We start from the raw sequence: 144,179 nt of genomic DNA on the forward strand, positions 1-144,179 counted from the left end.
TACTATGCAGTTGCTAGGAAAGATGAAGTCATCAAATTTGCTTATAAGTGGGTGGTCATGGAGAGTATCATGCTAAGTGAAATGAGTCAGAAAGAAAAGGACAGACATTGAATAACTTCATTCATTTGTGGAATATAACTAAACACAATATGAGACTGACACCCAAGGAGAGTAGACACATGGGACATGAATATTTCTCTGTTGTTGGAAACCTGCCTCATGAACTGGGGGAGAAGGCAGCTGGAAGAGAGAAGGGATTACTAAGTAAATGATGGTTGGAAGACTCATTCCGGATGGGTGATGTGTGCTAAAAGTAGATAAAGGATCAAATGAGATAGCTTCTCAGTATCTATATTGCAAACTGTAATGCCCCAAAATAGAGGGAGAGTGTATGGGGGAAATTGCCATAGAAACAGGGAGAGGATTGGGAAGGGGCGGGATACTGGAGACATTGGTGGCAGAAAATATGCACTGGTGGAGGAGTGGGTGTTCCATCATAGTATGACTGTAGCTCAAACATGAAAGCTGCGTAACTATATCTCAAGGGACTCAATAAAAAATTAACTGTGCACAGAATTTTATATGGATGACAAAAATTATTATTTTACAAGAAAGACTGGATTACATGTTCAGAAGGCAATTTTAATTTTCTTCCTTGATTTTCAATACACCCCCTTATGTCAGGTAATATATAAATCAAGAGTTTGTACCCAATAGATTGCATTAGTTATAACAAAGTACAGTTAGTTCTTTGTATTTGAAGAAATGATTAAATATAACATTTTAGCATTACTTTTTATTACTTCCTTTATTTACTGTTTGACTTCTTTTTATTATGTCATAACCAAACAACCAAGATATAAAGTAAATTTTTAATTAAAGTCAGAAATCAGTATCCCAGCACTGATGTAACAACATATAAATCACAACATGAATATCATGAAAAAATTTGTCAGTGTTATTTAATTTAATAATTTATTAAAATAAACCTGGATATAAATAAAACCTCTCTATCTATCTATATATGTATATATAATGTATATTTATATAGGGCTGGAGCGATAGCACAGTGGTAGGGCGTTTGCCTTACAAGCGGCCAACATGGCCGACCTGAGTTCGATTCCTCCGCCCCTCTCGGAGAGCCCGGCAAGCTACCGAGAGTATTGGATATGCCAGACACAGTAACAACAAAGTCTCCAATGGAGACGTTACTGGGCCCGCTCGAGCAAATCGACGATCAACGGGAGGGCCTTTTTATATAGGGCGTTTACCTTGCATGCGGCCAACACGGCCAACCCGAGTTTGATTCCTCCGCCCCTCTCGGAGAGCCCGGCAAACTACCAAGAGTATCTTGCCTGCACAGCAAAAGCCTGGCAAGCTACCCGTGATGTATTCGATATGCCAAAAACAGTAACAAGTCTCACAATGTTACTGGGCCCACTCGAGCAAATTGATGAACAATGGGAGAACAGTGACAGTGACAGTGACTTGCTTATAATAGAAATTGGAAAACACTGGAAATAATATAGTTTACTATAAATATCAGTAAGTTTTGAAAGACAAACCCTAATGCAAGAACCTTAGAAACTCATTACAGAAAAATATGAATGAAAAAGGGAAGAGAGAAAAAAATAAACATAAATTTACATCATGAATGTAAATGTTTGAAAGTGTAACAATAGTAATCAGGGCCCAAGTATATGTAAAATTATAATACACTATGGCAATCGCATTATTATATTATACATTATACATTATTATATTCTACATTATTATCATATTATATTCTACATTATTATCATATTATACATTATTATAATACATTAGGTTAGATTCATTGCAAAAGTGGAAGCTGGTTTTAACACTAGCAAAGAAATCAAAATAATTCATTCTATAGGAGAAACCAAATTTCTTTAAGAAACTCTATTGCCACCTTATTAAGTTCTTACTAAATCATGAAGAAATTAAGAATATTTTTATTTTCTCAGGCTGGAGCAATAGCACAGCGTAGGGCGTTTGCCTTGCACGCGGCCAACTTGGTTAACCTGAGTTCGATTTTTCCGCCCCTCTCAGCACAGAAAGCTACCAAGAGTATCTCGCCCACACGGCAAAGCCTGGCAAGCTACCCGTGACATATTCAATATGCCAAACACAGTAACAAGTCTCACGATGGAAATGTTACTGGGCCCGCTGGAAAAAATTGATGAAAAACAGGAGGACAGTGCTGTGCTTCATTTTCTCTTTTGCCCCCCCCCCCAAAATTAGGCAACCTGTCATAATTTTACAACCTGTCATAGTTTTTACCTTATAAATGACTATAAAATCCAGCTCCCGGACGAGACCAGTGCAGTCTCCTGCTCCTGCGCCTGGCTGTTCCTTGCCGGGGTCCCTTGGAGGGGAGCGGGTTGAGCTTTCCTCCCCGCCCCGACCAGGGCTCCGGCAGCCGAAGACCTCCAGGACCAGTCACCACCATGCTGAGACCACTCTCCGCACACAGGAAGGTACTGGCAGAGGGACAAAGCCACGTGGGTTCCGGGGCCGAGATCTCCAAGCCTACTCGGATTGGAGTCGAGCATCCTCCACCCAGATCCTCCAAATTCCAGTAGGCAGGGGTCACACCCACCACCTTGCCCCCTGGCGCCGTGTATTCCCATCAACGGCCAAGACTCAGACTATAAAATCCAGCTCCTGGAACCGCGCAGCCGCAATCGCGGCCGCGCGACATCTTATCAGGGCATCTTTTTATGACATCTTATTATCTCATTCCTACTTTGGACAAACTTGCAGGCTATTGAATGTAGCCTGCCCACAGGGCAGAGTCTGGCAAACTCCCTGTGGTGTACCAAATATGCCAAATACCAGTAACATTGATGGGTCTCATTCTCCTAAAGAGCCTTGAATATAATCTCAGGGCTAGGATGAAAGAGATGTTACTGGGGCCTGCTCGAGGCAATCGACAAATAACAGGATGATGAATGAATGAATGAATGAATGAAATGACATCAGTTTACTATAAAGAGTTCTATACTTTTTAAAATATAACTTTTTTGTTATTTAAAAAGTGTAATATACCTATACTAAAAAGTTGATAAAGACATAATTTTCAAGTTGTTAATGTCTCAGACCCTGTGATTGTCTTATTGTCAATGATGAAGTGTAGTTGTTTATAACTATTAGGAATGAACCAATCTGCATGAAATATGCTAATTTAAAGCTATTATTCATTGTAAATTCACTTTTTTTGATATCATTCAATGTATGTTACACCAATTTATGATCTATTCCTATAAAATGAATAAAAAAACAAAAATATATAATTATATATTGGCAAAAGATGCATTGCCATAGATATCTAGATTTGCACCATTATATTCAAAGGTCAATATATAAATGTTTCAAAACACTCAAATTCAATCATATCTGGCAATATGCCTTCAAGTAAAAATTATATATTTGTTTGAAACAGTTTTTAAATGAAAAAGTTATTATACAATAAAAATGAATATTTGATTATTTTATAAGATACAGGCAAATATTATTTGTATAACAAAGTAAGCAAGTATTAAATATAATTACTGAAACAAATAGCAAATAGAAAATCAATTTTCTAGCACCTTGTTTTCTTTAGTAAAACTTGGAATGTATTATCTTCAGTGCATTTGTTGGTTTTTGTTGTTATAGCAGTGTAGGTAGCACTGTCCTCCCATTGTTCATCTATTTTCTCAAGCTTGCCCAGTAACGTCTCTACTGTGAGACTTCTTGTTACTGTGTTTGGCATATCGAATACGTCATGGGTGAGATACTCTCCGTGGCTCCCCGGGAGGGGTGGAAGAATCGAATCTGGGTCAGTCGGCCTGGCCGAATGCAAGGCAAACGCCCTACCGCTGTGCTATCACTCCAGTACATTTTTGTTATAGAAAATATATATCATTGAGCTGGAGCGATAACACAGTGGGTATGGCATTTGCTTTGCACTGGCTGACCCTTGTTCCATTCCTAGCATCCCATGTGATCCCCTGCACACCACCAGGAGTCATTCCTGAGTGCGTGAGCAAGGAATAACCCCTATGCATTGCTGGTTGTGTCCACAAAAGAAAAAAAATAAAGAAAATATATATCTTCAAAAATAATATATCATTATAATTTTTCTTTATCATTTTTAAGTTTTGTGCTTAAAATATATCACAGAGACTTTTATAATGTCTCTAATATAACTCAAATTTTATAGTATTTCATACTCTCCAAAAGCTCATGCAGTTTTTTTTTTCTTTTTTTGCTTTTTTGGGTCACACCCAGCAATGCTCAGGGGTTATTCCTGGCTCTGCACTCAGGAATTACTCCTGGCTCTGCTTAGGGGACCATATAGGATGCCGGGGATCGAACCCAGGTCGGCACCATGCAAGGCAAATGCCCTACCTGCTGTGCTATCCCTCCAGCCCCGCTCATGCAGTTTTATGAGTTCCTCCCAACTTATCAAGTGAAGCACCTGTTTGGTTTACTGCAAAGCACTGCTACAGCATACAGAGCAGCTGTTTCTGCCATTGACTTAAGAAAACATGTCACTGTCACTGTCCTCCCATTGTTCATTGATTTGCTCGAGTGGACCCAATAATGTCTCCATTGTGAGACTTGTTGTTACTGTTTTTGACATATCGAATACATCAGGGGTACCTTGCCAGGCTCTGCCGTGCGAGTAGGATACTCTCGGTTGCTTGCCTGGCTCTCTGAGAGGGTGGTCGGCCATATGCAAGGCAAACGCCCTACCCATTGTACTATCTCTCAGTATATGAAGTGCAAATAATTATACAGATAAAATTATTAATTTACTTAAGAGTTGCGTTCTTTAGAAATATTCTCCTTTTAAAATTGTATTTAATTTGATACAAATATTTCTGGTTGTCATGCTGTTGACTACTTGTGAAGAGAGAAAATGGAATTTTTCAATTTCCATTTAGGGAAAAACAAAATAAAAATTCTGAAATCAGGACAGTATGACCTGTTTCTTTAGTAAAATTATGTAGGATGTGAAATAAGCTAGATTTTCAGATTCCAAATATGTCTTAGGTGATAATAAGACTAATTGGAAGTTATAGATTTAGAATTTAGAAATTCTGTTCAGGCTTTAGAATTTAGAAAACAAAAAGAACTCTCATAGATTTCTCTAATTCTGTGTGTCAATTAAATTGACATTTTTATAAACATTAACCTTTTATGCACACTCTAGAATGATCAACATGACAGAAAAATACCTCAATTTATTTATATACAATTATATATTATTCACACATACCATTTTTATTTTGCTTATGTTTATATGTTCAACTTAGATACTAATGATACCTACTTATAGATTTTTCTTAATATTTAATTTTTATTGACTCACCATAAATTACAGATTTACAATGTTACTCATGATTTGGTTTCAGGTGTAGTGTTTCAACACCAAATCTTTCACCAATGCCCATTTCCCACTCTCCTCCAGCAATAGCCCCATTTTCCTCCCATCCTTCAGCTTGCCCCTTGTCAGGCACTATTTTATATTTCCCTTTTTTTCCTCTTTCACCCTTATGTTGTTGTTTTATTTTCCTTTTAGGCACTATGATATACCTTACTGTTACTGATAGGGTATCAGGCATGTCAATTTACCTCCTTTCAGCTCCTGGTCCTGATGTAAAGTGTACACCTCCCACTGTAATTCTTATAGTGGTCCCTTCCTTGAGCTATTTTACTTCACCTCCCACACTCATTCTCACCCTGGCTCTGGATCAAGCTTCCTATAAAGGAGTAGTTATTCCTGCTTTTCTTTTTCATTGCTTTGGAGAGTTAGTTATTCCCCTAGTGTTTCTTTATATTCCTCATATGAGTGATATCATTCTGTGTCTATACCCTTCCTCCGATTCATTTCACTCAGCATTATACATTTCAGATTCCTCTATGTATATAAAGTTGTATAATTTCATCTTTCCTTCCTGCTGAGTAGTACTCCATTGTGTATATGTGCCATAGTTTCTTTATCCAGTCATCTATTTTGAGTAGTTGGATTACTTCAATATTTTGAATATTATAAATAGAATTTCAGTGAACATAGACTCATAGCTATTTTTTCTCAATTTTGGGTGCTTGGATTATATTCACAAGAGAAGAATTGCTGGATCATATGGAAATACAATTTTACTTTTTTCAGGAACATCCATAGTATCTTCTAGAAGGCTAGACCATCAACATTCTCACTAGAATGACATGAATGACTCTTTTCCCTATATCTTTGCCAACTCTGATTGTTGTTCTTTCAAATGAGTTCCATCTCACAGGTTACATATAGTTGTTGTTTAATTTTCATTTCCCTGGTAGTGACATACAGTATTTCTTTTCATATGACTATTGGCAGTCTGAATTTCTTCTTGAGAAATTTTCTGGTCATCTCTTCTACCCATTTTTTGTTTATTTTGATGGATTTTTTTTCTTGTACAGTTCTACCCATGACCTTTGTATCTTGCATATTAAACCTTTATCAGATGAGTGGTTGGCAAATTTCTCCCAGTCTGTGGGCAGTCTTTGTATTCTGGTCATTGTTTCATTTTGAGGTACAAAAGACTTCTAATTGAATGTAGTTCCATTTGTTTATCTTGACTTCCAATTCCTTGTGCAGTGGTATTTCATCCTTAAAAATACCTCTATCTTCAATGTCATGCAGAATTTTGCTTATGTTTTTCTCTATCTACTTTTTGGACTCAGAACTCTTTATAAATCCATTGAATGGTTTTCAAATAAAATGGATTAAATGCCTCAATACCACACCTTTTTATTGTCCATGTAAATGGCAATTAGCACTGACAATAATTTTCATTGCCATTAATTAAGAATATATTTAAAGCTTTTATTCTTTACATGGAAATTTACATGGAAAAACATTATAATAACAATTTTATGCTATCAAGAATAAATGTGTGCTATGGACTCCTAGGTGAACATTAATTACTGATGTGCATTGAGTCCTATCTTAGAATATTGTTAGAATGCAATGGTACACTTTGCAGCTGTAAAAAAAAATGTGAATTTATGTACTTTATTGCAACATGGATGGAAATGGAATATACATATTATATGAAGTAAGTTGGAGCTAATAGGATAAACACCAGGCTTTCTCACTTATATGTGGAATATAAAGAAATAAGATAATGGAAGTTATCAAGCAATGACAAACCCTTGTCTTAGGGTAAAGAAATGAGAATTCCAAGAAATGAGGGCAGTCAGGTTTGGGTCTACCAAGGAGAATGTGCACTGTTAATAACATGAAGAAATTGGTCAAGGTTCTTGGACATGTTGGTTATGCAGAGATGAGGTAGCTATCACACCCAAACCGTAATGTCACCACTAAATATCCATGTGAATAAAACTATATTAAGCAAAATCTTAAAAATATTTTTAATGATTTTCTCAAGGACACAGCTTAGGGACGTAGAGTGATGCTTGCGTCACTGTTGAACAGATACTGATACTAATACGTTTGGAATTGGAACACTGAATTCAGAAATTCTATAGTTAAAAGCTTTATAAATCAAGGCTTCTAAATAAAATAATAAACTTAAGTAAAAGTGTTGCTATTAAAAACTAAGTAAAAACTATCCAGCATCAAAAAATCAGTGAATCAAAAAAATTACAAATTATTGAATGTAAAATAAGCAGTATTGACAAAAATATTGATATCGAGGATAAAAATTTAGAAAATGCTTATGTGGAAGAGAAACAATATGAGTACATTTTTTTTATTTTTTGGAATGATTTTTTAAATGAAAAAATAATTTAAATGAAAAAATACTTTGAGAACTATCTGATTATATTAGAAAATGTAGCAAAGGATGACACTCAGGGTGAAGAAACAGGAAAAGGGACATAAATAACATTCAATAAAATGAAAGCTGAGAACTAGTATAGCAAAGAATGAATATACAAGTCCACAAAGAAAATAACAATCTAAGTGCAATAATACATCACTTGATCACTTGATCACTTGACTTCCCTTTAATAGTCAATTTGCTCGGGCAGGAGCCGGTAACGTCCTCATTTGTCCCTCTTCCATGCTAGTGTAGCCCAATGGCGTCTGTTAGCTCTAGGAACATGAAGAGCCTCAAACCGATCGTTCATGATCTTGATGAAGAAGTCTGACCATCTGGTAGGTGGGGGGCCACACAGTCTTTTGACATCCCGTGGAATCCAGTCGGGAACAGCTCTAGTCCAGCGGTCATCTTTAAATCTAATTATGTGACCAGCCCATCTGATTTTTTACACCTTGGCAAACACGGCGTCCCTAATTCTTGATCGTTGACTGATGTCAGAACTCCGGATTCTTTCTCTCATTTGAGTGAAACGTGATATTCCAAGCATAGCTCTTTCAATCCCTCTTTGGGAGACCCGAATAGCATTCTCATCCTGTTTATGTAGGGCACAGGTCTCTAAGGCATATGTTAATGCAGGAATAACAGTGGAATCAGAGATGTCCCCAGAGCTGGAGCTTCTTCTTCCTCTTAGCTATTTCTTTGATGTTCTTGAAGGCATTCTAAGCTGCTCTCTTCCTCCTGCGCAGCTTGGGTGCCAGGTCATTTGTCATGTTGACTTCTTGACCTAGGTACACATAGCTCTTGCATTCAGAGATGGTCGTTCCATTGAGAGCGAATGGGGCATCAGGAACGAGGCTGTTTCTCATAAACATTGTCTTTGTAAGATTAAGCTGTAGTCCAACCTGTCCACACTCACGGTCGAAGTCAGCCAGCATTTGTGCCGCTTGGCTGATGTTTGGTGTTATTAAAACAATGTCATCAGCAAAGCGGAGATGGTGTAGTTGCCGACCATCTATCTTCACTCCGATTCCTTCCAATTCCAGTTGTCACATGATGTTCTCGAGGATGGCACTGAATAGTTTCGGTGAAATGGTATTACCCTGCCGAACCCCTCTCTTGACATCAACAATCACTTCTTTGTAGAATGATGAGAACCTGGTAGTGAATCCGCAATACAGCTCACGGAAGATCTTGATCTATTGGGCTTGAATGCCTTGATTGGCTAGGGCTTCAATGACTGCTTCCATCTCAACAGAATCAAAGGCCTTCTTTAAATTAATGAACCTTAGACAGAGCGGCATCTTGAACTCCCAAGAAACCTCAATGAGCTTGGGTATCATGTGGATATGGTCGATGGTGCTGAATCCTTTGCAGAAACCGGCTTGCTCGCATGGTTATCCTTCAGCTAGTGTTCTGCCAATCCTATTTAGGATGACTTGAGTGAACAACTTGTAGATGACAGACAATAGGCAGATCGGGCGATAGTTGCCAATGTCATGGATGTCTCCCTTCTTGAACAGTAGTAGGGTCCTGCTTGTTTTCCATATGGGACGGAACCTTGCATTCAGACAGGTAGCGAGTGAAGAGCCGAGCCAGTGTATTGATGAGTACTGACGGCAGGTTCTTCAGGTGTTCAGGTCTGACCTTGTCTGGGCCGGGTGCTGTTTGCTTCTTTACTGACGAAATGGCATGTCGGATTTCGGAAGGGAGAATATTGGGAACGACATATCCATCCTGTGGAATTTGGTATGTCGGCAAGTGGACATGGCTATCGAAGAGATTTGAGTAGAAGTCATGGATAATCTTCTCCATTGCCATTCTGGAGGATGTGTTGGATCCATCAGGACGCCAGACGTTGGTCTTGTAGTTGGTGAAGGTTAGGCGGGCGTTACGAATACTTTTTCCAACTTCTGCCGCCTCTACCAGTACTTCTCTTCTCTATTTGAGGTCTTCCTTGATCGCATCTCTGCACTGCTTTGTGAGCTTGAATGTTAGCTTGCGGTTGCCTGAGGCATGCGCCAAACCACGCTTGTGAATTAGCTCAAGAGTTTTCAAAGACAGGCATTTTTTTGTGGCTATCTCTCTCTTGGCGTTTCTTGCACAATCAAGGAGGTGCTGAACCAGTCAATCATATTCCTCATCAATGTTGTCAATAATGGCATCTTCCCATGTTGCCGCAATAGTGCCAAAGAGCTCCCAGTTGGTGGTCATTCTGGGAGTTCTCTTTTTAAACTTTGCAGCCCTTTCTCCCCGCTCTGTGAAGTCAAATTTTGCACGAAGGAGACGGTGGTCCAATCCCATTTGGAATTTTGGGACAACAGAGACATCAGTCAGGCAAAACTGTCTATTGAATATGATGTGGTCTATTTCATTGTGAAATTGTCCGCTGGAGACTCCCATGTCCAACGTTTAGATTCGGCCTTCTGGAACTGTGAGTTACCATGGATGGTCTTGGTCGACGTGATGAACTCAGACAGTCTCTTACCCTGTTCGTTCCATTCTAGGCCATGGGTCCCGATGTGAAGTTCTTCAGCTGGTCTTCTTAGTCCTATCTTGGCATTAAAATCACCCACAATGATCTTGTAGAAGGTGTGGTCTTTATAGAACTTCTCCAGCTCCATGTAGAACTTCTCAATTTCTCTTTCATCATAAAGAGATATTGGTGCGTATAGACAATGAAGATAGAAACTTCCGGCAGTGAGCCACATCTATTCAAATGTAAACGTCTGATTCGGGTTGGTAGACATTCAAATGAATCAATGCTCATGGCCAAGTTTGTGTTGACAAGGACACCAACGCCTCTGACACCTCTTTTATCACATGTTCCGAGGAACAATTCTTCTCCAGTGTCTAAAATGGCATGATGAGATTCATGCCTCTTGTCTTGGTCAGATCAATGATGCCCGTACTTGATCTTTTGCGCTTGTACCATCAGATCCTCGATGGATGCATCTGATGCTAGCATACATGCATTGAAAGTACAGACAATCATTTTTGTCTTCCTTTGTTCTGACAGCCTAGTTCGGCCTTGAGATTTTATCGGCCTCTCCTTTCTCATCCTTCTCAATGCTGCCATGTTGGTGAAGCCTTCAGGGTCAGGGGAATGAGACCCGTTGTAATTACTGTCTCCAGCCGAGACTCACGCACGACTGAAGACCCACAGAACAAGATAAGCGGAACTCTCTGAGACCTTGGACTCCAGGCTCAACGAACCCAGGGACAGAGATTCTCTGCTTGCTCCCACCAAACCTTAGGTAACAAAGGGATTATAATCAGGAGCCCCACCCTACCCTGCCCTGTCTGCTTCCACCAACCAACAGAGACCCAGGGATTGGATTGCCCACAGAAGACCCACCCTACCCCTACCAGGACCAGATAAATACCCCACTGGCAGACCTCTACTACCGACAAAACCTCCACTACCCAGCTGCCGCCACACTCCAAGACGCTTTCCGGACACATCATAAGACACGAAATACCCATCTTCCAGAATTGCCGTACCATATTTGATAGGATTCAAATATGGTAACACCTGCAAGGGCGATTAGAGGTCGCCCCAAAAGCCTCTATCCCTCTCCGAAAGCCTGGCAAGCTACCGAGAGTATTCCGCCCACATGGCAGAGCCTGGCAAGCTATCCGTTGTGTATTCAATATGCCAAAACCAGTAATTACAATGGGCAATAATACATATAGAACTATAAAATGTATAACTATATAAAGAATATTAAAATTGATAAGTATGAAATTTATGATATATGGAGCTATAATCAGATTTCTCAACAAAAATATTGCATGACATAAGAAAGAGAAATAATTACTAACAATATTTAAACAGACAAAACCCATTACCAGGGTAATCTATTTTGAACAAACATCTTTATGATTTAAAGGAGAAATGATTAGAGATTTCTTAGACAAATAAAGCTGACAGAGTTGTCCATTTCTAGAGCTCTTTTACAAGAAACATGGAAAGAAGTTTCCCTATCTAAAATTTTAAAAGTAAGAGTGTGATAATACTGAAAGTTTCATAAATGAATAATAAATTACTAAACTTTTAAGAACAAACTATTGTACTCAAATTTTGATATCAAGTTTTGTGAGAAAAATTAAATATAATAAAAAATGTGTATATTTTTACTAAAGTGGGTTTATTCCTGAGCTCAGGTTTCTTGAGAATATATGAGAGATTTCATACAAAACTCATATGACCAAGAAGAATCAGAGAAGATGTGTCCTGAAAGTAGATAAAGGACCAATCGTCATAGCCTCTCAGTATCTATATTGCAAACCACAATGCACAAAAGTAGAGAGTATGGGGAAATTGTCTGCCACAGAGGCATGAGGTGAGGAGACGAGGGGGGTATTAGGGACATTGGTGGTGGGGAATGTGCACCAGTAGAAGGATGGGTGTTCAATCATTGTATGACCAAAACTCAAACATGAAAGTTTTGTAACAATATCTCATGGTGATTCAAAAAAATATCATCAGAAGAAAAAAGGATGACATGATAATAATTGGGGTAAAATGAATCTTGTATGGTGAAAGATTAAAATTGGTCTTTTAATAAGAAACTTAATGTACATTATAGCTTTAAAGCTAAAAAAATGCCTTAAATGATGACTTTAAATATAGTAGTTTCTATATTAATGTTATTTAGTTTTTATTGCACTAATAAGAATAGTATATTTTAAAAATAAGTATTAGCATTTTAAAGTATACTTACCTAAGTATACTTTTTAATTAAGTATGCTTTCTTAAAATAAATAATAAGTAATACTTATAAGTATTAATTTTTAAATAAGGTAAAGGTAAAGGCCCTCCAATTGTTCATCGATTTGCTCGAGCGGGCCCAGAAACGTCTCCATTGGAGATTTTGTTGTTACTGTGTTTGGCATATCGAATACATCACGGGTGGTTTGCCAGGCTCTGCCGTGTGGGCAAGATACTCTCGGTAGCTTGCCGGGCTCTCCGAGAGGGGCGGAGGAATCGAACTCGGGTCGGCCATGTTGGCTGCATGCAAGACAAACGCCCTACCACTGTGCTATCGCTCCAGCCTATTTTTTAAAATAAGTACTGGTATATTTAAAATTTTTAAATAAGTACTGGTATATTTAAAAATTAAAATTATGTGATTAATTCCTAGCTGGGGCATTCTTGAAGGCTAGAAAATGTTTAAAGAAAGCATCAGTGAGTTTGTATAATAGTATGTATAGATATACTATGTAATATTATATAATAGTACATTTAGATATAAAGATAGCATCAGTGAATTTGTATTATAACTTCTGAAAGTATTGACAGGTTTACCTTAAGTTTATATTTTTAATGAATTTGATATTTCTGTTCATAAAAATTAAGTAAAAATAGTTTAGAAATATTATTCTCAATATGAATTTGATTTTTCACCTTTTCAATTAGTCAGGCTTGATCCTAAATAGCACAGTGGTAGGGCGTTCGCCTTACAAGTGGCCAACATGGCCGACCCGAGTTCGATTCCTCCGCCCCTCTTGGAGAGCCCGGCAAGCTACCGAGAGTATTTGATATGCCAAACATAGTAACAACAAAGTCTCCAATGGAGATGTTACTGGGCCCGCTCGAGCAAATCGACGATCAACGGGACGGCCTTTACCTTTACCTTTACCTTAAATAATGAAATGTAAACTCAAGAAAGTCTTTTACATTAAAATATATGTTTTACATTATTTAGCTGTTTTTAACAGAAATTAAAGAGATGCTGACAAAGATAAAATCTATTGGGGTTGAATTAACTTGGAGAAGGCAATTATATGACACAAAGTAATTCATTTCATTTTTTCCCTAATCTTTGAAGACATGAGATTCCTGTATCTGCTCCATAGGAAATCTGGCCATGTATCAAGGTATATCCAAAACAACCCTGGGTTCCTATTTTCTTGTGCAATTATTCATGTGTTTTCTTTTATTCTCAGAAGTTTTCCTGTTCAAATGATAGATTATGTGGTCACCCTAGCTACATTCATCAGGGACTAGTGAAATAGGAGTGAGGTATCAGCCAAAACAGCAGAGTGACTAGGAAGAAGAAGGGTCGATGACATTTCTGGGAAAGAACAGATGGTATGCTTTCACATCTTTCATTAGATTGTTATTTCCCAAAATGTTAAATACCAATCCAGAAACAAAGTGATAAAAATCCTTTGTGAAATAAAATTGACTAATATGTCAGAAGATATTAATCCTTAAGAAAAAAATTACAACATAATACCATGGTGTTCTCAGTAAACATCTTTAGGGGAAAAAAATTAAAGCAGTTATTCCTCATGGGACCTGAGAGAAATTATAGTGGGTAGGTTGCTTGCTTTGGACATGGCTGGCCTGGGTTTGAAACCTGTTATCCCATAAGATCCTCGGAGCCCTACTAGGAGTGATCCCTGAGTATGGAACCAAAGAAAAGTCCTGAGCAGGCCTGGCTGTGGCCCCCAAACATAGAAATGACCAATACTCTTATTCATATGGCTTATCTTACAATAGTAAAATATATTTAAATAAACACTATGCTTAGTCAACTTTTTCAACAAACATTTTTGTAGAAGATATTTTTGAACTAGTTATTAACACAGGCAACTTGATGTCATGGTAAAATCACATCATGATAAAGGTAAATACTGTAAAACAATAAAACTGCTCAAATTGATGCAATGCATAATTTAAAATATTTATGGATATTAATTCATATTTTTGTGACTTTTACTAACATACAAAAATATTTTAGAATATGCTTATAATACAAATTATTACTCAAGTCAAGTACTCTTGGAATGAGAAGGTGTTGTCACTTTTACATAAGGTAAAGGTAAAGGCCCTCCCGTTTATCGTCGATTTGCTCGAGCGGGCCCAGTAACGTCTCCATTGGAGACTTTGTTGTTACTGTGTCTGGCATATCAAATACTCTTGTATTATTATAGCACTAGAATATTATTATATAAAAATAATGATAAATGAATATTACCCTGAATAGTTGCTAGTAGCCCGGCAGACCTCCACTACCTCCATTACCCAGCCAATGCTATGCTCCAGAACACATTCCATACACTTGGGTCGAAACTCACACATGAGTGAAGCCCCACAGAACCAGGGAAATGGAACTATGACCTTGGACTCTAGGCTCAACAAGCCAGGAACAGAGATCCTCTGCCTGCTCCCAGCAGCCTCGCAGAACTCCTCTACCTCCATTACCCAGCTGGTGCCATGCTCCAGGATGCTTTCTGGACCGTGTGACCACTTTGTGGCCAGGCGACACATCATAAACACTTAATACAAGATTACCGCACAATATGTGATGGGGTTCAAATATGGTTTGAAACCATGGGAACACCTACAAGGGCAATTAGAGGCTACCCTAAAAGCCTCTATACCTCTTGGAGAACCTGGCAAGATACCGAGAGTGTTACACCCACATGGCAGAGTCTGGCAAGCTATCTGTGGTGTATTCGATATGCCCAAACCAGTAAATACAATGGGTCTCATTCCCCTGACCCAGAAAGCCACTAATAGGGCAGGATAAAAAAGATGAGGAAGGAGAGGCTGATAAAAACTCAGGGCCGAACTAGGCTGCTAAAACAAAGGACAAAAATGACTCATTATTTTCAATGCACATACACTGGCATCGGATGCATCCAAGGAGGACCTGATGGTGCAAGCACAAAAGATCAAGTATGATATCATTGGTCTGACCGGGACAAGAAAGCATCAATCACATCACACCATTTTCAACACTGGAGAAGAACTGTTCCTCGACATGCGAAAAAAAGAGGCATTGAGGTGTCAATGTCCTTGTCAACACGGACTTGGCCATAAGCATTGATTCATTTGAATGACTAACAACCCAAATCAAACTATTACACTTGAATAGATGTGGCTCACTGTCGCACCAACATCCAGTTATGATGAAGGAGAAATTGAGAAGTGCTACATGGAGCTGGAGAAGTTCTATAAAGAAGACCACATCTTCTACAAGATCATTGTCGGTGATTTTAATGCCAAGATAAGACTGAGAAGATCAGCTGAAGAACTCCACATCAGTACCCATGACCTAGAATGGAACAAACAGAGTGAGAGACTGTCTGAGCTCAACTTGTTGACCAAGACCATCTAGGATAACTCACAATTCCAGAAGGACGAATCTAAATGTTGGACATGGGAGTCTCCTGGTGGACGGTTCCACAACGGAATTGATGGCATCAATTTCAATCAATGGTCTTACCTGACCATTATCGTTGTTGTCCTAAAATTCCAAACAGGATTGGACTACATGTTGTCTGTCATCTACAAGCTGTTCACTTAAGTCATCCTGAATAGGATTGGCAGAACACTAGATGAAGGACAACCACGCAAGCAAGCTGGGTTCCGCAAAAGATTCATCACAATAGACCACATTCACATGATAACAAAGCTTATTGAGGTTTCTTGGGAGTTCAAGATGCCACTCTGTCAATTCATTGATTTAAAGAAGGCCTTTGATTCTGTTGAGACTGAAGTGGTCATCAAGGCCCTAGCCAAACAGGGCCTTCAAAGTTAATACATCAGGAGCCTTTGTGAGCTGTATTGTGGATTCACTATCAGGATCTCACCATTCTACAGGGAGGTGATCTTTGGCATCAAGAGAGGGGTTCATCACCGTGATACCATTTCACTGAAACTCTTCAGTTCCAACCTTGAGAACATCATGTGATGACTGTAATGGGAAGGAATGAAAATGAAGGTAAATCGTCGGCAACTACACCACCCCCACTTTGCTGATAACATTGTTCTAATAACAGCAAACCTCAGCCAAGCGGCACAAGTGCTGGCCGACTTTGACCATGAATGTGGAAATGTCGGACTACAGCTAAATCTCACAAAGACAACTTTATAAGAAACGGTCTCGTTCCTGATGTTCTTTTGACTCTCAACAAGACAGACATCTCCGAATGCAACAGTTATATGTACCTAGGTCGAGAAGTGAACATGATGAATCACCTGGCACCTGAGTTGTGCAAGAGGAAGAGAGCAGCTTGGAATGCCTTCAAGAGCTTCGAAGAAATAGCTAAGAGAACGAAGAATCTCGGCTCTGGAAACGCCTCTACGATTACAATGTTTTTCCTCCATTAACATATGCCTCAGAGACCTGGGACGTACAAAAACAGGATGAGAATGTTATTCGAGTCTCCAAAAGAGGACTCGAAAGACCTATGCTTGGAGTATCGCGCTTCACTCAAATGGGAGAAAGAATCCAGAGTTCCGACCTCCATCAACGATCAAGAATCAGGGACGCTGTCATTTGACAAGGCATCAAAAATCAGATGGGCTGGACATGTAATGAAACTTGGAGATGACTGCTGGACTAGAGCCATTACTGACTGGATTCCACAGGATGTCAAAAGATTGCATGGCCGCCCACCTATGAGTTGGTCAGACTTCTTTGTCAAGACCCTGAATGATCACTTTGAGGCTGTTCATGTTCCTCGAATGAGAAGATACCATTGGGCTATACTGGCATGTGACAGGGATAAATGGAGATGTTACTGGTGCCCGCCCGAGCAGATTGATGAGTAACAGGATGTCAAGTGATAAAGTGAAGTTTTTAATTTTATAACTGCATACTTCAGTTAAAGAAATATAGTAGAAAATGATATAAACAAGTAAATAACCACATAAAGATTTAGTTTCACATACCGAACACGAAATTATGGGAGCATAATAAAGAAATGATAAATAACAAATAGGCATTACTACATTTAAAAAGATTATAGCATAATGAAACTCAAAATAATTAATGCTCCATTAGTTAATGATGTGATGAGTTTGAAAGAAACCTAATCAGTGAAAGTAATGTTTGTCTATTATACTTAACTATTGTGGTTGACAAATGGGAATAGAGAATATCAACATCCAGCCTTGAGTTTTAACTTTCATTGTGTTCTTCCAATGTATGATCTGAGGAATGAGAGAAAGTTTAAGGTGCTTATTGTCCAGTGATAGAAATATCCATAAAGTAACATTTGGGTTGCAACCTTTGATAACATAATATGCTTCTATAAATAATCTCCTTTCCTTCTACATTTCAATAACTTTTCTGACCATGTCTCAGTGCAAAGTTATGTATTTACTTTCTGTATTTACTAGCGTGAATGACTGCAAAATCCCTGGTGGTTATCTTACATCCACCTACGTTTTTGTAAACAGTACCTTTATTGAACATTTCTTGAAATATCTTATCTGAGGCACCATCTGCTCTTATTTGGATCTCGTTCAATACTCGGGGAAAATAATTATATTAGCAAATACCCAATAAGGTATTCCAGTTGGCCTCTTTATGTTTTTCTTCAGAAAATCTGTTTAATTCATAACATGTTTTTCTCCATTTTTCAAATTAACTTTATGACAGGTAATATAACTAGATGTGACCAAATCTTATCATGTTGTATATTAATTATTTAACTTGTGACCTGGTTAAAAAAAGAAATGATCATATAAACAAATTGTTTATTTGATTCTTTATGAATAAAGCAAAACAAAATTGAACCAAATTCTGTTCTCAATTTGTTCATGAAAAAGTGTCATATTTTCTAATCAAAAAATTTGAGCAGATTAATTTGAGAAATCATTTACGTTTATGAAAATATTTAAACTGTTGCACTTTTTTCTTGGTATTTATGGTCTACTTTTAACCGTGTATATATATATATGTATATATATATATCCTTTGTATAATTACATAAAGCATGTTTTCTGTATAATTTGTTTATGTAAAATATATACATATATAGTTTGCTTATCTTATTTCCACGATATTATTTTAGAAAGTTCAGTCTGGGAAAATATTCCAATGAATTGAGACATGCTTCCCATGTAGGTGAACAAATTTAATCCACAATACCACATGTTCTCCTGAGCACTGTAAAGAGCAACCTTAAACACAGAGGTAGAAAAAGCCTTGAGTAAACCTTGTGTGGTTCCCCAAAAACAAAATATAAAGCAGGAAAACCTTCATTTTTTAAAACTAATGAATTATGGTTACTTATGTTCTTTTAGTGTATGTACAGAATTTGCTATTTCAATTTAAGAAGCCATATATTAGTTCAATTCATAAATTCTGTCTTTGTACTTAAACTATAATCAATACTTTAATTACATTATTTTATTAAAATTAAGATAATTAAATTAAATTGAATTAAATTTAAATGATAATTTTACTTTAAGAGTGATAATAAAATAACTTGATTATGGTTTTATATTTTTTGTATTTCAAGTATTATGATGTGCCATTTGAGCAAACCCAATTTCAAAGTTATTTCTCTGGATAATAATACTGAAGAATGTCATGGAATTTTTTAAAGCCTACTTAGAGCAAGTAAGTCAAGACAGTGTCCCAGATTCCAAATTAATAATTCATATTAAAAACTCTGAGTAGCAATTTAGTAGAGTAAATTAAACAAATACCAGTGTTAACCCATATTAATTTTATATTAATATATAAGAGTGTCTAAATTTATTTTACTAATAATTAATTTCTTAAGCCCAGAAATACAATATAGAGATTAAGATATTTTCCTTGAATGCAGGCGACATGGTTTGACCTTCTGCACTACATGTGGTTCCTGAGTACTGCCAGGAGTAATCCCTGAGCAACAAAATCAGAAGTAATCCCTGAGCCTTGCACATTATTGTACTTAAACAAAAAAAAAATATTTTTAGGACAGAGTGATATTGGAAAAGGCTAGAGTATATATACTTTCTATGCATTAGTCCTTAGTTTGATTTCTGATACCACAACGTTCTCAGAAAACTGCCAGGACTTATCCTGAGCAGTACGCTTGGAGAAGCTTCCCTACTACTGACCCCAAAGCAAACAAAAAAAAACTGCGTGTGTTTGTAAAGGAACACTCTCAACAGTGCTCAACTGACTTCTGGCTGTTCTTAGGGATCACAACTGGCAGAACTTGTAGCACCATATGTGTTTCAGGAGATTCAAAGAAGGGTTGGCTGCATGCAAGGTAGAGCCATAAATCTTGTACTCTCTGTCCCAGTGAATGTATTTTTAGTAAAATGCTCTATAGAGATGTAAATGCTAATAAGAATTTCTACAAAACTAATTTCAAATATTTTATACATTTTGTGAGATTGGTAAAGGTAAAGATAAAGACCCTCCCGTTGATCGTCGATTTGCTCGAGCGGGCCCAGTAACGTCTCCATTGGAGACTTTGTTGTTACTGTGTCTGGCATATCGAATACTCTCGGTAGCTTGCCCGGCTCTCCGAGAGGGGCGGAGGAATCGAACTCGGGTCGGCCATGTTGGCCGCGTGTAAGGCGAACGCCCTACTGCTGTGCTATAGCTCCAGCTTATGTGTCAAAAATATTATCATCCCTGTATTACATTAAAAAAATTGAACATAATAGCCATGATGTATTACAAAGGTCAATGCACTTGCTTAATATGCACTTTAACCATCACCCTGGTTTGAATCTGAGCACCTCCTATGTTCCTGGGAGCATCACCAGATCTTGTCACTGAGCACAGATTCATGAGCAGCTCCTGAGCATAGAGCCAGGTGTGGGTGTGGGTCCTTCAAAAACATTCTTAAAAATATTAGAAAGAGATTAAATAAATTAACTTCAGTGCTAGATAACAATTGGAAGTTAATCTTTTTAGAACTGTTTTTATTGAGGTGCTGGAATGTACAATTCGGTGACTCAGAGTTCTCATGAATAAAATATATCATGTGATACCACACCTACAACACTGGTGGAGGGAAGCAGGAAGTGGCCAGTATTCCAAGGGCTGCTCTCACCACCCAACCAATCCACTTTAGCTTAGTTTCATAAACAAAAATCTTAAGTTCTAAAGATGTTTGTGAGTAATTATTCCTTGATTTATTTTTCAAGCCCACATATGGGTTTCTATATCCTTATTATTAGTAAGTATTGATATAAGAGGTTTTATTCATATGACTCTGGTATATGCAGTCTCTAACTGCATGAAGAGATGGATATGCTGGGAAGACCTGAGGACTTGATAAGTGATTTGATGTAAGATGCCTTTCCTGAGACTTTAAATCAGTAATTTTTCTACATCCTTATTTGAGAAATGGGGCACGCACACATAGTTTTCACTATGAAAACTGATCTCAATCAGAGAGTACATTTTCTCTCTTCATATCTGAGAATATTCCTTAGAATTGAACTACAGTAAAAGAGTGAGGAATGTTTATAGTTTTAGAAGCCAAGCCATTGTGGTTCATTCATTTCTCTTTAGATGTATCCATGAAAACTACAGTGTTGGCAGATAAAGAGTTATGCACTTGGTATGCAACTTCAGCTATTAATTGATCTAATATTTTATTTTGCTCTTGCATTAGCCAATAGAGAGTTATATACTTGAAAGTGTTTATTCTATTCATTATATTGCAGTAACCATCATTATCATTTGCATATCTTTGAAAACAAGACTATAAGTTTTATAAAATTCTGTTAGAGAAGAAATCTATGGATGAATGGAAAAATCATGTATGAATGTCAACTTTCTGCAATCCTGTTTTTAAATAGCAACAACATTATGTTCAAATTTTGAGTAGAAAAATTAAATTGAATATTTCAAACACTTCTGAAATCAGTTAACATACATTATTGATGTATGCTCAAAGAGCAACATGTATGTAGAAAAATACAAATACTAAGCATACACCTTAAGTTATATTTTATTTTTTAGTCCATTTGTAATCAGCAAACAAATCAAGGAATAAACACTTTCTGTGCTCTAGAAGTCTTCCATAAACACAATCCCAGTTGTTATAAAGTCAAGGTCTTGGACTATACTGAATTATTTTTCTGAGTTTTGGGGGTCACAACTGGCTGTGGTCAGAACTTCCTCCTTTCTCTCTGCTCACAGCACATTATTGTTGGGCTTGGAGGATCATATAAGATACTGGCAACTGAACCCTGGTAGGCTGCATGCAAGATAAGAACCTTACCCACTGAAGTCCTCCTACTTCAATACTCATTTTATTCATCTCAAAATTGGTATTCCAAGTTTTAAACATATTATTTATTTTTTATTTACTGAGATACTGGGATTTACATTATTCTTACTCAATTTTTCATGAATATGTTATTCTAACACAACACCCATCAATCTTGCAAATTTATTTTGGTGTTGAATAACAAGTACATAGATACTTATCAATCAACATTGTAGTTTTCATGGGTTGTTTACTCAAAAATATTTTTGTCTTTTATAATTTAAATATAACTTACCTTATTCTCACTTTTGTGTAACTTGCCTCTGTTGAACTCATTGCAATTTTTTTATGTATTATATGGGCAATGAGCATTTAAGCATTCTAGGTTTTCCCCATTGCAAATAAAGCTGATACAAGCATAACTATACTTATATCATTATGAATGTGTCAGTGCATATGTTGGTATGTCAGTAGTGAAATTAGATGATTATCAGACATTCTTTAAAAATGCATATGTCTCCAGCAATTCAGCAGTTATGCCCATAAGCCGTCTTTGGTAGTGCCAGATAATCTCATCATCAGCCAACATTCAGACAGCATGTCCTTCTTTCCTGAAAGGAAGCATAATATGACACTTGTCATAAGCATGCTACCAAACCCCGGCCCAGGCTGTTTCACTCTGGGTGCCCTGGAGAGGGGTGGGTGAGACCTCTCCCTGCCCCAAGGGACCCAGCCCCAGCAGCTGACAACCTCGAGAACCCAGATGCCACTATGGTCATAGCCATTCTCCACATGCTCAGGCAGAGTGTCACCCACGAGTAAACCTATTCCTGGAACGCACGGCCAAAAATGCGGCCACAATATTTTAAACCACACACTATACCAGAACTCCACAATTATGGCTCTAAATTTGATAGTGTTCAAAGTACTCCAACCAATCTTAGAGGAAAAATACACATTTTTAAAAAATAGATACATATATAAAAGGCCCGGAGAGATAGCACAGCAGGTTGGGTGTTTGCCTTGCACACAGCTGGCCCAGCTGACCCGTATCTGATTCCTCCACCCCTCTCGGGGAGCCCAGCAAGCTACCAAGAGTATCTCACCAACACAGCAAAGCCTGGCAAGCTACCCGTCACATATTCAATATGCCAAACACAGTAACAACAAGTCTCACAATGGAGACATTACTGGGTCCACTTGAGCAAATTGATGAACAATGGAAAGACAGTGCTACAGTGCTACATACATAAAAAGCACAGAAAGCTCAACCTTTAACAACATGTTAGTGATCTCTTATAGAGGGATTAATGGTCCCTGGGTGAAATACAACAATCTTCACATTCTTTTCTCTAAGGATACTTTTTTCGTAGCATTTTCAGTTGTTTTTCCTAACAAACAATACAAAATATATTATTTTGGTTCAGCTTTGGGACAGGGATTGCGGTGTGGGAAAGAAACACCCGAAATGTGGTGTGGGAAGGTGGAATGTTGGTTGGATTGGTGTTTGAATATTAAGTGTAGTCAAATATTGTTAACTACTTCGTAAAATAAAAAAAATTAAAAATGCATATTAAGTGTTGGAGATTGCAAATAACCAATGTTCTTTGGATCCCTGGCATCCCATGTTACTTGGAACCTACCAAATACTTTCTCTGATATTTTTGCTTGACAATATTGATTCATCCAATTCATGAAGATGGATATCTTTCCATTTCCTCATATAATATTTATTTATTTTATTAGTGATTTATATATTTCTTTGTATAAATCATTTTCTCTTTTAGTAATTTGATTCGAAGGTACTTGAATTTCTGCATTAAATTGTGAATGTACTGTAGCTAGTTGTATTTGTTTTTAATTTTTTCTCTTTGTATTTTATTATTCACATTTATTTAAGCAATGTACTTGTTAACATTGATTTTGTAGTCTGTCTCTTTACTGCTACTAGGAACTTATGCATGAAGTTTATAGGATTTTATGATGATAGTAGTATCATGTCCTCTTCAAATAGTGAGAGATTGAATTCTTTTGCAATCTGGAAATCTTTAGTATCTTTCTTATGTAATTGCTGTATTAGGCATTTTCAACACAATGACTTTTTAAATAGAAACTCTTTTGAACAGTCTAATGTTCCTGGAAAAAAATAAAAACAAACAGAAATCATCATGCTCCTAGAAATATATCATCCACCATTAGTTTATTTACATTAAATTATTTTCATTATAGTTTGGCCTTAACTTGCCTGAGGATACTTATTTTTAGTTTCCATTATGTCAGAAAATATATTTTCATATGACTGGGTTTTTTTTGAAAATGTTGACAAAAATTACTTTAGTTTTTTATTAAAATGTGGCCCTTATAGCAAAAAAATATTATTAATCCCATGATTCTCTAAAATCTACATGTTTACATTTTTTAATTTTTAGGAAAAACATTTTTTTTTTTTGCTGGGTTGAATGTCACCACTAGGGTTCCAAACTGGTGCTCAATAAGTCTAGGTGTTCCTCTAGAGACTCTTTACCAATCAGGCCATTATGATGAAATACTGCTCAAGATTATATATTGCAGGGGATATCCAAGTAAGGCTTCCATAGCTGCACCTGAAAACACTCAGTATACTAGATGGTTCTGGAACATGAACTAGGATTGGTAGCATTCTAGGCATATGCCCAAATTATTTTACAATCTTCCAGTCTATCTACATAGAGTTTGTGTCCTCTTTATTATGAAAATCACAGTATCTCATGTGTTAGATACCTTAAACTTAGATTCTATGTATCTAATATTACCTATTTTTTAAAAATTTTGTTATCTTTGTATTTTTAGTCCATGTATTTATCTTCTTACAGTTTATCCAAATTTCTTCTTCATGTCTAGAATTTTAATCATTTCTAATATATTTCCTTTTCAAAACTCTCTTTGTTTATTTATTATAAACATACATTACTTTGTTTTCTTGAGATAACCTAGATACTGTTTTAAAGTATTTAATTTTGAATTAATGATCTAAAAATTTATGATTATATTTTTCCTTTATTATGTTTAAATTATTTTTTATTAGTAATATGTATCTACATTGAATATACATTAGTTTATTGTAGTCATTTTCCTTCTAAATTAAATTCAAGATGTTTTTGTTTTTAGTCTTTTTACATATAAGATAACCTATAATGTTTATTATTCTTATTGGGTTTCTTGAAGTTTATTTCCCTTGTATGTAAGTTCAACCAAAGTGTTATTCCTGTTTCAACATAAAATTTAGGTAAAAGAAGATTCCACTCATTTTAAGAAGTTTCCACTCATTTTACTATTTATCTATGAATCATGCACCATAGCACTGTAGCACTGTCCTCCCACTGTTCATCGACTTGTTTGAGTGGACACGAGTAACTTCTTCTCCATTGTGAGACTTGTTGTTACTGGTTTTGGCATATTGAATATGTCACCGGTAGTTTGTCAGGCTTTGCTGTGCTACTCTCGGTAGCTTGCCGGGGACTCTGAGAAGGATGGAGGAATCAAACCCAGGTCGGCCACATGCAAGACAAAGGCACTACCTGCTGTGCTATTGCTCCAGCCCCTGTGCTATATTAAGTAATCCAAATTCTGTTTTAATTGTTGAACCGAGTTATTACAACAATCAACTGACAAATCTTCATATCAGCTAGCCATTAGACTCAAGATTTTGCTATCCCAATGCAATTTTTAAATTTTTCTTAGTATTGAGTTAGTATTATATTTTATTTATTTATACTGTATGAATTTTAAGGACACACCATTATGCATCTACAAAGTATATATTACACACTACAACTGTCACCAAAGTGGCACTCACTCCTTTACCACAGTCCACTGATAACCCCGCTTTTGATAATCCATTTCCTTTCCCACTCTGGTAACCACAGCTCTGCTGTCTGAGTTCATTAGTTTTTATTCATTGATTTATTAAAATACTTTGCTTATCTTTATGCCATGTATGAATAAGACTTAAATGCCAGATTTTGGATATTGAATAGTGTAGATATATGTTTGTGTGTGTGTGTGTTTCTTTTTCTTTTATTAATGATTGTTTTCAGGTTTTCAGTCTAGATATCTGGTAGTGAAATTGCTGATCACACAGTAGAAGTATTTTTAATATTTTGAAAGTTCTCCATATTACTCCCCATAGAGTCTAGACTACTTTACATTGCAACCAAGCATTTGTTGCCTATGGCTGTATATATATATTACATATATATTACATAATATATGTATATTGTCACATGTGCATTACCTATCTACATATGTAATATAAATGTATATGTACACATATATATGTATGTACATATAATTCTTAGGGTTAATGTGGTATCTTATTTTCATTTTGAATTCCATTTCTTAGATTAGAATCAATAATAACCATTTTTTTCACATGCCTGTCACAAACATGTATATTCTTTGATGAAGTGTCTGTTCAACTGTTCATTCTCATTCTTTTAAAATCTTGTATTTTTTTCTAAAGAGTTGTTTAAGCTTCATGTACAGTCTTAGCCTTTACAAAAGAAAATAAGAAATAGAAAAGGGCTGGAGCGATAGCACAGCGGGTAGGGCATTTGCCTTGCACGCAGCCAACATGGCCGACCCGAGTTCGATTCCTCCGCCCCTCTCGGAGAGCCCGGCAAGCTACCGAGAGTATTCGATATGCCAGACACAGTAATAACAAAGTCTCCAATGGAGACATTACTGGGCCCGCTCGAGCAAATCGATGATCAACAGGAGGGCCTTTACTTTACTTTTATCCAATTTGAATATAATAAGTAAAAATACCAGTTTTTGCAGATATGAGTGAAATTAACAAAAAAGTCTCACAAAACTACTAGGAATAATAAGCCAAACTTTAAAAGGGTAGATTATAAACTCAATACACAAAACATACTGTGAAGACCATTTTTTCCACAGCAATATTTTATGTGCCAAATGTAATCTCAGTTGCTCTGCCATGGCATAGCTAGTGCCGCAGAAAGCACACTCTGAGAGACCACATTTTGAGTATAAGTATCACAGATAAAGCATGCAAATAAATCCTGACAAGTACCCAAGTAAAAATTCAGTGAGAACCATGAGCAAATACACATCCCCCACACACTGATCATGTATATGATACCACAACCAAGAAATACAACAAATAGCAAGCACATATTAGCACTAAAACTTTAACTGTATTATCCCCAGCATGTATCACAGATAAGTAGATGTATGTGACCCCAGTCATTGCTGAAAAATAGGCAAAACAGGAAACAGTAAGAAAAATTTTTAAAAAATCAATTGCATTGCAATATGGAAACAATGAAGTAGAAAATAAATAATAAAACCCAATTTACAATTATTAGTATGATAATCTACTAAGCATAACAAAGGTAAAAAAGGCTTCTGAGAAAGTATGCCATTCAAATAATAGAAAACACAATGAAATGGAAAAATACTCCAATTTAATGAATTGAAGTATTAAAATTGTAAAAGAAAATCCTACACAAAAGAACATACAGATTTAATGGTATCTCTATCAAAACCATAATGATATGCCTTAAGAAAATTTAAAAAAATTCAAAATCCATATAAAACTATGAACAACTACTAACAACAGAAACAATCCCCCCCAAAAAAATATGTGAAAAAAACAGAAATTTTGCCACCAACTTCAAACTATACTGCAAGCAACAAAAACCATAAATGTAAGGTTTTGGGCAAAAATAAACACACAGATGAATGGAATAAAGTGAATCAGAATTAAAGATACACACAGACATATGTGTGTATTTTTGTGTATCATAAATTAATATATATATACACATATGTATCATAGAGTTGCTTCTATGTTTATAGATATCTAGATCTGTAAGTAAAGTAAAGGCCCTCCCGTTGATCGTCGATTTGCTCGAGCGGGCCCAGTAACGTCTCCATTGGAGACTTTGTTGTTACTGTGTCTGGCATATCGAATACTCTCGGTAGCTTGCCGGGCTCTCCGAGAGGGGCGGAGGAATCGAACTCGGGTCGGCCATGTTGGCCGCTTGTAAGGCGAACGCCCTACCCGCTGTGCTATCGCTCCAGCCCTATATATGGGAATCATTTTATGATAAAATAACTAAGAGAAGATGAATAAAGAGAAGTAATTTAATTAAATTTTTGGGAAATTAGATTGCACATATTAAATAGAACTGAATGTCTACTTCACACCATTAACAAAAGCTATGTAAAACTTATTAAAAGAACTGGATGCTAAAAACATAAAATATGTTAATGAAAAATTTGGCAAAAAAATAAATTTTAGTATATGTGCTGCCAAAGTGAGCACTGGAAAAATAATCCAGATTACAACAAACTAAAAATGCTTCTGAAAGAAAAGAAACAAAGAAAAAAAAATTCTAACAATTGAAAAAAATAATCACTGTAAATATTTCTCCCTTCTTGTTTGTTCAAATTTTGATATTTTTCTCCTTTTTTACCCCTCAATTTCATTTAGACATTGTATTTTACAAAGTTGTTCATGATGATTTCCTACAGGCATTCAATATTACAACTCCAATCCCACCAGCACTATTACCCCCTTCCCTCCACCACTGTCTCCATTTTCCCGGCTACCCATAAAGCCTGCCCCCATAGCTACCTGGCCCACAATAAGTAATTTGTATTGCTTATTAGCAGTAAATGGATTATAAATTATGAAAAATTTACTTCCTTGGATGGAAAAATGTGAAAATTGTTGTATCTCACAATGGGGACATTAAGTCCTTGTCTGAGATTTTTACTAAGCTATTGGTGCAAGTTAAGCCTTCTGTGTTAATGTTTTTGTTCTTTGACATGTGTTGACCTCTGCATTGCGACTTGTTCGATCTGGTCTGTTTCTATTGGGACAACAGTGTTGAAGAGTTAGACCTCAAAGATCGCCAAAGAGGTCTCAGCTGGGAATGAGTATCTGAAAAAATTTTGTGGTTTGTTGATCTCTTTTAAGATTTATTTATGAATCTTTGAAGAAGGCTGGTACATGACCTTATAAGGCATCGAGGGTTGTTCTTACATTTTTTCTCTTTAATGTGTACTTATTTTTTTCTTTTAAATTAAATTAAATTGAATTTGTTTTTCTTGAGCCCTAATCATGCAGAGACCTTAAACACGAATCATGCAATCTTGAATAATCATTTTTATCTGCCCTCTTAGATAGACTAACAGGCAAGAATTATCATAGTGGATGATAATATTTCCCAATTTTTCTGCTTTGAGTGTTTTCATTGTACTCTAACAATAATTAAAATTTAATATAAAAATGTTAAAATTCTATTGCAGTTTTCTGCATTACTTTTACAATTTGGGATAGGTAAAGGTAAAGGCCCTCCCATTGATCGTCGATTTGCTCGAGCGGGCCCAGTAACGTCTCCATTGGAGACTTTGTTGTTACTGTGTTTGGCATATCGAATACTCTTGGTAGCTTGCCGGGCTCTCTGAGAGGGGCGGAGGAATCGAACTCGGGTAGGCCATGTTGGCCGCGTGTAAGGCGAACGCCCTACCCGCTGTGCTATCACTCCAGCACAATTTGGATAAATCCTATAATTTAGAATTTCATGTGAATTTTTTCACATTCATATTTTCTAAATTTTTTTTCTGAAAACATTATATCAAACATTTCATGAGTCTGACCACTAACTAGTAATGAACACAGTTATACATGAGAAACTTCTCTTAGTCCTTAAAATATTATAGCATAAACATTTTAATGTAACAGAACCTATGATATCTTTATCGTAGGCAAGTATCTTAATAATGTCTTTCATATTTTTGAGACATCGAAAGTTGTTATTTTAAAATCGAATTACAGACTTCATAATGGAGTTTTTAAAATTAAGATAGCCTTAATATTTTCCATGGATGCTTTCTTTCCTTTTCTAAAAGAATCCCTGAAGGTAACTCACATTTATTACCTTTTACACAGATTTGCACATCACATAGCATGTACTCCCATTGTCAGTCTTCAACCTAATTCTGTTTTTTATATTCACAAAATCACCTTGTGCTGCTCTCAGTTAATGCTGAGATGATTGAAATGTTGGCAGTTCATTTATAATGATTTCAGCTCTTTGAAAGAAAGGATTTGTAAAAGATGTTAGGAGCTCTAGAAAGCTAACACTAGAATCTTACTCCATTTATAAATAAGCTAATATGTGTATACATTTCTTCAAGGTCAAATACAAGAGAGTATGTCTCATTCCTCAAAAAGAAATTGAAAGACATCTCAAAGACATCTAAAACAACAGTAAAAATATCTAAAGATAAAAAAGATAACCAGTTAGTTTTTATTTATTATTTTTTTAACAAGGAAATCAGGTGCTAGTTCTTACATTTCTTTTTCTTCCTAGTCTCTACTTAAAGGTTTACATTCAAACCAGTCATTGGGGATATGTGTAAGTCACAAAGTGACAGACTGCAAAACAAAATGTGTCAAATTCAACTTAATAGCTTAGAACTATAAATAGATTTTATTATTGTTGTCCTCATGCATTTTACAAAATTAATAAAGATACAGATATGCCAAGTATTGTTGTTATATAATTTAAATCAAATAAAGTTATTGAATCTGATTGAAGTATTACACAGAAAATGCTGAGGAGTCAAAGATGACCTTGTAAAAAAGTACTTTCAGAAACTATTCATGTAGCTAATGCTTCATTTATAGGTGACCCTGGGTTTGAGCACAATTAAAATTTATGCTCACAACAGCATAATATCATAAGGCATTGCTATGGTATGTCTAAATCTTGAATGACAAAGAACGAAATTAACAACCTAACTACTGAAAAAACACTGATGATAACATAAACTAATATATGGATTACATGGAGTCAAGAAATTTCAGACTTTCTGTATATTTTGAAAATAGCTGGTATATGATGCTATGATTCATGGTTTTTAAAACATTATTCCCTGAGAGTTAATGAATTATATAGCCTACTTAATTTATGAAAAATCATACTCTGAAGATGCAGTGTTATTCAACATCCTAATAACCCCCTGCCACCCTATCCTCACAGAATACTTCTGTTATATAACTAGTTTTGATAAAAGAGACCGATGCCTTGAAAATTTCAGGGTAAGTTTTGGTACTTCAAAAACCCCATGGCTTCCCAAATTTAATTGTTAAATTATCACACAAATGAAATTAAATAGAATTATAAGAAACTTTAAGGTAAATGGTTGAAGCTATTCTTAGTCGGAGGAAACAGATGACACTACATTGATTAGGTTCTGCTAAGATGTTTTGAGTACAGAGACCTAATGTTTCAGTACAACTGTACTATAGACACAACTAGTTTTGCAATATAATGTAATATACATTATACATCACAACTATGTAGCACTGTAGCACCGTCCTCCCCTTCTTCATTGACTTGCTCAAGTGGGCACCAGTAACATCTCACAACAAATTGTGAGACTTGTTGTTACTGTTTTTGTCATATCGAAAATGTCATGGGGAGCTTGCCAGGCTCTACCTTGAGGGAGAGATACTCTCTCTAGCTTGCCAGGAGAGGGGTGGAGGAATCGAACCCGGGTCAACCATGTGCAAGGCAAACACCCTACCTGCTGTGCTATCACTCCAACCCATCACAACTATATGATATAATATAGTTAATTGGGGATTATTACATTAAATAATTGCCATTAATTACATCAATATAATTCATGTATTCATGAGAGTTGTCAGTTAACATAAGAATTACTTTACTATCATTGGTGCTGGAGTGATAGTACAGTGGGTAGGGCATTTGCCTTGCACGGGGCTGACCTGGTTTCGATTCCCAGCATCCCATATGGTACCCTGAATACCTCCAGGGGTAATTCCTGAGTGTATGATGCAGGAGTAAGCCCTGTGCATTACCGAGTGCCACTGCCCCCCCAAAAAAGCCAAAAAAAATTTACCTTGCTATTATATTATTTTGTAACAAAATACATAGCCATATTGCAATTTTATCACTATCACTATCACTGTCTTCCTGTTGTTCATCGACTTGCGGGCACCAGTAATGTCTCGGTTCATCCCAGCCTTGAGATTTTAGCAACCTCTCCTCCTGTCCTTCCCAACTCTCCCGTATTGGAGGCTCTTTCAGGGTCAGGGGAATGAGATCCATCATTGTTACTGTTTTTGGCATATTGAATACACCATGGGTAGTTTCTCAGGCTCTGCTGTGAGGGCAGATATTCTCAGTAGCTTGCCAGGCTCTCAGAGAGGGAAAAACTGCATCGCAATTTTACAATAAAATTATTAATTAGTAGGTAGTAATCAATTAGTAGGTATATTTATGGTGTGTGCGTGTGTGTGTGTGTGTGTGTATGTGTGTGTGTGTGTTCTACTGTGCATTGAAATCTGGGCTTTACATACAAATAGAGAAATGTGCTAGAATACTGAGTTATATAGTCAGCATTCTTAAGCATTCTTTTGTTCATGATGAATTTTATAGTCCAGGGATATTATAATCATGAAGTGCACTGAATGCAGGCAGATGTTGACTTGTGAAAGATAGAATAAGAGCCAGAGTCTTTGAAAAGATTTTAAAAACTCTCAATTAAATCTTTTGTAGCCTAACTTCATATAATATAAAAGAAATAATTTTAAACTTACCTAGTGTTCAGGATCAAATTTACATGTACTGGACCACCAAGTGGTTCTTCATGTTTTCTTAATAAACTCTATTAAAACACTTAAATCCTAAATGAATGCATCAAATATTAGTAAACTTTGAGGATGATTGTGATCAAACTTCATCTGATTGTGATCCATTTAAAAATGAAGATGTGCCAAGTATAATTCATTATTTGAGAATGAATAAAGTTTACGACTCTATCAAATAGACTGTAAAATAGACTGTGGGATGAGACAGTACAGAAACTAAGCAGGCCTTCCTCAAAGGAGCAGACTGTTCCCTCTGAAAAGTATGAAGCGGAGATAAAGTGCTTCCAGAAACCAAATGCATGCTAGTTTCTTCCTAACTTTCCAGTCAGACAAGGAAATTAGAATAAAACCAAGATTGCAGAGTTAGTATAATAAGCCTTGACTTTGCATGTAGCTGATGTAGATTCGATCCCACTAGTACGACTTAAGACACCCTAATCATCAACAGGAGTGATCTCTGACCATGGAGTAAGGAGTAAGTCCCAAGCTTTGCCGTTGTGGCCCTAAATCAAAACAAGAAAGGGGGTAAGAACTGTGTCTATATTGATTTGTATGTCTATATATAGTTATCCATATATGTCAAAGTATACAACACTTATAGTATACAGTTGAATGGCTTTTATTTTATTGTTCTATTGAGGTTTAAACAGCAGTCATTTGAGAGGACACATTTCCCCTAATATGTACCCACTACTCCTCTCATTCTCTAATCCTTAGTAACATCTGATCTATTCTCCCACCAATAAAAAAATTTGATAAAATTGGAATTTTATCGAATTTTATACTAATGATATCATACAATGTGTGTCTTATTTTATGGTGCATGATGTTTTAGAGACTAATCAAGGTTCTATTTATCAGTAAAAAATTAAAAGTAGCTGCCATTTATTCCACACTTGTTTTTTCATTTAAATTTACTGAGCTATAAATGGGCTGGAACAATAGCACAGTGGGTAGGACGTTTGCCTTGCATGCAGCTGATATGACCATCCCGAGTTTGATTCTTTGGCTCCTCTCAGAGAGTTCGGCAAGCTACTGAGAGTATCTCGCCCACCAGGCAAAGCCTGGCAAGCTACCCGTGATTTATTTGATATGCCAAATACAGTAACAAGTCTCACAGTGTTACTGGGCTTGCTCGAGCAAATCGATGAACAACGGGGAGGACAGTGACAGTGACAGAGCTATAAATAATATCTAAAATTTTGACAATATAAACAAAAATAATATAAACATTTAATTAAAATATTTTGTACTAAAATGAAATAAAATACTCTGTACTGACATAAACTTTCATATTTTTGAAAATATGTATGTGCAGCTTTTTAAGATATTTTTCAAAGAAGACACACCACTTTTCATTCCAACAATACATACAAATTAAACTTGCTCTTTCTTGTCAAATCCTTGCATACCTGTTATTCCATATTTCCAAGACATTTGTTTTCAGACTTGTTTTTCATAATTTGAAATGTGTTTCCTTATATAATGTATAATATTATACATGTGGGAGGCCCAGATTTGATCACTGCATGGTTTGCTGAGCACAGAGCTGGGAATAGATTGAGCACAGAGCCAGCAATAGCCTTCAGCACTGCTGGAAATGGACCAAAAAGCAAACAAAACTAATGAAATAAAATACATTTAGAATCTAAGATTACTTAAATATGTTTGTTCACATGCACTAGAGTACTTTTGTCCATGTTTTCTTATCTCTACTAGAAGCTGCCAGATCCCACAATTCGATTGTATTTACTCAGGTGTGACTTTCATTTAATGAATTAAATAGTTTATTTATCTGGTCTGGGGGCATGCTGGTGGTGTCCCTGTGTTCAAGAATCACTGCTGATAGTGGCATTCAGAGAATCATCTTAGGTCCTCAAACCCGAGTAAAGATGGGCAAGCAAGCTCCTAAATCTCTGACCTCTCTCTGCAGCTCACCAATATTATCTATTTGTTTTTTCATAAGAGATCACTTGTGAACTTCTAGCTTATTCCCTAATCAGAAGCTTTTTATTTTTATTTATTCATTTGTCTGTTTGTTTTAGTGGTGCAATATTTATGTTGCAGGAATTTAACCCATGTTGGCTGCACACAAAACAAATGACCTATCTATGGTATTATTACTCTGGTATTATTACCTATTCAGAAGTATTTTTTTTTAGCAAAATTTATGGTGCTGGAAATTTTGTTTACCTGTAAACAAAGGAATGATTTATTTGGACTTCACCACACCCAGTGAGACTTAGGGCTTTCTCCCATTCTTTTATCTGGTATCATTAATGGTAGTGCTTGGGGGACCATATACAGTGCTAGTCATCAGAAGAGGATTAGTCACACTTAAGGTGAGTGACTTACTGTCTAGAATCTCTCTCTGACCCAGGGGCAATGCTGTTTAAAATCATAAGAGAGGCTATCTACACCTTACGTTAATAAATGAATGAATTCCTCCTAAGCTAGCATTCTTTCAATAAGAGAAATTTCAGAGCATGATGAGTTTATATGAAGCAAAGCTTTATTTGTGAGATAAATGCTTATGTTTAATATGTAAAATGTTTAAAAATCATTTCTGTAGTAAAAGAGAATGACCAAACACTTTTACACACACACACACACACACACACACACACACACACACACACACACACATAGATTACCAGAAAACAAGAAAGATTTATGGGTAATGGTAAATGAGGGAGAATAGTAAATTTAATCTTTTGCGATCTTCACCTATATGTGATATATCAAATAACAATGCATTTCAGTTAGTACACAAGACTATCAGTATTCTGTTTCTTATTATTTTATCTTACAGAGAGAGGTGGCTTACCATGTAGCATTTAAATAAACTAAGATGTTTTATGTTGACAGAGTAAGTCCAATTTTTTATGTTAAAATTATAATTTTTCATAAAGGTTGTATGACAAGAGACCTATAGTATATTGCTTTATTCTTAATATCCCTCACAAATAGATAAATGTAAATGTTCTGGTAATATTATATAACTCTACATAAACTCGTATTTTCTGTTTACAGAAATTTACCAGAATACACACATATACGTCAAACATATATAGAACAAGACAATGGCAAAGAGAAAGAAAGTTAGAAATATCTGAGGGGGGAGGAACATTGGCTAAATGATGATAAATGGAAGTATAAAATGATTGATTTTATGAATTAATTTTTTTTAATTTTCAATAATTAAAAGAAAGGAAAAGAAAGGTTATTATATTTTATTTACCCTATTAAATCGGGAAAATAATTTCCATGTCCATATTATGTATATAATTTTTCATGCCTAAATGTTTAACTAAAAGGTTATAAATTTGATGCTCCTAAAAGTTTTTTTGTAGAAAAAGGTCAATGGTTTATATTTTATGTACCATGGGCAGTGTGATTGAGATAACAATTGCTTTTATGAAGGGTAATATTTTTTTCTAAATTTGCAATTGCCTATCATAATAAAATCAGATTAAAGTAATGGTTTCTACTCTCATCTTTATATTGCTTCAAAAGGGAGTTTGGGTCACGTCCAGTAGTGTTTAGGGACTACCTCAAGCTCTGTGCTTGGGTTTTATGGGTGTTAAATTGATCGAAGACCCTGGCATCCAAAGCACAGATATAAGCCCTCTGACCGATCTATTGGGTCCATCACATTTTACTTAAAAGTAGTTGTTGTAAATAGAACAGGAGTACTTATCAATATGTTATAAATATGTAATAAAACATTCAAATCCAATAAATGTTTTCTATTTACTTTTACCATTGTTACTATTGTGATTATTCTAATTACCACGAAATTTTCTCCTTTTTTTTTTTATTAGATACTGTTTATTCCATTCTCCCCACTCACCTGCCCCAGTCTCTCTGATCCTCCCATTCTAGTCTCACACTGCCCCTCATTCCTATCTCCTTCTATCTCTCCTGCTCATCTCTCCGCCCTCCATATCACAGCCTGGGCTCTCTCTCTCCACGTACCTGTTCCTGTATTCTTTTTCTACATTCTTCTCCCTCTGTTCCCCTTGCTATTCTCTCCCCTCTGCACTCCATCATGCTGCCTGGCTCTTTTCTCTCATTTCTCCCCCACTCTCCAAGCTCTCTACCTCTCCAAATCCCCAGCACTCTAGACCCACTGGCCCCAGTCTGGTAGGAAAATCAACATAAGAAAGCCCTTGCTGAGGGTCCACCAGGTTCAAAGGAAACACCAACTGGGGTATTCCCAAGCCCTTCCTGACTGCCCAAGGGCAAAATACCTCTTAAGGTGTTTTTCTCCTTTCCTCAGTCCAATAGCTATCAACATCTTAGTACTAGTTATTTTTGTATGGACACAGTAAGAGATACACAGAGGCTTGTAGGGCAGCTCTCTTGGAAACATCTTGCAGCAGACTCAGACCACAGTGTTCAGGCAGATGAATCATTCCTAACCCTAGCAGGGTCCGAGTCTAGTTATTACTTTTTGGATCATGACAGCATTTGTCCATGACCAAGCTCTTAACTTATAACTAAGCATTAGGCACTTTGGCCAGGCCCATCTCGATGCCAGGGTAGAACATAGCTTACTGCTTGCCCTGGTTCCATCCAGTCCCTTGTCGGTACCCTGTCTTTTGGGGTGCTAGGAAGTAAGGGCAACTGAGGCTTAGGTCGAGAGAACAGATGCCTAGGAGGAAAATAACACTGAGAGTCATGTTACAAAAGCATAGCATATAACTCTTTTCTTGTGTCTATACAAAAAGGACATTGCTCTGAATAAACTATGCAAAAGACTTAGGGAGAGGAGAAAAACAATATTTACAAGTCAACAGAGCACAAAGAAAGAAGTTACAAGTAAACACAGAAAAATGGGAGCACTGTGATGGGAGCAACTCAATAAACCTAAACTATCTGAGGCTATGCAGAAAGGATAAAATAGTGTTATCCTACATCTCCCCCTTTTCTTTTTACAAAAACACAAAAATATGAAACAGAGGAACAATTCCAAACACAGAACAGTCTCTTTAGTTGTACTAAGATTTTAGCCCAACCCTTGACCCAGAGCAGTGCTTGTAGTAAAGCGTCCAATTGTCCTGCACTATCCAGGGGTGATGAGAGTCACCAATGATGAGAGTCATTTAGTACCTTTCTGAAGAAATGAAGTGTCTGGATCAAAACTAAAGACTTGTTCCTGCAACAGAATTGATGTCGGTGGGCCCCACGGGTGACTTATGTGAAGCGGGGAGGAGAAAGACAGTCACTTTCTCCCCACCCGCCTCTGCCACTCGGGACCCAGGGTTGCTGGGTTCTTGTCTCGCCTCGCAGAAAGGAATTTCAGGAGTAGACAAGCAGTGAAGTAAGTAGATTTTATTTGGAGGATTTTTAGGTATGGAGGGAGAGAGAGAGTGAGAGACTATAGTTAGACACGAAAGCATGAAAGTACACATCTCAAGAGGGGAGATGCGGGCGACACATGTGCTCAGCCACGTGGACGTAAGCACACATGGGCTCAGGCAGCATATGCGCGCCCTTCCTTTGTTCCAGGTGGCCTTTATAGGGTTTCTCCAACCTGCCCCCACGTGGGGCTTCTTTCCAGGTAAAAGTTCGTTGCTAAGGAGGTTACCAGGGAGGTCCAAAAAGAGGAATTTCATGGGGAGGCCTATATCCTGAGGGTCTGCGGATGGTCTTATCAGGCCTTTGTTTTCTGTATCCACAAGTTGGGTCATTCCTAGAATTCTTCTTCCATTGCAAAGGGCCTTTCCCTATCTACCTGCCTATATCAGAATCAGTAGTGATTGCTGCAAATAGTCCAAGGGCAGCAGCTATCAGGAGTCCGATAAATTTCTGGAAGTAATGGATCAGTCTGGAAATACTGGAACAGGAGTATCGCGACTTCTGGCAGGAGTTCTTCAGTAGGGGAATGCAGCCTTTCTCTGGACAGGTTCATCGGCAGTCATAGATGTGCCACCTAGCTTATGTTTGAGAAAAAAAAAACCCTACTTTTTTAAAGTTATCAGAGGCTTTGATCATCGGGGTTTGGTCTTCATGCCTGTGGGTAGAGAAAGAGACAGAGGGAAGCTCCAATACAAATGGATATCCTAGAGAGAAATGAACAGGTGTTCCTATTAAAAGTCATCCCTTCCTTCTTCAGGAACTGAGGTATCTGTGAATTCCAAGAAAAGGGTAAAGAATTATTAACTCAAAATATGGATTCCTGGTGTTGTCCAATGCACAACCTGTAAAAGAGAGGTATAAGGAATGCTTTAATGTGAATTCATTTTATGTTAAAGGAGCCAGAGGCCTTGCTGCAGGTCCTCTGATGCTGGCTCCTCTTCATTTCCTTGTGACTTCCAGCTGAAGTCAGTTTGACAATGGCTTGGGTCTGGAATTTGAAGGGTTATGAGACTCCGATGGTCTGAGATCCAAATCAGGTGGATGAATTCGACTTCTGATGAGTCGTAACAGGACCCAAAGTTTCACAGTGAGGTTATCATCTGTTGAAACAAAAGCATAGCATTTTCCTCGAATGAGGAGTCTCCCTGCTACAATCAATTGAGAAAATACCTCTTTTTTTGGTTTTGATTTAACATGCCATATATCCACTGAATATGGAGAGGTGGTGGGCTTAAAGCCTCAGTGTTCTCTTAAAAGTCAAACTGCCTCTCCCTAAGTAGTGCCTACTGTGCCTTGTGCTATTGGTCCCTTTATACCAGAATTTAATTTGTAGCAACACTGGGCAGGGGTTATAGTAACCATATCAGGGCAGGAAGTATCCAAGGCTGCACTTCCTGCCATCACTGGCTGCAGCGATTATATTGATTGGAGCTCTGAAACTCCATACTGGGGAGAGGGGCTGCAGCTGGGAACATCCCCTGATATTCTGGGACCTCGGGCTGGCACTCTTGCAGGTTTCCCAAATTGGAGTCAACAGCTCCATCAAAATTGAAGCAACAATCTCTGGCCCAGTAGTTTCCCCTCTTATACCTGGGACAGGGCCCAGGAGGTGCTCTCACAGTAGCACAAAAGGGAGTTGCCCTGCAGTCTTTTCCACAATTAAAAATTCTTTTCTGAGCTTGTGTCTGTACAGTATAGGCCTCAAAAGCCTTCATCTGCACCTTATGTTTAAAGAACCAACATTCCTGCATGCTTTCAAATACACCATTATTTACTTCCTTCTCTTCAATAGGGCACAGAATGGCCTGGAAATCACCATTAGCATTTTCAAGGGCCAATTGTTTACTCAACTGTTCCTGAGTTTCCTTACCCTTAAACTGCATTTCAATGGTTTCCATCAACCTTCATATGAAATCTGCATAAGGTTCTGAGGCCCTCTTAACAATCTTTGTAAATGTTTCCTTAAATTCTGCATCTGTTACAGACATAAGAAAAAACAGCAGGAGGCAAGTTGACTTGCCTTTTTGGGTTGTACCATTTCCTTTCACCTATTAACATCACATAAATCAATTTAATCCCTGAAAATTTTTGTCCAGCATGGCCTAGGACCTAAAGCTTTGCCTTGACCTCATCACTGAACCACATCTTGACTGCATGTACTGAGAATGGCTTACGCTCATCTTAGCAACCACGTGAAATTCTTTTTTTTTTTTTTTTGGCTTTTTTGGGTCACACCTGGCAATTCGCAGGGGTTACTCCTGGCTCTGCACTCAGGAATTACTCCTGGCAGTAGCTCAGGGGACCATATGGGATGCTGGGTCAGCCTCTTGCAAGGCAAATGCCCTACCTGCTGTGCTATCACTCCAGCCCCAACACGTGAAATTCTTGAGGTACTCAGTAAGCGTTTTTACTCCAATCTGTAAAATACTCCCTATAGTACGAAGATGTAGGCCCTTATGAGGCACGCACATTTTTGAAATGACCCAGATAATCCATTCTTAATCTGAGATAAGATGGAGGCTGCTTCTTCTCTGCCTGGGCTGAGTGGTTGGGAGCACATCCTGAGTGGTCTGGAGGCTGCTTTTGCTGAGCTGCTCTTGGATTCAGAATCCGAGGGAGCGCCAGGAGACTCATAATCCGCATCACTTTCATCTGATGCATTGGAAGTAGAACTATATTCACCAGCCTCAGAAATATTTTTTACTAAGAAAATCTTTTGAGACTTAGGTATGAGAGGAGCTGAGGCCATATTATCCCTAATATCCTCCTCCTCTTCCTCCTCAACTGTGCTTTCCAAAACAGGAGAATAGAATTAACAATCTTACATGTAACCCAGAATTCCATGGTGATTTTAGTTCCTTCCTTAGATGCCCTACAGATATTTTTCTTAACTTCTTTCCAAATCTTGATCTCTAGAGTCCCTTCATCCAGGAACCATGGGTTTACCTCATAAACTACTGTAAAGCAGGACCAGAGCAGATCTCTGGAAATGCAGAGTTCTGGGTCCCCTTGTCTGCGGATACTGAATCAAATCCTTTAACGGCTTGGTCTGTTCAGTCTGGCTCCAGAAACTATGAAAGATCTTGGGAAGGCCCAAAATCTAACCCATCTTAGTGGGTGATTGCCGTTAGGATTCTAACTCCCAGAACACTAAAAAATCCTTTTCTTCCACTGACTTTCTAGAGTGGGAGTTTACATACCGAACGCTATTCTTACCTTTAGTTGGTAGTTCATGCTCACTCCAGGGACGCCAACTGTATAAAATCTCCAAGGGGCGGCCAGCGGGAGGCATCCCCCTAGCCGCCTGCATTCAGGGGAGCCTTGGGCCGCTCCCCCAGCCCTGGCAGCCTGGGTCATGGGCAGACGGTGAATGAAACAAGGGCCAAACCAGTTGGTTGATCAGATGCCATTTATTCCATTCTCCTCAGTCTGAGCCCCCATTCTAGTCTCACACTGCCCCTCATTCCTGTCTCCTACTGTCTCTCCTGCTCATCTCTCCGCCCTCCATATCACAGCCCGGGCTTGCTCTCTCCCCGTGCCTGCTCCAGTATTCTTCTTCTACATTCTTCTCTTCTGTCCCCCTTGCAATTCTCTCCCCTCTGTTGTTTTTATATTCATATCTGACACTGATATTTTCTACAGAGCCCTCTGTCCTCTCTTTTGAACTACATAAGGAACTATTTTATATCTATGTCACAGAATTTAGGTTATTTAAGTATCAGTGTATAGTTTTGTGTATAGTATTTCAATCATTTGCTAAGGTTACATGTTTTTTCAATGTCTATTTAATATTTTTTAAAATAAATTGTGAATATTTTAACCATTATGTTTTATATTTTTGTGCTTAGAAAAAATGTGTCTTTATTTGTACCTTGTATACAGAAAAATGTACAACATACATATAACCATGCGCACAATAGCTTATCTACATACATACATATCTTTTAAAAAAGAAATAACACAAAATAAATGTGTGTGTGTGTGTACCTTGGGAAATATCCTGTTGTAAACACATATGTGTATATTATTTTATTTTGTTGTTAGAGCATCACAATCACACTGTTCAATAGATACAGTAATGGATCTCATTTTATAGCTGAAACACAGAACCACAAGGGGAATAAGTAATTTACCCACTATTACATAGTGACATAAGATCCCAGGACAACTGACTTTATTCATAGCTTGTGTGCTTAAGTATTAAAAGACAGACTCTATTTGCAGGTTTATAATATCTACTACAAACAGTAGGGTGTTCATACTTTTTCCCTTTTTCTCCACACTACCAAATATCATATGTCATACTTCATTGCTCAACAAATATTTTAATTACGTATCTTTTAGGTTAAAATATATTACTGTTATCCAAAGGCAAATTAGTTTTTATTTGGACACTTTCAGATCTGTATTAGGATCTCTAACCATAGGTGAATATTTGTTTCCTCCACAATTTTATCACATTTAATTATGTTATTTTTTTATCGTGCTATATTATACTATATCATTGGAGTGTTAGCTATTTGGGGTTGCTATTTCATGATCATTAGGCACATAGATTATTTTGATTTATCGTATTATGTCATGTATTACAGTTGATAATAACTGACTCACTCCAACTTTACCCATCAGATGAACACTCCATGTGACTAAAACTGGATGTTTTTTTGAAGTTGACATGTCTAAAGAGAGTTAGTTTGTGCAAACTTCCCTCTCTGTGCAAACAATTCCAGTTCAATTTTCTTAGTCTCTACTGCTCTCAGATCCTGCCACACCAGGGAGTGATTTTTCTGTGCTATGCCATACTTAGGTGCCTGTTGTATATATTAGAATCTCTGAATGTCATTCATAGGGTTTGTTCACTCTAACTTATCTGCTCATCCCTGCAACAATTCTATCTTATGTGTGTTTATACTATTTGTAGGTAACTATTAATTTAAGCTAATATTTTGGTCAAATTTGTTTTAGTAAATTAAGATATGAGATTGTAAAGAATGCTGGTTATTCCATATTGAAAGCTAAAGTTTCATATAAATTTGAAAAATGATATGTCATTATATCCCTGTACAGTGACATATGATGTCATTTAATTTTTAAAAATTTGAATATTGGAAATAATTTATTAATTGTACATTATTTCTATGAAGTACCTGATTAATCCAGAGTAATTTGTTTGGTACTCTAGGCAACACTCTTCATAGAAAATTGTGAAATATCACTTTAATTATGGCAATAGTTACAATGATTTTAACTATAATTTAGTTACAGCAATATATTGGAAACTTAATTAAAGTCTTATATAAGATAGTTGTGAAAAATGTTATATCTTAAACTAGCTTAATTTTTTTAAAATTTATTTGGCTTTTATCTCACCAATGATTCTACACAGAAAGAATGCTCATCAATGTATATTAACTTAAGATAAGAGAATTCATATTAATATAACTTTGGTGTCATTATTTTATTATTTAAATTTTATTTTGACAAACGACCTGGCACCTGAGCTGAGCAGGAGGAAGAAAGTGGCATGGAATACCTTCAAGAGCATCGAAGAAGTTGTTAAGAGAATGAAGAACCTTTGGCTCCAGGTACATCTTTTTGACTCCCACTGTTCTTCCTGCACTAACCTATGCCTCAGAGATCTGGGCCCTACGAAAAACAGGATGAGAACACTATTCAGGTCATCCAAAGAGGAATTGGAAAAGCTATGCTTGGAGTATCATGCTTTACTCAAATGAGAGAAGGAATCCTGAGTTCTGACCTCCTATGACAATTGAAGATCAGAGACACTGCCTCATTTGCCAAGGTGTCGAAATTGGCCATATTCTTAATGTGATTTGTAGACGACCCTAGAGCCAATACCGACTGGATTCCATGGGAAGTCAAAAGAACACCTGGCCGCCCAGCTATAAGATGGTCGGACTTCTTCGTTAAGACCCTGAAAGAATGATTTGATGCTCTTTGTGTTTCTGGAGTAAGAAAGATTCCATTGGGCTACACTAGCACACAACAGAGACAAATGGAGACCTTACTGGTGCCCACTTGAGCAAACCGATTAACTATGGGATGACAAGTGATTGCAAATTTTATTTTACATATAAAGGATCTCAGAGCTATCAATTATATTTAAATATTATCCATAAATATAAATGAGTGCACTAAGCATTAAAATTATTAAGAATTAGGAGTATTTATTGCCAGTTGGAAAGGATGGAGTACATTAAAACTTTCAAAAAAAAAGCAGGAGATGGAACAATAGCTTAGCAGGTAGGGCATTTGCCTTGCACATGGCCAACATGGGTTTGATTCCCAGCATCCCATATGGTCCCCTGAGCACCAACAGGAGTAATTCCTGGATGCAGTGCTAGGAGCAACCTCTGTGCATCAACAGGTGTGACCCAAAAAGTTAAAAAAAAAAAAGCAGGAGAGAACTAGCTCGTGATTTTGTGATTTCTCTACTTTTACTTCTATCAATAATAAAGTTTCTAAAAGTAGACTTTTATGTTGATTTTTTTAAATGAATTTTAGTGAACCATCTCTAATTTAGTCCATTCACTAATATAAATATTAATTATATTTTTTGGAAGTAGTGATCATTGCTAATTCAAACATGATTTAAGGGTCCTCTTCCTGGGAACAAGGCATGAAAAAATTCTTTGATGGTTATATCTTTTTAGACTATATTTTATCAAGGAGATTTGTCATAGGTTCTAAGTGGGAATCCTAATTTCAAATGTATTAGCCAAAATGCAGGTGTCTTCACCAATTTTCTGAACAGCTTAAGGCTATTCAAGTCAAGGTTTTCCTGCCAAGGATAATTTTGGAATTATTTTTGATGTGGAAATATTTTACTTTTGCTGTTTATATAAATCTGACTGCTCCCTAGGGGACTTACTGAACAAGTTTTATTTTATTTTATTTTTTATCCTTTTGCTCTTTGATCTAATACTTTTAGAGTTTCACTTAAACTTCAGACTCTGGTTAAATACATGTCCTTAAAGTTATAAAGAATTGTCAAATGACATAATTGAGCGTAGATATAATATCCATTATCTATTGGAGTGTCAGGCACTTTGCTTCATCTTCTCATGAGTGATTATCAGGAGTATATTTGAATGTGATTGTATTTGCATATGCATGTATAAATACAATCATATGTATGTTAGCACAGACATAGAATTAAGATATATAACTATTGTTATATGTTCAAGAATACCTACAATTTTGGATTTTATATTATTATGAATTTGCAAAGCTAAAAATAATTATTGTCTAAGTCTTGGCAAATTTCTTAGACACTTGTATCAATAGAATTGTATTTTAAAATAAATATTTCTTTTTTTTATTTTATTTTATTTTATTTTTTTTTATTAGTGAAAAACCATGAGGTACAGTTATAGGCTTACAAATTTTGTGCTTGGGTTTCAGTTATACAATGATCAAGTGCCCATCCCTCCACCAGTGCCCGTCATCCATCCCCATGGGTCCCAGCATCCCCTCCCCACCCTCATCCCCCCCCCGTCCCATCCTGCCTCTGTGGCAGGGTATTCCCCCTTGTTCTCTCTCTCTTCTTTTGGGTACTGTGTTTTGCAAGAGAGGCTTTGAGTGGCAATCATGTTTGGTCTACTTTTAGCATGCTTCTCCCACCCTGGGAGGACCCTCACAACACCCTTCATTTGGTACTCTCTTCTCTATCTGAGCTTCCTTTTCACCTAGAGCCTGTGGCTGGCCTTCCATTCATGGAGCAAAATTCCTGGTACTAATCTCAGCCATTCCTGGGTGTTACTCTCCCTTTTTGTTGCTTTATGTTCCCCAGATGAATGCAATCTTTCTGTGTCTATCCCGCTCTTTCTGACTCATTTCGCTTAACATGATACTTTCCATGTAGTACCACTTGTATGTAAATTTCATAACTTCATCTTTTCTAACAGCTACATAGTACTCCATTGTGTAAATGTACCAAAGTTTCTTTAACCAGTCATCTGTTCTTGGGCACTCAGGTTTTTTCCAGATTCTGGCTATTGTAAAGAGTGCTGCAATGAACAAACAATTGCAGATGTCACTGCGACTATACCTTTTTGCCTCTCTGGGATATATTCCCAGGAGTGCTATAGCTGGGTCAAATGGCAGATCAAATTCTAATTTTTTGAGAGTCGTCCATACTGTTTTCCAAAAGGGTTGTACCAGCCGGCATTCCCACCAGCAGTGAAGGAGGGTCCCTTTCTCGCCACATCCGCGCCAGCACCGGTTGCTTTTGTTCTTTTGAATGTGGGCCAGTCTCTGTGGTGTGAAATGATATCTCATTGTGGTTTTGATCTGCATCTCTCTGATGATTAGTGATGTAGAGCATTTTCTCATGTGACTTTTTGCCATTCGAATTTCTTCTTTGCGAAAGTTTCTGTTCATTTCCTCACCCCATTTTTTGATGGGGTTGGTTGATTTCTTCTTGTGGAGTTTAACCAGTACCTTGTATATCCTTGATATCAACCCCGTGTCGAATGTGTACTTGGTGAATATCCTTGCCATTCTGTAGGCTGTCTTTGTATTTTGGTCAATGTTTCTTTTGAGGTGCAGAAGCTTCTTAGTTTAAGATAGTCCCATTTGTCTATCTCTGTTTTCACTTGCTCGGCCAGTGGCGTGACATCTTTGAAGATACCATTAGCTTCAATATCATGGAGAGTTTTGCCACTTTGTCTTCAATAAACATTATGGATTCTGGTCTGATGTTGAGGTCATAAATCCATTTTTATCTTACTTTTGTGCATGGTGTTAGGCAGAGATCTGAGCCCACTTTTTTGCATGTAGCCGTCCAATTTTGCCAGCACAGTTTGTTGAAGAGGCTTTCCCTGCTCCATTTCACTTTTCTTGCACCCTTATCAAAAATTAGATGATTATATGTTTGGGAGGAAATGTCAGTATATTCAACTGTGTTCCATTGGTCTGCAGATCTGCTTTTGTTCCAGTACCATGCTGTTTTAATTATTACTGCCTTGTAGTAGAGTTTGAAGTTAGGGAGGTTGATTCCTCCCATTTTCTTTTTCCCAAGAATTACTTTAGCTATTCGTGGGGGCTTATTGTTCCATATAAATTTCAGGAGTGTTTGCTCCATGTCTTTGAAGAATGTCATGGGTATCCTTATAGGGATTGCATTGAATTTGTACAGTGCTTTGGGAAGTATTGCCATTTTGATGATGTTGATTCTCCCCATCCATGAACAGGGGATATTTTTCCATTTCCTCGTGTCCTCTTTTATTTCCTGAAGTAGCGTTTTGTAGTTTTCTTTGTACAGGTCCTTTACTTCCTTAGTTAAGCTGATTCCTAGATACTTGATTTTCTGGGGCACAATTGTGAATGGGATTGTTTTCTTGATGTCACTTGCTTCTCTTTCACTATTTGCGTATACGAATGCCATGGATTTTTGGGTATTGATTTTATATCCTGCCACTTTACTATACAAGCCTATTGTTTCTAGGAGTTTCTTGGTAGAGGTTTTAGGGTTCTCTAAGTATAGTATCATGTCATCTGCGAATAGTGAGAGCTTAATTTCTTCTTTCCCTATCTGGATGCCCTTAATATCTTTTTCTTGCCTAATCGCTATTGCAAGTACTTCCAGTACTATATTGAACAGTAGTGGAGAGAGTGGGCATCCTTGTCTCGTCCCTGACCTTAGGGGGAAGGTTCTCAGTTTTTCCCCATTGAGGATGATGTTTGCTGTAGGTTTGTGGTAGATGGCTTTAACTATATTGAGGAAAGTCCCCTCTATCCCCATTTTGGCAAGGGTTTTCATCATGAATGGGTGCTGGATCTTGTCAAAAGCTTTCTCTGCGTCTATTGATATGATCATATGATTTTTATCTTTTCTTTTGTTGATATGATGGATCATGTTGATTGATTTCCGAATGTTGAACCATCCTTGCATCCCTGGGATGAATCCCACTTGGTCATGATGTATGATCTTTTTGATGAGTTGTTGTATTCTATTGGCTAGTATTTTGTTGAGAATCTTCGCATCCGTGTTCATCAGGGATATTGGCCTGTAGTTTTTTTTTCTTGTGGTGTCTTTGTTTCCTTTTGGTATTAGAGAGATATGGGCTTCATAGAAGCTGTTTGGGAGAGTTCCTGTTTTTTCAATTTCCTGGAAAAGCTTGAGAAGAATTGGCAATAGGTCCTCTTTAAATGTTTGGAAAAATTCCCTAGTAAATCCGTCTGGGCCTAGGCTTTTGTTTTTGGGAAGACTTTTGATTACAGTTTCAATTTCCTTGATGTGAATAGGTCTATTCAGGTACTCTATATCTTCTTGATTCAGCTTTGGGAGATGGTAGGAATCCAGGAATTTATCCATTTCTTCCAGGTTCTCGTGTTTCGTGGCATAGAGACTTTCAAAGTAGTCTCTGATGATCTCTTGAACTTCTTTAGTTTCTGTTGTGATATCCCCATTCTTATTTCTGATTCGATTTATTTGGGTTCTCTCTCTCTGTTTCTTTGTGAGTGTTGCTAGTGGTTTATCTATCTTATTTATTTTCTCGAAGAACCAGCTCTTGGTTTCATTGATCTTTCGGATTGTTTCTTTGTTTTCCATGTCATTGATTTCTGCTCTAAGTTTTATGATCTCTTTCCTTCTGCCTGATTTAGGCTCTTTGTGTTGATCCTTTTCTAAGGTCTTGAGCTGTGAGGTCAAATTGTTTATGTGCATCGTTTCTATCGACTTAAGATAGGCTTGCAGAGCTATAAATTTTCCCCTTAATACAGCTTTCGCTGCATCCCATAAGTTCTGGTAGTTAGTGTCTTCATTCTCATTTGTTTCCAGGTATCTTTTGATTTCATCCTTGATTTCGTTCCTGACCCACTCATTGTTCAGCATCGAGTTGTTTAATTTCCAGGTGTTTGATTAGGTTCTCCTTGTCTGTGTGTGATTCACTTCTATCCTCAGTGCATCATGGTATGAAAAGATGGCTGATACTATTTCTATCTTCTTGATTCTGTTGAGGTATGTTTTGTGTCCTCGCACATGGTCTATTTTGGAAAACGTTCCGTGCGCGCTGGAGAAGAATGTGTATTCTTTCTTTTTGGGGTGTAAAGCCCTGTATAGGTCCATAAGCCCTTTCTCTTCTATTACTTCTTTCAAAGCCAGTAATTCCTTGCTGGGTTTTGTTCTTTTTGATCTATCCAGAGGTGATAAAGCGATGTTGAAGTCTCCAAGTACTATTGTGTTGGTAGTGATGTCCTCCTTAAAATCTGTTAGCAGTTGTTTTAAATATTTAGCTGTTCCCTCATTAGGTGCGTATACATTTAAGAGTGTGATTTCTTCCTGTTGTACGTATCCCTTGATGAAGAGAAAATAGCCTTCACTGGCCCTTCTAATCTTTTTCAAGGTGAAATTAATGTTGTCGGATACTAGTATGGCCACCCCAGCTTTTTTGAAGGGGCTGTTTGCTTGCAGGATTGTTTTCCATCCTTTGACTTTGAGTCTGTGTTTGTTCTGTCTGTTGAGATGAGTTTCTTGTAGGCAGCAGAATGTTGGGTTCTGTCTCTGTATCCATTTTGCCACTCTGTGTCTCTTAACTGGTGAATTTAGACCGTTGACATTGAGAGAGAGAATGGTTATGGGGTTTTGTGTCATGTTTCTGTGCAGGTGTGTTGTGGTTGTAGGGTTTGTCTTTTCTTATAGTAGCCCCTTTAGGCCTTGCTTTAGGTTTGGTTTTGAGTCTATGAAGTTCCTGAGCTGCTGTTTATCTATAAAATAGTGTACCATTCCTTTGATTTTGAAGGAGAGTTTAGCCGGGTAGAGTATTCTTGGGGAAGCATTCATTTCCGTGAGTTTTTTGACTATATCTCGCCACTGCCTTCGGGCTTGTAGGGTTTCCTCTGATAGGTCTGCTGTGAATCTAAGGGATGCTCCTTTGTATGTGATTTCCTTCTTTGCTCTTGCTGCTTGCAGTATTGTGTCTCTATTGGCAGTATCGATCATTCTAAGTATGATATGTCTTGGAGTGTTTTTGTTGGGGTCTCTTTTAGCTGGCACCCTTCGGGCTCCTTGAACCGGAACGGCTGCATTGTGCAGCTCTGGGAAGTTTTCAGCAATGATTTGTTTGATGGTGTTTTTTTCATTGGGATTGTTTCCCTGAGGTTCAGGTAGTCCCATGATTCTAATATTGTTCCTCTTGGAGTCATCTGCTAGGACTCTGATTCTCTGTAGAGCCATTTTGAGGTCCCTTGCCACTGTTTGTTGTTGCGTGTTGGCTTGTTGCAGCTGATCTTCTAGGTCACTGATTCTCTCTTCAGCTGTGGTCATTCTATTTTTAAGAGAAGACACTGAATTTCTCATTTCATCTATGGAATCTTTTAATCTTGACATTTCTGCCCTCATTTCTTCTCGTAATTTGTCGATTTTTTCTGTGGTGTTACTGGCTGTCTGTCTGACTGTTTCATTGAGTTGATTGAACATCTTGATGACTTCGTACCTGAATTCTATGTCAGAGAGGTCCCTTAGGTGAGCTGTATTGACAGAATGGTCTAGATTGTTTTCATTGTTCTCCTCTTGCGTTGGAGATTTTCTTTGTTTCTTCATATTGCTGAGTAGGTTGGGTTACTAGATTCCCTGGGGACTAGGTTCCTTAGTATGGGAAAACAACCTGAGGCCAGAAATTAAGCCACGCCCACTTTTGAGGCCACGCCCACTTTTGAGGAGGCCACGCCTCTACAGAACTCTGGGTTTGGGATGAGATGGGCGCCGCCGTCAGGTCAAGAGTGAAGAGGGCAGGGCAGACGCTCAAAACTGCTTCTCTTCAGGCATCTCGGGGGACACCTGGGGTCCTGCAGGGAAAGATGGAGGTCCCAGGGTCGCGAGCCGGCAGCTGTTCTGACCTGGAATTAAGATGAGATGGGCGCTGCCATCAGGTCAGGAGAGAAGAGGGCAGGGCAGACGCTCAAAACTGCTTCTCTTCAGGCATCTCGGGGGACACCTGGGGTCCTGCAGGGAAAGATGGAGGTCCCAGGGTCGCGAGCCGGCAGCTGTTCTGACCTGGAATTAAGATGAGATGGGCGCCGCCGTCAGGTCAGGAGTGAAGAGGGCAGGGCAGACGCTCAAAACTGCTTCTCTTCAGGCATCTCGGGGGACACCTGGGGTCCTGGAATAAAGATGAGATGGGCGCCGCCGTCAGGTCATAAAATAAATATTTCTGACATATTTTATCCTATAACTTGTTAAAATATGTTTCCAGAGATTATTTTTAGTTATTTTTTTCATTTATTTGCTTTGTGATACTAAAGCAATAGTTGGGTTTATATCCATGTACTTATTTCTTTTATCACAGTATAAAGTTGGCAAACTTTTTAGAGGAAGTATATATAGCTTCAGATAATGAGCAACTAAATAGAAAGTATAAAAATAAAATCACTAAACTATTCTAAAATTTAAAAGTATAATTAAAGTTGATTTAAAATAAGATTGGGGGTTAATACACTGTTTTCCTGGGGTTCAATATAAAACTATCTGAGCATGTTAGCATTTTTGAAATATAAAGTTTATATTTTAACAGGAACTACAAATATTCCTTAAATGTAAATTTTATTTAAATTAATCATTAATTCATACATATAAAAATTTAGCTTGATATTTGTTTAATTTAGAAAGTACAAACTAGGGGCAGCATGCCCATAAAACAGACTCAGGGAGCTGCAAGAACACCCGACCTCGGCCAAGGTGCCCCTCAACACCCGGGCCAGAGGGGTCCCCAGCAAGCATTAGGACTGCTTCAGAAGTTGGACTTTAATTCTGCTCAGGCACTGACGCAATCAACTCTGTCACATGTACAATGTGAGAGGGTCAGGTTCAGTAGAGACCTCCTATAAGTCACAGAGGAGCACCAAAGAGGAAAGTAATATTCTAGAAGGGGTAAAAGGTGACCACCATCAACTGAGCTCATCCAGAATTCTTTCTCACAGTTAGAGGGGTACAGTAATAGTGAACTGGAGGGTCCCAACTCCATACTACCACAACAATGTGAAGAAACAGCACAAATCCCCACCACGAGGAATGGGTGAAGAAAACAGTTGAAAATCCTCAAGAGGGATGAGCCACAAAAATGATTTCTTCAATACAAGATTCAGAGATGAAATACTGATGATAATCAATGAACTCAAAGAAATGATTGGGATAGACGTCCAGTAAGTTAAAGGAGGACAAGAAAGAAACTGTGGAACAGACAGTCAAGGAATAAAGGAACAAAAGAGAGCAGAAATAAGAGAGCTACAAACAGAAATGTCACTAATTATGGATTAGGAAGATGAAATAAAAAAACTCAGTTGGTGCCCTCAACAGCAGAATGACTACTGTTGAAGATGAAAGTGAGTTTGAAGATGAGTGAACTTGTCGATGAGCTTGAAGATGAGCTACAGAAAGCATACAAGCAACAACATACAATGGGAAAAGACCTCAAAATAGCTCTAGGGCAAATCGGAGACCTAGGGGATGAACTCAAGAAGAACCCGATTAGATTCTACAACTGTATCTCATGGTGTTTCACTAATAAAAATTTTTAAAAAAAGTAAATGATGGAGAATGGGCACTGGTGGAGGGATGGGTACTGGATCATTGTATAGCTGAAACCCTTAATCTTAATCACTTAATCCCCGTTATTCATCGATTTACTCGAGCAGTTGCCAGTAACGTCTCCATTCATCCCAGTTGTGTGCTGGCGTAGCCCAGTGGCATCTGTTCGTTCTAGGAACATGCAGAGCCTCAAAACGATCATTCAGGGTCTTGACGAAGAAGTATGACCATCTTGTAGGTGGGCGTTAACGTGATCTTTTGATGTCCCGTGGAATCCAATCAGTAATGGCTCTAGTCCAGCGGTTGTCTGTAAACCTCATTACGTGTCCAGCCCATCTGATTTTTGATGTCTTGGCAAATGAGACAGTGTCCCTGATTCTTGAGCATTGAAGAAGATCAGAACTCCGGATTCTATCTCTCATTTGAGTGAATCGTGATATTCCAAGCATAGCTCTTTCAATTCCTCTTTGAGAGACCCGAATAGTGTTCTCATCCTGTTTTCATAGGGTCCAGGTCTCTGAGGCATATGTTAATGAAGGAAGAACAGTGGAATCAAAGAGATGTGCTCGTAGCTGGAGGTTCTTTGATCTTTTAGTTATTTCTTCAATGTTCTTGAAGGCATTCCAAGCCTCTCTCTTCTTCCTGCGCAACTCAGGTGCCAGGTCATTCATCATGTTGATTTCTTGACCTAGGTATATATCACTGTTGCATTCAGAGATGGTGGTTCCGTTGAGAGCGCACAGAGCGTCAGGAACAAGGCTGTTTTTCATAAACATTGTCTTCGTAAGAATCAGCTGTAGTCCGACCTTTCCACATTCACTGTCAAAGTCGTTCAGCATTTGTGTCGCTTGGCTGATGTTTGGTGTTATTAGAACGATGTCATCAGCAAAGCAGAGGTGGTGTAGTTGCCAACAATCTATCTTCATTCCCATGCTTTCCCATTCCAGTTGTCGCATGATGTTCTTAAGTGTGGCACTGAAGAGTTTTGGTGAAATGGTATCAACCTGCCGAACCCCTCTCTTGATATGGATGATTACTTCTTTGTAGAATGGTGAGATCTTGGTAGTGAATCTGCAATAGAGCTCACAAAGGATCCTGATGTATTGAGTTTGTAAGCCCTGATTGGCTAGGGCTTCCACGACCGCTTCTGTCTCAACGGAATCAAAGGCCTTCTTTAAATCAATGAACGTTAGACAGAGCGGCATCTTGAACTCCCGAGAAACCTCAATGAGCTTGGTAATAATGTGGATATGGTCGATGGCACTGAATCCTTTTCGGAATCCGGCTTGTTCACATGGTTGTCCTTCATCTAGTGTTCTGCTAATCCTATTCAGGATGACTCGAGTGAACAGTTTGTAGACGACAGACAATAGGCAGATTGTGCGATAGTTGCCAATGTCGTGGATGTCTCCCTTCTTGTATAGTAGTACAGTCCTGCTGATTTTCCATTGGGATGGAAACTTGCATTCAGACAGGTAGCGTGTGAAGAGCCGAGCCAATGTATTGATGAGTACTGATGGTAAGTTCTTCAGGTGTTCAGGTCTGATCTTGTCTGTGCCAGGTGCTCTTTGTTTCTGTACTAACGAGATGGCATGTTGGATTTCGGAAGGAAGAACATTGGGAATGACATATCCATAATGAGGTATGTGGTATGTGGACAATTGGACGTGGCTATTAAAGAGATCTGAATAGAAGTCATGAATAATCTTCTCCATTGCCCTTCTGGAAGATGTGATAGTTCCATCATGATGTCGCAGGGCAGTCATCTTGGTTTTGTAGTTGGTGAAGGACAGGAGGGCATTACGAATGCTTTTCCCAGCTTCTGCCGCATCTACCAGTACTGCTGCTCTCCTGTTTTTGAGGTCATCCTTGATGGCTTCTCTGCACTGTTTTGCCAGTTCGGATGTTCGCTTGTGGTTGCCTGAGGCATGTGCCAAGCCACATTGGCGAATAAGTTCAAGAGTGTTCTAAGAAAGGTGGTTTTTTGTGGTTATCTCTCTCTTGGCATTCCTCGCACAATCATGGTGGTGCTGAATCATTCGATCGTATTCCTCATCAATGTTGTCAATGACGCATCTTCCCACGTTGCCACAACAGAGCCAAAGAGCTCCCAGTTGGTGGTCGTTCTGGTAGTCCTCTTCTTAAACCTTGCATTCTTTTCTCCTTGTTCTGTGAGGTAGAATTTTGCATGAAGAAGATGGTGGTCTGATCCCATTTGGAATTTTGGGACAACAGCAACATCGGTTAGGCAAAACCGCCGATTGAATATGATGTGTTCTATTTCATTGTGGAACTGTCCATCGGGAGACTCCCATGTCCAACGTTTAGATTCAGCCTTTTGGAACTGTGAGTTACCATGGAAGGTTTTGGTTGACATGATGAACTCAGACAGTCTATCACCCTGTTCGTTCCACTCTAGGCCATGGGTCCTGATGTGGAGTTCATCGACTGATCTTCTTGGTCCTATCTTGGCATTAAAATCACGACAATGATCTTGTAGAAGGTGTGATCTTCTTTATAGAACTTCTCCAGCTCCATGTAGAACTTCTCAGTTTCTCTTTCACCATAACTGGATGTTGGTGCATAGACAACAAAGATAGAAACTGCCGGTAGTGTGCCACATCTATTCAAGTGTAATCGTCCGATTCGGGTTGTTAGGCATTCGAATGAATCAATGCTCGTGGCTAAGTTTGTGTTGACAAGGATACCGACACCACCGACGCCTCTTTTATCACATGTTCCAAGGAACAGTTCTTCTCCAGTGTCAAAAACAGCAAGATGTGATTGATGTCTTCTCGTTTAGGTCAGACCAATGATGTCGTACTTGATCTTTCGTGCTTGTATCATAAGGTCTTCAATGGATGCAGCAATTGCCAGCGTATGAGCATTAAAAGTACAGAGAATCATTTTTGTTTTTCTTCGTTTGGAAGCCTATTTTTGCCTTGGTATTTTATCAGCCTTTCCTTCCATATCCTTCTCGACTCTGCCATATTCAGGGTTAGGGGAATGAGATCCATTTATTACTGGATTTGGCATATCAATTTCGTCTATTTGGCATAGACCACGGATAGCTTGCCAGGCTCTGCCATGTGGGTGGGATATTTAACGGTACCCTGAAAACTTAGAGAAAAATAAATAAATAGTCGCTATTATTTATTATATTAATAAATTTCAGCTATTAAATAAATAGCTGAAACCCAAGCACAAAAATTTATACGCCTACAACTGTACCTCATGGTGTTTCACTAATAAAAATTAAAAAAAAAAGAATCATGGGAGTACCAGAAGGACAGGGAGGCAACCCCAATGAAAAATTAACAGTTAAAGATATCATTACTGAGAAGTTCCCACAGCTGGAAATGCAGGGTCCCATATCCAAGGAGCCCAGAAAGTACCAGATAAAAGAGGCGCTAATAAAAAGACTCCAACACATATCATAATCAGAATGATGGATACCACAGATAGAGACAAAATACTGCAAACAGCAAGGTCAAAAAAGGAAATCATATACAAAGGAGCACCCCTTAGATTTACAGAATACTTATCAGAGGAAACCTTCCAAGTCTGAAAACAGTGGTGAGATATAGTGGAAAAAGTCAATGAAATGAACCCCTCACTAAGAATACTTTATCCACTGAAACTTTCACTCAAACTTGAAGGAATGATACACTATTTCATATATAACAACAGCTCAGGAACTTTATAGACTCAAGACCAGCCCTAAGAGAAGGACTAAAGAGCTACTGTAAGACAAAAAATCCCCTACAAGCACAACAAACCTCTACAGAAAAATGGCACAAAACCTCATGACAATAATTTCTCTCTATGTCAATGGTGTAAAGGTACCGATTGAGAGACACAGAGTGGCAAAATGGATTTAAAAACTGAACCCAAAATTCTGCTGCCTACAAGAAACACATCTGAACAGTCAGAGCAAACAAAGACTCAAAGTTAAAGGATGGAACACAATCCTGCATGCCAACAACTCCCTCATAAAAAATGAAATGGACATACTAGTATCGACAACATAGATTTCAGGCTGAAGAAAGATTACAAGGGACAAAGAAGGCCATATTTATTAATCAAGTGATATGTATATTAGGAAGAAATAACACCCATAAACATATATGGCCCAATGTGGCACCAGCTATATACTAAAAAACAACTGTTAATAGACTTCAAGGAGGACATTGGTAGCAACACAACAGTATCTGGAGACTTCAACACTGCCTTATCGATTCCAGATAGATCAGCAAGATTAAAACTCAGCAAGGAAGTTCTGGATTTGAAGGAAGAAATAAAGAAGAGAGGACTAATAGATATATGCAAGGCCTTCCATCCTTCAAAACTGAATACACATTATTTTCCAGTGCACAGGGATCATTTTCCAAGATCAACCATGTGCTAAGTCACAAAACATAACTCAATAGAATCAGGAAGATAGGAATTGTATCAACTATCTTTTCAGTCCACCATACACTGAAGATAGAAGTTAATTACACACGGATGAAGAGGATCAAATCAAATACCTGGAAATTAAACAACTCAATTTTGAATAACAAGTGGGTCAGGGAGGAAATCAAGGAAAAGTCAAAAGATACCTGGAAACAAATGAGAATGAAGACATGAGCTATCAGAGTCTGTGGGACATGTTACCAGGAACAGTTACAGCTCTACAAGAATTTCTCAGGAAGAAAGAAAGAGACCACTTGTGCTTGACTTCACAGCTCAAGATCTTTGAAAAGGTCCAAAAAAAAAGGAACCCAAACCAGGCAGAAGGAAATAAACAATAAAACTTAGAGCAGAAATTAATGACATGGAAAACCAAAAAAAAAAAATCTGAAATATCCAATGAGAAACCAAGAGCTGTTTCTTTGAGAAAATAAACAAGATTGATAAACCACTAGCACGACTCTCAAAGAAAAAATGAGAACCATAATAAACCGAATTAGAAATGAAAAGGGTGACATCTCAATAAAAACCAAAGAAATTCAAAAGATAATCAGAGATTACTCTGAAAGTCTGTATGCTACGAAAAAAGAGAGCCTAGAAGAAATAGAAAAATTCCTGAATTCCTATAACCTTTCAAGACTGAAGCAAAAAAATTTGGAAGATTTTGTTTTGAATACCTGAACAGAGCTACTACTATCAAGGAAATTGAAACTGTATTCAAAAGTCTCCCCTAACAAAAAAGCCCAGGACCAAATAGATTTACTATAGAATTCTTCCAAATTAAAGAGGAACTACTGCCAGTTTTTTTCAAGCTTTTCCAGGAAATTGAAGAAACAAAAACATTCCCATATAGTTTCTATGAGGCACATAGCACCCTAATATCAAAAGCAAACAGAGACACCACAAAAAAAATACAGGATGATATCATCCCTGACAATAATTGATATGAAGATCCTTAACAAAACAATAGGAAATAGAATCTAACAACTCATACAAAAGATCATACAACACAACCAAGGGGGAGATTCATCCCGGAGATGCAATGATAGATTAACATTTGGAAGTCAGTTAACATTATCCATCATATCAACAAAAGAAAAGATAAAAAAACATGTGATCATATCAATAGATGCAAAGAAAACATTTGACAAGACCTAGCACAAGTTTATGATGAAAATTCTCAGCAAAATGTTCATTGAAGAAACTTTCCTCAATATAGAGAAAGCCCTATACCACAAGCCTATAGCAAGCATTATCCTCAATGGGGAAAACTAAGAGCCATCCGTCTAAGATCAGGGACAAGACAAGGATGCCCACTATCACCACTTCTATTTAATATAGTACTGCAAGTACTTGCAATAGCAGTTAGGCAAGAGAAAGATATTAAGGGTATCAAGTTAGAAAAGGAAAAAAAAACAAGCTCCCAGTCTTTGAAGATGCTATACTATAATTAGACAACCTTCAAGCCTCTACCAGAAGCTCCTAGAAACAATAGACTTGTATAGTAAAGCTGCAGGCTATAAAACCAATATCCAAAAGTCCCTGGGTTTCCTATACACAAATAATGAGAGAAAAGAAAACGATATGGAAAAAAAAATCATGTTCACAATCATGCATCAGAAAATCAAATACCTCAGAATCAACTTCAGTAAGGAGGTAAAGGACCTGTATAAAGAAAACTAAAAAACACTATTTCAAGAAATAAAAGAGGAGACAAGGAAATATATACACATCCTCTGCTCATGGATTGGGTGAATTAACATTATCAAAATGGCATTAATCCCCAAAGCATTATATGGATTCAATGAGAATCCTATAAAGATACCCACGAAATTCTTCAAAGAAATGGATCAAACTCTCCTGAAATTCATATAGAACAACAAACCCCCACAAAGAGCTAAAGCAATTCTTGGGAAAAAGAAGATGGGAGGCAGCTCCTTCTCAACCTCAAACTCTACTACAAAGCAGTAATAATTAAAACAGCATTGTACTGGAACAAATGCAGAGCTGCAGACCAATAGAACAGGGTAGAATATCCTTGCACACACCCTTAAATATATTATCACATAATATTTGATAATGGAGCTATAAATGTGAAGTAGAACAAGGAAATCCTCTTTAACAAATTGTGCTGGCAGAACTGGCCAGCTACATGCAAAAACATGGGCTCAGACCTCTACCTAACACCATGCATAAAAGTCAGATCAAAATGTATTAAAGTCCTCAACATCGGACCAGAATCCATAATGTACACTGAAGCAAGATAAGCAAAACCCTCCATGACATTGATGTTAAAAGTATCTTCAGAGATGAAATGCCACTTCCCAAGCTAGTGAAAACAGAGATAAACAAATGAGACTATCTTAAACTTAGAAGCTTCCGTACATCAAAAGAAACAGTGACCAGAATACAAAGATAATCTACATAATGGGAAAAAATATTCACCCCCTACCCATCTGATAGCATATTATATCAAAGATATACAAGGTTCTGGTTGAACTCTACAAGAGACAAACATCCAATTATATCAGAAAATGGAACAATTAAATGAACAGAAACATTCTCAAAGAAGAAACCCAAATGGAAAAAAGGCACATGAAAAAGTGCTCTTTATCACTAATCATCAGGGAGATACAGAGCAAAACAACAATAAGATATCATTTCACCCACAGTGCCTGGCACACATCCAAAAGAACAAAGGCAACAGGTGTTGGCATGAATGTGGGGAGAAGGAGACTCTCCTTCACAGCTGGTGGGAATGCCTACTGTTTCAGTCCTTTTGGAAAACAATATGGACATTTCTCAAAAAAATTAGAAATTGAGCTCCCATTTGATCCATTAATACCACTTCTGGGAATCTATCCTAGAGATGCAAAAAAGTACAGTAGAAATGATTTCTGCTCTTGTATGTTTATTGCAGCACTATTTACAATAGTTAGAATCTGGAAACAACCTGAGTGCCTGAGAACTGATGACCAGTTAAAGAAACTGGTAAATCTACGCAATGGAATACTCTGCAGCTGTTATAAAAGATGAAGTCATGAAATTTGCATATAAGTGGATCGACATGTAGAGTATCATGCTAAAAGAAATCAGTCAGAGAGAGAGGGACAGACATAGAATGACTGCACTCTTTTGTGGAATATAAAGTTACCTAATGGGAGACTTATCACGGTCATGGTCCTCCCGTTGTTCATTGATTTGCTCGAGCAGGCCCAGTAACGTCTCCATCATGAGACTTGTTACTGTGTTTGGCATATCAAATACGTCACCGGTAGCTTGCCAGGCACTGCCCTGCGGGCGAGATACCCTTGGTAGCTTGCCGGGCTCTCCGAGAGGGGAGGAGGAATTGAACTCGGGTCGGCCATGTTGGCCACTTGTAAGGCAAACGCCCAACAGCTGTGCTATCGCTCCAGCTGGGAGACTTATATCTAGGGATAATAGAATAAGGGCCAGGAGGATTGCTCCATGTCTTGGAAGCTGGTCTCACATGCTGGGACAAAAGGAAACAGATAGATCAGGGACCACCAAGTAAAGGATGCTTGGAGGGCTCGCTCAGGATAGGCGATGTGTTCTGAAAATAGACTATGGACTGAATATGATGGCCACTTAGTACCCATACATAAAGTCATAACACCCAAAAGGATAGAGAGAATAAAAGGGGATATGACTGCCACAGAGGCAGGGGTATTTGGGGGGTGGGGTGGCAGGAGGCATTCTAGCAATATTGGTGGCAGAGAATGGGCACTGGTGGAGGCATAGGTACTCAATGATTATATGACTGAAATGATTACTAAAGTGTGTAAGTCTGTAATTGTATCCCACAGTGATTAATTTAAAAAAAGCACAAACTAGATACATTCTATATTTATTTACTATCAATTTGTTGTTTATGGTAGGAATGATAATACTGTGGGTAGGAAGCATGCACTGTAAACAACAAATCCAGGTTTTGTCCCCTAGATGGCAAATGATCCCCTGAGCCTAGCCTAAAAAATAATAATAATAATAAAGGCCCTCCCGTTGATCATCGATTTGCTTGAGCGGGCCCAGTAACGTCTCCATTGGAGACTTTGTTGTTACTGTGTCTGGCATATCAAATACGTCACGGGGAGCTTGCCAGGCTCTGCCGTGCGGGCGAGATACTCTCGGTAGCTTGTGGGGCTCTCCGAGAGGGGTGGAGGAATCGAACTCGGGTCGGCCATGTTGGCTGCATGCAAGGCAAATGTCCTACCGCTGTGCTATCGCTAGCCTAGGGAGAAATAATCCCTAAATGCAAAGCTAGAAACCCTAAATATAGCAGAATTTGGTCCAAAATAAAGAAACAGATTTAAAAGAAAATGTTCTTTATAAATCTGGTCTCAGTCTAAATCGTGCAAGTTACAACTTGATCCCTTGACATCCCTTTAGTCGTCAATTTGCTTGCGCGAGCTCCAGAAACATCTTCATTCGTCCCTATCACGTGCTAGTGTAGTCCAATGGTGTCTGCTCATTCTAGGAACACAAAGAGCCTCAAACTGATCATTTAGGGTCTTGACAAAGAAGTCTGACCATCTCGTAGGTGGGCAGCCACACGATCTTTTGACATTCCGTGGAATCCAGCTGGTAATGGCTCGAGTGCAGCAGTTGTCTCCAAATGTCATTATGTTTTGAGCCCATTTGATTTTAAATGACTGGGCAAAAGAGAAAGCATCCCTGATTCTTGATTGCCGATAGAGATCAGAACTCGAGATTCTTACACTCACTTGAGTGAAGCGTGATACTCCAAGCATAACTCTTTCAATCCCTCTTTGGGAGACCCAAATAGCATTCTTGTCCTGTTTTCATAGGTCACAGGTCTCTGAGGCATATGTTAATGGAGGAAGAACAGTGGAATCGAAGAGATGTACCTGAAGCCAGAGGTTCTTTGTCCTCCTAGCTATTTTTTCGACACTCTTGAAGGAATTTCAAGTCACTCTCTTCCTCCTGCGCATCTCAGGTGCCAAGTCATTTGTCATGTTGACTATTCAACCTAGGTACACATAACTGCTGCACTAGCAAATGTTCCTTTCATTGAGAACAAGTGGAACTAGACTGTTTCTCATAGACATTGTCTTCATAAGATTCAGCTGTAGTCCGACTTTTCCACACTCATGGTCGAAGTCAGCCAGCATTTGTGCCGCTTGGCTAATGTTTGGTGTTATTAAAACAATGCCATCAGCGAAGCAGAGGTGGTGTAGTTGCCGACCGTCTATCTTCATTCCCATTCCTTCATATTCCAGTCATCGTATGATGTTCTCAAGGGTGGCACTGAAGAGTTTCGGTGAAATGGTATCACCCTGCTGAACCCTCCTCTTGACATGGATGATCACTTCCTTGTAGAATGGTGAGATCCTGGTAGTGAATACATAGTACAGTTCATGGAGGATCCTGATGTATTGAGTTTTATCGTCCTGTTTGGCTAGGGCTTCAATGACTGCTTCAGTCTCAAAGGAATCAAAGGCCTTTTTTAAAATCAATGAACGTTAGACAGCATAGCAACTTGAACTCCTGAGAAACTTCAATGAGCTTGGTTATCGTGTGGATATGGTCAATTGTGCTGAGTCCTTTTCAGAAACTGGATTGTTCGCATGGTTGTATTTCAGCTAGTGTTCTGCCACTAGGCAGGATGATTCGAGTGAATAGCTTGTAGATGACAGGCAACAGGCAGATCACGCAATAGTTGCCAATGTTGTGGATGTCACCCTTCTTGTATAGTAGTATAGTCGTGCTGGTTTTCCATTGGCACAGAATCTTGCATTTGTCAGGTAGCATGTGAAGAGGCAAGTCAGTGAATTGATGAGTACTGAGGGCAGATTCTTCAGGTGTTCAGGTTTGAACTTGTCTGGGGCGGGTGCTGTTCACTTCTTTACCAACAAAATGCCATGTCGAATTTCGGAAGGGAGAACATTGGGAATGACATATCCATCCTGTGGAATTTGGTATGTGGGCAGGTGGACATGGTTATTGAAGAGATCTGAGTAGAAGTCATGGATAATATTCTCCATTGTCCTTCTGGAAGATGTGATAGATCCATAAGGACACTGGAGGGCAGTCATCTTGGTCTTGTAGTTGGTGAAGGAAAGGCGGACGTTGCAAGTGCTTTTACCCAGCTTCTGCCGCATCTGCCAGCACCGCTACTCTTTTCTCTTTGAGGTTTTCCTTGATTGCTTCACTGCACTGCTTTGCAAGCTTGGACCTTCGCTTACGGTTGCCTGAGGCATGCGCCAAGGCACGTTGGTAAATGAGCTAGAGAGTTCTGAAAAACAGGCGCCTTTTTTGGCTATCTCTCTTGGCATTCCTCACACAGTCATGTTGCTGCTGAACCAGTAGATCATATTCTTCATCATTGTTGTCAAAAACGGCATCTTCCCATGTTGCCACAATAGTACCAAAGAGCTTCCAGTTGGTGGTCATTCTGGAATTTCTCTTCTTAAACTTTGTAGACTTTTCTCCCCATTCCAAGAAGTAGAATTTTGCACAAAGGAGCTGGTGTTCTGATCCTGTTTGGAATTTTGAGACAGCAGCTACATCAGTTAGGCAAAACCATCGATTGAATATGATGTGGTGAATTTCATTCTGGAACTGTCCACCAGGAGACTCCCATGTCCAATGTTTAGATTCAGCCTTCTGGAAATATGAGTTACCATGGATGGTCTTGGTCGACATGATGAACTCAGATAGTCTCTTACCCTGTTCATTCCATTCTAGGCCATGGGTCTTGATGTGGATCTCTTTCACTGATCTTCTCGGTCCTACCTTCGCATTAAAATCACCGACAATGTTCTTGAAGGTGTGGTCTTCTTTATAGAACTTCTCCAGCTCCATGTAGAACTTCTCAACTTCTCCTTCATCATCATTGGATGTTGGTGTATAGACAATGAAGAGAGAGACCGTAGCAGTGAGCCACATATATTCAAGTGTAATAGTCTGATTCAGGTTGTTAGGCATTTGAATGAATCAATGCTCATGGCCAAGTTTGTGTTGACAAGGACACCGACACCACCGATGCCTCTTTTGTTGCATGTTCCAAGGAACAGTTCTCCAAAGTCGAAAAAGGAGTGATGTGATTGATGCCTTCTCATCTCAGTCAGACCAATGATGTCGTACTTGATCTTTCATGCTTGTACCATCAGGCCCTCGATGAATGCATCTGATGCCAGCGTACGTGCATTGAAAGTACAGACAGTCGTTTTTGTCCTTCTCTGTTTTGGCAGCCTAGTTTGGCCTTGAGATTTTATCAGCCCCTCCTTCCTCATCATTAACGCTGCTGTATTGGTGGCTCTTTCAGGGTCAGGGGAATGATACCCATTATATTTACTGGATTGTGTGGATAGCTTGCCAGGCTCTGTCGTGCGGGAGGGATATTCTCAGTAGCTTGCCAGACTCTCTGAGAGGGATAGAGGCTTTTAGGTCAGCCTTTAATCGCCCTTGCAGTTGTTCCCATGGTTCAAACCATATTTGAACTCCATCAAATATGGTTCAGTAATCTTGGAAGATGGGTATTAAGTGTCTTATAATGTCCAGCCAGAGGAAACTCTGGTGGAGGTCCATAGCAGTCCTGATGTGCAAAGTTACATCGACAACAAAAATTCAGTCAATTATTTATGTGAAATTTCATATTTTTGTTCTTAAATTTAGTGAAAAAAACTATGGCAAACAATACAAGAAGGATAATATATCTTCTAAAAATAGTACAATGTTCTAGAGTAATAATATAAGAAATAGACATTAAAGCAGCACAAATTTTAAATGGAAATTGTTAGAAAAATATATGCAAAAAATTCCATACAAGTAGAAAATATAGAAAGATAATATAAAATATATTCTTGTACATATTATATAACATGGGAATACTTATAAATAATTGCATTATGTGTACATGTATATTTCCTATAATTATGGATCTAGTAAATAGATATTACCCATGTTGTTATAAATGTGATAGCAATACATTTGATATTTTTGGTTCTTACAAATGAATGGTTGCTTCTCAGACTACAGACGGGACTATAGATGAGAGATAGATGTTATTAGAGATGCTAGAGAGCAGTACAGAGGCCTGTAGTCATCTTGACCTTTACAAAACTCAAGGGGATTCACCCAGATATGACCGAGCTGACCTTACAGCATATCTAAAAGTCAAAAACTGTACAGCTGCTGCAGGGGATATGGCCTTCATGGGGCGTGGTCTCCTGAGTGGCATGCTAAATAAGCAGTGACAGTAAACTGGAAGGGCCCCTTTGGGCCAAGAAGTACAAATAAGTGCCTGGGAAAGAAGGGACACCTGTAGTTTTAAAAGTATGAAGGGAAGTTGAACTGTAACCCAGGATCTGCAACCCAGGATCTACACCAATGCAGCCCCTTCCCCACAAGTACAGTGGAGAAGGTAGCATGGCATCTCAGGCTGTGGTAGCTCAGAAGGCCACCAATTAGTTTCTCTTTCATTGTGCATTGTACTCATATCTCAGCCTCCTTTACCTAACTCCTAAGAGAAAAGCCTACCAGGGCCCCAACCACATTAGGCCAATAGTCCATTAGCCTATTCCAAAGTACCCCAAGACCATAGGTAGACTGCAAGTCATTTGACAACTCTGTTCTACATCTTTTTCATATAGGTACAGGCTGACAAAGCAATTGCTTTCTCAACATTGATTACCAGTATACAGGACAAGGGAATTCAGAATTGAATCACACTTACAGATCAACTGTTAGTCAAACAAATAGTAGGGCAAAATCCAAAAGTAGGAAAAAGATGTGAGTAATGGGGGAGAGATAGAAATATATCATGTTTAGTAATGTTTACTGTAGCTCTGCACTGTAGCATTGTCATCCCATTGTTCATCAATTTACTTCAGCTGCCGAGTAATGTCTCCACTGTGAGACTTGTTACTGTGCTTAGCATATCAAATAGGTCACATTGCCATGCAGTTGAGATACTCTCCATAGCTTGCCAAGCTCTCCAGGAGGAGCGGAGGAACCGAACCTGGGTCGGCTGAGTCGGCTGAGTGCAAGGCAAATGCCCTACCACTGTACTAATGCTTCAGCCCCAGTGTTTACAATTACACTGAAATTTATTTTCTTACAGATTTTTAGGAATATTCTTAGTTTTCCTTTTCTAAAAATTTTAGTCTGTAGATAAATTACTCCTAAAATGAAATAACTATGTAAGATTAGTGACTAAAAAGCAATAAAATAACCTATTGATTATTTTTACAATAAATTATCATTTAAAATTGCAAGAAAGTATTTAAATTAATAGACACATAGCTTATTTTTTCAAAAATAACAGATAAAATTAAAATTAGGAAATCAAAATGAAAATGAAGAAGAGAATATTTTCCAAAAGATCAGGGTAAAATCTATTATATTAAAGAATGAAATAAAAAAAGAGTCATTCTACTGGTAAGCCAATTACACTTCTAGTCCCATACAACTGGCTACTCATGAAACATTAAAATCAAATCACTTCAGGCAAGTACTTTGTAATGGATTAACTTGTCTGTGATGTAATCAAGCTTTAGAAAAATATTACAAATGCCAAACAAGACTTTCAAATGGTAACATTAAGACCCTTTGCCAACTGAATCTATTACCCTAGAAAGAAATCCTTCAGGCAATGTTAGGTCACTGATTATAGCAATTTATTTCTCATTAGCTTATAACTACCTGACCTCTTCATCTGTTTCTTCTCTATAAAATTGCACTTTAAAATTTATACATATACATTAATAAGGAATATTATATTGTTTCCACTAAAAAATTAAGAATTCTTTAAAAGTCTAGTCAAGAGTTGTAATCGATGTACTATTTTCAAAATTTTATGACAAACTGATGTTTGATACAATTTAGAAAAGTGAATACAGACTCTGCAGAGGAATATGTGTATAATTCACTAATGTACGTTTTAAAGAGTAAAGTATGTTAATAAAATTATTTAAAATCAATATCTAACTCAATAAAATATTAAATATAAATAAAACTATTAAGATGTGAAAATTTTTCAAGAAATTGAAAATAAATTTAAAATGTCTAATGTCTATGAACTGATGTGGTATATTCTAATTTCATACTTTTAGTGTAAATTTTATACTGAATAAAATTATGTATAGAATATATATAATATATCCATAAACAGGATGCTGTCTCGTTTGCCAAGGTGTCAAAAATCAGATGGGCTGGTCATGTACTGATATTTAAAGATGACCGCTGGACTAGAGCTGTTATTGACTGGATTACACGGGATGTCAAAAGACCACGTGGCCGCCCACCTACCAGACGGTCAGACTTCTTCATCAAGATCATGAACGATTGGTCCGAGGCTCTTCGTGTTCCTAGAGCGAACAGATGTCATTGGGCTACACTAGCACGCAACAGGGACAAATGGAGACGTTACTGGCACCCGCTCGAGCAAATCGACGATTAACGGGAAGTCAAGTGAGAAAGTGATATCCATATGGTTTTACTGACTCATATATATAGACATTTATGTGAATTCACTTCACTTCACTTAATCACTTAACTTCCCGTTAGTCATCGATTTGCTCGAGCGGGCGCCAGTAACGTCTCCATTTGTCCCTGTCGCGTGCTAGTGTAGCCCAATGGCATCTCTTCGCTCTGGGAACATGGAGGGCCTCAAACCGATCGTTCATGATCTTGACAAAGAAATCTGAACATCTGGTAGGTGGGCGGCCACGCGGTCTCTTGACATCCCGTGGAATCCAATCAGTAACAGCTCTAGTCCAACGGTCGTCTTTAAATCTCATTACGTGACCAGCCCATCTGATTTTCGACACCTTTGCATATGAGACAGCGTCCCTGATCCTTGATCGTCGACGGATGTCAGAACTCCGGATTCGTTCTCTCATTTGAGTGAAACGTGATATTTCAAGCATAGCTCTTTCTATTCTTCTTTGGGAGACCTGAATGGCGTTCTCATCTTGTTTGCGTAGGGCCCAGGTCTCTGAGGCATATGTTAATGCAGGAAGAACAGTGCAATCAAAAAGATGTGCCCGGAGCCGGAGGTTCTTCGTCCTCTTAGCTATTTCTTCGACGTTCTTGAAGGCGTTCCAAGCCGCTCTCTTCCTCCTGCGCAGCTCGGGTGCCAGGTCATTTCTCATGTTGACCTCTCGACCTAGGTACACATAGCTGTTGCATTCGGAGATGGTCGTTCCATTGAGAGCGAATGGGGTGTCAGGAACAAGGCTGTTTCTCATAAACATTGTCTTCGTAAGATTCAGCTGTAGTCCTACCTTTCCACACTCACGGTCAAAGTCGGCCAGCATTTGTGCCGCTTGGCTGATGTTTGGTGTTATTAAAATAATGTCATCAGCAAAGCGGAGGTGGTGTAGTTGCCGACCATCTATCTTCACTCCCATTCCTTCCCATTCCAGTCGTCGCATGATGTTCTCGAGGGTGGCACTGAAGAGTTTCGGTGAAATGGTATCACCCTGCCGCACCCCTCTCTTGACATCAACGATCACTTCTTTGTAGAATGGTGAGATCCTGGTAGTGAATCCGCAATACAGCTCACGGAGGATCCTGATGTATTGGGCTTGAATGCCCTGACTGGCTAGGGCTTCAATGACCGCTTCCGTCTCAACAGAATCAAAGGCCTTCTTTAAATCAATGAACGTTAAGCAGAGCGGCATCTTGAACTCCCGAGAAACCTCAATGAGCTTGGTTACCGTGTGGATATGGTTGATGGTGCTGAATCCTTTGCGGAACCCTGCTTGCTCGCATGGTTGTCCTTCATCTAGTGTTCTGCCAATCCTATTCAGGATGACTCGAGTGAACAGCTTGTAGATGACAGACAATAGGCAGATCGGGCGATAGTTGCCAATGTCATGGATGTCTCCCTTCTTGAACAGTAGTACGGTCCTGCTGGCTTTCCATTGGGACGGAACCTTGCATTCAGACAGGTAGCGAGTGAAGAGCCGAGCCAGTGTATTGATGAGTACTGACGGCAGGTTCTTCAGGTGTTCAGGTCTGACCTTGTCTGGGCCGGGTGCTGTTTGCTTCTTTACCAACGAAATGGCGTGTCGGATTTCGGAAGGGAGTACGTTAGGAACGACATACCCATTCTGTGGAATTTGGTATGTCGGCAAGTGGACATGGCTATCGAAGAGATTTGAGTAGAAGTCATGGATAATCTTCTCCATTGCCATTCTGGAGGATGTGATGGATCCATCAGGACGTCGGAGGGCAGTCATCTTGGTCTTATAGTTGGCGAAGGACAGGCAGGCATTACGAATACTTTTCCCGGCTTCTGCCGCATCTACCAGTACTTCTGCTCTTCTCTCTTTGAGGTCTTCCTTGATCGCATCTCTGCACTGCTTTGCAAGCTCGGACGTTAGCTTGCGGTTGCCTGAGGCATGCGCCAAACCACGCTGGCGAATTAGCTCAAGAGTTTTCGAAGATAGGCGACTTTTTGTGGCTATCTCTCTCTTGGCGTTCCTCGCACATTCATGGAGGTGCTGAACCAGTCGATCGTATTCCTCGTCAATGTTGTCAACAATGGCATCTTCCCATGTTGCCGCAATAGTACCAAAGAGTTCCCAGTTGGTGGTCATTCTGGGAGTTCTCTTTTTGAACTTTGCAGCCCTTTCTCCCCGCTCTGTGAAGTAGAATTTTGCACGAAGGAGACAGTGGTCCGATCCCGTTCGAAATTTTGGGACAACAGCGACATCAGTCAGGCAAAACCGTCGATTGAATATGATGTGGTCTATTTCGTTGTGGAATCGTCCACCGGGAGACTCCCATGTCCATCGTTTAGATTCTCCCTTCTGGAACTGTGAGTTACCATGAATGGTCTTGGTCGACATGATGAACTCAGACAGTCTCTCACCCTGTTCGTTCCATTCTCGGCCATGGGTCCTGATGTGAAGTTCTTCAGCTGATCTTCTCGGTCCTATCTTGGCATTAAAATCACCCACAATGATCTTGTAGAAGGTGTGGTCTTCTTTATAGAACTTCTCTAGCTCCATGTAGAACTTCTCGATTTCTCTTTCATCATAATGAGATGTTGGTGCGTAGACAACGAAGATAGAAACTGCAGGCAGTGAGCCACATCTATTCAAATGTAAAAGTCCGATTCGGGTTGTTAGGCATTCGAATGAATCAATGCTCTTGGCCAAGTTTGTGTTGACAAGGACACCGACGCCTCCAACACCTCTTTTATCGCATGTTCCGAGGAACAATTCTTCTCCAGTGTCGAAAACGGCATGGTGAGATTCGTGCCTTCTTGTCTCGGTCAGACCAATGATGTCGTACTTGATCATTCGCGCTTGTACCATCAGGTCCTCGATGGATGCATCTGATGCTAGCGTACGTGAATTATACATATATTATATATACAATGATATATGAGTGAGTGATATTAGCATTCTACATTTAGTTCCTATGTTACCATAAATTTGGTGACATCAACAAAACCAATTGATAGCCACCTACTTCTAGCTGCCATAATTGTGAAACATATTTTACTAGGATAATACCAGAGTGTAAGAAAAGCTTATTTTCTTTAGTGGTTCCTGTGAAGAATGCATTTGTTGTTATTTTTTTATTTCCAAATGCATGTTTTGACATACTTGAATCAAATGCTTTCTACCAACTTGACTCATATGTATAGCATCTGCTCTGATTATCACATTGCACATTGCCTAAGTCTTTTTTTTTTGTAGAAGTACTGCTATTTATTCAGTCACTGATTAGCTGATTGAATTGTTCATGAACTCCACCTTACTTTTTTTTCTTCATTTTTTATAATTTTATTTATTGAATCACCGTGAGAGCAGTTACAAAGCTTTTGGGTCTAAGTCTCGGTCATACAATGAAACACCCGTACCTTCACCGGTGCCCATTCTCCACCACCAAAAACCCTAGTATACCCCCATCCACAGCCTCCCCCCACCAGAAGATTTCCACGTTACTTACTCTCTACTTTGATCACATTCAATATTTTGACACCAGACCCACCATTATTATTTGAGATTTTACCCCAACACTCAGATATGCTGAAAAGGCAACAATAGACAATTTGTGTTCTATTGCTGGTTATGAATAACATATGATGTCACATGGCTGCAGTAGGGCCATGTGATTTTGAAATTCCAAAATTTTAACCCTTAAATCTGGAGGTATTTCTGCCAAAAGTCACTGGGTTTCGAGATTTGTTCCTGAGTCTCTGGGATCATGGCTGTTGAGCTGCTTGATTTGGGGTCTCCTTGGGGTGGGGAGGACAGGCCAGGCTCCGCCCCATCCTGTGAAGCCCAACAAGTTTCGTCACTGTGGACCCAATCTTGACTGTCCAATGGCCTCTGGAGGATGACAGCCACCGAACCGCCAGGGGGAAACAGGAGGAGGGACAACACCCTTCCCCCCATGGGGTGGCCTGGCAACAGTGACCTACTTCAGGGTCCTGACACATTTCTGCCAAAAGCTGCTGGGTTTCGAGATTTGTTTCTGAGTCTCTGGGATCAAGGCTGTTAAGCAGCTTGATCAGGAGCCAGAGAGGCCATTCGTGGGCGATGACTTGGGGTCTTGTTGGGGAGGGGAGGACAGGCCCGGCTCTCCCCATCCCATGAGGCCCAACAAGTTTCATCACTGCAGGCTCAAGCCTGACTGTCCAAAGGCTTCTGGAGGATAAAGACCACCGAGCCACCAAGAGGGAGCAGGTGGGGTGACAACACCCTTTCCTCCCTCGAGTGGCCCAGCGACAGTAATGTACTGTGGGGTCTGGACGCATTTCTGCAAAAAGCCACTAGGTTTTGAGATTTGTTTCTGAGTCTCTGGGATCATGGCCATTAAGCTGCTGGATCAGGAGCCAGAGAGGCCATTTGTGGGCGATGACTTGGGGTCTTTGGGGTGGGGAGGACAAGCCCGGCTCCACCCCCATCCCATGAGGCCCTGTGTGTCTAGTTACTGGGGGCCCAAACCTGACTACCAGTGGCCTCTGCAGAATGGCGGCCACTGGGCCACCAGGGGGAACAGGCCAAGGCACGAGACCTATTTCCATCTGGGTTGGCCCAGCACCGGTAACCTACTGCAGGGACCGGACACATTAATACCTAAAGCTGCTGGTTTCCAAGATTTGTTTCTAAGTTTCTGGGATCATGGCCATTAAGCAGTTCAATCAGGAACCAGAGAGGCCTTGCCTCCAATTATATAGTTGAGCCGGATTTCCCACATACCTAACTTTTGGCTGTTTACTTTCTTGGTAAACTTTGCCCCAAGTTTTTTGGGGCTGGCCAAAGGCACGGCAGCAATTTTGGGGTATCTGGAAGTCTGAAAGTGTCATCAGGCTGCTGATGCCCTCGGCTCACAGTTACAGATTAACCTGCTTGCGGCACCATACCCCCAAGGTCTTTTGTTTTTAGTAACTTTTTTTACTCCATTTTATTCTTTCTGAAATTTCCTCTAAAACTCAAATGACTGAGGAATTTGAAGCAATCAATATGTAAAATTTGAATATTCCACCAACTAGTTTTGGAAAAGTACGTGGGCAGTATAAAAACTTTTTCCCAAAATAATTACCAACATCAGTTAGCTTCTCCTACATAAAGGGTAGGAGCAATGTTTAACTGTCAAAAGGTATGCACTGGAGTTTCACAGATGAAAAGAGGAAGTTTTATTACCAGAATAAGACTCAGTACAAAGTCATTTCAAAATTTATGTGAAAAACAAAGTTGAAGTCTATGTATTATAGCTTATTTGCTAATTTTCTTCAATATTGTATTGGTTTCAAGATTTACAAGAGTTAATTCCAAAGAATTAGTGATTTAGAAAAAGTTTTAATGTTTTAAAAATAGAATTCTCTATTTGTTCTCAACATTGGCATCTTGTGTCTAATACTGACTCACAATAATATCTAAAAATTGTGTCTAATAATAGGGTTCTTGATGTATAATAGCTGCATCTGTCAAATACTCTAAGTCTATCTCTTTTTCTCTATCTTGGATGATGCTGCTCTTACTGAAATGTCATTTCTCACACCTAGAGAACTATAATCACAGCTTATCTGAACTATTTCATAACATGATCTACTACAAACAATCTTCCACTTCAAATCAATCTTTATAATTACTATTCTTATTTCTTTTTATCATAATAACTAAATTTGTTTCAGTTTGAAAAAGAGGTCATAGATATGCTTAGTATATAAATCATGATAGTTTAGATATAATTTAAAATATAAAATTATTAAGTAACTGAACAATATTAAAAGGAATCATGAAAAATGACAAAAAATGAAGATGCCTTAGAGACAAGTGGTATTAGAAATAGTGGACAGTTGTAAACAAAAATTAAACTCCATCACTATCACCACCATATATGAAAGTTCATACAAAGTTGAGTAAAGGCCTTGAGATCAAACCAGAATTAACAACATTTATTAACAAAAACATAGGTAGAGTTCCACTACATGAACATTTGAAATTTTTTAAATAAATTGTCTCCATAAACATGAAACCAATATAAAAATGAGCACATGAGAATACATCATCAGAAAGTTTTTAAATAGCAAAAGAAATCGTATCTAACATTAAAAAATATTCAACCAAATAGGAGAAAATATTTCACCGAATGCATCAGCCAAAAGTCTAATATCAAATATACAGAAAAAACTCAACATCTAATCAACAAGATTAGTAATCACATCAAAATTTGTAAAAGAAATAAAAATATATCATACAAGACTACAGAAGGATGAACAGTTAGCATATAAAAAGTGTTTATTGTCTCTTATATTTAGGGAAATTTAAATAAATAAACACAATAAGACATCATCTCTCAGCATCAAAAATACCATTTATCAAAATTATTGGAAAAGAAAGAGATGTGGTAAAAGAAGACCCAAATTGTTTGTGTCAATACCTCTAGTTCAGCCTCCACAGAAAACAACATGTGGATTTCTTGGATTTGTTTGTTTGTTTGTTGTTTTTTGGTTTCTAGCCACATACAACTATGCTCTAGGGTTACGCCTGACTGCATTCAGGAATTGTTCCTGAGTGTTTAAAAGTGTGAAAAATAAAGTTGCTTCATGACCCAATGATTTTACCCCTTTGCATATACACTGAAACACAAAACCATTAGTTTGAGAAGATATGTGTATACCTATGCTCACTGTAACATTTAAATATCCAGGATATGAAAACAATAGAAACATCAAGTCACGGATGAATGGGTAAAAAAAAAATTCTTACAAATGATAAAGCCCATTAACAAAAAATATTCAATTACCCTATTTGTCAAGAACATAAAGAGATGAGCAGAGAGATACTTTCTGAAAAAGAAATCCAAATGGTCAACAGGCATATGAAAAGGTAATCATCATCATTCATGATTAGAGGAATGCAAATCAAAAAACACTGAGCTATCACTTTACACCAGTTAAAAGGCACATATCAAAAGTCTGGGAAAAAGCCAGTTTTGAGGAGTTGTGGTGAGAAAGAAATTATCATTCACTGTTGGTGGGAATGTCATCTAGTTTAGCCTCTATGTAAAGAAAATGGAGATCTCTTAAAAAAATAGGAGTAGAACTTCCAAATGACTCAATGACACCACTTCTTGCCTTGATATGATAACACACAATGGAATGTGACTTAACTATTAGAATAAAAGCATGCAATCTGAAGCAACATTGATAGAACTAGAAGATACCATGATGAATACAGTCTATTAGATAAATAGTAAGGAAGCAACAAAGGGTGAATGACAACAGAATCGGAGAATTGAGTCACACAATTGACTCAGACAGGTGTGAGCTGGAACTTAAAACTTTGTGGGAGGGGATTGTGGGTACATTGGTTATGGATTTTGTATTAGAACCGTGTGTACGTAAAACTAACAATAGTATTGTAAATCATCACAGAACATCAATCAAAATTTTAATAGAAATTGTGTTTTATATACACAATGGAATTGATGAAGCCATAAGAAATGGTGAAATCTTGCACCTTACTGAGACCTGGAGAGTATAATTTTTAGTGATAAAAATCATGGGAAAGATAAGAGATACTAGAATACTTAACTCATATAGAAAAGCTAGAACAAAGGGACATCAATTTTTAATCCCTGATCTTCGATTCCCAAGCTGATATTACCAAACAGAGGCAGAAAGGACAAAGTATTAGGGAGAATAAAGGTGAAGAGGTTAAGTAAGAATTAATATTGGATCACAGGTGGAGGGTCTTTGATACTCTAGTGCTGTATATAAAAACCATAAACATTAATACTACTATAAACATGTGAACCAAAGTCTATTAATTAAAAAATTAAAAAGAATAGTAGGTGCTCATTAATATTTAGAATTCTGTAATTTTCATTAGAAGATATTATCAAATCAAGAGACTCTACTTATGTCATTTATAGTTATTGCTTCTATAGAAATTCACTGTACAGTTGAAAGAAAAAAAATCAGTTTAAGAAACATGTTTGTCAGGCATTTTTGTTTAAACCTATTCATACAAAATTTGCCCCTATACATTTCTTGCTATGAGGGTCACCACCATCTGTTTTCTTGGTAATAAGGCTCTCCCGTTGTTCATCGATTTGCTCGAGCGGTCCCAGTAACGTCTCCATTGTGAGGCTCGTTGTTACTGTGTTTGGCATATCGAATACGTCACGGGTAGTTTCCAGGCTCTGCCGTGCAGGCGAGATACTCTCGGTAGCTTGCCAGGCTCTCCGAGAGGGGCGGAGGAATCGAACTCGGGTACACCATGTTGGCTGTGTACAAGGCAAATGCCCTACCACTGTGCTATCACTTTTAACTAAATGACTTGAAATATAAAATTTTAAAAATGTGTTTCTGATATAAAATAAATAAAATAAGAAAAAATCCATAGAGTTTATGAATACTGTCAAAGTTCTAGAATGTGCAATTAATGCAAATGTTCTGAGCAGCGTGGTTACAGTATGTTTATTATTGTCATCTGTATTTCTTCTAGAGGTTTCTTGGGATTGCCTTTTTCTCATGGAATTTTGTTGACACATTAGATGTCAGCTTCTAAAGTATTTATGGAGTGGAACAGAACGGTGTTTCCTTCTTAAAGTTTTATATACCCAAGTTTGCTTCTCCTGATGTGGCATCTGGGATTAGTTTAGGATAACAGACTGGGATATTTGCCAGAAAACATTTGAAGAGAAAATAAGGATAGAACAGAGAATACCACATCTTTCTTTTTAAAAATAAGAAAATCTTTTATTAGAGAAATAAAGTAATATAAATTAAACGAATTGTTTTAGATAATTACAAATGTATTTTTAATATTTTATAAATGTGATTTTGAAATAATTAACCTATACCCTTTGTTCACATACATAATAATTTTATTTCATTGTATTATAGGGCTGGAGCTATAGCATAGAGGATAGGGCATTTGCCTTGCATGAGGCCGACCCGGGTTCTATTCCTGCAACCCTCTTGGTGAGCCTGGCAAGCTACCGAGAGTATCCCCTCGCATGACAGAGCCTGGCAAGCTCCCTGTGGCTTATTTGATATGCCAAAAACAATAACAAGAAGTCTCACAATGGACACATTACTGTTGTCTGCTCTAGCAAATCGAGGACACTGCTACATTATATTATACTTCTGTATTAAACTATGACTATAATAGCTCTTTTCTTATGTTAGATCTACTTCTGTTTTTTTTCTTTATGGTAGATGTGAATATAATAAGGTTGCAGCATAAAACATTTTGAATTTGGCATTGTGTCCTTTATTTTCTTTACCGTCTACAATAGTACATGAGAAATCTAAAAAGAATTAATGGAAGCACAGAAATAGCTCATTGTCTAAGATTGTACACTCTGCAAACATAAGGATGCAAGTTTTATATCCACTGTAACTACATTCACTAAGCACAGTCCTGGCAGCTCTGCTTTCTGATATTCCTAAAAACACAAGCTAATTGTGTTAGGTATATGCTAGGACCAGAACTAAAAGGTAAATAGCCAGTTTGCACAGTAGTTAAAATACTAGTCAAGCAAACATAAGACCCCTGGTCATTGGAACAACATGGAAAAATGATAGGATGAGAAAGTAGAGTGCATATTCGCCATTTCCTTTGGTTAATTTACAATGGAATTATTGAGCTTTAACCCCAACGTAAAATTAGCAACACCTATAGTGCTGTTAGCTAACTCCAAGTATGTAAGTCAATGTACTAGGGAAAGCATGTACTTTAAACAAACATTAATTCCTCAGCCTACACAGAAAACAAAAATCCAGTAAAATTATTTTTCAGAGGAATTGAATTTTGATTTTTATTATTTGGACAGCAATCGTCATATATGGTGAGCTGACCTTGACAAGCCTCGTTTGAGCATAGACTATGCCTCCATACACCTCTTATGGGAGAGTGTCAGCATATGCTTCCCTTTAGTGACCCTCTCGAAATCAACTCAGGTAGAGTTATAGAGCAGAGCCATCTTCAACATTTAGGTTTTTCTTTTCTTTTTTTGAATTAATTTATTGAAGAACCGTGAGATAGTTATAAGCTTTCATGTTTGGGTTACAATCACACAATGATCAAATACCCATCCCTCCACCAGAGCACATTCCCTGGTATAACCCCCCCGCCTTTCTCATCCTCCCTTTCCCTCTATGGCAGATATGATCGTGACGATCATGACCATCCTGTTGTTCGTAGATTGCCTCGAGCAGGCCCCAGTAACATCTCCTTCATCCTGCGCTGAGATTTTTAAGAAAGTGCCATATTCAAGGCTCTTTCAGGTTTAGGAGAATGAGACCCATCATGGCAGATATGATTCCCCATAATCTCTCTCTACTTTTGGGCATTATGGTTTGCAATACAGACGCTGAGAGGTTATCATGTTTGTTCCTTTATCTACTTTCTGCACACATCTCCCATCCCAGCCGATTCCTCCAGCCATCTTTTTCTTAGTGATCCCTTCTCTATTCCAGCTGTCTTCTCCCCTTTGCTCATGAGGCAGGCTTCCAGCTATGGAGCAATTTATCTGTCCCATGTATCTACTGTCCTTAGGTGTCAGTCTCATGTTATGTTGTCTTATACTCCACAAATGAGTGCAGTCCTACTATGTCTGTTCCTCTCTTTCTGGCTCATTTAACTTAGTGTGATACTCTCCAGGTCTATCCATTTATAAACAAAGTTCATGACTTAATCTCTCTTGACAGCTGCATAGCTTTCCATTGTGTAGATGTATCAAAGTTTCTTTAATCAGTCATCTGTTCTAGGACATGGGTTGTTTCCAGATTTTGGCTATTGTGAACAGTGCTGCAATGAACATATAGGCATAGATGTCATTTTTACTGTGCTTTTTTGCATCCTCGGGATGTATTCCCAGATGTGGTATTGAGGGGTCATATGGAAGCTCAATTTCTAGTTTTTGAAGGACTGTCCATATTGTTTTCCAGAAAGGCTGGTCTAGTGGGCATTCCCATCAACATCTCCCTGATGGTTAGCAATGTGGAGCATTTTTTCATGTGCCTTTTGGCCATTTGTATTTCTTTTTTTAGGTAAGTCTGCTTTGTTCTCCTAGGACTCAGAAAAATTAGGCTGGTAATTCCTATTTTCTTTCCCTGCCTATCTTTATCCACCTTTTAGTATGCTCACAATTATACTTAGATATACTTACTATAAAACAGAAATTTTATGCTGAGCTGTAGCTTGGACAAATATGCTTTGGGAGCTGTGGATATGGGCTTGTTGAAATGACCATATTTTAATGTATGAAAAAAACCGACATTGCAGAAAACTGTTGTGGTCACATAAAAAAAACTAACTTTTGCATATATGTTTAAATAATAATTGAAGGTAAAGAAAAGTAATTTCTATGTACTAATCTTTGACTTCTTAAACCATATGTAGTGAGAAAGAATAAAAGAACCATTGTAGGTGAAACAGTAATAGTAGTAGAGGTATTATTAAACTTAAATATATAATTAGTATAAAATTATATAGGTTATATATTTTTCTGTAAATATGAAGGTTAACTATGGTTTTTAAGTACATCAAATTATTTTCATTGGAAGTTTCTTTTCATTTTGTTTGGCTTTACAGGGTAAACTTGGTGTTGATCCTCTTCTACTCCTAGCTCTGTGCTCAGGGATCGTAGTTGATGGACACAAGTGAGTGTAAGAACTGCCAGTGATCCTATCTGAGTTGTTGCTGCATGCAAGATAGGTGCTCTACCTTCTAGTTGTACTGCTGATCCAATCTTATATGTTTTATTTAAAAAAAAAACTACAGCTTTTTTCATACATTGACAATTTGCTTTTACATTTGTTTATTTTTTAAAATTTTCTTATGGTTTAGGAAGTCAGAAGAGTGTTAAATTTTATAGTATTGCTATAAAAATTTCTACAACCCCCACCTTCCACCAAAGTTCCCACAATCCTCCTGCACTGTTTTCATGTCTATACTACTCCATTCTTATTTCTTCCACCAAACCATACTGTATTTGGCAGTTGGTTCTGTATCCTAGTGTCAAGGTTTCATCACTATTCAGTTGTGTACTATGCTCTTAGTTTGACTCTACAAGTAAGTGAGATCAGTCCTTATTTTTTTTCTTCTGACTTTTTTTTTTGTTAAAATTGATGCTCCCTGATTCCATTAATGTTGTAGCAAACTGCATAGTTTTATCTCTTATTACAGCTGCATATTATCTGCATATTATTTTATTTGTGTATGTATGTATGTATATATGTACATGTGTGTGTATATATATATACACACAATTTCTAAATTTACTCATTTGTAGCTAGACATGTGTGTTATTTCATATTTTGTTATACTTAGAACTGCAGTTAAAGTACTTTGGGATTTTTGTTTCTAATATTTTAATTTCTAGATAGTGATACATTGGCACTTCATATCAACTGTAGCACTGTAGCACTGTCCTCCCATTGTTCATCGATTTTCTTGAGTGGGCCCAGTAACATCTCCATTGCGAGACTTGTTGTTACTGTGTTTGGCATATCGAATACATCGTGAGTAGCTTGCCAGGATTTGCTGTGTGGGAGAGCCCGGCAAGCTACCGAGAGGGGAGGAGGTATCGGACCTGGCTCGGTTGAGCCGGCCCCGTGCAAGGCAAACACCCTTCCGCTGTACTATCGCTCCAGCCCCACTTCATATCAACAAATAAAAAATTTCACAGAATTTGTGACACCTTTATATAAAAGTGAAATTAGCAATAACTTTGTTAAATGGCTTTTAAACATTTTACCTTAAAATATTTGTACACAGGCAGTAAAAAACTATAATTTTCAATTCAATTTTATCATTGCATTTCTATAAATATTCTCAAAAATTGAACGCTTTGACTTAAGAAATTCAGTCATGTTTATGGCATCTAGAAGTCCTGTTAGCTTTCTTTTTTGCAACTACTCATTTGAATGATTTAGCTTAATTAATACAGTGATCCATATTCTGGATGATAATTTCAAAAGTATTTCCAAAATAAGGCTTAGAAGATTTTATTTTTAATATACTTTGACACTAGAATGCATTGGTTAAATTATATGAATATAATAATATCTAGTATTGGATTATTTTTTAAATATTGTGTACAGTCTTGTTTTAATCTTTATTTTTTTAATAACATATTGTTTATTTTTCTGAAAAATTGTTGAGAGTTAAGATTAGTTGAAATAACACTTAGCCATTCTTTTCCTGGTATACCCATATGTGCATTGCAATAATACAAAGGCCAAAAGGATAAAAGAAGTTACATATTAAAAATACATGGTTTGGAGAAAGGAACTATCTTCACTTAAGATAACATAAATGTTGTAAACTTGTAAAATTGCTTTCAATCTAGTTCTGGCTTACATAGCAATCAGCTATGTCTTTTATTTCTCTACTTAAGTGTGTTTTAATTTTAGAAAATTGTATATAGCAATCACAAAATTCATAAAAATTTTTACCTCATTTACAAAAGAGGAATGATAGGTACTGTTATGTATTGTAAGCAATACTATATTTGCACAATCTGCTATCATACTTCTAAACATATTGTCTCTCAAAATACAAACCACACTAAAATTTACCTCAAGAATGCTGTGCAGTTCAATGGTATGAGTAGCTTTAAGAGTGTTTTAGCACAACTTAGCATATACTGTATGCTGACTATAATAGATGTTTTATAAAACTGTGGTTATAACTCTATGTGAAACAAGATGTTAGAGTGGTGAAGTTAATTTAAGAAAATACAAAAGTTTAAAAGTTTTCTAATGCATTTACAATTTCTGTATAATCACTCACAACGTCTTGCTGCTTAACTGTCCTTTTTGTGTTTTACTTCTTTATTCTTACTAAAAGTATATTTATTAGAAGCATGACATTTTTATTCTGTATTCTGTGCTAATGATTTTATGGATAAAATGTGTAAAGAGAGAATAAGGAAGAAATAATGAAAATAAGGAAATAAGGAAATATGAAAATAAGGAAAACATTAAGAAAGGGAACAAAATACAAAATGCAAAAGTACAAAGAACAAAGTACAGAATCAAATTCAATTATGACCATAGAATAAAAATTTATAGAAAATAGAAGAAGCAGTATATATTTATAATAAACAATGAACTCTATAAAATTTAATGTATGATAAATTTAACTAAAATTACATACAAGGATTTTTCCACTTAATATAGTATTTTGAAATAGAAACCTTACACAAAACTGTTGCCAATAACATATCATTTATTACATTTTGATAACTGTATGACTGCACATGTTTTGATAATAATTTTCTTTTCAAAAGGGTTGATTGTGCATACAGAGCAAAGAAGGTATTCTCAATCTATAATGACAATATATAACTAAATTATGTTAACATAACTAATAAATAAACTAAGTAAAAAATCCTAACACAATGAAATTTCTTTGTCAGAACCTTTGCAACTTCACACATTAGATAGATTATTAGCATAAACGTTAACACAAGGCAAATCTAATCAGATTTTTTGAAAAGTGTTTTTCCTGTTTACTTTTATTTGCCTAAAGATATTTGACTTTGGATGCCTAAAATTAAAAACATGCTCACTTTTTATAAATACCAAATTAGGATAACACTGGTTTGTCCTTTCAGGAAACAGGGAGGAGCTTTCCAGAGGGAGGTTGGGTTTATTGGGTTATTCCCATCGCAGTGCTCCCATTTCTCTGTGTTTGTCTGTAACCTCTTTGTGCTCTGCTTCCTCAACTGGTCAGGTCATCACCTTTATCTACTAATCAGACTCTGTTAACTTATAAATATTGCTTTTCTCTTCTTAAGTCCTTTGCATAGTTAATTCAGAGCAATGTCCTTTTCGTATGGACAGAAGAAGACAGTTAATATTCACTCCTGGGCATCTGCTCTCTCGACTTAAGCCTTCATTGCCCTTACTTCCTAGCACCCCAAAAGCAGGGTCCCAACGAGGGACTTTTGCTAAGACATATTTTTAAGGTATTTTGTTCTATGTTCATCAGATGTATTCATTTGTAGCACTACTGGTTTTTAAAATGTATCTTTGCTTCTTGTTTGGGGTAATGATTCATGGTTGTGATATAAATTGGTCAATTTAGAATGAGAACTTTTTTGAGATTTCTCAAAATACTATAAAATATCTACCAAATAATCAGCAATTACATTACAATGTACTTATTTCATATATCTACATGGATAAGTGATAATACTGATTTAAAAAGATGTCCACTGTCCAATGTCCACTATCTTCCAGTTGTTCATCAATTTTCTCAAGCAGGCCCAGTAATGTCTCCATTTTGTTACTGTGTTTGGCATATTGAATAGACTTGTTGTTACTGTGTTTGGCATATTGAATATGTCATGGGTAGCTTGCCAGGTTTTGCCATGCGGGCGAGATACTCTCGGTAGCTTGCAGGACTCTCCAAGAGGGGCAGAGGAAACGAACTCTATAGGATAACTCGGTATTATCCTTCCTCAGGTAGCTTAAGTTTATCGGGTCATACCCATCCCAGTGCTCCCGAGTCACTCCCATTCTTTTGTTTATTTGTAACTATTTCTCTACGTTCTCATCGCCAAACAGTTAATCACCTTTTCTCCCTAATCAGATTCTATTAGCTTGTAAGAGTAGATCCTTCTAAGAACACTGAACTTGTAAATCGTGTCTTTTGCATAGTTTACCTTAAAGCAATGTCCTTTCTGTATGGACACAGGAAGACAGTTAATATTATGCTTTGTAATATATTATACTTGGGAGTTGATTGACTCCGAATAATATTTACTCCTGGGCATCTGCTTTCTTGACTCAGTTTCCCTTAGTTCCTAGCACCCCAAAAGCAGTGTCCCCCAGAGGAACTGAATGGACACAGGGCAAGCTATGAGCTACCCTGGCATCAAAATGGGCTAGGCCTAAGCACCATGATACTCAACTAAAAGTTGAGGGCATGATGAAGAACAAATTCTGGCGTGATACAAAAGTAAGTAATAATGAGACTAGGACCTGCTGGGGCTAGGAAGACTAACCTGGCCTGAGAACTACGGAATGTATAGTGAGATGTTCTCAGGAAGAACCAAACTGTAAGTTTATATCTCTTACTGTTCTCATACAGAATGACATTGCTAGAAATATTAGAAGTAGATTTACTTCAACTATTTAAGTAGATTGCTAGCTGAGGAAAGAACACACCCTCGTTGAGATCCCACCCTTGAGTGGATCTCCTAGCAATGAGGAGTAATCTCTTTAGATGAGATTTTATCCTTGAGTTAATCTCCTGGAGGAATGGTCTTACCTCTCTTTGTTGATTTGTCATGTTCAACCAACCTTTGTTTCACCACCCTATGTGATTGCTATGTAAACTAAGAATGTAAGCTAGGAGGGGGAAGAGTCAGAAGTGAGAGAGCTTGGGCTCCAGAGATCCAGAGACAGCGCCAGAAGGAGAAAGGGTTCCAGATTGGGGCCCAGGATAGAAGGAGGCAGAGGAGAGACAGGAGTGAAGAGGATCGGAATAAACTACAATTGATATCAACCAGCCTAGCGCTCATTTCTTCCTTCATTTGCCCCCGGCCAACAGCAGTCCTTATCCCGGCCACACACAGAGGCTCAACAGCACTGAACTCGGGTGGTGAGATAGAGTCATACAGAAAGCACGCTAACATAAAACCTTCAGTGTGATAAGATTTTACAGAACCCCGCTCTGCCGGGCCGGTCCTGTGCAAGGCAAATGCCCTACCGCTGTGCTATTGCTCCAGCCCAGATGCACTTCTATGTTCATTTCATCATTGTTTTTAAAAAAAACCTTCTAGAAAAAAATTTCAGTGTCTAACAATAATGAGTGGGTAAAAAAAGTGTTGAATTAATTTATATGTAAATCACAGAATCTTGATAAATTTTTAAAAATGCTAAGAAAAAGTTGTGCATAAAGTAACAAAATAGGAAACTAACACCCAAGAATGGCAGAGATTAGTACCAGGAATTTTACTCAATGACCCGGAGGACAACCACACATGTTAGGGAAAAAGGGAGCTCAGAAAGAGAAGGGAACACCAAATAAAGGGTGTTGCGAGGATCCGCCCAGGATGGGAGAAGCATGCTGAAAGTAGACTATCAACCAAACATGATTGCCACTCAATGCCTCTTTTGCAAACCACAGCACTCAAAAGGAGAGAGAGGGAAATGCCCTGCCACAGAGGCAGGGTAGGATGGGGGCTGGGGGGTGGGAGGGATACTGGGATCCGTGGTGGTGGGAAACGCGCACTGGTGGAGGGATGGGTGTTTGATCATTGTATAATTGAAACCCAAGCACAAAAATGTATAAGTCTGCAACTGTACCTCATGATGTCTCACTATTAAAAATAATAATAATAAATTAATTAAAAAATTTAAAAAAATAAAATAAAAAGCAGAAAAAAAGTTGTGTACAAACACAATGGAATACTACTTGGCTATTTAAAAATATGAGGTCTTTCTTTTGTTCAATGTAGATACACATGGATAATATCATGTGTAGCCAAATACATTAGAAGAAAGATAAGTTCTAACAATATCATTAATCAGAGAATTATAGCATCTGGAGAAGTAAACCAAGATGTTCCATGAAAACATAACCTTTTATTCATTTTATTTTCCTTTTCCCTTTTCAGTCCAAGCTAACCTCCTGATTCTATTCTGCTCTGTTCAGGGGGGTTTAGGAGAACTTATTTGGTATTAGAGATTGAACCCAACTGTGCTGCATGCCAGCAAGTACCCTACCCATTGTCCTAGCTCTCTGGGCCCTAAATATTGTATTCTGACAGCAGAATTGATCTTATTAATGTAGCATCATAGTCTGAAAGGGTTTAATCGACTGTGATGAAATATTACCACATAATTGGTAATCATGCTGTGATTTAGATTGAACACTTAGAACATATATACATTTATAAACCTACAAATTAAGATTTTACCTTGATAAAAATAAATTTGTGGTGGGGTACAGTACCTTTGTATGTAAAGACCATGAACTTCTTCATTATTTTACCATATTACCTAAACTGTAGTAATAAAATGTTTGTTTGGTAATTTGTAAATGAATGTCTTTTTGAAAGAAGAATTAAATTTTCTTTGGACAAGATATGAAAATTAACAAAATATCTAAATCATGTAAACAATGCTTATACTTGGACAACAATAAATGAGATTCTTAATAACACTAAGAAACAATATTCTTAAGAGTTCTAGGAAACGATAACATTAAGAATACCTACTATTCTAATGCTATACAATATCAGGAAGAACCCTCATTCATTTCCTATGTAACTTGAAGGTATCAAATATAAATAAATGAGTTAATGACAGTTGTTGCAAAATACTAGCTTTCGAATATGTAATGCAAACAACTTTTTGAAATAAAAACTTGCCTCTATAATTTAAAATAAAGGAGAAAATCTTTTAGTAATACTAAAATTCATGCTTTATTATCATTAATAATTCCTAGAAACATGACTCGAAGCATTGAAATTTATTTGTTGTTTCTTTACCTCAGTATAGTGAACAGTAATAAAAATGGAATTCTTTCTGTGGAAACATCTTGGCTTTATGAGTTACACCACTATAGCAGTGTCATGTTTTCTCACAACTTCATCGAGGGAAATTTTTCTTGTATTCTACATCATGTCTAATAACACTGAAAAAAAAGTGCATAATCAGTAGTTTTATAATTGATATCAAATAAATTAATAATATTTGGCAAATTCTTGAAGTTTTAATGACTCCATCTGTTTCTTGGTTCATTTGAAATTATTAATAGTCGCTTGCTTTTGCTTATGTCAGTAATCCAAGCATCCTAGTTACTGTTGGTTATTGCATTCCTGAATATGATACAATTATAGTTCCAAAAAAGTTGTAGAAATTTTCATTTTACTTCTCTAAAAATCAGGAGAAAGTCTCAAGATTGCCAGGTGATTCTTATTTATGTAATTCAGCCTCCGGGTTGCTAGGATGACAGAAGGAAATGAATTACACGTTTTTGACAAGAACACAGTTTTGTTACTGCAATGAAAAGAACACACAGTGAAATAAAGTATATATCATGTATTCTGAATTTCATGTACTGAAAATATCTGACATGTTGACATATATTTACAGAATGCAGCAATTATTGAATTGACTAATAGATGACATATTCTCATTTTTAAATATTTTCTTTGTGGTTACTAACAGTTTAATGCTCATTTCAAAACTGTGCTTATAGATGCCAAAGTAAATATTCAAAGAAAATTCTTGGAACAGAATTTCAATAGAAAAAAATTACAAAATTAAAAATGTAAGCAACAAAACTCAATATATTTTTTAATAAGCATCAACACAACTAGTGATAATATTGCACTACAGTTGGGGAGAATGTTTTAAGAAATTCAATGAAGTTCTAACTATATTGCTAGACTATACAAGGGACTTATCAGGTTTTACTAGACAGAAAGTGCTTGTTGTGCAGAGTTGTTGACATGGCATCCAATAAACAGACTGCATTGATGTGACGAGAGTATAATGTATGACATTTTTGATGCTGTCAAGGTATTCTTACAAAGCTATCATTTAAGAACAATTTTTGAGACCTACCAAGAACAGTCTTATTAATAAAAATGTCACCTTTTTAATGCATGCAAATATTTAATAAATATCAATGGAAATTGTGAAAAATGTTTTCATAAGAAATAAAATTAAATGAATATATTTTGGAATAAGTATAGAAAAGGATTTTTAAATCTTTATGACTGATCAATAGTGTTGTGAAAATACAGCATATGTAGGTGTTTTGCAAATTTAATCTTGACTTCAAATTTGAAAGCCCAAAATTTTTTTGCAAGTTAATGCTTCTTAGACATATATTCCCAAATTAAGCTAAATAAGCTGAATCAAATTTGTCATGTTGTACAATACTTATATAATAATATTAGCAATTAAGACATTAATAATAAAAATCATCAGTTGAAATATTTGAGTAGGTAAAATACTTAATATTGATCCAGTTAGTGAAACATATAGATGCCAAAATTTTATAATATTCAATTAATAGCAAAAATTTTAACAAACAACAGCATAACACTTCTAGAGACTGAATGATGAATATATATGTATATATTAATTTTTCTAATGTTCCACTGAGTTATGGACATACAAACTATTTAAGAAAGCCTACTTTATGTATCAATTATGACAGAACCATGGAAGCACTTTTTCCTTAAAATGCCCTGTCCTTCTCCAAGTTACATTTGAGCTTGCCTATTTTATTTTATTTTATTCTATTCCATTTTAGTTTAGTTTAGTTTAGTTTGAAGTGAAGGCTCAAGCTTCCATTAAGGATAAAGGTAATATAGCACTGTCCTCCCCATTGTTCATAAATTTGCACAAGTGGGCCCAGTAACGTCTCCATTGTGAGGCTCGCTGTTACTGTGTTTGGCATATGAATATGTCACAGGAGCTTGCCAGGCTTTGCCATGCGGGCGAGATACTCGCGGTACCTTGCCAGGCTCTCCGAGAGACGAGGAGGAATTAATTGAACCTGGGTTGGCCGGGTTGGCCACGAGCAAGACAAAGCCTGGCAAGCTCCCTGTGACGAATTCAATATGCCAAACACAGTAACACCAAGTCTCACAATGGAGACGTTACTGGGCCCACTTGAGCAAATCATGAACAACGGGAGGACAGTGCTACATGGCAGTGCTTAGTTTAGTTTAGTTTAGTTTAGTTTATGGTGCCTACCAAACAGTACTCAAGATGTATGGACACAATGCCTACAACTGATTTCAATGGCTTAAGCTAGGTCCAATTTTTTTGCTCTCATAAAATATTTTTAAAAGAAATGTGTGTCTGAACACTAGATTAGCAAAATATTATACCAAGTTTTTATTGGAGATGAAATAACAGGTGTCATGTTATTTCCACGTAAAAAGACATAATGACTTAAGACATTTGTATCTATCCATTTGTAGAGCAATATATCAAAGCATTTATTTCTATTAGCTTTGTCACTGAATCCTTATAAGTTTCCCTTATGACAATAACAAAGTAAATCGAGATATAGGATCTCACCCAGGGAAAACTTGGTAGAAAAAAAGGCACAATGGAATTTCCATCACACAATGGATGTATGAAATATAGTCGTTGAAACGCAATCTAATTTTTTTCTTTAGAATGTAGTCATTTCAGATTTTGGCATACCAGGTACTTTAACAAAATTTCTCTTAAGAAAATAAAATTTAGATGGTATAATGTATTTACAATGGCCAGGATCCAGAGATTATCACACCAAGCTCCCGGGAGAGCACAAGGCAGAGTTTCCTACCCTGTGCTTGACTGTTCTCACCAGGGCTCAACAGCTGAAGACCTCCAGGCCCCAGCCAAGGCCATGCTGGGACCATTCTCCACACACTTGGATGAGCCTCATGCATAAAAGAACTGGCAGAGGAACTCAGGTGTGTGGGACCTGGGGCTGAGATCTCCAAGCCTGCACAGTTTGGGACTGGACCTGTCAGTAGCTAGACAGTTACACCCACCAACTGCCATGTAACCCCAACAACGGCCAGGATCCAGAGATTATCACACCAAGCTCCCGGAAGCTTTTTATTTATTTTTTTATTTATTCCAAGCTTTTTATTTACATTTCTCTAAAGTTTTCAAAGTACCTTAAATATCCCACCCACATGGCAGAGCCTGGCAAGCTATCCGTGGTCTATGCCAAATAGACCAAATTGATATGCCAAATCCAGTAAAAAAAAATGGATCTCATTCCCCTGATCCTGAGTACAGCAGAGTTGAGAAGGATGTGGAAGGAGAGGCTGATAAAATCCCAAGGCAGAAATAGGCTGCCAAAACGAAGAAAGACAAAACTGATTGTCTGTACTTTTAATGCTCGTACGCTGGCATATGATGCATCCATTGAGGACCTGATGGTACAAGCGCTAAAGATCAAGTACGACATCATTGGTCTGACCAAACCAAGAAGACATCAATCACATCACACCGTTTTCGACACTGGAGAAGAACTGTTCCTTGGAACATATGATAAAAGAGTGGTGTCGATATCCTTGTCAATACAAACTTAGCCATGAGCATTGATTCATTCGAATGCCTAACAACACGAATCGGACGATTACACTTGAATAGATATGGCTCACTGCCAGCAGTTTCTGTCTTTGTTGTCTATGCACCAACATCCAGTTATGGTGAAAGGGAAATTGAGAAGTTCTACATGGAGCTGGAGAAGTTCTATAAAGAAGATCACACCTTCTACAAGATCATTGTCGGTGATTTTAATGCCAAGATAGGACCAAGAAGATCAGCCGATGAACTCCACATCAGGACCCATGGCCTAGAATGGAACAAACAGGGTGACAGACTGTCTGAGTTCATCATGTCAAACAAGACCTTCCATGGTAAATCACAGTTCCAAAAGGCTGAATCTAAACGTTGGATATGAGAGTCTCCCGGTTGACAGGTCCACAATGAAATAGACCACATCATATTCAATCGGCAGTTTTGCCTAACTGATGTTCCTGTTGTCCCAAAATTCCAAACGGGATCAGACCACCATCTTCTGCGTGCAAAATTCTACCTCACAGAACAAGGAGAAAAGAATGCAAGGTTTAAGAAGAGGACTACCAGAACGACCACCAACTGGGAGCTCTTTGGCTCTGTTGCGGCAACGTGGGAAGATGCGTCATTGACAACATTGATGAGGAATACGATCGAAAGATTCAGCACCTCCATGATTGTGCGAGGAATGCCGAGAGAGATAACCACAAAAAACCGCCTTTCTTAGAACACTCTTGAACTTATTCGCCAACGTGGCTTGGCACATGCCTCAGGCAACCACAAGTGAACATCCGAACTGGCAAAACAGTGCAGAGAAACCATCAAGGATGACCTCAAAAGCAGGAGAGCAGCAGTACTGGTAGATGCGGCAGAAGCTGGGAAAAGCATTCGTAATGCCCTCCTGTCCTTCACCAACTACAAAACCAAGATGACTGCCCTCCAACATGATGATGGAACTATCGCATCTTCCAGAAGGGCAATGGAGAAGATTATTCATGACTTCTATTCAGATCTCTTTAATAGCCACGTCCACTTGCCCACATACCACATACCTCATGATGGATATGTCATTCCCAATGTTCTCCCTTCCGAAATCCAACATGCCATCTCGTTAGTACAGAAACAAAGAGCACCTGGCCCAGACAAGATCAGACCTAAACACCTGAAGAACCTGGCATCAGTACTCATCAATACACTGGCTCAGCTCTTCACATGCTGCCTGTCTGAATACAAGGTTCCATCCCAATCGAAAACCAGCAGGACCGTACTACTGTTCAAGAAGGGAGACATCCATGACATTGGCAACTATTGCCCAATCTGCCTATTGTCTGTCATCTACAAACTGTTCACTAGAGTCATCCTGAATAGGAATAGCAGAACACTAGATGAAGGACAACCATGTGGACAAGCCGGATTCCGAAAAGGATTCAGTGCCATCGACCATATCCACACGATTAATAAGCTCATTGAGGTTTCTCAAGAGTTCAAGATGCCGCTCTGTCTAACGTTCATTGATTTAAAGAAGGCCTTTGATTCTGTTGAGACGGAAGCACTCATAGAAGCCCTAGCCAATCACGGCGTACAAACTCAATACATCAGGATCCTTCGTGAGCTCTATTACGGATTCACTACTAAGATCTCACCATTCTACAAAGAAGTAATTATCCATGTCAAGAGAGGGGTTCAGCAGGGTGATACCATTTCACCAAAACTCTTCAGTGCCACCCTTGAGAACATCATGTGACGATGGGAATGGGAAAGCATGGGAGTGAAGATAGATGGTCAGCAACTACACCACCTCCTCTTTGCTGATGACATCATTCTAATAACACCAAACGTCAGCCAAGCGACACAAATGCTGAACGACTTTGACAGTGAATGTGGAAAGGTCGGACTACAGCTGAATCTTACGAAGACAATGTTTATGAGAAACAGCCTTGTTCCTGACGTTCCATTCGCTCTCAATCGAACCACCATCTCCGAATGCAACAGTGATATATACCTAGGTCCAGAAATCAACATGATGAATGACCTGGCACCTGAGTTGCGCAGGAGGAAGAGAGCAGCTTGGAATGCCTTCAAGAGTGTTGAAGAAATAACTAAGAGGACAAAGAACCTCCAGCTACGAGCACATCTCTTCGATTCCACTGTTCTTCCTGTATTAACATATGCCTCAGAGACCTGGGCCCTACTAAAATAGGATGAGAACGCTATTCGGGTCTCTCAAAGAGGAATCGAAAGAGCTATGCTTGGAATATCACGATTCACTCAAATGAGAGATAGAATCCTGAGTTCTGATCTTCGTCAACACTCAAGAATCAGTGACGCTGTCTCATTTGCCAAGGCATCAAAAATAAGATGGACTGGACATGCAATGAGGTTTACAGACAACTGCTGGACTAGAGCCATTACTGATTGGATTCCACAGGACATCAAAAGATCGCGTGGATGCCCACCTACGAGATGGTCAGACTTCTTCGTCAAGACCCTGAATGATCAGTTTGAGGCTCTGCATGTTCCTAGAACGAACAGATGCCACTGGGCTACGCCAGGCCACAACCGGGATGAATGGAGACGTTACTGGCAACTGCTCGAGTAAATTGATGAATAACGGGGATTAAGTGATTAAGTGATTAATGTATATACCTGCTCAGAAAGTTCTGAGTCTTCTGCCCCCACGCCTGGCTGTTCCTCGCCGGGGTCCCTTGGAGGGGAGCGGGTTGTGTTTTCCTCCCCACCCCGACCAGGGCTCCGGCAGCCAAAGACCTCCAGGACCAGCTACCACCATGCTGAGACCACTCTCCACACACATGAAGGTACTGGCAGAGGGACAAATCCATGCGGGTTCCGGGGCCGAGATCTCCCAGCCTATTCGGATTGGAGTCGAGCATCCTCCACCCAGATCCTCCAAATTCCAGTAGGCGGGGGTCACACCCACCACCTGGCCCCCTGGCGCCGTGTAATCCCATCAACGGCCAAGACTCAGAGACTATAAAATCCAGCTCCCAGAACCGCGCGGCCAATGTGGCCACGCGACATCTTATCAGGACATCTTTTTATGACATCTTATGATCTCATTCCTACTTTGGACAAACTTGCAGGCTATCGAATGTAGCCTGCCCACAGGGCAGAGTCTGGCAAACACCCCGTGGCGTACCAAATATGCCAAATACCAGTAACAATGATGGGTCTCATTCTCCTAAAGAGCCTTGAATATAATCTCAGGGCTAGGATAAAAGAGATGTTACTGGGGCCTGCTCGAGGCAATCGACGAATAACAGGATGATGAAATGAAAATGAAAAAGTGATTAAGTGATTAATGTATTTACCTGCTCAGAAAGTTCACTGCATTGCCTGAGGGTTTGGGTTTATTAAACAATTTCAATTCTGAAATTTGTATATAAAACTAGTCACGGTCATGGTCCTCCCATTACTCATCGATTTGCCTGAGCCGGCCCAGTAATGTCTCCATCATGAGACTTCTTGTTACTGTATTTGGCATATCGAATATGTCACGGGTAGCTTGCCAGGCTTTGTCGTGCAGGCGAGATACTCTCGGTAGCTTGCCTGGCTCTCTCAGAGGGGCAGAGGAATGAAACCCGGCTCAGCCGGGCTGGCTGCGCGCAAGGCAAACACCCTATCGCTGTGTTATCACTCCAGAGAATTAGATAATCAGCATTTTGCAACTATCACAAGAATAGTAGATTCGGGCAAGAATCCTAATGAATTCAAGTGGCTCAAATTTGATGAAGAACAGGAAACTTACAAAATTCCAAACTCTTAAATAAATACAATGAGAATATTTTGGGAATTCCTGTCAAACACACATCACTATATAAGTGGAAATACCAAACAATCTCAAACAGCTGGCCATCCCCCAAGAATGCTACCTATGCACCCCAAACGATCAACGTAATAACAAAAAGAATCTATGATACTGGCCCAAACTCAAAGAGACTGAAGGCAAATGATAACCATTTATTTAGGCGAGATACAGTTCTAAAGTGGATCCTAATAGTGGTGGTGGTGGGGACAGGGATCACTGAAAAAAATATAAAGAGAATGATTAGCAAATCTGGGTGTCAGAGAGGCAGAAGGGGCCCACACCTACTGTAAGCACTGTTGTCCCTTAAAGTCTTCTCCTTGGCCCAGAATCAGGAACTTACTCAAATGAGCGGCATTGGTATACTTGATGTATTCCTCAAATATCCTGGCTTCTCAAACTTCTTCCATTCATAAGCCCCTTTCACCCCCAAAATCTTTACTATCCAAGTATGTGTGTGTGTACACACACCCACACCCACACCCACACCCACACACATTAAAAAGCAAGTACACTAGACAAATAGCTATTAATGATAAATTATAAACTTAAAACAAAAATTTTTGAAGTTCCTCTGCTGGGTTCATGAGCCAGAGATGAAGAAGCAAAGGCCCCACCCAGCGATGCTCAGGGCTTCGTTCTGGCTCTGCGCTCAGGGCGTTTGCCTTGTGCACAGCCAGCCTGGCAGAGCCAGGTTCGATTCCTACGCCCCTCTCAGACAGCCTGGCAAGCTACCTACAGTATTCAATATGACAAACACAGTAACAAGAAGTCTCATAATGGAGAAGTTACTGGGCCTGCTCGAGCAAATGTTAGGCCCAGATGCTAGAAATCTGGGAGCTTTCATCTTCAAAAAGTTTCAGGATAAGAGTAGTATAGAATACAAAAATTAATCACATCATAATGCTGTAAGAACTATTTTGAGGTTTAAGTAAAACATTGATAGCTGGATTCACCTCCAGATTTTCTTCTCTTAGAGCAATGACACCACCTGAAAATTTGAATATTTAAAAAATTTTAAGGTAGTATTAGACTTGCTAATCCAGGTTCTACAGCCTGAAAATAGCTGATATAGTACAGAACTAAAATTTGAAAGCGTGTCTAGTCATGATAATGTTCTTAATATAACATAATATGCAAATAAAAGGGAACCATATGAGTTTAGAGGATTGGAAAGTAGAGAGATATGGTTAATATATTATAAAAAATATTTAATATTTAAATAATACCAAAAATAAACATAGAATAAATATATTGTATAAATAAATATATTTAAGAAATAAATTTGACTTTCTTTGGGGAGCTATGGAAGAGAGACACTGGAGACTGCTGTTCATCATAAAAATTCTCAGATAAAGAATACAGTATGTCTATAAACACTTTGAATATAAAAGTAACGGTTGAACACATATTGAGGTGTCGGGGTCCAGGCCAGTCGATCCCGGCACTCTAGAGCATGATCCTCCTGGTCGCCGGATTTATTCCCTATAGGAGAGGGAGTGGGAAGGGGAGAAGCCTCTGCCCTGGCCCTCTGCGCACCGAGGACTCCCGCCGCCACCAAGAAAGAACCAGCAGAGGCACAAAATCTGGTGGTCAAGGAACAATCCGTTTATTAGCTCTCACTCAGAGGTTTTTATACACATATTTCAGGGGCAAACTACATGTATCACGTTTACCTTGTCAGGCTCAATATAGATGATGATTTACATCTCCCTCTTTCAGGGTCAGTTGTATTAGCTCAGGAAGATGATAACTGTTAACATCCATCGTCTTCAACCAGAGTGCCTACATGTGTGGAGTGCTGAAGCAAGCCCCCGGGCCCCTGTAAACAGGGGCAGCTCTTTCTTTCAGGGGCAGGGGATTTAGTCAAAGTCCCAGGCCGGCTACTGAAACCCCAACAGTGAGGTGTTCTTCCCAATCTGGGATGTGCAATTCCTTTATTTTATGTTTTACCCTCAGCATTCTCTTCACATTCTGTCCTGAACATCTTTCTCTGTCCTTGCCTACTTTTTCGTCTGCATAGACCCAAAATAAAATAATTTTACTTAAAAATAAAAATTGGTGGGGGGGGGGGGAGCTGAGCTACAGTACAGCATTTTGAACACTGATCTTCCTCACAGCTGACCTGGGTTATATCTCAGGGACCCTCTATAGTCCCCTGAATACAGAAAGAGTGATCTCTGAATACAGAGTCAAGAGTAAATCCTGAGAAATGCCAGGTATGCTGTTATTCCTTACTCCTCTGTTGGTACTAAACCAGGACATTAGGACGAGTCTCTGGACGCTGCCCTGCAAGCAGAAAGCAGAACTAAGGCCCCACTTTTACATTAAATGGGCACGCTAAACTTGTGAGTTTGGTGATTTGGAGAAGTACAGCATGATTTCATACACCTGCCTGGTCATACATTATCTTGGCAGTACAAAGCAGCAGTTTCCCCACCTCTTACACATCCATAATCTGAATTGACCTTCAAAAATCAGTATGAGCCTTTTCTTTGTCCCATGTGCAACCAGCCACAAGAATGTGAGAGACGTAATCTGTAGAGCCTACATGTCCAGCTCCATATCTTCCTCTGATTTTTTAAATCATTACAATATAGCTTTGACAACATAGCTTTGACAAGACAGTGTATACTCTGATGTTCTTTTGATGAATGCTCATCCTATAACTGTTTGTACTCTCGTTTTAGTGATTCTATGTCTGTGATGAAGTTATTAGGATGTAACTGATGAAAAATAGAATAAAAGGAGGCCTCTGGCAGTTACTCTTTGCCTCAAGTTAGGTTGATGCTTTGGCCCTTCATGCTCTCTACATTTCTCTCACATGTCTTGTCTCTGTGCCTCTGACCAAAGGATTATTCACGCAACACCCGCCTCCCCACCCCAAAAAAAAAAAACAGCAAAGCAAATTTTAGCAAATTTGAAGTAATTCAAACTAAATTACTGCAGTTTGAAAAGAAGAAAAATTCAAGCTGAAATTTAATTAAATCTTAGTTACTAAGCAAGACATAAAATAAAACAAAAAAACCTCAAATAAATAAACTTAGCATTTATAACTTATTAAAATTTACTTAGAAGAAACACAATCAATTATATTGTCAATGGAAGTCTATACCATAATGCTGAACTTAATAATGTATATCTACGGTATTCTTGACCATAAATCTATTCCTTTAATTTTGTCTTAAACTAAACACATGTTAGCTATTGTAAACAGTGCTGCAATGAACAGACAACTGCATATGTCGCTTCGACTATACTTTTTTGCCTCTCCGAGGTATATTCCCAGGAGTGGAATTGCTAGGTCAAATGGGAGCTCAATTTCTAGTTTTTTGAGAATAGTCCATACTGTTTTCCAGAAGGGCTGAACCAGTCGGCATTTGCACCAGCAGTGAAGGAGGGTCCCTTTCTCACCACATCCGCGCCAGCACCAGTTGTTTTTGTTCTTTTGGATGTGATCCAGTCTCTGTGGTGTGAAATGATATCTCATTATTGTTTTGATCTGCATATTCCTGATAATTAATAATGTAGAGCATTTTCTCATGTGTCTTTTAGCCATTCGAATTTCATCTTTGATGAAGTTTCTGTTCATTACATCACCCCATTTTCTGATAGGGTTGGATGTTTTCTTCTTGTGGAATTCAACCAGTACTTTGTATATCCTTGATATCAGCCCCTTGTCGGATGTGTATTTGGTGAATATTCTTTCCCATTCTGTGAACTGTCTTTGTATTTTGGTCACTGTTTCTTTTGAGATGCAGAAGCTTCTTAGTTTAAGATAGTCCCATTTGTCTATATCTGTTTTCACTTGCTTAGCCAGTGGCATGACATCTTTGAAGACACCATTAGCTTCAATGTCATGGAAGGTTTTGCCCAAGAACAGATGACTGGTTAAAGAAGCTTTGGTACATCTACACAATGGAATAATATGTAGCTGTTAGAAAGGATGAAGTCATGAAATTTACATATAAGTGGTACTACATGGAAAGTATCATGCTAAATGAAATGAGTCAGAAAGAGAGGGATAGACATAGAAAGATTGCATTCATCTGGGGAATATAAAGTAACAAAATAGGAGACTAACACCCAAGAATAGTTGAGATAAGTACCAGGAGGATTACTCCATGGCTTTGAGGATAGCCGCACACGCTAGGGGAAAAGGCAGCTCATATAGAGAAGAGAGCACCAAATAAAGGGTGTTGGGAGGTTCCTCTCAGGATGGGAAATGCGTGATGAGAGTAGACTATAGTCTGAACAAGATTGCCACTCAGTGTCTCTTTTGCAAAACACAGCACTCAAAAGGAGAGAGATAACAAAAGGGAAATCCCTGCCACAGTGGTAGGGTGGGGTGGGGGGAAGGGGGTGGGAGGGATACTGGGACTGGTGGTGGTGGAGAATGGGCACTGGTGGAGGGATGGGTATTCGATCATTGTATAACTGAAACCCAAGCACAAAAATTTGTAAGTCTACAACTGTACCTCATGGTGTTTCACTAATAAAAATTTAAGGAAAAAAAAAGAAAAAGGTGCCTACCTAAGGATAGTAGATACATGGGACAGGAAGATTGCTCCATAGCTGGAAGCCTGCCTCATGAGCAAAGGGGAGAAGGCAGCTGGAATAGAGAAGGGATCACTAAAAAAATGATGGCTGGAAGAACCAGTTGAGATGGGAGATGTGTGCTGAAAGTAGATAATGGAACAAACATGATAACTTCTCAGTATCTGCATTGCAAACCATAGTGCCCAAAAGTAGAGAGAGAGTATGGGGGAAATTGTCTGCCATGAAGGAGGGGAAGGGTGGGAAAGGGGGGGGCATCTACCGGGGATATTGGTGGTGGGGAATGTGCACTGGTGGAGGGATGGGTGTTTGATCATTGTGTGATTGTAACCAAACATGAAAGCTTGTAACTATCTCATGATGATTAAATAAAATTAAAATAAATAAATAAATAAAATAAAAAGGGAAAAAGAAAAAAAATAAAGGTGCCTAAAATGCCTCAAAAAATAAAAATAAAAAATAAACACATGCAAATAAAAGAAACTATTTTTTATTTCTAATTCCTTTTATTACTCCCCAGTTACTATGTATTATAAAGTCAATGTCAACTCTATAATAGTCTATACTGAATTATTTCTATTTAAAAAAATACAAGGTTAAATTACTGCAAATATCTGATAATATCATGCTTTTTCAATTGATCAACATATCAACTTCTGTTCAAATAAAGGATGTATATAAAATTGACTAAACTTATATTTTTATCAGGGCCTACAAAACAGACATAATGTGTCTTTTATTTGTTTTTTGGCCACCCCCAACTTTGCTCAGAGATCATTCCTGGCAGGACTCAGAGTCCTTGAGATGAATCAATGCTAACTATGTATAAGGCAAATGTCTTGCCCATTGTACTATCTCTCCAGCTCCCATGTGTTCAACCGTGACTGAGTCCCCATAATCAATTATGTACATATGCCTCGATGAAGCTCTTTTAATTGTCTAGAAGAAATAATTGTTACAATTCCCTACCTTACTGGTTGTTTCTATCAGATGTTTGTAAAGTCACGGTGCACTGTGGCTTGTTAATACTTCCTTAAAAATAATGATGTAAACCTTTTAGATTAATTTAGCACAATTGGATATCTTCCTTGGAAAAATCCTTAGATGCTCTTGGAATCAGAACTAAAACTTCTTTGTTGAATACAAGGTCACGAGATCAACTTATTTTTTGGTAACATGATATACATATATATGTATTTTTATGTAGATATATTTAGTTTTTTTAAAAAAATGTTTAGATAATTAGGGGGAAAAGAGAGAGTGATGAGTTCAAGACAACACTAAATTCTGAATTACAAAAACAGATCAACTATTTAATATTAAAGTTTTATAACGTAATTACTTAAATATAGACACCCCACAACTACCCTACCCATATGTAAAGCCCCAACATCAAAGCTTTATAACTAATCTCAGAAAAGATACAAGTCAAGCTGATGAAACTCATGGGTACACCTGGCTCAAAACTCTGTAGAACCCTGGAGAGTGGGTTGACTGCCCAGAGTCGCAACCACACCCCCACCCCCACAGTTGCCTTCCTATAAATGACCAACCTCAGCAATTCACAACTAATATGTACAAAAATACCAAGCCAATGAGAATCCCAGGTACAGGGGTCCTGGAAAAAAATCTTTAGAATCTACAATACTCTCAGCTGAGCACAGAAAATTAGAAGGGAAAGTAGCATAGAAGCTAACTGAGTTCATTAAGTAAAAAGAGTAACAAGGAAGGACCGGTTAGCAATCCATAGCTCAATAAATTCTCAGACAATGACTTTAATAACTCCTTTGTGAGTTATAAAATTTTTCTCAAACTTAATTTTACCGAACTATTGTTTGATAATTTAAATACCATTTTTTGAAACATAGCATTGCAGGTAGGGCATTTGCCTTGTACGTGGCCAACACAGCCGACCCGAGTTCGATTCCTCAGCACTCTTAGGGAGCTGGATAAGCTACTGAGAGTATCTCGCCCACACGGCAAAGCCTGGCAAGCTAGTAGTGTCATAATTTATATGCCAAACACAGTAACAACAAGTCTCACAATGTTACTGGGCCCGCTCGAGCAAATCGATGAACAATGGGAGGACAGTGACAGTGACAATATAAAATAAATTACTTGTCTGGAAAAGGCACATTTTGGGGATAAGTGGAAAACTGGAAACAACTGTGAAAGAAAGATCAAATTGGACATGTTATTGGCATTGGAACAATGAATGCCTGAAACAGCTGTATTATGAAAAACTTTGTAAAACTTATTGTTTTAATAAAGCTTAAAAATTTTACGTATAGGGATTTTATATTTAAGTTACTTTTTTGTAAGTGGTGTGAAGTAAAACTCTAACTTTATTCCTTAGCATGTGGCTATTCAACTGTTTCCAAAACATCTGGTTTTTCCCCAATTGGGTACTTTTGAATTTCTTGATAAAAATCAGTTGCCCATAAATTTTTGGAATTTCTTTAGAATGCAAATATATACCATTTGTTTATATGTCTATTGTGCCAGTACTACAGTGTCTAGTTTTTGCAGTCAGTTTTGAAATGAAAGTGACAGTTCTACCTTAGTTCTTTTGTACAATATTTTTTTGTATATCCTGATATCCTTATAATACTTTATTGATTTTAAAGTCAGCTTGTTAAATGTCTACTAAGTCAACTAGGATGCAAATAGTGAAGTTTGTGTATTTATTATAGAGTTTAAATTATCATTATTGTTAACAATGTTACATATTCTGATCAATTAAAACTGAAATATTAATAAGGAAGAAGAAATATTGTTGTGTTGAATTTGAGAATAGAAGCCTATATAAGAGAGTACTACAAATTAAATGACCTCATTGGGCATCTATAAATTTGAAATCAGATTTTAGTACTCTAATCAGTTCTGACTGGAAAGTAAAGTTAACTATTTATTCAGATCTTCAGGTCCCTAGAAATGACTCAGTGTGATTGTACAATGGCTAGATTTCTTATTTTGCACTCAACAGACACAAATTTGATTCTCAGCATCCTATATGGTTCCTTGATATTTTCAGGAATCACCCCTGAGCACAAAGGCAGAGATAAGCTCTGAGCACTGATAGTGCTTCCACAAAACATAAAAATATTGAGAAATATTCAAATATGAGAAATTGAACAGAAAGACTAAATATTTGCTATTCTTGTACATGAGATATTTGACTTCAATTTTTAAATATTATAAAATCTCAAACCTGAGTCAGTATATACTGTAAATTCATTGACTGATTAAAAATTGCTCAGACTAATTACAAAATGTGAAATTAATATAAAGGAGCTTGAGAGATAGTGTGGGGAACAAAGTGTGGGGTCTAAAAATATATTACAGTAACTGGCATAAATGTGTTCATCTTGGATCCAAAATGTTACATAGTGGACTGGCCCCAAGTTACTAACTTATCTGTGTTTGAGTATATTATCACTTCAAAACCATTATCACTTGCTTTGACAGCAGATAGCCCCAGGATTGACCTCCAGAATAGCATGCGGTCCCTGGAGTACCGCAGAGGATCAACTGCACACAGAACCTGGAATAGTCTCTGAGCACTGCCATGTCTGATCCAAACCTAAAATAAGTAAAAAGACTGCATGCGGCTGAACCTAGTTCCCTGGCACCACATGGTCCCCTGAAAATAGTTACAACATTGGAGGCCCTCTACTATCACTGGGGTAACTTTAATAATCCCTGGCAATGTAGGGCCTGAGCAGCAGCAACATGAATTGAATTGAATCAATCACCCAGTTGGTTGAGAGTTGGGTCACTTTCTGTGTCTCTTACTACCACTTTGGAAAATCTTCTCCACTTAAAAAAAATGTTTTGTTTTATATCTCTACAGAGGACGTGGATGTTAGCACAGCTTTAAAACCAAACGTATATACCATCCAAGTAACAAGTGAAATACCCAAGAAGATATTGGCATAATTTAACAACTGCAATTACTGGGCAAGAAGGTCTATGAAATTAACGAGCTCTGCATACAGAGCTTCTAAACATATGCTGTAGTAATTGGGATAGGTGTGTTCATCTTGGATCCATGATAGTACCTAATAGACTGTCCCCAAGTTAGTAACTTAATCTGTGTGTAAAATGAGTGCATTATCACTTCAAGAGTTAGAATCACTTAATACCTCATTTTCTACTATTAGAATTTTAATCACAGAGAGAATTAAGTCTGTGAAATAATGAACATACTATTTTTCTGCTTCAAAATACAATAATCATCATACAAACTATTTAACTCTTAAATGCTAAGAATGTTTACTCTAGTGTTTGATTTAGAATTATTTTTGGTAGGAAATTAAAATCGAGTGTTAGCCATAAATTCCTTTTTTTTTGATATATTTTTTTAATTTTTTTTATTAGTGAAACACCATGAGGTACAGTTGTAGATTTACTATTTTTTGTGCTTGAGTTTCGATTATACAATGATCAGATACCCATCCCTCCACCAGTGCCCATTTTCCACCACCATAGATAATATCCCCCCTACCCCCATCCCCCATCCCCCCTGCCTCTGTGGCAGGGCAATCCCCTGTGTTCTCTCTCTCGCTTTGGGTGTTGTGGTCTGCAAAAGAGGCATTGAATGGCAAACATGTTCAGTCCATAGTCTACTTTTGACATGCATCTACCCTCCTATAAATTGCTTTTGAAAGTAAATTCTGTACATAACATACTGTTGTAAGTTAAAAATAAAAAAATAATACAATGAAAACAAACTATTGCCACTTATAATGTTATATCTTTCAACAAATTTTATTTCATAATTTCTCTAATCTTTATATTAGATTTCTTATGTAATATTTTTTGAAAGCTGTTCTTTTTGTAAGTTAAAATCTGTATTTCAATTTTAGTAGCTAAATTTGATATAGTGGAACTTCATATCCAAGTAAGAATCCTGTTTTTCATATCTAATAAGTGTTTCTGGAAATTGATCATATGTCACCATTATTCAAATTCATTTTGTTGGCCTATCTAGCTAGACTCACTTGTAGTGATAGCCAGCTAGCTAGAAAAATTGATTAGAATCCCCTATTCTTGTGTTATTATTGATATTTTTCAAAGCAAAACAAGCACATCTTGAGTCTTCTGAGGATATTAAAGAATGACTTTATGAATTTTTTGGTTCATTATGAAATGAATGTGTTAGTCTTGGCTCCTATCAGATATTGAACGACTCTAGAATAAAAAATAAAGAACAAAAATGCATTTTCAAATGAGATAGAGGATGAGTGTAAAGTAACTAAATATAAGCCAAATATTTGAATGTATCATAACCTAAACATGAAATTTAAAAGCTAAAATATAATAAAATTAAAAACTTATTAATATAGTATAGATTAACATAAATATATCATATTATATTATTATTGTATTATTATTATTACTGTTAGCTATGGAAGATCTCTAAGAACAACCAGGAGAAACCCTAGAGCTCATTGCTTGTATTAGCCCCCATAATTCTGAGTGTATCTTTCTTCTCAAAATAAAAAATAAAAAAGAAGCCTCATTTGTCACAGAGAAGATATAATAATTACCACAGTGAGGTCCAAATACAAAATAAAATTTAATACCATACATTTTAGATGCTAGAAATGAAAACTTAGTTATGCAAATGAGAATAGGCAGTGTACTATATTGTATTATATGATTCAAATTTTCTTACTTACATAGGTTAAAATCATATAGCAATTAATCACTAAAAACTGACCTTTGTTGATTTATTTTCTGATTATTCCATTGACCATTTAAAAAAATTTTATTGGAGCAAACAATATGCAATGAATTTATTCTATGCCTGCAAAATGGGGCAGTGATTCAGGGGACACTGGTGGTGGTATTCGTGTTACAACACTGTATGCCTAAAGCACTTCTATTATAAATAGTTTTGTAAATCATGGTGTCTTTATTAAACATAAATAACCATATATTTAAAAATACAAAAAAAACAGGGAAGAATTGATAATATGGATATTATAGAGCTTCCTTGCACACAGTGTACCTGGCTCAATCCCTGACACCACATACTGTCCCTCATGCACCAAAGAAAATGATTCTTAGCAAATTAAAAAAAGCCAGGACTAAGAGTCACCACCAATTAGTGCAGCCCCCATCCAGTAAACAAACAAACAAACAAACAAACAAACAAACACTGTACTCCTGTTGTTCATCGATTTGCTTGAGCGGGCCCAGAAACATCTACATTTTTGAGACTTCCTGTTACTGTGTTTGGCGTATTCAATACGTCACAGGTAGCTTGCCAGGCTTTGCCGTGGAAGCGATATACTCTCGGTAGCTTGCCAGGCTCTCTGAAAGGGGCATATGAATCAAACGCGGCTCACCGGGGCTGGCTGCGCACAAGGCCAACTTCCTACCTCTGTGCTATGGCTCCTCCTTAGCGCAGTAGGCAGCATGTCATTCTCATAATCTGAACGTCCTGAATTCGAACCCAGTAAATAAATAAAAATAAAAATTAAAAATATCTGATGATACATCTGATTATACTGATGGAAACATCATAGAGTACTTTTTTTTTTAACTTAACTAAATACTTTGAACAGTATTTAGCTTGTTAATCTAAATGGATAATGAACAAACCTCAAAAAGGTGGATCTGTAGGGAGAGTGTTACTGGAGAATGTCAATAATATTTTCTAAAAGTATAAGAGTATAAAATAGCATATTTTAATGACTAAACTAAAAGTACTACTATTATATGAAGCTAAAATTAGTTCCCCATTCTGATCCCATTATTACTGTTCCATGACACAAAGTAAGTAGAGGAAGGAAGTTAAAGAACAACATAATGCTAACACAGAGAAAGTTGAAATGACCAAGAGAATTAAGGAGAATGACAAATTAATTTTTAAATGACATTTTTGTTTCTGAGTGATAGTATAATGATAAGAGTGCTTGCCTTCTATGCAGCTGCCCCAGGTTAGATCTTTTGCATCCCGTATGGTGCCTCAAAACCACCAAGAGTGATCCCTGAGCAAGTAGCCAGAAGGAAGCCCTGAGCAACACCGGGTGTGGTCCCCACAGACATAAAAAATAAAAAATGATATTTTGGTGGAATCCATAGTTCCACAAGAATTTTGTCCTTTTGAAACTGGAGACACACACACGAATCTCAGAACTGAGCAGCCTGCTATAGAGATGCCTCCTGATTTTCAATAGGCCACTTTTGCTAGGCCACTCAAGAAGGGAACAGGTGCTGTCCCTCCACTTTCCCCCTAGGAACCCCAGCGGCCACCATCTTCTAGAACTCAACAGAAGCTTGAGGTATGGTTGTCAGTGTCAGAAAGCTCCAGAGCTCATGGGACAGGGGAGAAACCATCCCTTATCCTTTCCCCCTCCCCAGTGGGACTCTGAGATGATGTCCACAAACAGCCACCAGCTACTTAAGCTCCCACACATCCATGATCCAGAAACACATACCCTCCATTCCACCGTTTTCTCTGCTTGTGTGGCAGGCAATTTGCACAATACTATCACTCTACTTTGGTTTTACATTCGGCATTTCAACACAAGTCCCACCACCACTTATACCTGACAAAAAGGCAGTGCTAGACAATTTGTTTTGCATTGCTTATTATGGATAAAATGAATGGCTGTGCGCTCTAGGAATTCTAAAATTTTAATAATTAGGGTATGGAAAGATCTCTGCAGAGAAAACGGTGGAATGGAGGGTAGAGGGGGGGAATTTTGGTGGTGGAGAATGTGCACTGTATCTCATGATGAATCAATAAAAAGGGGGAAAACTGTGGAATAGGAATTTACTAAGGACATTACATTTATTACTAAAGGCATATGCAGCACTGGCAATGTTGATATTATTTTCATTTCAAGTAATATAGGAATTATGTGTTGTTTTAAGAAACACATTATTCATCAGTATTGGTAAGGCACCTGATATAATTAAAACTGATATGAAAGGGGTTTGGGTTACACCAGGTGTTGTTCTGTAGTTATTCTTGACTCTGGTTGGTAATGACCCCTGGCAGTTCAAAGAGGACCATATATGTTGTCAGTAATTGAACCAGGCTAAGTTGCATGAAAGATACATATATATATACCTTAACCCCGTTAAGCCTATATAGCCCTATATACTCATTTGGGGTAGCACTGTAGCACTGTCCTCCCGTTGTTCATCGATTTTCTTGAGTGGGCACCAGTAACATCTCTGTTGTGAGACTTCTTGTTACTGTTTTTGGCATATCGAATATGTCATGGGGAGCTTGCCAGGCTTTGCAGTGTGGGTGGGATACTTTCGGTAGCTTGCCGGGCTCTTCGAGAAGGGCAGAGAAATTGTCTGTGAGCAAGGCAAATGCCCTACCAGCTGTGCTATTGCTCCAGCCCAAAGAGAATCTTATATAAAAAAGATAAATTGGTAGTTTTATCTGATAAGTTACAAATGGCTAGATAATTCTGGTGAAAGTTAAGGGTACACATGTAGCAGAAAAAAACAGACTGGGAAGTCCAGTGACCTCATGAGATATGAGCAAAGTTGAAAAGACTCATATCTGAGGTATCAACTTGACAAAGACAACTAGATCTGCTTAATATTTGGTAATTCTCCCTAACACTACACATGGCCCAAATGTAGCCATGATCCAACCAGGCTTAGAAGCCAGAAGAAAAATCTTGGAGAAATCCTGGGGGAATTTTCTTGTCATATATATGTTAGAAAGAGTGCCTCTTTTAAAAAATGAAATTTTGAGGCTGGAAAATAGTATAGTGGATAAGGTAATTAGCCTTTCATGTAGTGAACCTCTGTTCCAATTCTGGCACCTCATATTGTACCTAGAGTACCACTCACTGGTAATCATCCCCGACCACAGAGCCAAGAATAAGCTCTGAGTAGAGCTAGAAACTGTCCAAAACAAAACAAAACAGAAAATGAAATCTAGACCATTAGTTGTACAAATTTTCTTATTAAGTATATGAATATAATTGTTTTAAAAATATATTAAAATATAGGATACATAATCATTTAAAAAGGACCCGATTATGGAAAAAATTGATTCTATTTCAAGTCTAGAAGTTATTTAACTCACCAACTGGGCAGAAGTTCATGATATCAATCCAACTGATACAAGGTGAAAAAGTAAAATGGCACTGCTTCATTAGAAAAATACTCAAAAATATTAATTTTCAGCAAAAATACAGCCAATAAGCATATACACATTCAAAATAACTAATGATTAAATAAAATATATAAGAATAAAATACATTAAAGAATTTACTTTAATTCATTCACCATGTTAGATTTACATGATAATCCTCATTTGAAATTTTGACATTTCAAATCATGTCTTAAAATTCTTTGTCTTGGTCATTCGATTTCATTAACTATTTATATTATAATAAGGTACAAGTGAATAAAAAAACATACCATTTAATATTTTTATGTAATGGCTAGATAAATTTTGAATATTATTTCTAGTTACATAATTTTTTGTCACTGATATTTTCTATGCTTGCAAATTCAGTCACTTTATTATGTTGTTTAGCATTTTGCTAAAAAAGAAACAAAAAGTATTATTATCAGTTAGAGTTAGACTTCACCTTCAGTAACAGAGTTTCCATCTTAAAAAAGAAAAATGCTATCATCGAATTTTGCTCTTGGATAAAATTTGGGAGCTAAATTGTCAGAGACAATCAATAGTTCCTTAGCGCAAGATATGTAATAGAATAGATCAGACATTTGCTTTGCATATGGCTAATTTATATCTAATCTTTGACACTCCATATGTTTTCCTTATCCCATAAGAGTGATCCCTGAGTACAGAGCAAGGAGCAAGCCCTGAGCACAGCTAAATGTGGCCCCGACACAGAATAAACAAAAAGTGGATCCTGTCCAGTATTCTCTTTCTATTACATTACTTTACATAATTCTACTTGAACCCATCAACGTCATATTAAAGCTTCATCACACTCATATGTTGGATGAGGGTATTGGAAATAAACCTCTATAGTTTAGCTATTTTTTATTTTGTTTGATTTAGAGTCAATATAAGTATAGTAGCATAAGCAGGTATCCCTGAAAGGATTAAATCATAATTCCCTTTAAAGATATTTAGAAGTTCCTCTTCTCTTTAAGTTATGTTTCATTTTCACACAGACATTCCAGGTGAAAAATAAAATAATAATAATAAAAATAAAATTAAAAATAAATAAAAATAAAACAATAATAAATAATAAATAAAAAATAATTAAAAATAATTAAAATAATAATAAAAATAAAACTTTTAGTAGAATTTTTTGCAATGAATGCTGAAGTTAAGAGCTGATTATTTTATCATAAGAGAAAAATCATCTAATCTTTCAACCAGTTTAACCTCAAATGAAATATCCTGTTGACTATCTAGACAGAAGACCTAGAGTATACATGAAAACGTGCAAAAGAAAAAAATGTGCTATAATTATGAAAGTGTTAAGTAATTATGTAAGAAAACCATCACTAATTTGGTTCAATTTTCTGAAATTAGATAATGACAAGAGTAAAATAAAATTTGATTTAGTTTTATATACATAAAATTGGTAGTGAAACAGACTAAATCAAGATCTTACGAAATTCTGGTTTCCCCTTCTAAGTTTAATGTAGTTTTAAATTTATAATCGAGTTAGATAAAGAGGTGAAAGAGATAATGGAGGCAGAGAGACTCAAAATAGTGAGGAAGTTAGAGGTGACAATGGGTGAGTGAGGAAGCAATTTTTATAACTCACTGAAAGACACATTTAAATACTAGTCCATTTTGAAAAGGAGGTAATATAAGAAGTAAAACTGTCAAGAATCAGATTTAGACTCGTTATTAGAGTAGTTTTGCATTATTTTCTGTAATTAAACCTGCTTACTAATTTTCTGGATATTTTCTGCATGCATAAAGGTAGTTTAAGAAAACCTTGGTATCAGATACACATATGTGGATGGGACCTTGTTATAGCCATTTATTTGTTTTATTTGCACATCATAATGGGCTTATCTCTTTTCCAATTAGTTCCTCCTGTTTTTGAATACCAAGTGATTCTAAAAGAAAAATTTAAATGTATTTTTTATTATGGGTTTGGTAAAAATGCTCCATCTAACAGATAATTACACATTCCAAGACATTTTTATAGGATTTTATTTCATAGCCCATGAAGCTCAATATTTTGTGAATTTTATAGTGCATGAAATAAGGAACTCGGGTAGCAATAAGTTAAACCATTTAGGTTTCCAAAATGAATGTTAATTCAGAGATTCATTATGGTATAAGCCAATTGTCTAATGAATTTGAGTTATTTTATGTTTCTGTATTTATAACAAACTATTTATCACATAAACTTTTTAAAAAAATCACTGAATTTAGGCAAAATAAGAAATAGAGGCCCATCTGTTATTCCAATTACAATATAGATAGACATATTTTTGTACACTCCAGGATTCATTTCAGAACTATATAACCTGTGTTATTTGAACAAAATCTTGATGCACCATCAAATATAGAAAAATGCAAGGAATATCCAAAGAAACGTTAGTAAAAAGCACTATTTTAAGTTATTAAAAGCAGAGGTTTCTTAGAGTGGATCTTAACTTGAATGAAATTTAAATATCTCTTCTGTACAGAAAGAATTTGTTATTGTAAATAGGAATATTTATTTTGTCATGTACAAAATATTATATGTAAAATTTTCATATAATAACATGGAAAAATCACTTTACTCTTGGATGTTTTATTTAAATTATCTAGAAACCATAGAAATACGTTAGAATATAGATTATAGAAAGATGATATATAGATAATTGTAATAGGATTTCCAGTACCACTATAAATTTCAAATAAATTTTAGGTTTTGAAAAAGAGAAATGAAAGACAAAAGTGATGCCAACCTACAATTAGACATATGTACAAAAATCTACAAATATAAATTTTGGGGGCATAATTTTAAATATACAGTAATTTAAGTGACCAAGAGCATTTCTACTATCTCCTCTTTTATGTGAATTCACTACTTAATAGGTACATAACATGATTTTGATATTAAAATATATGCATACATGCATCAAACAGATTTTAATCACTTATCACTTAACTTCCCATTAGTCGTCGATTTGCTCCAGCAGGCGCCAGTAATGTCTCCATTTGTCCCTGTCGCGTGCTAGTGTAGCCCAACGGCATCTGTTCGCTCTGGGAACATGAAGAGCCTCAAACCAATCGTTCATGATCTTGACGAAGAAGTCTGACCATCTGGTAGGTGGGAGGCCAGGTGGTCTTTTGACATCCCGTGGAATCCAGTCAGTAACAGCTCTAGTTCAGCGGTCGTCTTTAAATCTCATTACGTGACCAGCCCATCTGATTTTTGACAACTTGGCAAATGAGACAGCGTCCCTGATTCTTGATCGTAGACAGATGTCGGAACTCCGGATTTCTTCTCTCATTTGAGTGAAACGTGATATTCCAAGCATAGCTCTTCCTATTCTTCTTTGGGAGACCTGAATAGTGTTCTCATCCTGTTTGCGTAGGGCCCAGGTCTCTGAGGCATATGTTAATGCAGGAAGAACAGTGGAATCAAAGAGATGTGCCCGGACCCGGAGGTTCTTCATCCTCTTAGCTATTTCTTCGACGTTCTTGAAGGCGTTCCAAGCCGCTCTCTTCCTCCTGCGCAGCTCAGGTGCAAGGTCATTTGTCATGTTGACCTCTCGACCTAGGTACACATAGCTGTTGCATCCGGAGATGGTCGTTCTGTTGAGAGCGAATGGGGCATCAGGAACGAGGCTGTTTCTCATAAACATTGTCTTAGTAAGATTCAGCTGTAGTCCTACTTTTCCACACTCACGGTCAAGGTCAGCCAGCATTTGTGCCGCTTGGTTGATGTTTGGTGTTATTAAAATAATGTCATCAGCAAAGCGGAGGTGGTGTAATTGCCGACCATCGATCTTCACTCCCATTCCTTCCCATTCCAGTCGTCGCATGATGTTCTTGAGGGTGGCAATGAAGAGTTTCGGTGAAATGGTATCACCCTGCCGCACCCCTCTCTTGACATCAACGATCACTTCTTTGTAGAATAGTGAGATCCTGGTAGTGAATCCGCAATACAGCTCACGGAGGATCCGGATGTATTGGGCTTGAATGCTCTGATTGGCTATAGCACAGCGGTAGGGCGTTTGCCTTACAAGCGGCCAACATGGCCGACCCGAGTTCGATTCCTCCGCCCCTCTCGGAGAGCCCGGCAAGCTACCGAGAGTATTCGATATGCCAGACACAGTAACAACAAAGTCTCCAATGGAGACGTTACTGGGCCCGCTCGAGCAAATCGACGATCAACGGGAGGGCTCTGATTGGCTAGGGCTTCAATGACCGCTTCCATCTCAACAGAATCAAAGGCCTTCTTTAAATCAATGAATGTTAAACAGAGCGGCATCTTGAACTCCCGAGAAATCTCAATGAGTTTGGTTATTGTGTGGATATGGTCGATGGTGCTGAATCCTTTGTGGAACCCGGCTTGCTTGCATGGTTGTCCTTCATCTAGTGTTCTGCCAATCCTATTTAGGATGACTCAAGAGAACAACTTTTAGATGACAGACAAAAGGCAGATCGGGTGATAGTTGCCAATGTCATGGATGTCTCCCTTCTTGAACAGTAGTACGGTCCTGCTGGTTTTCCATTGGGATGGAACCTTGCATTCAGACAGGTAGCGTGTGAAGAGCCGAGCCAGTGTATTGATGAGTACTGACGGCAGGTTCTTCAGGTGTTCAGGTCTGACCTTGTCTGTGCCGGGTGCTGTTTGTTTCTTTACTGACGAAATGGCGTGTCGGATTTCGGAAGGGAGAACGTTGGGAACAACATATCCATCCTGTGGAATTTGGTATGTCGGCAAGTGGACATGGCTATCGAAGAGATTTGAGTAGAAGTCATGGATAATCTTCTCCATTGCCGTTCTGGAGGATGTGATGGATCCATCAGGACATCGGAGGGCAGTCATCTTGGTCCTGTAGTTGGCGAAGGACAGGCAGGCGTAACGAACACTTTTCCCAGCTTCTGCCGCATCTACCAGTACTTCTGCTCTTCTCTCTTTGAGGTCTTCCTTGATCGCATCTCTGCACTGCTTTTTGAGCTCAGAAGTTAGCTTGGGGTTACCTGAGGCATGCGCCAAACCATGCTGGCGAATTAGCTCAAGAGTTTTCGAAGACAGGCGTTTTTTTGTGGCTATCTCTCTCTTGGCGTTCCTCGCACATTCATGGTGGTGCTGAACTGGTCGATCGTATTCCACGTCAATGTTGTCAACAATGGCATCTTCCCATGTTGCCGCAATAGTGCTAAAGAGTTCCCAGTTGGTGGTCATTCTGGGAGTTCTCTTTTTGAACTTTGCAGCCCTTTCTCCCCACTCTGTGAAGTAGAATTTTGCACGAAGGAGACGGTGGTCGATCCCGTTCAAAATTTTGGGACAACAGCGACATCGGTCAGGCAATACCGTGGATTGAATATGATGTGGTCTATTTCATTGTGGAATCGTCCACCGGGAGACTCCCATGTCCATCATTTAGATTCTGCCTTCTGGAACTGTGAACTTCTTAACTGCTAGCATCAGATACATCCATCGAGGACCTGATGGTACAAGCGCGAATGATCAAGTACGACATCATTGGTCTGACCAAGACAAGAAGGCACGAATCTCACCGTGCCGTTTTCGACACTGGGGAAGAATTGTTCCTCGGAACATGCGATGAAAGAGGTGTTGGAGGCGTTGGTGTCCTTGTCAACACAAACTTGGCCAAGAGCATTGATTCATTCAAATGCCTAACAATCGGAATCAGACGTTTACATTTGAATAGATGTGGCTCACTGCCTGCAGTTTCTATCTTCGTTGTCTACGCACCAACATCTCATTATGATGAAAGAGAAATCGAGAAGTTCTACATGGAGCTGGAGAAGTTCTATAAAGAAGACCACACCTTCTACAAGATCATCATGGGTGATTTTAATGCCAAGATAGGACCGAGAAGATCAGCTGAAGAACTTCACATCGGGACCCATGGTTTAGAATGGAACGAACAGGGTGAGAGACTGTCGAGTTCATCATGTTGACCAAGACCATCCATGGTAACTCAAACAGATTTTAACAAACAATATTTATAAGGATTTTATTTTATCCAGTATAGTTACTGAGGAGTCTAGAACTTTCATACACTTAATAAGTGGGTTTTTATGATGGCCAGTTAATACCTCTGTTACAAACCACAACACCCCAAAGGAGAGAGAAAGCAAAAGGGAATGCCCTGCCACATAGGCGGAGTGGGGTGGGGGGGACGAGGTGGAGGTGGTGGGAGGGCTACTGGGATCACTGGTGTTGGCGAATGGGCACTGGTGGAGGGATGGGTGCTCGATCATTGTATTTCTGAAACACAAGCATGATAGTTTGTAAGTCGGTAACTATACCTCATGGTGATTCATTAATAAAAAATTATTTAAGAAAAGAAAAAGTAAAAATAATAAATAAATGAATAAATAAGTGGGTTTCTCTTCTCAATAGAGGTTGGTGAAATGATCTTTGTTATTTGAATTTTGTACATATTTGGTGATAAGAGCAGTGGATTTCAAAAGAATGGCTAGTCTATGTATAAGATTAGATGGTTTTTTTCTTCTTCTAGTTGTAAGCATGATAGAGTGAAGTTGTTTTTAATTTATGTTTAATGACATAAACTAAATAAAATTAGACTTAAAGACTTACCAGAAGCAAATATAAATAACAATATTGCTTAAGAGCTACCTACAATGAGAAAGAGGATGAAACTGTAAAACATGAAAAATATTTTAACCTCATTTTCTTTTGTTTTACCAAGTACAAGTTTCCAGGTTGAATCAGTGGCTTAAACAGTCTAAAACCCTTTAAGACAAGTCTAAAAGTTCAATAGTTCTAAGGAAACTTTAAAAAACGTTATAATTGAATTCTGTGTAGTAATAAATATATAATAAATCAGTTACAGAAAACATCCACCAGGGTATCCAATTATGTGTTTTATGCCTGGCAAGCTCCTCGTGACGTATTCGATATGCCAGACACAGTAACAACAAAGTCTCCAATGGAGATGTTACTGGGCCTACTTGAGCAAATCGATGATCAACAGGAGGGCCTTTACTTTACTTTACTTTACTTTACTTTTCTATAAAGTTGGTTTAAAATTTGAGTTTTAAAATGCTATAATACACTCATACGTAACCAGCATTTTCCATAACACATGCATATAAAACTCTTGTCCTAGTGAATTTGAATATCAATGGATAGGTTTAAGAGCATTCTTTTAAAAAGATGAATTTGGGCCTAGAGAGATAACACCAAAATTAAGGTTCTTGCCTTACTCCATGACTGTCCATAGTTCAGTTCCACGCCAGGTATAACGTATGGCCCCTAGGTCAAGTTAAGTGCTTAGCAACAATAGATATTACCATCCCAAAAGGATTTTGCAGTAATTTTAATAGATAATAGATAGGGATTATGGTAACATTTATTAAGAAACTACTAATTATGAAAGTTTAACTTTTTACCTCATAGTGTAACCAGTTTCAAGCTTGAGATCTCGTGCTTGCTGTTCTGATTGGAAAATTAAAATAATTTGAAATACATAAAGCCAAACTTAATAAGTGAAATAAAATAATAGTCTGTCCAGTTAAAATAAGCTGAATGTTATTTTAAAAGTGTTTAATATGTACTTTACCCAATTTCCTATTTGGTCAGATATTTTAATGTCTGCAATACATGGAGTATTGGTTGGCTTATTTCTGAATGAACAAACCATCTAAAGACTTGGCTATATCTCTACTTCCCTGCCTTAACATTTTTAATTGTTAAAGAAAGACCAAGTCATGTCTTTTATGAATTTCATAAATTTCAATAATATTTGAACCATTTAAATTTATTGGGGCATGCAGGTTCTAGTTAAGTGGTTGTTTCCATTCTCAATAGAAATTATTAAAGCACTTTCATAATACAGCTTTACTTATTAATAAAATGAGGTTTAGAGAAAAATAATAACTTTAAAAGTACAAGGTTAAGAGCAATGGCTAAAATTCCTGCCTGCAAACCTTTGATTTTAACCAGTGAAGCATGATTTTATCTTTATTATCCTTTTTTTTGCAATTGTTGTTTGTCAAATCAATAAATCCATATTATTCCCTTTCTTCAGTATTCTGATTTTAAGATAGGGTATGAAATAGCTGGCATAATATAGTCTCACTCAAGTCCTTCCTTCCTTCCTTCCTTCCTTCCTTCCTTCCTTCCTTCCTTCTTTTTCTCCTTTCTTTCATTATTTTTTCTATTTTACCAACATGCTTCAGAAGGTATCAGAATGTGGTTTTTGCATTTACAAAGATATTCATATTCATGACTAGCTTTTTCGAATTATGCTCTAAGTTAATATATAAGTAAAGTTTAGTAAGGTAAATGAAACACCTACATGTACCATGAGAGTTTATGATGATTATGCAACCATCAGATGTATAAAGAGCTATAGTTTAATAACTCAAGTTTCTAGAAGACAAAGCTCTTCTGTTTATAAATATGCCTTCTGCTTTGGACAATCAAAGATGGTCATATAAAATCCCAGTGAGGGCTCAAGCTAGCTCTAAGAGTAAAGTGCTTGCTGTACATGCAGGAAGTATAAGGAAGGATCTCTGGCATCCTAGAGAACAATCTCAATACACTGACCCTGGAAGAGCACCTGCATGCTACAGGATGTGCTCCACCCACCTTATTCCCAACTTAAAAAAAAGAAATCATTAAAACTCTCCTCTAAGAAAACTTGGGTCCTGTTCCCTTTGTTGCTTCTTTTATTCTGGGCAATGTCACTTTCAATAAAGCCTTTTTTTTCTGAGTACTTCTTTGCCTCCTTGTGAGAGTGGATAGATTTTCTTATTTTATATGGGTATATTGTGCTATAATTAAAAATGCAAGCTAGCACATTTATTTATTTTCAGTTTTTTGAGGGCTGGAGCAATAGCACAGTGGGTAGGGCGTTTGTCTTGCACACAGACAACATGGCCGACCCCAGTTCGATTCCTCCGCCCCTCTCAGAGAGCCCAGCAAGCTACTGAGAGTATGTCCCCCACACGGCAAAGCCTGGCAAGTTACCTGTGACATATTTGATATGCCAAACGCAGTTAACAAGTATCACAATGGAGACGTTACAGGGCCTTCTCGAGCAAATCGATGAACAACGGAGGACAGTGACAGTAAGAGTTTTTTAAAACCACAATACTCTGACTGTACTCAGGGCTTACTCCTCGTTCTGTGCTCAGGAAACACTACTGAAGGTGTTCAGGGTCCAAATGTTGTCACAGGAATCCAAATAGAGTAAGTCACATGCACAACAGTATGTAAAGAAAGTGACTTACCTCTTGTATCTCAAATCTAAGCTAGTGTTATAAAGATGTTTAGTTTTATTTGCACCTAAATTACTATATACCTGTAAAGAAGCTGACCAGTCAAATTAATGAACATATTCATCATCATAAATGTTTCTTAGTACTTCAATGCAATTCCTCTATCCAGACTTTCTCCTTATACCTACTTTTAATCTTCCCAATGCAAACACTGATCTACCTAAGGTCAATTATTTTGTGTTTGCTACATGCTTATTAAGAATCTTGCTGAGTATATTGTTTTTGATTTTTTTCTCTTTATTTATTTATTTTTATTTTTTGAATTGCTGTGAGCAGTTACAGAGTTTTAGGTTTTAGTCTCAGTCATACAATGATGAAATACCCGTCCCTTCACCAGTGCACATTTTTCACCACCCCAAACACCAGAATACCCCCCATCCTACATCCTCCCCTTACCTGTGTGGCAGACGATTTCCTCATTACTCTCTCTCTACTTTGATAACATTCAATTTTTCAACACTAGACCCACCTTTATTATTTGGGATTTTATCCCAATGCTCAAATCTGCTGAAAAGGCAACATTAGACAATATATTTTCTATTGCTGATTATGAATTGCATATGATGTCATGCAGCCATAATAGCAGCCATGCAATTTTGGAATTCTGAAGTTTTAATAATCAAATCTGGTGGGATTTCTGCCGAAAGTCGCTGGGTTCTGAGATTTGTTTCTGACTCTCTGGGATCATGAGCATTAAGCAGCAGCTTGATAAGGAGCCAGAGAATCTGGACTTAGGTTTCTGGTGCCAGGCCACCCCGGGTGGGAACAGGTTTTGTGCTTTGTCCGGTTCCCCCTGGCGGCTCAGGCGCCACCATCTCCTAGAGGCCTATGGACAGCCAGGTAGAGGCCTGCAGTGATGAAAAACTCGAGGCCTCAAGGGTGGGGGCAGAGGAGGCCCTTCCCCCTCTGCTTCTACGAGATCCTGAGTCACCGCCCTCAAATGGTCTCTCTGGCACCTGATCAAGCTGCTGCTTAATGTCCATGATCCAAAAGACTCAGAACCATATCTCGGAAGCCACCGGATTTTGGCAGAAAAGTGTCCAGATTTAGGTTTTCAGCGCCGGGCCACCCTAGGTGGGAATAGGTTTTGTGCCTTGGCCTGTTCCCCCTGATGGCTCGGTAGCCACCATCTTCCAGAGACCTATGGACAGGCAGGTAAGGGCCTGCAGTGATGAGAAACACGGGGCCTCATGGGATGGTGGTAGAGGCAGCCCTTCCCAGCGGTTTTTGTTTTTGATTTTGACTCTCACTCAAGATAAGTGTTTGAAAAATCATCTGATAATAACATGTACCAATATATATTATTTTATATTGGTTATTAGGCATTCATTACAAGAATATACCAGTTTATTTGTCTATATATTATGTTGGTTGATAATTTTTTTATCTTGGGTTTTGTTTTTTCTAAGTTTAGTAACATAAACAAGTTGTCAAATATTCAATTCTCTGTCAAGATTTATTTTTGCATTTAGCTTGTGAAATAACTGAATAAAGCAGCTGAATCATATAATGAATATATATTTATCTTTTATAAAATAAAATCTAATTTTATACACTTTTATAAAGAATAATTTTATTTAAGTCATTCCTTTTATCTAACTTTATACAAGATAAAATTATTTATAATTATTTCACTATCTATTGCCACAATTTATACATATTGCCATAATTTACACATAAGATTTTCACTTTCCTCAACATTTTTCACATACTCATCAACATATTGGTATGGCCAGTTATTTCAGGATTATTTTCACTTTTTCTGAATTGAACAAGTAGGCAATGAGAGCTTATTGAGGTATCAAGTTATAAACTCCTGAATATTAAAATGTTAATTGTGTAATGGGTGATAAACTGTACCATAAATAGTAAAATGTCAGAGGTTTTTATAGATATTCTTTTTTGGTTTAAGAAATTTCGTTTTTATTTATATTTTGTTAAAAATTATTTTTCTTATATTATGACTGGATGGTTTTTGTTACAATTTCTTTTATCTATTTTGATTGTCACCTTTATTTTTATATTTTAAGTTCTTCCTTTCATTTTAATTTCTATTTTGAGTAAATTTATTGATTAATGTATTAATAAATATTATACCTGAAACAAGCCACACTTCACAAAATTATTCTTTACACATCTATCATTAACTATTATTTATTAAAAATGTTTAGAATTTTTATACCTGATTTTGTTAGTAATGCTGTTACTGTTAGAGTAATGCTGTTATTAGTAATACTGTTATTAGATTTCTACATAAGTTATATATTATTGGTGATGTTTATTAAAGAAAAATATTACTAGGGAGTGGGTAACACATATGCTTTGCCTGCAGCTAATTCAGCTGGAGTCCCCAGCTTCCCATGCATTCCCCTGACAACTGGCAGGAGTGGTTGCTCAATACAAGCCAGGAATAACCTCCTAGTTTCACCAGGTATGACCCAATAAAAAAAATAAAACAAAACAAAAATAGTATTCCTGACTCTCAAAATATTTGTCCTAGCTTTTGTTGTGTTTCTGTTATGGGACCACACCCAGCAGTGCCCAGAATTTACTCCTAACTTTGTGCTCAGAGGTTGTTCCTGGTGAACCTAGGCTATAACCAGTCCCAGACAGCAAATCTGGGTTGACTACCTGCAAGTTAAGAGCCATACCCACTTTACTGTTTCTCTGGACATCTGTTGACTTTTTAACTTGAATTTTTTGCTTTTATCATGAAAAAATTCACTGAGATTCTGTGAGTTTCATTACAACATACCCATATTTACAAAAAAAATCCATTTAAAAACGAAATTTCCTCTTTACTGTTTAATATATAATTTCTCGTGACTTTCTCTTGATAGTCTTACTGATTATCTGATACCTCATGAGTTAATACTATAGTGCTGGGACATTGGTGATTGGAGATATAGGCTAATGGAACATTGTATGACTGAAACCCAATCAAACATCTTTGTAACCCAAGCAACTTTGCAGCTATGTATCTCATGGTGATTCTATTATATATATATATACTATGACTGGAAAGATAGCACAGTAGATAAGGCATTTGCCTTGCATGTGACTGACCCAGGTCAATTCCTCTGCCCCTCTCGGAGAGTCCATCAAGCAACTGAGAGTATCTTGCCTGCAAGGCTAAGCCTGGCAAGCTCCCCATAAAGTATTCAATATGCCAAAAACAGTAACAGCAAGTCTCACAATTTGTGAGACATTACTGGGTTCTGCTCAAGCAAATTGATGAACAACGGGAGGACAGTGCTACAGTGCTATGTATATATTATATATTATATAAAGTCTTGAGTTAATAATTTTCAACAGTCACCTGGCATATGGCTGAACTAAAGACAATTCTAATGCAAAATATTTATATTCCCAAAAGAAGCTAATAATCAATGCACACTCATTAATACCTGATTAAGTTATGTTTGTTTTTTGTTGTGGGAATTCTTAGGAATTACTCCTACTTGTGCGTCTGGAACTGAATGCCCTACTATGGATAGAACTAAGATCAGCCATGTTCAAGGCAAGTGTCTTAACATCTTTAATATCTGATTCTAAAAGATAATCCACACATTTAAAATTTTCAAAGAAATTCATGTCATTAATATTGTAATTATTTTGTGCAATTTGTTCTATATTTTAAATGGAATTTAATAATTTAACAGCTGGTATTTGTGTAATGACATCTTTATAAAATTTCATCAGTTTGTGTCTGTTTGAAATGTTAAAGACATATAATAGAAATATTAGAGTATAATAAACATTCATTAATTATTCCAGCCTTTTACATGTGATGTGCTGAATACTTTATTTGTTTCAAAATTTCCAGTCAAATAAGCATAATTATTATGCTCTTTTAAGAGCTAAGTATATTTTCAACTAAAGCTATTAAAAATTTATATAAATAGTTAAACTTGAGCAACTCATGTTCTTCTTACAGAACATTTAAAATGAAATTAATGTAAAAAACATAAGTTAGAGGAAAATAGTAGGATTGCAAGCAATTCAAATGTACATGAAATTAAAAAAAAGAACAAATGTCTGAATCTGTCACTGTCATTGTCCTCCCATTGTTCATTGATTTGCTCGAGCGGGGCCCAGTAACATCTCTATTGTGAGACTTCTTGTTACTGTGTTTGGCACATTGAATACTCTCGGTAGCTTGCCAGGTTCTCTGAGAGGGTCAGAGGAAATGAACCCGGCTGGGCCAGGCTGGCTGTGCACAAGGCAAATGCCTTACCACTATGCTATCACTCCGATTAACTTATTCATAAAAGACTATCTCTTTGTTCAATCACAACAAGCACTTTTATATTTAAAAGCAAGGAAACTAGGTAATATTTAGAAGTAGAAGCCCGAATTTAGAATTAGATTATTTGAATTCAGTGTAAAATTAAGAAATTATTAATAAATGGCCCCTTTCTTGTACATGGAGCACAAGGTTTCAATTCTCTGTCCCCTAAGACCTGCCAGTAATGATTCTGAGCACAAAGTCAGGAGTAAGCCCCAACACAGTAAAACACAAACAAAAAAAAAAACAAAAAATTAACACACAGATATCTTAATGCAAGTTTATTGTTTATCATGATTTTAAATGAAATGAACATCTCAGAATGCAGCAGTTATGTGTACCTAGGTTGATAACTCAACATGACATATGACTTAGTGCCAAACTATGCAGGAGGAAGAGAAGGACATAGAATGTCTTCAAGAGCCTTGAAGAAGTGGTTGAGAGGATGAAGAACCTCTGGCTCCAGGCACATCTTTCCAACTCCACCATTTTTCCTGCACTAACATTTGCCTCAGAGACCTGGGCCCTACGAAAACAGGATGAGAACACTCTTTGAGTCTCCCAAAGAGGAATCAAAAGAGCTACATTTGGCGTATCATGATTCACTCAAGTGAGAGAAAGAATTCAGAGTTCCGACCTCCCTTGATGATCCAGGATCAAGGAATGCTTTCTCATTTGCCAAGGCGTCGAAAATCAGATGGACTGGACACATAATGTGATTTGGAAACGACTGCTGGACTAGAGCCATTAATGACTGGATTCCACCACGGGATGTCAAAAGAACACCTGGTCTCCCACCTACGAGATGGTCGGACCTCTTTGTCAAGACTCTGAATGAATAGTTTGATGCTCTTCATGTTCCTGGAGCAAGCAGACACCATTTGGCTACACTAGCACTTGATGGGGACGAATGCAGATATTACTGGTGCCCATTTGAGCAAATCAATAAGCAATGGGAAAACAAGTGATACAAGTGATGTCTCATTGCAAAAATATTTAAATGATTTTAAATTATTTTATTGTAATTAATTTTATGCCATCTTCAACTTAATATATTTTATGCTGCAATATTAATTTCAACAACCATGAAACAAACCAAGCAAACCAATCCGATGACCTATTATTTCTAAAACGTCATTAGCTGTCTAGACTAATGAGGAGTGGGAAAATTTTTATATTAGTTTAAAAACTATTATTAAATTAAATACTTAACTTTGAACTATTAACAATAAATATTAAAAAAGTCTAAGTATAAAACTGAAAATACATTCAGTGTTTGCATAAACTTGTTACTATTCATTTTGCTTGTTTTCATTTATCAAGAAGCTCAGAGAAGCTCTTAATAAAATATCAGAAAAGTTATTAATGATAACTATTACTACATATTTACTAATTAAATATGTTTTTTGTACTTAAAAAGTACTTTTAACATTTGAATACATTGATAGAAATATTTAAATCATATTTCTTTTTATAACATTGTTAAAATACTCAATTACTTTTTATTTAAAATTATAAAGTTTTCTGAAAATTGAATATTTTCTATAAAAATTAAGAACATAAAGAAAAATACTAAAATTAATTTTATGACTACTATGATGAATACTGCTACTCTAATGAGGCAATTAAGGAATACAAATTTCTTTTAAATACGTGAACAGATAGTAACTAATAGACACATGAGAAGTAAATCATTCCATTAGGTATATATCCTTGTAGGTGGCTCATATTCTTACAATCCTTTCATCAGAAACAAAACAAATATATCAATAAAAATTAAATTTAATTAGAAAAAAATTGCTTTACAAGTATAATTTTTTTCTTAGATTCATATAGAAAGAATGGTAAGTATACATTTTATCTTTAGTCTGTGATGTCAATTATAGGTTATTCAATTGCATTGAACTATCGTCCATATTCATCCCATTTTTTTTGGTAAAAGTTGTTCTTTTAAGTACTTTCCAGATTATTGATATTTATCTGGACTTGTGTATAAATTCTTAGAGAAGTAATTTGAAAGGCTTGATTAAGTTATTCAAATCACTAAAGAAAATATTAAAATATTCATTAAACATAAGGCTGGAGCGATAGCACAGTGGTAGAGTGTTTGTCTTGCACTCAGCCAGCCCGGCCGAGCCAGGTTCGATTCCTCTGCCCCTCTTGGAGAGCCCAGCAAGCTACCGAGAGTATCGTGCCCGCATGGCAAAGCCTGACAAGCTACCCATGAGGTATTCAATATGCCAAACACAGTAACAACAAGTCTCAAAATGGAGACGTTACTGGGCCCGCTTGAGCAAATCGATGAATGACGGGAGGACAGTGTTTGTTTGTTGTTTTGTTCTCATAAAATTAAATAGGTATCACATAGTTTTATTTGTGTAATTTTTTAGAAGTATGTTGATAAGTAGAACTAAGATATTTTATTCCACTTCCCTGGATGAGATTATAGCAGCTCAAAAACATTAATATAACAGTACTTATTTTATTGTTATTTTTAAGCTAGTATAAATTGGTAAAAGTTGGTAGTAGAAATTGGATTAGACTATAAGCAGCAACTGTCTACTAATAAAACCAAAGTATTTACTTTTTAATGCTCATTAACTTTATTATGGCAGAGAAATTTGATGGAAATGGAAATAGATAAAATATACAAAATATTGATAAAATGGTAAATTTAATTTTATAGACAGCATCCAGTTATATAAAGTTACATATACAGTTATATAACCACACCAGAGTTTAGCTAGGTATATGATTGGTCATCTTAATTATCCATGTGCCCTATTTTAGCTTCTCTTACAGTTACGAAATGTAACTGTTAAATTTATACTATTTATAAGTTAAACGATATAAGTGTTAAACAACATAAAAATCATGTTCTATTTATTAGTCTTCTTGTGGACTCACATACAATGTAAAAGGAAGTTCTTTCAAATATACAGGTAACTAATCAGAGAACAGTGGTATTACAACCCAAGATAGATGCGTAAAGAAAATGTGGTGTAAATCAACCTTAACAGTTTTAGATTTTTCAGAAGGGATGACCCCAATGTACCTCCCTGCAAGAAAAAAAAAAAGAACTTTTTTAAGCACTATTTAACCACTATATTGTGTGGTTACTTCACTAAAAATGCTCCACTGTGTCCTAAATACTGCAGGCCTTGAGGTCAGACCCAAATCATAAATAAATTATTGAAAACCTAGTTAAAACTCTACAGGTTGAGGGCATCACTGTTGTCCAGTGAATTGACTCCATTCACAAAGATAACAAAAAATAAAATGAAATAGAATAAACAAATACAACTACAACTGATTAAAAAATTTTGTGTGCAAACAAAACAGGGACTAAAATTGAAACACATCAATGAGTAAAAAGAAAACATTTGCACAGTATATATTTGATATACGATTGACTGGTTCAGCACCTCCATGAATGTGCGAGGAATGCCAAGAGAGAGATAGCCACAAAAAAACGCCTGTCTTCGAAAACTCTTGAGCTAATTTGCCAGCATGGTTTGGCACATGCCTCAGGCAACCCCAAGCTAACTTCCGAGCTCGCAAAGCAGTGCAGAGATGCGATCAAGGAAGACCTCAAAGAGAGAAGAGCAGAAGTACTGGTAGATGCGGCAGAAGCTGGGAAAAGTGTTCGTTACGCCTGCCTGTCTTTCGCCAACTACAAGACCAAGATGACTGCCCTCCGACATCCTGATGGATCCATCACATCCTCCAGAACGGCAATGGAGAAGATTATCCATGACTTCTACTCAAATCTCTTCTATAGCCATGTCCACTTGCCGACATATCAAATTCCACAGGATGGATATGTCGTTCCCAACGTTCTCCCTTCCGAAATACGACATGCCATTTCGTCAGTAAAGAAACAAACAGCACCCGGCCCAGACAAGGTCAGACCTGAACACCTGAAGAACCTGCCGTCAGTACTCATCAATACACTGGCTCGGCTCTTCACTCGCTACCTGTCTGAATGCAAGGTTCCGTCCCAATGGAAAACCAGCAGGACCGTACTACTATTCAAGAAGGGAGACATCCATGACATTGGCAACTATCGCCCGATCTGCCTATTGTCTGTCATCTACAAGTTGTTCACTCGAGTCATCCTAAATAGGATTGGCAGAACACTAGATGAAGGACAACCATGCGAGCAAGCCGGGTTCCACAAAGGATTCAGCACCATCGACCATATCCACACGATAACAAAGCTCATTGAGGTTTCTTGGGAGTTCAAGATGCCACTCTGTCTAACGTTCATTGATTTAAAGAAGGCCTTTGATTCTGTTGAGACGGAAGCAGTCATTGAAGCCCTAGCCAATCAGGGCATTCAAGCCCAATACATCAGGATCCTCCGTGAGCTGTATTGCGGATTCACTACCAGGATCTCACCATTCTACAAAGAAGTGATCGATGATGTCAAGAGAGGGGTGCGGCAGGATGATACCATTTCACCGAAACTCTTCGGTGCCACCCTCGAGAACATCATGCGACGACTGGAACGGGAAGGAATGGGAGTGAAGATAGATGGTCGGCAACTACACCACCTCCGCTTTGCTGATGAAATTGTTTTAATAACACCAAACATCAGCCAAGCGGCACAAATGCTGGCTGGCTGACTTTGACCGTGAGTGGTGAGTGTGAAAGGTAGGACTACAGCTGAATCTTACGAAGACAATGTTTTTGAGAAACAGCCTCGTTCCTGATGCCCCATTCGCTCTCAACGGAACGACCATCTCCGAATGCAACAGCTATGTGTACCTAGGTCGAGAAGTCAACATGACAAATGACCTGGCACCCGAGCTGTGCAGGAGGAAGAGCACGGCTTGCAATGCCTTCAAGAACGTTGAAGAAATAGCTAAGAGGATGAAGAACCTCCGGCTCTGGGCACATCTCTTTGATTCCATTGTTCTTCCTGCATTAACATATGCCTCAGAGACCTGGGCCCTAAGCAAACAAGATGAGAACGCTACTCAGGTCTCTCAAAGAAGAATAGAAAGCTTTCTTTGAATATCACGTTTCACTAAATGAGAGAAAGAATCTGGAGTTCTGACATCCGTTGACGATCAAGAATCAGTGATGCTGTCTCATTTGCCAAGGTGTCGAAAATCAGATGGGCTGGTCACGTAATGAGATTTAAAGATGACCGCTGGACTAGAGCTGTTACCGACTGGATTCCACGGGATGTCAAAAGACCGCGTGGCTGTCCACCTACCAGATGGTCAGACTTCTTCGTCAAGATCATGAATGATCGGTTTGAGGCCCTTCATGTTCCCGGAGCGAACAGATGCCATTGGGCTACACTAGCACGTGACAGGGACAAATGGAGACATTACTGGAGCCCGCTCGAGCAAATCAATGACTAACGGGAAGCTAAATGATTTTTTTAAGTGATATTTGATAAGGGACTAATCACCAAGATATATAAATCACTCACAAAGCTCAACAAAAACAAATCAATAGCCTCATCAAAACATGGGAAATGAAGTTGAAGAGAGACTTTCTTGACGGGAACAGACGGTTAGGCAGCTGATATATGCAAGAATGCACTGTCACTTACAAATCATAACAGAAGTGAGACATCATCCCTTGCCAGCGAGCATGGTATATATCGCAAAAACTGGGAAAAAATAAATAAAAGCATCTATGGCAGAGATTTGCGAGAAAAGGTTCCTCCTTTAATGATTGTGAGAATGTCATCTGGTTAAGTTTCTTTAAAAAATAGGATGGAGATAAAAATCAAATAGACTAGAACCATCAGTAGTGATTCTACTTCTTGGCACCTACCCCCCCCCCCAAATAGTAATTCAAAGATAGGCATGCACACTAATGTTCATTGTAGTTTTTATTACAATGCCAGGTTATTAAAACAATATGATAGAGCATCAGTTAATGAAGTTGTATATATACACAATGAATTTAATATACAGCCATGAACAAAGATAAAATACTGCACTTTGCTAAAACTTAGTGGTTCTAGAGTTGACCTTGTTAGTTTAATTATGAAAGCAGGAAAACTATGCAAGACATTAAAAAGTATACTAAATGATATCTTTTTTTAATCTTACTAAATGAATGTATTTTATTAAAAAAATTGTTAAAATGTGATCCTTTATTTCTGCTTGTTTAACACCTTAAGAAGCAATGAGAGTCTAATATTTCAAACATTCAACCATGAATTTATAGCATTTGTGTACTACTTATTATACAAACTTAAAATTTATCATTGACATTAAAATTTGTACATATTCAGCACAGTGGTAGGGCATTTGCCTTGCACGCAGACAGCCTGGCCTAGTTTGGTTCGATTTCTCCACCCCTCTTGGAGAGACCGGCAAGCTACCAAGAATATCTCACCCCCACAGCAAAGCCTGTCAAGCTACCCGTGACATATTCAATATGCCAGGCACAGTAACAAGTCTCATGATGGAGATGTTACTGGGCCCGCTCGAACAAATCAATGAACAATGGGAGGACAGTGACAGTGACAGTGACACATTAATCTCTATACTCCTTAAAATATAAATAGGGGCAGTGGGTGCGGTGCAGTGTGAACATAGGTAGGTAGAAGTGCTAAAAACATTCTATACCTAAATCATGAAGATATCAAAGTTTCATAAATTATGATTTCATAAATCATAAAGATATTAAAATTTCAATGCAAAGTAAAATTTTAAAATAAAAACAGTAGATGTGCAAATAAAACCAATGACAGCTTTCTCTTTCTCTGTTATATGATAACATCAACATTTAGATTTTTGTTATAAATCTTGGGGGGTTTAAATTAATTTATATCTAATTTTATATTAGAAGGGCTGGAGCGATAACATAGCAGGTAGGGCATCTGCCTTGCACATGGCCAACCTGGAGTCTAATTCCTCTACCCCTTTCGGAGAGCTCGGCAAGCTTTTGAGAGTATCTCGTCCACACGGCTAAGCCTGGCAAGCTCTCCATGATGTATTTGATATGCCAAAAACAGTAACAAGTCTCATAATTTGTTGTGAGACATTACTGTGCCCACTCGAGCAAATCGATGAACAATAAGAGGTCAGTGATATATTACAAAGCAAAAAAATAACTAATAAAATTTGTAGTTATTATCACACTGTACAAAATACAAAGAATAAGAGAAGCAACAGTTGTTAAAAACAAACTGAATTCCTCCATAAAAACAATTCAAGTGACAATACAAATTTTTAAAATTTCATTGCACAGCTGAACAATAAGTAGGGGTTTGTCACAAGTTATATTTTCTTAGAATTCTGAAACAATTTTGCAGTACTTGTTTTATGACACATATGGTTTACAAATCTGTTGATGTTTCCATTTGTGATATTTTCACAGGTGTAGGAATATTGCAGTTTGACCATTTCTAATTTTTACTTTGTGGAATTAAATATTAATTACTCACTTGTAAAGAATCTGAATTATAGTAGTCTTTGAATCTGTTAGGATTTGGCTCTTTTTCGTGTTCTGGTAGTCCTAGTAAAATTACATGAATTTATTCCAATTGGTTAAATAATATAATATTTCATTTAGAAATTATATTTTTTCTGATTTTTCCTCATTCATTTTAAAATCAGAGATCTGTAAAGAATTACATCATTTTAATAAGTAAATTACATTATTTATAAAAATTGAAATAAAGTAGAATACATAGATTAAGAGGTAATTTCAAAACCTGCTGCATATTATTTTATATTAAAAAATACTTTAACAAATGTATGCTCCTTGCACATTTTTTGGCAGGAATGTTAAAATCATTATTAATTAACTTTAAAAATACATTTCATTATCTATGTTCAAGAAAAGTCCACCTTACTTTAATGAATAAGTGAGATAATCTTTATTATTGTTAGTTTATTATTTTATGGAGACTTACTGGCACCCGCTCGAGCAAATTGATGAGCAATGGGATGATGAGTGAAACAAGTGATACAAGTGATTAGTTAACCTGACTTCTAGAATCCTTTTTTTTTTTTTTGGCTTTTGGGTCACACCTGGTAATGTACAGGGGTGACTCCTGACTTTGCACTCAGGAATTAGTTCTGGTGGTGTTCAGGGGACCATATGGGATGCTGGGAATCGAACCCAGGTCAGCCGCATACAAGGCAAATGTCCTACCTGCTGTGCTATCATTCCAGCCCTTCTAGAATCTTTTTAGTTCACTTTGAGGTTGGGCAATTTTAATAGAAAATGGTGCTTAAATAAAATGCCATTTTAAGAGCTCTAATTTTCTAATGTATATAAATTAACATATAGTCAAATTCCCAACAATATTGGTGTTTAGATAACTATCAAATAAGTACATAAGACTTATTAAATTGGGTAAAACAAATTTTTATACACTGCATCTTAAGTCATGAGCATATCTTTCCACAATAGATTTATTTAGCTCACAGAATCTATTCACTTCTGCAGTTCATCAGTTGTTTCTGATATTAGCTATGGGAATATATTTCAATTTATTATAGTAAAATATAAGTTTATCTCCAGTATGTAGTGTTTGTTAAAATTGGCATTGATTTTTTTTATCTCATTTACAGTAACAAATGTCACAATGGAGACGTTACTGGGCCTGCTCCAGCAAATAGATGAACAACCGGAGGACAGTGACAGTGATAGTGACTTGTGTATTTCAATTGGATATGTTTCTAGCATTCTATAGACATATACATCTAATCTCAAAAAGAAGGCCCTTCATGATATTGGAGATTATAAACATGAATGACCCGTTTGAAAAATTCATGTAAATTCTGTAATTTCTATTGAAGAGTAAAGGTAAAGGTAAAGGCCCTCCAGTTGATCATCGATTTGCTCGAGCGGGCCCAGTAATGTCTCCATTGGAGACTTTGTTGTTACTGTGTCTGGCATATCGAATACTCTCGGTAGCTTGCCAGGCTCTCCGAGAGGGGCGGAGGAATCGAACTCGGGTCGGCCATGTTGGCCGCGTGCAAGGCAAACTCCCTACCCGCTGTGCTATCGCTCCAGCCCCCCATCTTCAATATCCGGTATTGAAGAGTATTATCATGAATTCAATACCTTGCATAATTTGTAACAAAATGATATAAAGTTGATCATCTATATATAAGGTTTGATTACATTTTATATAAATATATTCCATTCTCTCACCTAGGTAGATGTTTATTTTTATCCCCTATTCTTCTTGAACTACCTACCTGTTACCAGTTTTAAAAATAAATTGATAATATTCAATTATCTTCACCATAATTTATTTCCTGGAGAACTGTCGTCATTTTCACCAATAATCATCAGTTTTGAGAGTTTCTATGAGTTTCATAAATGGAGCTGAATAAATGGTCTCCTTTTTCTATTTTTGTGAGTCAAAGATGTTCAATCATGGGGTGGAGAATAAAACAGATGTGATATGCGTTTATTTTTCAAAACTGTGTTTTCATTTTCAGATGCTCACTATATGTATATTAAAGTTTTTTATTATTGTATATTTGCAATTAGTATAGTATTTCATTCTTGCACAGCATTTCATTAATTAAACAATGTGCTTTGGTAAAATTCTACATATATAATCAAAATTTGGGATTTGTTATAATTTGAATGCAACTCTGTCTATTTCACTCTGTATGCATATTCCTTGCTGTATCTTGCTTTCAAAATGCATTCATGTATATATGCAAAGTACATGAGTATGTAGTATTCAGCTTTGGAGACTCAATAGAATATAGTTCAAAGTACAAATATATTATGCTAAATACAGTTCGTGTTGTTAAATCTCATTATTTTTATTAATTTTGGTAGTTATTTACACCCCAGTATTTCATACTATTTATATGTAAGTTGTACCTTTATGTTTTTATTAATTTGTTATAAGCATTACTGATTAGGTAAACCTCTACTACTGATTTTACAGTCAATATCTATCAGTAGGCATTATAAATGATCAGTGAATTTATTAAGGAAATAAAAATAACAACAATAAGGTTTTGCCTCATATCAAAATTTACTCATGAAAAATTGGAGATACAGCATAGTACTTTCCTTTGCTTAGGATTCACTTCTTTGATCCCTGTAATTGCATATGATCAATTGAGCACTTCCAGGAGTAATGTCTGAGCTCAGAGCCAGAAGTACACCTTTAGTACAGGTGGTCGTGGCCTAATAACCTAAAGTGCTAAAAAAAAAAAAAAAAGAAAAGAAAAGAAAAGAAAATATAAAACTAAGAAAAAAACATTTACCATGGATGTGGATTTTAGATACCCTCACTATTATTATTGGCTACATAATGTGATTCAGAGTCAATGGAAACAATAGAGGGAGGGTAATTATATTAAAAATAATGCAGTATAATTCAGTAGTTATACTCTTTGGCATCTATCAGAGGAAAACAAAAATCTCTAACTTGAAAATATAGATACACACCTATTTTTAAAATAGAAAAAAAATTCATATGAAATAAAATAGAAGACAGTGTTCTTTAAAATAGAAAAAAGTCCTATGTTTGATGGTTATATAAATATAATTGACAATTCACTTAACAAATTGTCTTACTTTAGCAAAGGTATTTGAATTTTAGTATGGGTTTTGAAATTTACATTTTTGCTGCTGCAAAGAAAAAGACAAAGTGTTGTACATTTAACAGTACTGAATTTCATTACAGAGCAGTGGAACTGACCTCTAGTATTAAAGTTCTCTGAGGAATACTAACAGTAAGAGAAGCATATTAATATTAATGACATTTACACAATTTCAGACAGCTGCAAAAGGTCTAAATACCCTTCTTTCTTTGCTGAAAAAGTAGTATAGATTGTGACCTTCATTATTCATAACAAAGACTCCCTCATCTATAACCTACTGATTTATCAAAAGTCATGGACTTGTACTAACCAGATACAAATTTTTGTAGTGAATTAATCATATTTCATCAAACATTGAAGCTAATATGTGATTCTTTATTTAAAATGGTCTCTTGGGTAGATAAAGTTAAATATAGGGCTGAATAAAGAGAATGTTATACATTTTTTTCTCACATTTCTAGGCCCAAATATCTCCTTGATGTACCAATTATAACTTAAAGGTATTTTAATAACAATAGCATAAATAAATAGCATAAATAAATTTTGTCTAATATATATGTACTCAAGTGCATTGACATTTACTTTTTTCCTCAAAACATATCTATGTAGACCATATCATAAATAATTTTTAGTAGTTACAAAATGTATTGAAGTATTTTGGGGAAATAAAATTCAATTTATTTCTAGATGTAGTATTTTGGTTTTTCTGAAGCCATGGCTTCATTTCATAGAATGATCTAAATGGAAGTATTCATTTAATAAAGGTTTTAGGCTCTGGCAATAAGATATATTAAGGCATGGTTGATATGGTTTACTAATTCACTGTTCATATTTTCCCTATGAATAAGTATGTTTAAGTGCACATGGATACGAATCTGCACTTGCGTATAGAAAAATGGACATATATTTAGTAAATTTAGATAATATTTGTGAACATATACATTATTTGTAAACTTTTTATAATAAATATATTTTCTTTATACTAGACAGTTTTGCAGTCTCGAGAATCAAACACAGGTTTCCTATATCCAAGATAAGCACTTTGCCATTGAGCAAAATCCCTGGCTTTCTCTTCTAACAATTATTCACAAATCTTGTATACTTACTTTTGTATGAAAATGTAATCTCAATTGTAAGAAACTGAGTGGAAAAAGTGAAGTAAAAATTGATTTATGGTATACATTTAAAACAAATTTAAGGACCTTTTTATATCTAAGACCTTAGATGTAAAATGCTTTTATTCCAGTGTTTTGTTTACATATAATTTTATTGGAAACTTCCCTCACAAATCACTAGGCCCATGAATATTTAAACATAGTAACATACCATGATATAGTATTTTTTCTACTATTCTAAAATTAAAAACACATTTGTTAAAAACAATTTTAAATGTAAAATACCATTTTAAGTGTAAATGTAATTTTGTCAATGTAATTTTGTCATTTTAGTGTCTTCATTATTTAAAACGAATATTTATTTTGTTATTAATTATATAGAATATTATAAAACAGCTTAACATTTAACCATGAAATCAATTAAACATTTTAACTTGTCATTTACAATAAATTGATATAGCTATTAACTGAACCGTAAAATTTTAAAATGTTTTTTTGGGAAAAAAGTCAGTTTCTACTGAGATAGATTATCCACAGACTAGTCCAAAAAAGTTATCCAGAAATGTGAATCTGAATTATGACCATAAAAGGTGTTAAAGAAGATTATGGTCCACATAAAAGGAATTTATAGTTGCAGTATAAGTGAAACATACTCTAGAATCTAAAAAAATGAAATATTCCAATATATTAAATATTTTGATAGGGTGAATTGAAAGTTTTTCCAATACAGATCTTTAGTTCAAAATAATGCATAAAAGCATAAGTTATTGGAAATTTGAGGATTAGTGTGGCATAAAGTGATATTTTATAATTAGACCTTTGGTTCCTCATTTTCATTTATTTATTTTCTGTTTGTTTGGGGGAGTCACACTCCATGATAGAACCAGGGGATACTCCTGGCTCTATAGTCAGGTTATTACTTCTGGTGGTTCTCCAGGAACATGTAGAATGTCAGGGATTAAAATTGAGTAGTCCATGATTTAGGTGAACATTTTACCTGATGTAATATTGCTTGGGTTTCAAATTTGTGTCTAAATGCACAAATCAGGCAAAATTCTTGTGAATTTTTCCTTGAAATATTTGTATTCATGAACCATTAAGAGAAAATCTTTGTTTAGAGCACTCCTCTGAAAGTTATTTGTTTGTGAACCACACAGTGGGCTAATCGGAGCTTTCTTCTGGTGCTAACCTCATAGGACAATATGTGGTGGTGGGGATAGAATCAGTGTAAGCCTGTGCAAGGCAAAGACCTAACCCGTGTGCTAGCTTTCTGACCCCTTCTTATGTTTTTGAGTGGGTATTATTTAATAGCATTGTGTAAAAGGTAAAGGTAAAGGCCCTCCCGTTGATCGTCGATTTGCTCGAGCGGGCCCAGTAACGTCTCCATTGGAGACTTTGTTGTTACTGTGTCTGGCATATCGAATACTCTCGGTAGCTTGCCGGGCTCTCCGAGAGGGGCGGAGGAATCGAACTCGGGTCGGCCATGTTGGCCGCTTGTAAGGCGAACGCCCTACCCGCTGTGCTATCGCTCCAGCATTGTGTACATTTATAAATATATATATACACACACACATATATACACACGTACATTAATACACACATACACACATATATACATACATATATACATACACACATAAACACACAGACACACATACACACACACATATATATATGCACACACAGAAAAAACAAACTTGGACATAAAGTTATTCTCAGTGCTCATTTATACTGTCCTTCATAAAACAAACACTTTTATTTTCAATTAAAAATAATAAGTATCTGATTCACCAAGACATTAATAGTTACAAGTTTCAGGCGTACTGTACTCCACTCCCCCAGTGTCAACTTCCCTCCACCAATGAAGTCAGGTTATCCTCTCACAAAAGAATGCTTATTAATAGATACTTTTTTTTTACATTTGGTTGTTCTTGTTTGAATCTCTTGCTTTTAATTTTGTATTTTAATAGTTTAGTATTGTTTAGGGGAGAAACCATATCCAGCATGGCTCAGGCGTCACTCGTGTTTTTGTGCTCAGGAAGCACCACTGGCAGGGCTCAAGGGACCATTTGTGGTAGGTGGAATAGGTTGGCTAAGTGTAAGACAAGCACCCTACTAGTTGTACTATCAAAGAACATCAAAGTCTGAAAAATGTGAGTAAACATCACAGTGAATCTTGTTCATACAAACTTACAAACATATATATGTATATATATATAATATTATATTTAAATCATTAGTTTTTACTTCTAGATTTTTTGGAGTCTTTGATTTTTCTCCTAAAAACAAAAGTACCAGTTTTGACAAATCTAAAAAATTCCTTTATCTAAGGACATTTTGGGGGTCTAGGGAATCCTCCCAGATTGTTTCAGGGTGCTCACTTAGATAACTGCTAAGTGGGCCTGCTGAATGCTAGAATCAGAGGACGTGGTTTGATTCTGTTTTTATGGTGCTTTTACGGTTTCAAAATCAGGGTTTTTGAGAGCATTCCTGGTGATCCTCATAGTCTGTCAGGCCATGTTCTGTGTTGATCAGGATCCTACGTGTGCCAGGATAAAACCCAGGGTCACACATTCATGGTAAGAGCCCTACCCACTGTTATGCCTCTCTGTACCCCAAGGCATCTTTTAACCAAAGAGCAAAAGAAAAGAATTATTAAAAAAAAGTAAAAGTATATACACCATACTTGCAGCAAATTCAGGAAAAATAGAAGTAAAATTTAGTTTTGAAGATAATTTACTTTTGTTTTATAACTGAGAAAATCAAAATTATTCCTCTTATGATTTCCACTTGGGATAGAACAAAATGATCTTAGTTTATCATAACTATTCTGCAGACAATTTAGCTTTCCTTTAAGAAATCTGTTGAGAAGAGGTACTTAGCTCCAAGTGGCTGAATCATATATCTCAGGAGGCTATCTAAAGCAGATGTTTTCCATCCTCACCCAATACTGAAGTGCTATCATTAACACCCTCACAAACCAAGTACTAAAAGCTATAAGCTAGTTCAGTCAAGGCTTTTTTTTTAAAATTTCATGGTGGGGTATAAACTTCAATTTTAAGTCAGATTATGCATGCTTTTTAGATTTACTTCTGTTCCACAAAATTATTCATTTTTGCATTTATGATTATGCTCCATAAAGAGAAATGAAGTGGGGTCAGAGTCGTAGTGTGTTTGTCTTGCTCATGACTGTCCTGGATTTGTCTATCTACCTCCCAAATGGTACCTTGAGCACCACTAGTAGTAATTCCTAAGTGCAGAGTCAAGATTAAGCAGAACACCACCAGGTATGGTACAAAAATATCAAGCAAAACCAAAGAAATGAAATGAATGTACCTATGATCATAAACAAATAAATATAGTTATGGAGCAAAAGTTGATTATATAAAATCATTTGACATGTTTTCATGTGTTATTAGAAATGAAATTATTTACCACCAGTTATTTCCTTGCTTAGGTTATTAAATCACTACTTGTACTAGCATTGTAACATTTCTTAAAACTTGGTTTTTTAATTGCTCGAGCGGGCCCAGTAACGTCTCCATTGGAGACTTTGTTGTTACTGTGTTTGGCATATTAAATACATCACGGGTGGCTTGCCAGGCTCTGCCGTGAGGGCGAGATACTCTCGGTAGCTTGCCGGGCTCTCTGAAAGGGGTGGAGGAATCGAACTCAGGTCGGCCATGTTGGCTGCGTACAAGGCAAACGCCCTACCGCTGTGTCCTGAAACATGATAGACTGATCACAAAATATGTTTATAGGACAACTATGTAGAGATATTATATAGAATTCTCTAGTATTTATATGTCTTGTAATTGAGTGGAGCAGCTTTGCATCTTTGCTTATGTTGAATTAATATAGAGTGTTTTTGAGGACTTTTTTAGTTAAATATGTGTATATATGCATCAGTTCCTCTAGATATTGCAAAAAGGAAAACAAATGAAAATTTAACTTCCTGCTATTTAAAATATATAAAAAAAGAAAAGATTGATACAATCAGGCTATGGACTAAATTCATGTAAATATTCCCAGATGATGATGTAACAGAGAATTTATGTTCATATTTTACTAAGAGGTTAGATTATTAGAGAAAGTAGATAGAATAAAGCATAAAACTTTCCTTCATAAACAAATATTTAAAAGTCAGTAGTCTACCTCAACAGTATGTTGTCCTAAAATTTATTTTAATTTTTATCATTAGACAAAAAACTAGTTGAATATACTAGAAATATATATGTCATCAATGTCATCTCATTGTTTATCAATGCCAGTAATGTTTCCATTCTTCCCAGTCCTGAGATTTTAGCAGCCTCTCCTTACTAGTCTTTCCCAATGCTGCTGTATTGGAGGCTCTTTCAGGGTCAAGGGAATGAGACTCATTATTGTTACTGTTTTTTTGCATATCAAAGACACCACAGAGAGCTTGCCAGGCTCTGCCATGTGGGCAGGATACTCTCAGAAGTTTGCTGTTTACTGGGCTCTCGGATATATATATATATATATATATATATATATATATATATATATATATAGTTACCTATTGCCTGAACCCTATCAAATATGGTGTGGTAATTCAGCAGAGCCTGGCAAGCTCCTGTGGTGTATTCAATATGCAAAATACAGTAACAACAAGTCTCACAATGAAGACATTACTGGCGCCTGCTCAAGCAAATTGATGAACAACGGGAGGACAGTGCTACAGATAGTGCAATTATGGAAAATGGGTAGGAAGTGTCTTATGATGTGTTAGGAATATGTTCATTCATATGTGAGGCTTGGCCCGAGCATGTGGAAAGTGGCCCGGAGAGTGGCGGTGGTTGGGTAGTGGAGGTCGGCTTGGCCGGGTTGGCTGCTTGCAAGGCAAATGCCCTACTGCTAAATATTATTAATTATCCTTATATATTAATTCATTTATCATTCACATAAAAATCTGTCTTTCTCTCTCTGTCTGTGTCTCTCTGTCTCTTTCTCTCTGTTTTTGTTTGCTTATTTTTGGGCCACACCAAGTAGTGCTCATGGTTTACTCCTAGTTCTGCAGTCAGGGATCATTGGAAAGCTCAGGTAACTATATGGGGTGTGAGGATTAAGTCTGGGTTGGCTACATGCAAGACAAATGCCCTACATACTATACTACCATTCCTGTCTCTTCATCTCAGGTGTTAGTGTGTTATGCTTAAGAATGCAGAGATTTAATTTTATGCAAACATAAACTGTATTTATTTTTTAAAAAGTAACATGTACAGTAAAAACCTAAAATTCTCTTTTAGTGAACTTTGTGTCCTAAGAACAACATAAAAGCTAAACTCTTAATAATGTATTCTAGGTTTCTGAAATATTAAAACTGAGCGAGACAGTTTGAGGACTAAGAAACTACAAATCAATTATTGTTTTTCTCCTGTACCAGGACAAAACAAATTTAAAGCTCCTAATCAAACTTCAGATAAAATTTAAACATATCCCAAGAGTCTTAGGGTTAAAAATAATATATATTCTACACATTTTCTCAGAGATATTTTAATCTGATAAGCATAGACGATGTTTAACAAATTCACACAATGGATTTTGATCTTTTGGTTGTATGTATAGTGTGATAAAATTCAGTAGAATAGGTGGAGGTGTGAAAATATACTTTTAAAATACATATAGTCTATGTTACCTCAATTCACAAAAGATTTTCAAAAATAACTTATTTCCTAAGGTTTTCAAAAAAGTCATTTACAGATTCTATATTTTGTTTTGATTATTTTCTTCAAACAGTATTTTATTTGGAATAATGAGAATACATCTTATCAGGACATCTTTTTATGATATCTTATTATCTCATTCCTACTTTGGACAAACTTGCAGGCTATCGAATGTAGCCTGCCCACAGGGCAGAGTCTGGCAAACTCCCCGTGGCGTACCAAATATGCCAAATACCAGTAACAATGATGGGTCTCATTCTCCTAAAGAGCCTTGAATATAATCTCAGGGCTAGGATGAAAGAGACGTTACTGGGGCCTGCTCGAGGCAATCGACGAATAACAGGATGATGAATGAATGAATGAATGAATGAGAATACATTTTAACTGAAATTGTGTTAAGAAGCAATGTATAATATACATAAAGCCAACTCTTAGAGACCTTCATAGTTACATATGCATACGACTTTAGTTCTACATTTCTCTCAATAGTCACAAATTGTTTAAGTTTACATTTTTGCTGCCATTATTCTTTGAGTTTTGTTCCAAAGATTTTTTTTAAAAAATTCGTTTAATTTTAGATATAAAGTCAGTAAATTACATTTGGGTATCCTCCATAATGCATTTTACTTTAAAAAAATTTTGAGGGGCTGGAGCAATAGCACAGCGGGTAGGGCGTTTGCCTTGCACATTGCCAACCTGGGTTCAATTCCCGGCATCCCATATGGTTCCCTGAGCACCGTCAGGAGTGATTCCTGAGTGCAGAGCCAGGAGTAACCCCTGTGCAATGCCAGCTGTGACCCAAAAAGCAAAAAAAATTTTTTTGAATAACTATTTTTACCAGATTATTTTTGTTTATATTTCGTATCAAAGTCTAAGTCATATCATATTGGGCTGGAGCGATAGCACAGCGGTAGGGCGTTTGCCTTACAAGCATCCAACATGGCCGACCCGAGTTCAATTCCTCCATCCCTCTCGGAGAACCCAGCAAGCTACCGAGAGTATCTCGCCCGCACGGCAGAGCCTGGCAAGCTATCCGTGAGGTATTCAATATGCCAAACACAGTAACAACAAGTCTCATGATGGAGACGTTACTGGGCCCACTCGAGCAAATTGATGAACAACGGGAGGACCGTGACCATCGAAGTCTAAAATTTTACATAATTAGTTAATACAATTTTCTGTACCACCGAAATATTTAACACCATATAGAGAAGTAAGTGTCACAAAGACAAAGGGCTATTGACTGACGGAAAACTCAAAACATATTTTAAAAAATGAAAGGTGCATTATATTTCACATGATAAGTAATTCAACCAGTATGCCATACTACACCATGTAGGGCTTCTACATGTACTTGATCACTTGATCACTTGATTTCCTGTTAATCATCAATTTGTTAGAGCGGGTACCAATAACATCTCCATTCATCCCTGTTGTGTGCCAGTGTAGCCCAGTGGCGTTTGTTCATTCTAGGAACACAAAGAGCCTCAAACTGGATTGTTCAGGGGCATGACGAAGAAGTATGACCATCTACATGCAAATTATGTGACTTTCTCTAGTGAGTTATCTTCCCTAATATTGATGAATGCATTTTTAGGACCTAGTCTTAGACTCAGTTTGAATAATAAGGGTAGATGAAGACTAGAACAATAAAAAGAATCAAGGGGGCGGGGACAGGAGGGAAACTGGCGACATTGGTGGCAGGAAATTTACTCTTGTGAAGGGATGGGTGAGGAAACATGCATGACCAAAACTCTATCATGAACAACTTTGTAACTATGCATATCATGGTTATTCAATATATTTTTTTAAAAAACGAAGAGTGATTGCTGGTAACAATTTAACTTTTTTTTTTTTTTTTTGCTTTTTGGGTCACACCCGGCAATGCTCAGGGGTTACTCCTGGCTCATGCACTCAGGAATCGCTCCTGGCGGCGCTAGGGGGACCATATGGGATGCTGGGAATCGAACCTGTGTCGGCCATGTTGGCTGCATGCAAGGCAAAAGCTCTACCTGCTGTGCTATCGCTCCAGCCCCAACAATTTAACTTTTGAAACAGAAAACATGAAATATACATACCTCTAGATTTTTGTGAAAATAGCAGAGCAGTAGGGCGTTTGCCTTATGCGCAGTCAGCCCGGCCGAGCCGGGTTCGATTCCTCCAACCTTCTCGAAGAGCCCGGCAAGCTACCAAAGCCTGGCAAGCTACCCGTGACGTATTCAATATGCCAAACACAGTAACAAGTCTCAAAATGGAGAGGTTACTGGGCCTGCTTGAGGAAATCGATAAACAACGATAGGACAGTGGACAGTGACAGTACCTAGTTTAAAAATTCATTTGACTCATATATGGTTGGAGAATATTTATTGGATCACTAATTTTATCTTTTCATTTTCCAATATTTTTATTCAAACTACAAATAGGTTTACAAAAATTAGTTTCTCTGCTTTTTAATATTAAATTCTTTGTTTTTAAATCTCCTGGACTTCGTTTTTAAATTTTTCTGGACTCTTCAAAGAGAATATTTTCTATTACTAACTTTACTGTAAGGTCCTCCATTGAGCCCCAATCGTGGTATGTTTTGATTAATCACATATAATCCCACAGGGCACAGTTACTTTTTATTCATCATTATCTCATTGTTTTCAGCAGGGTGCTTGACTCCTACATGTATTCAATAACTAATTAAGCAGATGACTTTTGCAATTATAATTATATTTAAATTACCATCCATATTTAAATTATTAACACAGGAGTTGAGGCTTTGAGATTTTAACACATCAAGTACTATACTTTAAATATATAACATGTACAGATATAAGAATGTTATCTAGGACCATGTTAGGAGAGTCTATATAATACAAAAGAACTCATGAAGAAAAGTTCATTTATATATTCTTGTGGTCTTTGGTGTTAGTCATTGTTTTTCACAGGAAATAACAAACAATGCAGTAAAAAATAGTATGTAATTGACACCATTATTAAACAGCTTTCCAATTAAATAAGTCAAATATTTATAAATTTTTCTATGTACCGGACTCTTTCATAGGCAATGTATAATAAAAAAACAAAATATTTAACTGTAAGATCACTACTGTTAATCAATTATATAAATGAAAAAATAAAATCGAGTACACTTAGGCAAATTCTAAAATTAGGAATGAATAAGACGTTAAAACATGGTTGTAAATTACTTGCCGTATGTCAAATGACATTTTCATTCACTTGATATGGCAAATAGCTTCAAGTTAAATATATGGGATGAAACTATCAAGACAGAAAAATATAATCATGACAAATGAGGCATTTGATAAATCAGGAAAATTGGTGTGAATAAAATAAACAGATCTATGGAAAGAGCAAAATCTCTGATCTGATTAGAAAATAGGAAAATTATTATCTTGTACATTTTGGGTTTGGCAGTGATTTATAAACTGCATTGTGACATTGAAGAGTTGATTGGGGAAAGGAAAAAAGCATAGGCATTTCCTTAAACACACAAGATATACTTAGGGAAAGTTCAGAAGGAGAAACAATAAAGAAAAGGAAAACAGCGGAGTACACAAATTTGAATCATGTTGATCTTTTTTCCTTGAAAGTTTACCTATTTCTGTACTATATACTCAAAAATACGCTTTTCTTATCTTTGTGTTTCTAGAGGAACAATGAAAGTGGTTATTCTAACAGCTGTCCATTTTGCACTGAATGCACACATGTTGCGTGGTCTCTGGCAATCATCCATTATCGTAATGTCAGGAAGAAATAAATTACATGTCAAAAATGAGTCTCAGGTTGATCTACAGAAATGATCACATGACCTTTCCTCCAACAAATAAAAGACTTGCTCTCCCAATGGGATAATTTAAGAGCAACCCAATACAAGAGCAATTTATTGAAAAAAGAGTGATTGTCTTATGATCCATGATGCTATGCTCCACCTGGGACTGGTCAGCTCTTTAATGCACAGCTGCCTAAGCATCTGCCTCAGCATGGCCTGTATTTTCTTGTCCCTTGTGCTTCTTGAATGTCTCCGAAAAAGTTATTCATTTTGAAATCAAAGACCTTCCCAACATTCCTGGTTTAGATACACAAATTATTTATCGTTGAGAATCAAAACCTGCTTGATTTGTTCCCATCTAAAACTTTTACTTCAGGGAGGGGGATAAATAGGGGTTCTTGGTGGTGAAAAATGAGTACTGGTGAAGGAAGAGGTGTTTGATCATTGTATGACCGAGACGTAAACCTGAAAGCTTAGTAACTTTTCCCACAGTGATTCAATAAATAAATATAAGAAGAAAAAATAAATAAATTACAAAAAAAAAAACCCTTTTACTTCAAACACATTTCTACTCCTTGAAACAATGATGTTAAAGCTTTTAACTGATGGTTTATTATTAATCATAAGTTATCGCTTATATTCTAAATTTTTCTTATGCTAATATTTCATGATTATTTATTCTGTTAATTTCTCTAAAATCGGACATTTTTAAATGACTAAATAATTATTTTCTATCAAATATACATATTTACCATTGCACTTTCTGCAGATTATATTTCCCTCCTTTCTTGCTTTTTGTAACCTCCTAGTCTGATATTTTATTATATTCTTCAAAGTAATTATTTGATTGTAGCATCTTTAATTATATGATGATTTCCATTAATTATTCATAATAAACAATCCTAATTAAATAATAATCAGGCATAAAAAAATTCTTAAACCTAAGAAGAGTTGAATTAAAATCAATGTTGATGATGTTTTAGAATTCAAAAGGAAATATAGATTGATGGTGATCTTTTAGAGTCACAAAGTAGTATTAAATGACTATACAAACATTGCATACAACGAATAAGCCCTGACTGCCAGTATGGAAGTATATAAAAGGTCATTTTCTCTACAGTGTTACTTTTGCTCGCAGTGTTTCTCAAACTAGTTTTTTCATTCTTTCCACAGAAAATTTTGAAACTAATCAATCTCCTAAGAAATACTAATACCAGTGATACATGTGTATAATGCGTACTTCATAAGTATCTGTGCTTTAGAAAAAAAGCATAAGATTTTTTTTTTTCACATCTAACACATTGTTTGCCCTCAGAGTGGTCATATGACTTGGTGATCACATAGTTTGTCATCATAATTCATGTTCCAATGTCGATTCGTCGATTGCCTCGAGCAGGCCCCAGTAACGTCTCTTTCATCCTAGCCCTGAGATTATATTCAAGGCTCTTTAGGAGAATGAGACCCATCATTGTTACTGGTATTTGGCATATTTGGTACGCCACGGGGAGTTTGCCAGACTCTGCCCTGTGGGCAGGCTACATTCGATAGCCTGCAAGTTTGTCCAAAATAGGAATGAGACAATAAGATGTCATAAAAAAAAGTTCTGAATTCGCGGCCGCGCGGTTCCGGGATCTGAATTTTATAGTCTCTGAGTCTTGGCCGCTGATGGGATTACACGGTGCCAGGGGGCCAGGTGGTGGGTGTGACCCCCGCCTACTGGAATTTGGAGGATCTGGGTGGAAGATGCTCCAATGTATGCTTTAGATATACTGTTACATAAAGTCGTATCTTTAAATCTGGGCAGAATTGAAAAAGAGAGGTATTAAAGTCCATAAATTGTACTGTGATAAATATAACAAGCACGGCAGAGCCTGGCAAGTTACGCGTGGCATATTTGATACACCAAAAGCAGTAAAAATAACAGACCTCATTTCCCTGACTCTGAAAGAGCCTCCATACTCATTGGGAAGGACGAGTAAGGAAAGGCTGCTAAAATCTCAGGACTGGGACGAATGGAGACATTACTGGCACCCACTCGAGCAAATCAATAAACAACGAGATGACACTGATATAGTGAAATATAACAATTACTCAATTTGAGATATGGATAGTACTGTGCAAACTATCATGACTTGTCACTGACCTTAAACTACATCTGGGTTATGAGATACATAAGTAAATGTGCATCACTGTAGTACATAGTACATTTTTGTTTGTCTTTTTTTTTTAATAAAGAGCTCCCTGCATTTCTCAAATGGAATCATCAATTTTTTTCAGAAATCAAAAAGCAGTGATCTAAGAAATCAAGTTCACATGCAATGAACATGAATTATATGCATTATTACTTTTATGTTGTGTATTTTAAAACATTTTACTCACCATGAATTACAGTCACAAAGCTATTAATTATTAAATCTCAGGAATACCATGTTCCAGCATCAATCCTTTTGCCAATAGCCATTTCCCTCCACCAATGTGACCAATGCAACCTCATACCAGAAAGGCTCACGTTCATCAAAAAGAAAAACAACTAG

The 144,179-nt window shown here is 37.2% G+C and overlaps 1 non-coding gene across 1 annotated transcript; it reads right to left on the minus strand.

The window, feature by feature from the left end:
* Window positions 1-28,905: 28,905 nt before the first annotated feature.
* Window positions 28,906-29,041, minus strand: LOC130021196 (U8 small nucleolar RNA). The gene has a single exon (XR_008792100.1). It is a non-coding gene; the product is annotated as a U8 small nucleolar RNA (small nucleolar RNA).
* Window positions 29,042-144,179: the final 115,138 nt, after the last annotated feature.

Source organism: Sorex fumeus, unplaced genomic scaffold, assembly GCF_029834395.1.
Source record: "Sorex fumeus unplaced genomic scaffold, SorFum_2.1 ptg000014l, whole genome shotgun sequence".
NCBI lineage: Eukaryota > Metazoa > Chordata > Mammalia > Eulipotyphla > Soricidae > Sorex > Sorex fumeus.